This window comes from Nicotiana tabacum, chromosome 24 (assembly GCF_000715075.1).
Source record: "Nicotiana tabacum cultivar K326 chromosome 24, ASM71507v2, whole genome shotgun sequence".
In the NCBI taxonomy this organism is placed as follows: domain Eukaryota; kingdom Viridiplantae; phylum Streptophyta; class Magnoliopsida; order Solanales; family Solanaceae; genus Nicotiana; species Nicotiana tabacum.
Window position 1 is genome coordinate 9,557,117 of NC_134103.1, and position 144,179 is coordinate 9,701,295.

Below are 144,179 nucleotides of genomic sequence, written 5' to 3' on the forward strand. Positions count from 1 at the left end.
TATTTGGGCAATATCGCATCATATGCCCCGGATGCCCACATGTATAACAAACATCAGAACCTGCTCGGCATTGGCCCAAGTGTCCTCTACCACAGATGTCACACCGTGGCGGAAATGACCATGTCTGCCTTGAACCTCGTTGTCGCTGCAAACTAAACGCCCATGAGCTCTCATCTGGTCCTGACTGAGTATAGCGGTCACACCTGTAACCCTGTAACTGAGGTGGCAGAGGCCTAGGTGGACGTCCGAAGTATTGGGTCCTATAACTACCTTGAGACTGCTCCTGAGAACTAGGAAATCTCATCCTCTTACGTTGCCCTTGCTCAGTCCTCTCTATACCCTGCTGCCGATGCCTACCCATTTCTATATTCTGAGCGAATGCCTGAATCCGGGAGATATTCATACTATCCTGCAATGCAGCGGTGGCACATGCCTTAGTCAACCCGAGCCCGTTGGATCTCCCGCGGTAAGTACTGGTCAATGAAGGTATTTGAAAAATTCCCCCAAATAGCTGGAGGTGTATCACGTCCCCTGGACCTTTCCTATCCCTCGTACCAAAGGATGGCTATATCTCGGAGTTAAAAAGCTACTAGCTCAACTGCCTCTTTCTCTATGGCATGCATAACCCGAAAGATCCTGTGAAACTGATCTATGAAATCCTGCGGGTCCTCCCTCTGATCTATCCCCGTGAACTCTGGGGACTCAAAACAATAAACTCTCGGACCCTTGAACTCCCAGACCCCTCAGAAGATCCAGCACTAGCTGATGCCCTAGCTTGTTGTTGGGTAGCTACCAATTGTGTCAACAAATGCACTGCACTCCTCAAATTCTGATCTGATGGAAGTGGAGAGGGAATTAGATGTGCGGTATCCCTAGGAATCTCCTCAGGTGGTGGAGGAGCCAGTAATGGCTGAGTAGGGGTCTCGCCCTAGGCCTTAGACTGGGCCCCATCTACTGGGGGTACCCTGGTGGTCCCCTCACCTGCTGCTGTATCTCTCCCTATGGCTAGCCGTAGTCTTTCTAGTCACCGTCATCTGTGTATGCAAACACCAACACGTAAGTTTAATTCAAATTTCCTATAACTCAGTTCTACAGCACGATTTAGATTTGAAAGAAGGGTAACCAACTCCCAAATGCCCTGTAGTTCCCTGCTTATATAATGTGGTGCACAAAATATCTATAAATAAGACCCTACTAGACACGATTTGTAGACTCCCTAGAACAGAACTGCTCTGATACCAAGTTTGTCATGCCCCGAACCTGGGGGGCGCGACCAGCGCCCGATGCCTCACCTAACCTAGCATACCAACTTGCGACTAAGGGACTCTGAACATATAATGTCATAATTTGGTTATGGGCCCACATTGCAAGACAATTTATGAAGCAAAATATAAAACTTAATGGAAACTAGCACTAACTAAATATCAATATAAAGATGGGCTGACAAGGCCATCATAACTACTATAGCTGACAAACCAACAAAATATACATACCATGCCTACAAGCCCAACATACTGCACTAACTGACAGGATATGTCTACAAGCCTCTACTGATAAATGTACTGTGATCGGAACAGGGCCCCGACCTACCCATAATATATATACACACATATAGAAGATGTACACAAAATCCTAGACCCAACAACTTCGAAGGATGTGGAGCTTACCGATCAGGCTGAACTCGGAAAATACCTACTGAGGAGGTCTACTCGTCTGTCTATCTGAACCTGCACGCATGAAATGCAGCATCCCAAAAAAGGGACGTCAGTACGAAATAATGTACCGAGTATGTAAGGCAATAACATAACTAAAAGCTGAAACTGAACTGATAATATAATAACTGAAAGTAACTGGGAGTCAAATATGATCTGGATATATACTTACGTGTTGATAGTGACTCAAATACTTCAATATAGTAAGTAAAATAAATGTCTGGCCCTATAAGGCTCGGTACGTGTAACTGCTCGAACGTTAGTAGGCTCGCTCATAGGCGCTCGGCCATACTAGGCTCTGTATCTCGCCCAGCCTGGGCTCGCTCATAGGCGCTCGGCCATAATAGGCTCGGTATATAACTTACTATCTGATCAGAGGTTGCCCAATATGGGCCTGTCCACCAATTATAGATCAATGGTGGTGAAAATATTATAATACTGTATATATATACACACACACACACACACATACATATAGACCCTCTGCTCTCTTGACTAGAAGAAGACAATACTCAATTAAATATAAAGTCCCGATAAGAGAGAATACTGTAACTTATGAGACTAGGATAATGTATATAAATTCGGGAGTATGAACTTCTCTTTATGCCTCGTTGTCAAACACATGTAGTTACGAGATCATGCCAAAATGAAGGAAGAGATTAGCTTTAACATACCTTATCACAATCTTTCCAATCACCAAGTTGAACTCGCCTCTTCGCACCTTAATCTACAACAACGATAATAATACTATCATTAGGTTACGAAAGGTACAACTATCGCACAACGAACGACAAGCTTATTTTGTATTAAAACGGGCAGCATCTCCCCTATAATCCTTACTTCCTCTAAATTCAAGATAACACTAACAAAACAAGAGCACAACAATAACAACATATATACATTATTTTCCAACCTTATATACACCACAAAATACTACAAAACAGCCCAACACATCCCAATCTCTTCATACATAAAACGACCACCATAGTAGTGTCAAACAGCCTGAAAATATTACAAAGAATGACCAGCTCACCACCCTGAATTCATGTGGAGTTTCTCCACCCCTTCCTCCTCTAAAAATCCACAAAACAGTAGTAAAATATGCAGCCCAATATCAACACAAAATAGTCCACTACAAGTGAATAACTTGAACTCACGGCTTTCGATCACCGTCCCGTGAATTCTTATAAATATAGAATGACTTACCATGCATTTACAGCAGAAAAAAATGGATGAAAGAGAGTAGTAAACTTACCTTATTTGTTGGATAACTCAGCTCCTATCTTGGTTCTTCAAACTCTAGGTTTTACCTCCAATTAGAACTTGAAAGGGAGAGAAAATCAATTGGGGTTTGTGGGCAATTTTTGGGAGAATTTTTGCAGAGCTTATGTCTAGTTATTATACCCTATTATCAGTCTAATATATGAAGGAAATAGGACTTTAAAAGGCCTTTTTGGACGATCCAAACTGGCCCATTTTTGGGTGACCCGAACTGGCCTATTTTTGGACTCTCATTTAAGCAAGTAGGTGACACACCTACTTGTCACCTAACAGTCTGTGCAGTCTCGCAAAAATGCCCATATCTCTCTACTCCGACATCGTATTGACAAACAGTTTAATGCATTAGAAAATAGACTAATAGATCTTCAATTTTATGAGTGGAACACCCCATAACTCTAAGTATATTGGGAGAATATCACAGTTACATTTGACCCAAAATTTCAGTAAAACTTATGAACGTAACTTGTGATGACTTTCATCGACTTTTGTTCCACAACTCGCTTGACTTCAAAACATAACACACGACTATCATACGACTAACATAACTCATAATATAACCTCCTTATCATGTTAAGCACCCTAATCTCACCCCAAAAGTACATGTTAAAATATTCTCAACTTGTCGACTTTCGACGAAATATTATTTTATTCAATTTATTTAGCTTCTGAACCTTCCAACTCTCTTTGTACTTGTTGTTCATGATCTTCAATATTTGTAACCTCCTAGGTAATATGATTAACTTACTTTATATATTTTCAAAGATGATCAATTTTTGGTCCTACATTAATTTACCCACGACACACTTTTACGTATTAAAATATAGGGTGTAACAACTATATATCCGCAACAACACACAAAAGCCAATGGAGTATGAATAAATTGAGGTAACGGTATTTGATGGTTTATAACATGGGAAATCTTTTTCTTTCTCAAAGTTATAGAGAATACGGCCTCTAATTCCTCCAAAAACATTGGACTACTGAGGAATCCCTTTGAGAAAAAATGACACTGTATATCTGTTGTAAAAATAATAGCCGAAAAAATGTATAAAATTTGTATATTTTTTGTATATATATATATATATATATATATATATATATATATATATATATATATATATATAAATAGTTTCTGGCACGGGCTAAAAGTGATAATACACCAATCTTTAATCTCATAATATCTAAAAGCTTCTTCCTTAGCCCCAAATTTATTTTTAGTTTACAACAGAGCTGATATGATAAAAATAGAAACCTGAAAATTTATTAGTTTTATAGCAAAGTTTTAAAATACTTAACAGAAACACGATTTTGATTTCAGTTTTTGACAGGAAACATAACAGGTTAGGCTAGGGATAATATATTATGATTTGACAACTTTGCCTGGACAATTGAGTCAAAACAAGAAATGAAAATTACAGCAATCACTAATCTAATTTAGACGTCAAACAAGCCAAAGACAAAGTGAACATTGCATCAGCTTACCTAATTCATGTATTACAATGAAACTATGAAAACTAGAGTTAAAAGTAGATTATGATTTATGTTGGGTGTGCGAATAAAGTCTCACATTGGTAGTTGAAAAAATTGAGAGTCTACACATAAAGTATAGGGATCTCTTAATGGTGTGAGGTCTTTTGGGAAAAACTGTGCGGGCTTAGCCCAAAGCAGACAATATCACATCATGTTAAGAGTGTATTTGGGCTAGTTTAGCTCAACAACTGATATCAAAGCCCAGGTTCGGCGGGACGAGTATGGAAATGGCAAAGTGATGGTGCGCACACAAGAAGAAGCTAGTTGCGGGCTTCGGTTGCCATAATACTCTAACAATGTGGGTGGCCCACAGTGAATCTCGAAAATAGACATGTAAAGTGGAACTTAGTTCGAGGAAGAGATTGTTGGGTGTGCGAACAAAAGTCTCACATTGGTAGTTGAAAAGATGGAGAGTCTACATATAAGGTGTAGGGATCTCTTAATAGTGTGAGGCCTATTGAGGAAAACTGTACGGGCTTGGCCCAAAACGTACAATATCACACCATATTAAGAGTGTATTTGGGCTAGTTTATCTCAACAATTTATGATCATAAAGGTCTGATAAGTGAAGTGTACTCTTTGGTGAACTTACCTACAAAGTTACTATTATGCAGCATGATTTTTAAAATTTGATTGTGATTATAAAAACCACCTTATGTGGTAGTGTTAGATAGGATTAGGAATGAGATTATTCGCGACAAGGTGAGTGTGGCCCCTATTGAGGATAAAATGCGGGAAGCGAGACTTAGGTGGTTTGGACTAGGGGTGTTCATGGTTCGGTTTGGTTCGGTTTTTCCCTAAAAAGAAACCAAACCAACTAAGTCGGTTCTTCAAATATTGAAACCAAACCAAACCAATTAAGTCGGTTTTTTATCGATTCGGTTTTCGTCAGTTTTTTATCGATTCGGTTTTCAACGGTTTTGGTCGGTTTTTCGATTTTTTCGGTTATTTATCGATTTTTTCTTAAATATGAGACATACACTACCAAACACATATTCCGGAGACTACATTTTCAACATAACACTATCAAACTAATTGCTCTTTGAGAAATCTATCATTTACCAAGATATATTGATGATAATTGAATCAACTAGTGATGAATAATTTAAGTACTCAATTAAAAATCGATTATTTTTAACATGAAATAAATTTCTGTACTTAGCAAAAAAAAATACCAATCAAACTAGAATGTAAAGGCAAATAATTAGATTATTATAATAGCAAAAAACTAGACTAAAAATATAAACGACTAATATGTACCATAAAAGTTTAGAAACTTTATATAAAAATATACATATATATAGGTATAATAATAAATTTAAATAGCTACTTCTATAGTCGGTTTGGTTCAGGTTTAGTCGGTTTGGTTCGGTTTTTCCGGTAATTTTTTTATTAAAACCAAAACCAAACCAAATTTGATCGGTTTTTAAAATCAAAACCAAAACCAAACCAAACCTAAAAAGTATCGGTTTTTTGGTCGGTTTTCGGTTTGGTTCGATTTTTCAGGTTTTTATGAACACCCCTAGTTTGGACATGTGAGGAGGAGGAGCACAGACGCTCCAGTGAGAAGGTGTGACAGATTGACATTGGAGCGCCTACGGAGAGGTAGAGGTAGGCAGAATAAAAAGTGGGGAGATATGACTAGGCAAGACATGACGCAACTTCAGCTGACCGATGACATTACCCTTGATAGGAAGGTGCGGAGGTCGAGAATTAGGATAGTAGGATAGGTGGTCTATATTGTTCATACCGGTAATATTTGTACGCACTCTCACATTATGTTGATAGTAGGTTTCTATGATTACCCGCCAATTTCTTTCTTTTTGATCATCTTATTATCGTTTTATTTTTATGCTACTTTTACATGGATTTTTGGTGTTGTCCCTTCTTGTCTATCTTTTCACTAATGTGATGCTTATACTTTCCTGAGCCGAGAGTCTATTAGAAATAACCTCTCTACCTTCACAATGTAGGGGTAAAGTCTGCGTACACACTACCCTCCCCAGATCCCAAGATGTGGGATAATACTGGGTATGTTATTGTTGTTGTATATTCAATGAAATGTAGGCCTAACGTACGTCAAACAAACACAGAACACTGTATGAGGCAAATGGGATCAGATTTTCTTGCCATTATATATACATGTCTTACAGAGACTATTTATATCAAAATAAATCAGATCATGGTAGCCTGATGACCGTCGTGTTTTCTTCCCCAGAACTGTTATGCAACACAATTGGTGTAACAGAATAATTGACTTCGCTCCGTTCAAATAGCTAGCGAAGTTACTACTATGTAACATGCTTCGTGAAATGGAATAAGTTATTTTGGAAATGGGTAAGTGCAAATTTATTGATGTAAAGTAGCACCAAGATGGTGTTGTGATATTACATCCGAAAAGCAAAAGTATGTTCTCTTCTATCTATGCAGAGGACTAACAAAATCTAGAAGCGGTTCAGCATCATTTACACTAGGAGAAAAGCGAGAGAAAAAAATGCAGGCAGTTTTGATCTTTACAATTGAAACATCTTTTATTCCTTTCTTTCCAAAGTGTCTACAAAATGCATGCTAGTATAGTGTTCCATACCTTATTCTGTTCTTTCTTGAGTTCTCTTCTTCCCCGACAAGCTAACAGTTCAGTTGATTATAATCATTAACACTTTGTTATGCCTGGACCTGATTCTTCACACGGTTCAGTTGACTGGCCGATCAGAACGTGTCCTCTGTTGCCTGAAATCATGCAGTTCTCGGCACTGAAACTTTTCACTGTTTGTCCACTGTTACAGAGACTACCAGACCTTGTCACAGATAAGCAATGTTTTTGTCTATAATCTGTGAGACTACAGCAGGAAAACACCTCGGAAGCAGCCTCGTGACATTCAAGAATATAGCAGATAACTTGTTCTTTTTCTTCTTTTGAATAAGAGCAGGTAACTGAAATGAGTATAACTGTTCTTGTGTTAAAGTAAAACGAATGAGTGGAAATGTACTCAAATGAACACGGAAAGCACATACCAGATAAGAATCAAGGAGATGATCCTCTAGCCCAATCTGGAGGGGGTACTGTAATTGTTAACGCATCATTTGTCATGTCTTCACGCTGCGTTCTTTGAATTTGCTGGGCTGAATTGGGCCAGCTACACCAATTTACTTCAATTCTTCTTAGAGATATAGCGTTGTCAAAATGAGAAGGGATTTCCTTAAGCTTTTTACATTTCGTTAAAACCAAATGTTCAAGCATAGGAAAAGCATACTCAGAGACAGACCATTGTGTAATGTTTAGGTCATCCAACTCTATGTATTTGAGTTCAGGGAACTCTGAATCTTTCACTTCCCATTCATCTCCTTCAAAGGCTCTGAGAAGTAACTTTAGAATCTCCAAGTTTGGCAGTTTTGCAATGGTCGAGATTTGGTTCCAAGGTAGACGAAACTTTGACAAAGTCAATTCCCTTAGTCTTGAGGGGAAGCTGAAGACATGGGGAATTTTAGCTGGACAACTGTTAGAGATAAGCTTGAGGGATTCAAGGTGATTTAGGAACTCTAATCTGGGAAAAAGAACAGATCTTCGCTTCAGTATCTTTGAATAACCAAATGTTCCCTAAAATATGCAACTCAGCTTTCTCAGTTTTGGCATCTTTCTCAATATCATCTCTGTATCTTCACCATAAGAGAGACGTGGAGTGGAAAAGGTTTCCAAATTATCTAATTGAGAGTTAGCAACAGATTCACTCATGTTCTCATATAAACTAAATGAAGCATGATGCTTGATGTTTGACTATAATTATATATTTTTAGTGCATTACTTACCTTACATTTTAGTGTTTTAATGTTAAATTGTACTATAATTATGCTTAATTGAGTTTATTTTATTTGTAGGTACTTTGGAAATAAAATTTTGGAGCAAAATGCACAAAACAATTGGAGAAGATGTAATTATTGAAGCATTAACGAAAAGAATCAAAGGAGAACTTACCTGGAAAAGCAGCACCTTTGGTTTTGATATTAAGAAGCTTGGAAGGAAACGTTAGGTAGCCTAACACTACAAGGAATAAAGAGGTAGGCAACGAATTAGCTGGGCGACGCGAGTCACTCATCTCACGTTTAAGCTCGCGAAGCGCGGCCTGACGCGAGGTGTGTCACGTGGCGATGCGCGGGTCCAATTTCGAGCTTATTTTGTTTCCTTTTTGGTTCTGGATTGAGTTATTTTACCTAGGCTTTTATCCTACACTTCAAAATAGTCATTAAACATCATTTTAAGGGGGACCGACTTTGGAGGAACTTTAGACGAAGGGAGAGCACGGAGCCACCGTGGAGGCCTAAATTCATCTGATTCCATCTTCCTTCCATCAAACTTAGTAATCTTTACTTTTTCTTGATGATTTGTTATTTTTCTACCATATCTATATGAGACTAAATTTTACGTTCTAGGGCTGTGGTTGTCATGAATATTGAAGTTTATTAATTATATTACCGTTAATTCGAGTTATCATCTTTGGTTGTTTCTTTTTTATTCTGTGCATAGTTGCTTAATTGTTTGGCCAGCAGTTGAGTTCTATTTACTATCTATGCTATGCTTGCGAAAGCCGTGCTTAGATTAGAGTAGAATTGGAGAGAGCTTGTTTCTGAACCCGTGGCTCGGGGAAAGATTTCGTGGTTAGGATAGGAATATACCTAACGGTCTTGCTTAGTTGAATACCGTATTATATTCGTTCATGATAGATTCAAGACCATAGGAATATAAGGTTGATATATTATGGATAGACGGATAGTATTGTGGGAACATGCTATTTATATAAACGATCTGGTCAACTAGCAATCATAGATAATTTGGATTAACAGGTGTAATTATGAACTCAATAGGATTGATAAACCGACCACAACCCTGAAATTTATATCTCTCTTGATTATGTGTTTAAATTTCGCAATAGTAGTTGTAATAAGAAAGTTAAACTTTTGATCATCTTGGACAGTAAATTGATTTTAGTTTGCTTAGTTAACGGTTAATCTAAGTCTCTGTGGGTTCGACATCCGACTTTCGAGTCACTTTATTACTTGACGGTCACGTATACTTGTGTGTACTTGGGGAACCAACAAGTTTTTTGGCGCCGTATATGCCTCAATTTAACCATTTCAGAAGTGAACTAGGTAATATCACCTCTACTCCCAATCCTTTAACCAAAAAAGTTTCAAGATTCCAAAGCTTAGCTATAGATGAAGGAATTGAGTTTCCACTAGTTTGAGCAGCGAAGTACCTCAAATGAATTAAAGATTGTATAGCACTGGGAAAAGTACCGCCAATGTTGAACGATTCCAAATCCAACACTCTAACAAGTTTGAAGTTGTTAAATATGAAGGAGATATCACGCGGCCATAAAAAGTTATCCGGATTAATCACATTGAATAGTAAAGAGCGAACATTTGAGCGAGATGGCTGCCACAAATCAATCTGATCCTCATAAGAATGAACAAACAACCGATATTCCTTTGGCTTTTCGGGAAATGTATCCTCTTCACTGAATCTGATTAAATAAAAGCAATGAAATATAGAGTTAGGATTAAATAAAAGAATAGAATTAGTGCAGTTCTAATACAGTTATACCTATTAATACGGAGAAAAAAATTCTCTTGTTTGGCCTTTTCCAAGCAGAATTTATGCAACAGATCATGAATGCGACGCGTCTTTAGCTTGCCATTGCGTCTCTTCTCCATGCCCATCACTAAATTTCTACTAATAAGATCTTCTAAGTAACCTTGTGCAGCATCTTCTGGTCTTTTTCCCATATTTGCCTGTACAAATCCCTCAGCTATCCAAATACGAGTCAGTTTTGAGACGTGAATATCCTTACCCTTCAAAAAGCCCCCAAAATAGAGAAAACAAGTCTTCGGCTGGTGTGGTAAATTCTTGTAACTGAATCCAATCATAGACATATTCTGTGAACCTAGACTTTCTCCACAACATTTTGCTATTCGGAACCCCACATCAACAAGTTCAGGTGGACAACTCTCCCCTTAAAACACCTCTTTCTGTAATAATGTCCAACTCTCATCATCACTAAATAAACGGAGATGATGGGGTTCACTTTCACACTCTTGTAAATCTTTTTGGCAAGAGTAGTTTTGCTGTATTTGTAAATAATAATTCTGGGAAATATAAGTTATCGTAATGAAACAGTAATTAATTCGAGCCCACTGAATTCACAATGTTTCCTTAAGGAATTTAATCCCCTCCCAGTACCCAAGGTTATGGATTATTTCCTCCCAGGATAGAATGAATCACACACTGGTGTAGCGGTACTTCAAACCCCAGTGTTTCAGCGAACACAAAGTTCGGTAGCAAATCACACTTACAGTTGCTTTGTTTGAAGTTAAAACAATGCAGAACAAAGGAGTAGAAACTCAAAAAATCGTATGAAAATGCTGAGAGGAAGAAGTGCAATGTATAGCCAAAGTTGAGCGTTTTCAGTTTTGGTGTTCTTGTCGTCTTTCTTCAACAGCTGCTACACATATTTATAGCAGTCAACTTTGAAGATGAACGACCCTCCACCCTCCATGGTGGAGCATGCACTAGCTTATTTGTAGAGCAAGCACTTGGCCATGGTAGGAAGAGCATTAGGCGGCTGCTATTGCAGCTGGTGGTCAATACACGGATTGGAACATATCCGTTACAAATGCGGATAATCTTACGTTAATATTTACTATTAACAAATAAATTTAGTCCAAAAAATTAATCAATCGATCATTTGACCAAATTCGAATCCGAAGCCGAAGCCGAAGCCGAAACCGAAGCTGAGCCGAGCAGAGTGAGCGACGACGACGACGACGGCGCGAGGCTTGCTTTCTTCTTAACTCTTTAAGAGCTACAAGAAGAGCAATTATATATATACCCACCAAAAATCTTTTTCTCATCCAATATGGGACAATGTCTCATTGTCAAGAGGGGAAAACTTAAAATTTTACTCAAAAATTTTATTTTCCCACCATTTCTCATTCACCCTCATTTTAAGACTATTTCATCTTAAATAACAAAAACCTCAACAATCCCCCACATGAATGGGGAATGGCTATATCACGGAAGTATGCATGGAAAAACTGTGTGATTTGCAAGCAAGGATTAATCGCATCTGGATAAGTAGATTTCCCTTTGAACTTTCCGTAGTGAACTTATGTCGGATATACTCGGTCAATCGGTAGATTTGATATCTTTGAACCGTCGATCTTTGGTGTATACCTAGACAAACATAAGTCACACAATCAACCCTTAACCGTCTTTGGTTCTCATTGTTATATTCGTTTCAGCCATGAATACCGCCTGGTTTCATAAGTGCGTAGAGAACTGGCCTTACAAAGTTCTCCTTGAAGCGGCTAACACTTCACACTTACATAGTTGATTCCTAAACGTGTCATCCTGTAGATACACTATTTGATATACCCCGTATCAAATTTAGAAATCATTAAAAAGCCTTAATGCTTTATCCTTGGTACTGAACATTGTCTCATCACGAGAACGGACTAAAATTTTATTTGACAATGTTGAACCGTTATTAATGACTTTGTTTGATCTCCTTGAACCTAGATCTTGGGATCTCCAGTCTTCTAGGTAGAGTTACCACCACAATGACTTGTTCTCGGCCATAGCCCCATTCCCCTTGATGATTTCTCAACTACCTCTCTAGTTAGGCCTTTTGTAAGTGGATCCGACACATTATCACTTGACTTTACATAGTCAATCATGATAATTCCTCTAGAGAGTAATTGCCTAACGGTTTTATGTCTTCGTCGTATATGACGAGATTTACCGTTATACATAACGCTCCCAGCCCTTCCAATTGCCGCTTGACTATCACAATGTATGCATATTGGTGCCAACGGTTTGGGCCAAAATGGAATGTCTTCCAAGAAATTCCGGAGCCATTCAACTTCTTCACTGGCTTTATCTAAGGCTATGAATTCAGCCTCCATTCTAGAGCGGGCAATACATGTTTGTTTGGACGACTTCCAAGATACCGCTCCTCCACCAATAGTGAATACATATCCACTCGTGGACTTAGAATCAGTTGAACCGGTGATCCAATTTTCATCACAGTATCCCTCAATCACCGTCGGGAATTTACTGTAGTGCAAGTTAAAGTTCTGGGTATGTTCTAAATATCCAAAAACTCGTTTCATTGCCATCCAATGAGATTGGCCTGGATTGCTCGTATATCGACTCAGTTTACTTATAGCACAAGCTATATTTGGTCGTGTACAATTCATAATATACATTAAGCATCCCAACACACGAGCATAATCCAATTGTGATATGCTTTGGCCTTTATTCTTTGCTAATGCAAGATTCACGTCAATTGGAGTCTTTGCAACATTAAAGCCCAAGTGCTTGAATTTTTCAAGTACTGTCTTAATATAATGAGATTGTGACAATGCAATACCTTGAAGAGTCTTATGGATCTTAATTCCCAGAATTAAATCAGCAACTCCCAAGTCTTTCATATCAAACTTGCTATTGAGCATACGCTTAGTAGCATTTATGTTGGCAATGTCATTACTCATTATCAGCATATCATCCACAAATAGGCAAACAATGACTATGTGATTTGGAATATTTTTAATGTACACACATTTATCACATTCATTTATCTTAAAACCATTTGACAACATTGTTTGGTCAAATTTCGCATGCCATTGTTTGGGTGCTTGTTTTAGTCCGTAAAGAGACTTAACAAGTCTACATACCTTCTTTTCTTTACCTGGAACCACAAACCCTTCAGGTTGTTCCATGTAAATTTTTTCCTCCAACTCTCCATTTAAGAAGGCCGTCTTAACATCCATTTGATGAATTTCAAGACCATACACTGCAACTAATGCTACTAACATCCGTATGGACGTAATTCTTGTAACTGGAGAGTATGTATCAAAGTAGTCTAGACCTTCTCGTTGTCTATACCCTTTGACTACGAGTCTTGCCTTGAATTTATCAATAGTGCCATCATCTTTGATTTTTCTCTTAAAAATCCATTTAGAACCCAAAGGTTTATTTCCAGGAGGAAGATCAACCAATTCCCATGTATGGTTGTTCAATATGGATTCTATTTCACTATTGACTGCCTCTTTCCAAAACAATGATTCCGAAGAAGTCATAGCTTCTTTAAATATTTGAGGCTCATTCTCCAATAAGAAAGTCACAAAATCTGGTCCAAATGAAGTAGACGTTCTTTGACGTTTACTACGTCTTGGATTCTCCTGATTACATGTACTTTCTTTTGTTTCTTCCCGAGGTCATTTAGATCCTTCACCAAACGACTCACATTCCTTTTTATACGGATATATATTTTCAAAGAACTCAGCATTATCTGATTCTATAACCGTATTATTATGAATGTCGGAATTTTCTGATTTATGAACCAGAAATCGATATGATTTACTATTTGTCGCATATCCTATGAAAACACAATCAACGGTTTTCGATCCGATCTTTACCCTTTTGGGTTTAGGAACTTGCACTTTTGCCAAACACCCCCACACTTTAAAATAATTCAAGTTGGGCTTCCTTCCTTTCCATTTTTCATATGGAATGGATTGTGTTTTGCTATGGGGCACTCGATTTAATATTTGATTAGCCGTAAGAATGGCTTCCCCCACAAGTTCTGTGGCAAACCAGAACTTATCAACAACGCGTTCATCATCTCCTTTAATGTGCGATTCTTTCTTTCCGCAATTCCATTAGATTGAGGCGCGTAAGGGGCTGTTGTTTGATGAATAATTCCATATTCTAAACATATTTCTTCAAAAGGAGATTCATATTCACCACCCCTATCACTTCTTATCATTTTTACTTTCTTGTTAAGTTGCGTTTCAACTTCATTTTTGTATTGCCTGAATGCGTCTATTGCTTCATCTTTACTATTCAGTAAGTAAACATAGCAATATCGAGTACCATCATCAATAAAAGTTATGAAATACTTCTTTCCACCGCGAGATGGTATTGACTTCATGTCACAAATATCTGTGTGAATTAAGTCTAAAGGATTTGAATTCCTTTCAACTGACTTATAAGGATGTTTAACATACTTAGATTCCACACATGTTTGACATTTTGATTTTTCGCATTCAAACTTAGGCAGTACTTCCAAGTTAATCATTTTCCGCAAGGTTTTATAATTGACATGACACAAACGTACATGCCATAAATCATTTGACTCAAGTAAGTAAGAAGAAGCTGAAATATTATTATTGTTTTTCACAACCATTACATTCAGATTGAAAAGGCCCTCGGTGAGGTAACCTTTTCCTACAAATATTTCATTCTTACTTATGACAACCTTGTCGGACACAAAAACACACTTAAAAACGTACTTAATAAGAAGTCCAATAGAGACTAAATTCTTTCTCATTTCAGGAACATGAAGGGCATTGTTCAAAGTCATGACCTTGCCAGAAGTCATTTTCAGAAATATCTTCCCATATCCTTCAACTTTTGCTGTTGAAGCATTTCCCATATAAACTGTCTCTCCGGGTCCAGCAGGAGCATAAGTAGCAAAAGCTTCTCTAACTGCACAAACATGGTGAGTGGCTCCAGAATCAAACCACCACTGTTTAGGATTTCCTACCAAGTTACATTCAGAAAGCATGACACACAAGTTATCAACATCATCATGCTTTAATACCATGTTTTCTTGACCCCTTTTCTTGTCTTTCTTCGGAGCACGACACTCCGTAGATTTGTGTCCGATTTTTCCACAGTTGTAGCAGTTTTTACTGAACCGCTTCTTGCTTGGGTTGTATTTCGGAACAGAAGCCTTCTTCCTCTTTTTGTTATCTTCAACAATATTTGCTCCCATTATTGTTGAATTTCTACGGCCTCTCCTTTCAGCAGCTTTATTGTCCTCTTCGATTCTCAACCGAACAATGAGATCTTCAAGGGACATTTCCTTTCGTTTGTGTTTCAAATAATTTTTGAAGTCCTTCCACAACGGAGGCAACTTCTCAATCATTGCTGCTACTTGGAATGCTTCATTGATGACAAAACCTTCAGCAAATAGATCATGAATAATCACTTGCAATTCCTGGACTTGGGTAATAACAGACTTGCTATCTACCATTTTGTAGTCCAAAAATTTTGCGGCAACGAATTTCTTCATCTCGGCATCTTTAGTTTTATATTTCTTTTCAAGCGCATTCCACAATTCTGTTGACGTCTCCACGCCACTGTATACATTATACAGATTATCATCCAGTCCACTAAGAATATAATTCTTGCATAAAAAATCAGAATGCTTCCACGCTTCAATCACGATAAAGCGTTCATTCTCTGGAGTTTTATCTGGCAGATCAGGAACATCTTCCTTGATGAACTTCTGTAGACATAACGTAGTTAAGTAGAAGAACATCTTCTGATGCCAGCGTTTGAAATCAATCCCGAAAAATTTTTCGAATTTTTCTGCCAGTGCCAACGCCGGTGTTCGGCTTGTCGATGCGTTGGCAGTCACCGTCGGAACAGCTTGGTTTTCGCTTTCAGTCGTCATTTTTTCTGTAAAAGAATGACACAAACAAACGTTTAATAAACGTTTTCAAACTGGAGTAAAAATCACGTAGATTTTAATCTCCAACAAAACACCACGAAGGTTTTACTCTCCAAAACGGGAGTACACAAAACCACAAAGGTTTTAGTTTGAAGAATAATAAGAATAACACAAATACAGAAATAAATATTAAATTCCTTAAGATTGTTAGTCCCGCCAATATTGCTGTATTTGTAAATAGTAATTCTGGGAAATATAAGTTATCGTAATGAAACAGTAATTAATTCGAGCCCACTGAATTCACAGTGTTTCCTTAAGGAATTTAATCCCCTCCCAGTACCCAAGGTTATGGATTATTTCCTCCCAGGATAGAACGAATCACACATTGGTGTAGCGGTACTTCAAACCTCAGTGTTTCAGCGAACACAAAGTTCGGTAGCAAATCACACTTACAGTTGCTTTGTTTGAAGTTAAAACAATGCAGAACAAAGGAGTAGAAACTCAAAAAATCGTATGAAAATGCTGAGAGGAAGAAGTGCAATGTATAGCCAAAGTTGAGCGTTTTCAGTTTTGGTGTTGTTGTCGTCTTTCTTCAACAATTGCTGCACATATTTATAGCAGTCAGCTTTAAAGATAAACGACCCTCCACCCTCCATGGTGGAGCATGCACTAGCTTATTTGTGGAGCAAGCACTTGGCCATGGTGGGAAGAGCATTAGGCGGCTGCTATTGCAGCTGGTGATCAATACACGGATTGGAACATATCCGTTACAAATGCAGATAATCTTACGTTAATATTTACTATTAACAAATAAATTTGGTCCAAAAAATTAATCAATCAATCGTTTGACCAAATCCGAAGCCGAAGCCGAAGCCGAAGCCGAGCAGAGCGACGACGACGACGGCGCGAGGCTTGCTTTCTTCTTAACTCTTTAAGAGCTACAAGAAGAGCAATTATATATATACCCACCAAAAATCTTTTCCTCTTCCAATATGGGACAATGTCTCATTGTCAAGAGGGGAAAACTTAAAATTTTACTTAAAAATTTTATTTTCCCTCCATTTCTCATTCACCCTCATTTTAAAACTATTTCATCTTAAATAACAAAAACCTCAACAGTCTTACCGATGCCAGGCACGCCGACCAATGAGATAACATCTAACTGAGGTGATCCTTCCAATTGCTGATTCTTTAATACGTTCATCGCATTCTGAAATCCCTCCATCTCTTCATTTTCTCTTGGAGTATTAGTGGATAAAGATGGCAAAATATTAGTGGAGGTCTTTGCAACTTCGGGCACTATCTCATCAATCTTCTCTCTTTGACAAGTCTCACTAACTACTTTATTTACAAGCTTAATATTCTCAACTTCAGAAATCAAAAGAACTTTGTACCAAAGTGGATGAGAAAAGGTCAAGCACAAGTCAATGACATACTCTGCCTTGTATGCCACTTCAGTAACACTTGTTATAAGACTATAAACTTCATCATGCTCATCATTGCTTTCTGTGAAATGATCAGTCAAAGATCTTAGACACAATAAGTCCTCCTTGACTAATCGAAAGTGAAGCTTTAAGTCGAGAATTGGATCGAGCTTAGAATTTAACAGCTCATCCAATTTGTCTAAGAAACAACTTACAAATCCTAATCCATTTGTAGTGAGAAAGCTATAACTTGAAGAATGTGGAACTTCGAGACAAATAATTTTGACCTCTGCCTCAACAAACTTGAGCAATTGCTTGATATCAGAGAGATATAATATGTAATAACAAGCAGGGATATAAGAGACAAACATACTTTCTATCTTGAACGCTTCATGAGGTCTTTGAGCTCTTGATGCATATCGAGATACTGTACAATATCTGCAAGAAAAGAGCCCAAATATACCAGTTCGCCTTTGACTATTGGGATCTGATTCTTCAAAAAAGGGATTGAACAAGCATCACAGTTAAGCAGCCAGTCCTGGTGGTTTACCAAGAAATTAGTAAGGCCCTCTCCATCTGTCATGTTGCAAGGTGATGCATCCATAAGTTGAAAGCATATTAAAGTCTACTTTGACAGACTCGATCTCTTGTTGCAAAGCAGATAACGAAAGCCTCATTTTCTCAATGCTTCTTCCGTCTATGAAACTTTCATAACAAGAACTACTGATTTGCACTAACTTGTGGGCAGTCACTTCAACACGCATTAAGAGATCATGCAATTCATTAAGCTTTGTGTGTTGCGCAAAAACATCCATAAGAAAAGCTCTTCATGAGCACTTTCAATCAGATAAAAAATTTGACCTTTCAAAGTGGCTTTGTGCTTCAGTATATCTGTCAAAATTCCCTCAGACTCAATAAGCTTGAAAGCAATAGTCAAAAACTGAAGAACGAGATTGACCTTCCCACTTTTGATGCTATCCGCAACATCTTGAAAATTTAAACATATAGCGGATTCAGCCTCAATTACAATAGTTCCAAATCCTGTCAAGAGATCATTCTGCTTCATGCATCCAATACTCTGAGATAGAGGATCAAAAAGATATGTTACCAGGAGCAACAACCCATAGAAAAACTTTTTAACCTCATTTCCAACAGTAAATGTCAAATAAGTTTCATCCTTCAGGAGTAGATTGCCAAAAACATATTCATGAAACCCCATAAAAACCTCATCAATTGTGGGGACATATGAGGATGATGTCTTTGAGGATTTTAGCATGCTGAAATAGGAATCAATGATATCAAAGTTAATAGGAAGAAAGTTCCGCAGATCTATTGTAGGATGGTCCAGTGTTGATGATGCAGAAATGTTGGAACACATCTGTGCAATCGCTGCCTTATAAACTTGAACTTAAGAAGCAATTGAAAATGTGAGTAATTAATTTCCCTGGCCAAGTCTTCTTGCTCTGAGTAATGAGAAAGAGAATTAATGACTGAACATGCTTGGCTGGTCACAGATTGAATAAGGGTAAAAACATCAGCTATCTTAGTATGCTCTTTGCACTGCTCCAATGAATCCATGATAAAAGTTCCCAAGAATATCAGCTCTCCCCATACATAGTCAGTCAGATCTTTTAGAGGAGCTATTATGGTGGCTTGACGGTTTAGTAGCTGAAAAAGATTAACTTCTATCTTGACATGGTTAAACTTAGGCTGCAAATGAAAAAGCACATGGTCTATTTCAGCAGTCTTGTCCATCTCCTCATCATAGGAGGAGTAGATCAGTATTTCTGTCTCAATGGCCAGAGCTTCGACATGTGATTGAAGAGAATTGAGTTCTTTGAGTGGAGTGCATTTTGATCCTATGTTCAGTAGAAATCCAGAAAGGTAAGAAAGTCCCTGTTGTAGCCACGGAATTGGATCATCAAAGGCAATTTTCAACCTGGCATCGTGGTTTAGCAACTCTTGCAGATCCTCTTGGACAACTTTAAGAAAATCAGACATATAATTGGCATTCATTGTAGTCTCTCATCTTGATGACTTTGACCCTATCAAGACACTCAGATAAATCTGCTTTATTTTAGGCCTAAAGGGACTTGTCCTTTTCAGCAATTTAGAGAACTTGGAATCCCTATTGGAGTCAAACTCTAACAAATGTGCTGCAGTGTAAGCTACATCCTCAACATGGGTGAAGAAATCCTTCAAACAGTGAATACTCCACTATTGATAATTTCTAATGTTACCCATATTATTCTTTACAAGATGCATCGATTAAGGGCCTCGACATTGCAATTATACACCGGACAAACAAACATGTGAGACCTCACAACTATTTGTTTTCCAATTTCCAAAGAGCAAATGAGGGATGAAAATCTCCATTATGATCTATTTGCCATAACTTATAAAGTAGTCAAAAAAAGTGTCTTGTTAAACACCATTTCTTTCACTGCTAAGCCAAACACGTATAATTTTTGTTCTTCCAAAAAACCAAACTTGAAAACTTCAGTTAACCAACTATGGAACCAAATCTAAGTCATCTCTATTCGAGTATAATGAGGCTAGCCAGCATAGTGATTCTAAGCTAAGCAAAGCCAAGGAAGACGTTCAACCAGGTAAAGGCAAGGACTTTACACTAGACAACGAGGGCACTGTTTTCGAGAATAATTTATGTGACCTATTACAGATGAGTTGAGGAGGATTGTATCAGCAAAGGCACACTACTCTAAGTGTACATTACATCCATGTTGTACCGAAATGTTCTAAGATCTATAACAAATATAATGCTGGAAAGGAATGAAGAAATATATAACAAAATTTGTGTCTGTGTATATGCCTCGCCAACAAATCAAAGTTGAGCACCAAAAGCCAGCAGCGTTACACCAGTACATTGAGATACCAAAATGGAAGTGGAATAGGGTTATCATGGGGTTTCAATACCTCACATAGGCCTGCAGTTCATGTCTCACTAGTGGTGGACATCCTAAGACGCCTTGGCTGCACGATTCATCTAAGTAAGACTTTTATCTTTTAGTAGATGGACAGTTTGATCGGACCATAGAGATCCTAGAAGATAAGTAAAAAGCATATGTCATCAACCTTGGGGACGATTGGAGTGGATAGTTGCTCTTGATAAAGTTCACCTACAATAATGGCTACCAAGTTAACATACAAATGGTGCCCTTTGAGGCTGGCGAGATCAAGCTATTGGGTCCAAATTGGTGACTCTCCCCACCACCTATCTGGGACTACCAATTGGTGAAAAATTATAATGATATCAACATCTGGAAAGGAATAATTGAAAAGTGCGAGAAAAAACTGAGTACATGGAAGAGACAATATCTCTCCTTTGTTGGAAGGTTGACATTGGTGAATAATGTACTTGATGGAATGCCGATATATTTAATTTCAACGATACCTACTCCAGCCAGGGTGGAAGAGCATCTAAACAGAATCAGGCGCAATTTTCTGTGGGAAGGTAATCAAGAAACTAAGAAAATTCATTTGGTGAAATGGTTGAAGGTTATGTTTAGTAAGGAAGGAGGAGGCTTGGTTGTCAGGAGTTTGGGGCTTCATAATAAAAGTTTGTTATTCAAATGGCATTGGAGATTTGAATGATCCTAAGAAGGATCAACGGAAGGAGGTTATCAAGCTTAAATATGGACTCAAGAACTATGGGAACATAATTCCGATTTCAGTCCCACATTCTGCACAATGGAAGTTTATTAAAAACTTATGGGACAAGGTCCAAGTGCAAACCAAATGGAGAATTAGTTACAGGAAAAGAATAAAACTGTGACAAGATAGATTGGTATGGCGAACATAGTCTTAAATGAAGATTGTGTCATAGCAGATTGTTGGGATGATAATGATTGGAAATTCTCAGTTCAGAAGGAGTTTCAATGACTGGAAAATGTTAGCAATAGATTTCTAGGAGCTGTTGGCAGTATTTTTTTGAAGGACTCAATGCATGATTCTCTGTGGTGGAAAGGCTGCTAGGATGGAAAATTACAGTAACCTCAATTTATCATTTACTGGGCAGTAGTATATGGTGGAGTAAACATAGGACAGATTGGCCATGTAAATCACTATAGAAGACTAAAACTCCAATAAAAGTAGCTTGCTTTGAGTGGGTGTCAACACATCAAACATGTATTTACACAAGAACAATTGCAAAAGAGAGGGATCAACTTATGTGGATAGTGCTACTTGTGCAAAGAAAATGGCGAGACAGTGAATCATCTTCTTTTACATTGTATGGCAAATTTGGTGTATGTTTCATACCTTGTATGGGATTCACTAGGTCATGCCAGCCTAAGTTGCTCGGACACGGGTGCGAATCTAGAGGTCAGATCCTTTGAGACGTAAATTCTAAGATTCGGATCCTAGTACGGATAGGGGTGCCGGGATCCGGCTAAAAATAATTCAAAAAAATAAAAATATAAAAATAATCTCTAAATTATGAGAAATTTTGTGTAATACCTACCTATAGCTTGTAAAATGTAGATTTCTTTTTTATTCTCAAGTTGTAGATTAGTAAATGATTGATTTTCTAGATAAGGTATGCTATTTTTTTCAAATTTACCCTAATTGTGGTTCTGATTTCGGGAATCAAACTGTATCTCGTCTCGAATTTTTCCGTCCGTCGTGGTCAAAGGTCGTGTCGACACGGGTGCGGCACCTAAACTGCCGTGTCGGAGCAACTTAGATGCCAGCAAATGTGAAAGCGATTGGCAAAGCGAGAGGATAAAGTGAAAAAATGACTTGGAGGACCTTTCCTTTATGCGTATTCTAGAATGTTGGGAAAGAGAACATTTTGTTGCTGAAGAACATATGCATCAAAGTTAAAAAATTTGGTATAATGCTGAATTTCTAATGATCTTAATGGAATGCTGGATTTTCCGGAAACATTACAGCTTTAGAGTATTCCTATATCTAGCTTCGTTGTACTTTGTCTCAGCTAAAGACACTGCAATAATTAATGTACAGTAACTTACTTCGATTCGGTAGAAAAGTTAAGCCTAGTGTCGATCGAGTTATCCAATCTTTGTGTGTAATGTTTGAAGTCCACATATGCCAAAAAGCAAAAGCTACGCTGCTATGATTTTACTTACTGTTACTTCAATGAAGAATAAGTATAAGAAATATAATTGTAAGCAAATGCACTATGGGAACTTACTTTTTCCAAAGCTGGAAATAAATATAACTTCGAAACCAAACGCCAAACACCTTTGTACATACAGTAACTGAAAGTCAAATGCACAGTAAACAGAAACCTGGAGTCTGCAACTAAAGCAAATGGAGGATAAAAAGCTAACCTTTGGTATTCAGTTTGCTATTTTTCTTCTGTTTTCTTTTTTGGTTGGGAATGTGGGGAAAGGGGTGGTACTGTACTATTTAATGCACATTAAAATCATTGAGAAAAAGGAGCTCAGTTTATGACAAAAGTAAGGAAGACTTGAGCTGTGGTCATCGCTGCCTGATTTCTTGTGTGTATATATTGAATGGTTTTATCATTTTTTTTTACTTCCTTCCATATGCTTCATGCATGTGAAACTTGGTAAAGTAGGTACTCCCTCCGTTTCATTTTACATGATATAATTTGACTTGAAACAAAGTTTAAAAAAATATTTTTTAAACACGTGGTGCTAAAAATTTAAGGGACAAAAGCTTAATTAGGTCATGATATTTGTGTGGCTATAAAAATATCTCATTAACGTTAAAGTGGTAAAATAAAAAGTTTAAAGTTAAATTATTTCTAAATATATAAATGTGACATCCTTTTTGGAACGGACTAATAAGGAAAGTGTGTCATTTAAATTGAAACGGATGAAGTAATAAACAATGATTATTAGAAAGACTTAATTAACTTAGGGATCGTTTGGTATGAGGGATAAGGGATAATTAATCCCGGGATTAAATTTGAGATGAGTTTATCTCATGTTTGGTTGAAAAAAAATTGTGGTATAACTAATCCCGAGATTAGTTATCTCGGGATTGTAGTATTTTTTTTATCCCTATGGGAGGGTGAGATAACTAATCCCGGGATAATTAATCATTGAATAACTTATTTCCCAACCAAACGACCCCTTATAGTAGTAGATTATATAAATAAGGCTTAATAAAATGAGATTTTTTCATTCCTATACACTATTTGAAACCTTATTATGAAAAATGTTCAAGTTTTTGTATTTACCCGACCTAAACACGTTTTAGCTACAAAATGTATATAATCCACCTTAAAAGGCTCACAATCCATTATTAGTGCCTTCAATCAAGGGATTTAGTTATACCATTTTCCTTTTTTCTCTCCTCTCTCCCCTTTTCTCTCTAGATCTCTGTTTGCTAATTGTTTCGGTCTTTTTTTTAATCCTTAAAAAGTTGTATTATAAAGTCTCTAACATAAAATATGAGAATAGATGGATCTTCAGGTGAAATTAAGTTTTGAGCTTTGAATGTCATCTTTCCTTTGATCTCACAGAGCCTATTTTATTGGATATTTAAAGTATGAAATTTTATTGGTTACTACTTAATTGACACAATTTCCTTTGTGTTTGCGTGTTTTTCTTTTCCTTGATTTTTTTAAAAAATTTCCATTATCTTTGTGATTCAACAAACTGTGTATTCTCTATATAAGCACATATACATAGAGTAGACAGTATATTGAATCATAAAGATAATGAAAATTGAGTAAACACACATACATCCCAGGAAAAAAAAAACACACACACAAAGACCTATATATTTAGTCATTCATGAAACAGAGACATACATACACAAAAAATACTACTAGGAGTAGAAACGGACCATTAACGGCAAGCGTTTCTCATATTCGTGTAGTTGAGAGAAGTGTAGGGTCGTTTTTCTTCATTTCCTGCAAAGCGACCCTACAATTCTACTCAACCACATGAATGTTGGAAACGACGATGAAAGTTAGTAAACGAGTAGTCGCCTTTGCTTTTCCGCTTATGTTGCTACTGTCTTCACCTAACATTGTTTGCAAAGAAGGAAGAAGAGTGTTTTTAGTTTTAATAAGGATGAAGGATCTGGAAGGGAAATAGTAGAAGAGAAATATAAATATATAGAGGAAAATTCCAACCAAGGGGAGATAGAAAGGGTAATGCATTAATTGGTAGAAGAATTGTGTGTGTTTTCAAGCTAAAAGACAAAAATAATTGAGATAGTTTGATCATTTTCAATGACATGATTAAATACATCCAGCCTAGTTTATTCCCAAAGCTTGAAAAAAAAATCATTGTTGTAGAAGCAGCAGCAAAGAGGATTCCTATACCATAAGAAGTAAGAGAAAGAATAAGAGAATTAAGTTTAAAATCGAGATATGCACAGAAAAAAGATATCATGAGTTGTATAAAAAGAAAACTTTTGGAATTACTTATTTATAACTTATCTACAACTTTCATATATTATTTTTACCCAGTTAAATACAACTACAATATCATACAACTTAAATATAATTTTTATACAAATTTTATAATATGTCTTTTGTATATTTTGTATCTGATTTATACATAGTAAAAATAAAATTCATACAACTAATTATATATTATACAACTTATCTACAACTTTCATACCTTATTTCTACCCAGTTATATACAATTATAATATCATACAACTTAAATTCAATTTTTATACAAATTTTATATAATATATCTTTGTATATATTTTGTATCTGATTTGTATATATTTTTGTCTGTGGTGTGTGCTTCTTCTTCTCTAAAATTCCAATCAAAACTTACTCTCTTAATACAATTTTGATACATATCAATAACTTTAGGTAAAAGGATTGTATTGATAACTTAAATGCAAATTTTGTACAACGATTCATACATTATACAACTATTGTTCAACTTTCATACAACATTCAAATAAAAAATATAAATAACTACAACAGAATACAATTTACATACAATTATACTACAACTTTACTGCAAATTCGTAAGTATATTGTATGTCATATCTTTTTCTTCTTCTCCGTATTTCAATCTGCAATTCAGTTAAAATCAAGTCTAATCTTCACCAAACACCCTAAAAAATTGAGATATAAACTCCAAACAATATTTTTATTTTTTTTGCAACAATACCCAATCCAAACAAATAATAATTTTTGAAAATCCAAATTCGAATTCAAAGCTTCAAAACTTTTTAATGACTGTCAATTGTGGAAAATCAAACGCCTTCAAAATTTATTGATTGACAATTTCAATTTGAACACCAATTGTGCAACATGAAAGGAAATCGCTAAGTTAAAATTCTATATTAAAACTATTGAAATCCATTAAAAATATATACAATATGAAAGGATAAAAAATAGAGGACATCAGAGGAAGAAAAATTGGGGAAAGAACAGAGAATGAGAGATTGAGAGACAGAGAGAGACGCGGAGAGAGAGAGAGAGAGAGAGAGAGAGAGTGCGCGCGTATGAGAGAGAGAGAGAGAGAGAGAGACGAGGAGAGAGAGAGAGCGCAAGAGGGAGAGAGAATAAAGATGAAAAATAATTGATTCCTTATTCAATTCCTAATATAAAGGGATACTCATTTAATTCCTAAAGTGTATATAATTGGTAAATTGTATATGCCTATGTAATTAAATTAAAACTTGAGTAGGGAGGGTAATAAAGTTTTAAATAGTGTATAGGAAGGTAAAATTTCCTAATAGAATTGCCCCCGAACTTGTATATTACGACATCTAGTTGAAATGCCCAAATGGCTTTTTGGAGAGGGGAAGTTTCACGAAGAATTAACCTAAATAGCAGCCCACTCAATTGCTTAAATTAAAATTAGTTGGTGAATGTATAATATATGCATAATCTATGTTAATATGTGTATATTCATGTATAAATAATGTAAAACTTATGTATACCGGCTAGAAAAGTAAATAGTAAATTCGGCTGGCTATTTATATAAAGATAATATAGGCCCAATAGTAATACATGGACGCCAAGAATGTAATATAAGCCCAATAGTAATAAGAGTCTAATTAAGAAACTCTTGGGGTTTTTGACCGACCAGCCCAATCAAATTTGTATGGAGAACATTTGTTAGATCATCTTGATGGGTAGGGGCTTGATGTCCAGTCCAGTTCTCTTGAATGTTTTTTTGTGTGTGCCTATTTTGAGATGTAAATATTTCACAGTTTTTGTAAATAAAATTCTTTAATTACTAAAATAAAATTAAAATAGATACGATTAATTTCAGGCCGATGTGCGAAGATAGCCGATTTTGGGACTCCTATTAAAGTGGGCAATTTAGGAATACAATGTATTTACTCTGTATTTATCATTCGAGTTCCGAGCAGATATATGAGAATATAATGTATGTACTGTATTATTGTACATGACTCCATAGCAAGAAAGAGAAGAAAGTTCGCGCTGATGACGTCTTCCAACCAAGCAAAACGCTGTATACATTGTATTAACACTAAAATCTGAGAATACACTATTACACTGTATTTACCAAAATCTGGCCAGATCTGAGAGTGAGGTTTCCGGGCTTTTCGTCACCAGAGACAAACAAAGATCTGAACAGATATGAGAATATACTATTACAATGTATTTACCAAAATCTGGTTAGATCTGAGAATGAGGTTTCCGGGCTTCTCTTCACCGGAGACAAACGAAAATCTGACCAGATCTAAGAATATATCGTATTTACTTTGTATTTATCATTCAAAAATCCAGTCAGATCTGAGAGATCCTTCAATGTAGCCAAACATTGGCCAGTGATGGCCGTTCGCCGGAGAGGACGAAGCTTTGCCAGGGCAAGGAAGCGGGAGCACGATAGGATTTTAGACCTCCAATGCGGGCCGACGGAGCAGCGGACAGTACTGGACGTCCGAGATTGATTCTTTTGGGAAGCATAGTAATGAAAAAAGTAGCGCTTGTGATTTGGGTTGAGACAGGGTTTGAAAGTGGGTATTTGCTATAAAACTCAAAGTGTAGCTATAAATTATAATTATTTTAAAGTATATTTACAAAAAATATAGTGTATAAGTTAGTTATGGGGTATAAATTTTAGAGAAAAGGCCCAAAAATAGTCCAGTATCTTTGGAATTTAACTCAAAATAATTCTATTTCTTTCACATGGAGCACTAATAGTCCACACTCTTTAATAAAGTGATACACTTTTAGTCTCCATCCAAACTTATATTAGTTTTTTAACGGAAAGAACCTCACATGTCATCATATGAGATTTAATTTCTTAGAAAAGAAAAATTATTCTTTATGTTGAGCAAGAACCCGATCAAACACATTCTTCTCCAAATAGTCAAAACCATGTTGCATAAGTGAGGCTCAATCAATTTGTCTAATGCAATTTGGTAATGTGTGTTGTTGAAGTTGTGTACTTTTTCTTCTGATCATGATATTAAATTAAATAAAGGTAGGGAACTTTCAGTGGGATGTATGGAATTGCATCTTATCTAATTCTTGGTATCTTTTGAAGTTGATAATTAAGAAGAAAATTTTCTAATAAATAAAAATATTAACGATGATTTTACACACAGTACCTATAATAAACATAAAATCTAAACTGGACAGATAATAGTTCCAGCTTGCAAGTTGCAAAGCTCTCACGAGAAGGGGAAGAGGTATGATAATGCATTCAAGGTAACTTCTGATTACCATCTCCAAAATTTACCACAGTGTACATAACTATGATAAGGAATTAAGAGTGTTACAAAGCTATATACATCAATGAAATTCTTGATAAAATAATTTAGGGCTTTTATAGTTAAGTGCTAGTTCAATAACATGGCATCTCATAATTATTAACGAGCAAAATAAGAGGAAGAACACGAAACTCAAGAATGCAACACCTACTGAATGATTACTTGAAATGTCTTCGATCTGCTACTACCGTACACTTTTTCAAACTAAAGAATAACTCGACAAGATTAATAGTGTAGTAGTATTTGTTTTCTAAGGAAATAAATCTCATATGTTGGCATGTGAGGTTCTTTCCGTTAAAAAACTAATAAAAGTTTTGATGGAGACTGAAAGTACACCACTTTATTAAAGAATGTGGACTACTAATGCTACATGCGAAAGAAATAGGATTATTTTGAGTTAAAGTCCAAAAATTTTGGACTATTTTGGATCTTTTCTCTAAATTTTCCTATTTAAGTCGGGCCTTAAATTCATGAAATCTTGCAAGTATAGCTTCATCATCAGGAAAATACAAGTCTTATCCCCTATCACAAATTAATAGAATTTATACAAGTCTTGCTAACATGATTTTTTGATAATTCGTCGTTAAACTGATTTAGCGATGAAAATATGCTGCTTAGCGACGGAATCCGTCCAGACGCTAAATCATTTTTTAAGAGTATAATGACCGTGTTCACGGTACTCATCAAACTTGTAAAATCTACCTATCCGTTTCCTTTTTCTTAATTCTACTTTTTAGCATATAGGGATTCTATGTGTTCTATAAAGAAGATTCTATCCCCAGCAAAATTTAGTGATGTTCAATCAATATTTTTTGAGAAAGAACAACCTATTATATGAAGGAGAAATTGTCAGCACCCTTTCTTTCAACCTATGTACTGAACTACAGATATTTATCTCTTCACGTTCCCCCCCCTCCCCCCCCCCCCAAAAAAAAAAAGAAGGTATGTTATCGCTCATGCATTGTATGTACTATGTAGGGCTGTGCATTAATCAGATCGGATTTAGCACATTTCAGATTGTAAATTCGAATTTTGGATTTTATAAAATGTAATTCGAATATTCGAATTAAATTGGATCGGATCGAATTTTAAAGTTTGGATTGGATAAATATTTCGAATTTTCAGATCGGATTGTACGCCTTATTAAGGGTACTAATAATCTTATCGGCTATTGCACTTTTTAAGGCTATTGCTATTCACCATTCTATTAAAGGCAACAAATGTCTTTCATAGCAATAGACAAAATAAAAGTTTCATAGCAAAATAAAATAAATTGAAATTCCAAACAAATGCCTAATAAGGGAGAGACGTTGTTGTTCATCAATAGGAAGGAGAGACTAAGAATGAGAGACACAGAAGTAAGACTTAAGAGAAGCGGACAGGGCAATCTGAAGAGATGTTAGAGAGGGAGAGACTTCGATATAAACTAAGAAAAGAAGAGTTTAAAGAGAGACGAATAAAATGAGAAGATTTAACCCTAAAATGTAAGTCTAATATTTATACATGTCTATATAACTCGAATTTCGGATCAGATTGGATAAAATTATACCAATTCGAATCTGATTGGAATATCCGAACTTTTAAGTGAAATTTTCTTTTTCTTGGTTTATGGTTACAAAGATAATCACGTATATACATCTCTTTTGAATATGTTAAAGGAATAATAATCGCCACAAAATCGAGAATTACTTTTAGGCCTTAGCACAAGTAGTACGTAAACTTTTGACATCCGTCGATTTATTTAAGGTACAAAACTCCGTAATTCTTTACCATTTATTTGTAAAAATATGCATTTTATATTTATCAAAAATTATTTCTAAAGAATATAGTAATAAACAACCACTTAAAAAATAATTCAAACTAAATACTAAGAAGTGATGTTTTCAAATGATCACATGAGTCTCAGACCAAATTACGTAAAAGTCAGATTGTGACAATAGAAAACACACACACACACACACACACACACACACATATATATATATATATATATATATATATATATATATATATATATATATATATATATATAATTCTGTATACGCGTGCTATACTGGATTTTCACGAATTGAAGTATTAAATCAAGAATATATTGAGTTGACCATTTTTTAAACCTTTTCCTCTTCTAATATTGTTCGCAAGAAACGATACAATGATAGCCAGAAAATTGCACGGGCGTCCTATTTGGTCGCATCCATTTAACCTATACCCATTTTTTAATTTTTTTTTTAACTTGTACCCACTTTTTAAACAACTTTAGGCCTCCTCCTCCTCCTCCTCCTCCTCCTTTGTCTTCTTCTTCTTCTTCTTCTTCTTCTTCTTCGGGTGACATTGATTTTATATGGTGTTTGTGAACATATTTTAAGATAGTTTATGATGTTTTACAGTGGTGAGCTGTTATGACGCTTTATTTTTTACTATTGCTTAGGGTTTCTTCTTCTTTTTCGTACTTGTAAAATGGGTTCATTAGATTTATTATTGTTTTGGCAAAATGATGATTGAGGTTTGTTCCCGATGATATTTGGAGGTTATGTTTCAAATTTGAGCTCATTTAGAGTAGCTTTAGGTATTAAATCGTATATTGGATTGTTATAATTCGAAGAACAAATTTATGTTTTTGGGCAATTTGCACTTCAGGCCTATTTGACTTTAAGTGCATAAAAACGTTGGTTGCACTTCATACCTTTTGGCCTTAAGTACATCTGAAGTGCAATTTTTTACTTCAGACTTATTGGCCTTAAGTGTAGAAAAACGTTTGTTGCACTTCAGACCTTTTAGCTTTAAGTGTATCTGAAGTGCAATTTTTCACTTCAGGCTTAATGGCCTTAAATGTAGCAAAATATTTGTTGCACTTTAGACCTTTTGGCCTTAAGTGCATCTGACGTGTAATTTTTCACTTCAGACCTACTGGCCTTAAGTACAGGAAACCATTGGTTACACTTCAAACATATTTGACCTTAAGTGCATCTGAAGTACAAATTTTCATTTCAGACTTATTGGCCTTAAGTGAGTGAAAATGTTTGTTGCACTTCAGACTTTTTAGCCTTAAGTGCATTTAAAGTGCAATTTTTCACTTCAGACTTTTTAGCCTTAAGTTGCACTACAAGCCTATTAGCCTTAAGTGCATGAAACCATTGGTTGCACTTCAGACCTATTTGGCCTTAAGTGCATGTAATGACCCAATCGATCATTTTGACTTTTAGAATCCCGTTCCCTAAAATAAAACTTCCGGCATGTGTTTTTAATGATTTATAACTTGCGAGGATGGTTGGTTCGTGATTTGGAAGTGTTTGGGTTGAAATCGGAATACTTGGTTCCTTAAGTTGGCTTTAAAAAGCCAAGTTTGACTTCGGCCAACATTTTGAGAAAATGACATCGGAATAGAATTTTGACCATTCCAACAGCTCCGTATGGTGATTTTGGACTTAGGAGCGTATTCAGAATTTTATTTGGAAGTCCGTAGTTAAATTAAGCTTGAAATGGCTAAAATAGGAATTTATGTTTGAAAGTTTGACCGGGGAGTTGACTTTTTGATATCGGAGTCAGAATCCAATTCAGAAAATTTTCATAGCTCCGTCATGTCATTTATGACTTGTGTGCAAAATTTGAGATCAATCAGACTTGATTTGATAGGTTTCGACATCGAATATAGAAGTTAGAAATTTTCAGTTTTATTAAGCTTGAATTGGAGCATGATTCATGATTTTAGCATCGTTTTATGTGATTTGAGGTTTCAAATAAGTTCGTATGATGTTTTAGGACTTGTTGGTATATTTGGTTGAGGTCCTGAGGGCCTCATGTGAGTTTTGGACGGATCAAAAGTCGGACTTAAAACAGCTGCTGCAATTTTTCTCTTCTGCTGGAAATTCTGGGCTGTGATCGAGCCCAAGATCGAGGCCCAGGATCGAGGCCATGATCTAGGGTCATGATCGAAGACAGGGCTCGGGGGTCATGATCGAAGGCAAAGACTCGAGGGCCATGATCGAAGCCACGATCGAGGTCGAGGATCGAGGGCCATGATCGAAGCCACGATCGAGGCCATGATCGAGGGCAATGATCGAACCACGATCGAGGCCGAGGATCGAGGTCATGATCGAGGGCTGCTTGGGCAGAATTATAAGGGAGGGCATTGGTCCCATTCGCCATTTTTGACAAATTGGAGCTTGAGCAGAGGCTATTTTTGATAGATTTTCAAAGAAAGACATTGGGGTAAGTGATTCTAACTCGGATTTGGTTACAAATATATCATTATTTTCACCATTTAATTAGTGTTTTAAGGTTGAAATTTGGGAAATTTTTGAAATCTCATAGAAACGAATTTTTGAGATTTCGTTATCAATTAAGAGTCGGAATTGAGTGAAACTGGTATGGTTGGACTCGTAATTGAATGGGTTGTCAGATTTCATAAATTTCACAGGATTCCGAGACGTGGGCCCCACATACGAACTTTAAATTAATTTCGGAATTTTTATTGAAAATGTAGTATTTTCTTATGAAATTGATTCTATAATATTTGGTGACTGTATCGAATAATTTTTGGTTATATTCGAGCCAATCAAAGTTGGATAATCGAGGAAAAGGCCTACTAGTGGATTAAATTGGAGCAAGACGAGGTAAGTCTCTTGTCTAATCTTGTGAGGGGAAAATTACCCCATAGGTAATTAAAGTAATAATTGTTGCTAATTGTGGGGGCTACGTACGCACGAGGTGACGAGAGTCCGTGCGTAACTACTATTAATGCTAAAGTCCGGGTAGTTTAGGACTCAAAGCATGAATTACTTGTGTAAATTATATTCTTTATTAATTAAAATATTTTATGTATATATTGTGAATTTTGTTTAATTAATATTAATTGATATATATGAATATATTGTGAATTGTTAGATAAAGATATTAAAGGATGAAAATCTCATATGCTTGATTTTTTGTTTAAATTAATTAATTGTTAAAAGAAATGGTTCTTCCTCCCGAATTTATCTCACAATAAATATATTCTCCTTCCGGAGGTACATAAGAAAATGTCCTCCTTTCTTGTGGAGCGGGCCGAACACTTCGGCATGATAGATGCATCTATGGATCGCGCCGCACGTCCCTCGGTAGTGTACATGGCACTCTAGATTGGGCCGTACGACCTCGACAGAAATCGTGCCTAATAATAATAATTACATGATACTTTGATAGTTTATTGCAGCTTGTAAAGCTAATTGATAAATTAAAAATTTATTGGGATTGAAGGAATTTAATTAATATATTAAAAATTGTTACATTTGAAGGAATTTAATTATTTTTGCTGATTAAATAAAATTATTGTTGACTTTGTGAATCATGCTGAGTTAAATAAATTCTATTTTATTCTATTTAATATTGTTGACCCTTAGTGAGTGTCAAAGTCGATCATATCGTCTCTACCACTTCGAGATTAGGCTTGATACTTACTGGGTACACGTTGTTTACATACTCATACTACACTTGCTGCACTTTTTGTGCAGGATTTGAGACAGGCACTAGTGGAGGACCTATCATCGCACATCCACGTTATCCAGAGGTGTAGTGGTGGACTGCCTTTCTGAGCCGTTCTGCAGCTACCAGTTCCTCTTCTTGCATTTTTATTTTGTCTATTTTTATTTTAGACAGTATTTGGAGTTTTGTAGAATCTACTAGATGCTCATACACTTGTGACACCAGGTCTTGGTACACACATTGGTAGAATTTGGAATCGTATTATTTTCTTGGATTTAAATTAATCAGTATCTTTTCAAGTTTCTTTAATATTTCTATAAAAATAATAAAAATTACTTAGAAAATTATTATGAAAATAATTGATATATGTTTAATTTATTTGTTGGCTTGCCTAGCTGTAGTGTTGGGTGCCATCATGACCTATAGGTGAAATTGGGTCGTGACAACATGGTATCAGAGCACTAGGTTCACGTAGGTCTCACAAGTTATGATCAGACCTAATAGAGTCTTGCGAATCGGTATGGAGACGTCTGTACTTATCTTCGAGAGGCTACATGGTGTTAGGAAACTACCTTTCCTCATATTCCATCGTGCAATTGATGTAGTACTAAATATCCTTCTCTTATTCTCTCACAGATGGTGAGAACGCGCTTTAATCAGATTCCAGACCAGGAAAGAGCTACTCCCCCAGTTGCTAGAGGCTGAGCCAAAGGCCGAGGGAGGGCTCCAGCCCGTGGTAGAGGGCAAGGACGTCCCAGGACTGTTCCAGTTATGCCGCCAGTGGGTCCAGCAGAGAATCCCATTATTGAGGAACAGGGTGAGGTGCCTGTGGCAGATCCAGCTCCGGTGGATTTCACATCTGCACCGGGATTTCAGGATGTCATGGGTCGTATGCTGCGGTTCATGGACAATATGACTTAGGCCGGTTTATTTTCGGCAGACCCAACCACATCTCAGGCGGGCGGGGGAGCACAGACCCTTACCGCGCAGGCTCATGGACAAGCAGTTGTTGTATATCAGACCTAGGGTGCACTACCCCTGGGAGGAGCCCAACCAGTGGCAGCAGCTACACCTGAGACCAGGCCAGCTACAGCCGCTAATCATTAGAAACTATTAGACAGATGGACTAGACTACATCCTCCTATCTTTGGGGGTGAGTAACATGAGGATCCCCAGGATTTCATTGATCGGTGCAAGGATAGACTGTACAACATGAGGATATTGGAGTCTCATAAGGTAGACTTTGCTACTTTTCAGCTAGAGGGCAGAGCCCGTAGATGGTGGTCGTCTTATGTTCTTGGCAGACCAATAGATTCTCCTCCCATGACTTGGGACAGGTTCACACGTATCTTCCTGGACAGGTATATTCCACCCTCCTAGTGGGAAAAGTTGAGATTTCAGTTTGAGTAGCTCCACCAGGGTCAGATGTCAGTGACCGATTATGAGGTGAGGTTTTTAGAGTTATCTCGCCATGCACTTATGATACTCCCTACTGAGACGGAGAGAGTGTGGAGGTTTGTTGCGGGTTTACATACTGGCATTCAGGACACTATGGCTCGAGAGGTTGAGATGGGTACTTTTTATGAGCTAGTCGTGGAGATAGCCCGCAGGATTGAGGGTGTACATCAGCGGAGCCGAGAGCAGGTTATGAGAGATAAGTGGTTCAGGTATTCTGGAGAGTTTAGAGGTGCTCCGTCTGGGGCAGAGGTCAGTTCGTGAGAGGGCAGTCCAGTAGGCCTCTATATCCAACACCACCACCTCCTCGAGGTGCTCCTGTGCGACCCTATCTCAATGTTATACCAGAGAGTTCTTATCGCCCACCAGCTATTCAGGGTCCTCCCAATGGGTATTCAGTTCCCTAGGGCCAGACTCTTAGTCAGCAACCCATCGCACCAAAGAGTTGTTACGAGTGCGGGGACCCCAGTCACATACGGAGATTCTGCCCCAGGCTTCGGGGTAAACTAGTGCAACAGGGTCAGCAGCCTATGATTACCGGACCAGTTGCTCCGCCAGTTGTCCGACCACCAAGAGGTGGAGGACAGGTTGGCAGGGGTCGTTCTAGAGGTAGAGGTCAGCCAGGTGGAGGCCAGCCAGTTGGCGCTCCAGCTCGGTTCTATGCTTTTCCGGCCAGACCAGATGCAGAGGCCTCAGATGCCGTGATTACAAGTATTATTTCTGTTTGCGGCAAAGATGCCTCAGTATTATTTGATCCAGGATCTACGTATTCATATGTGTCATCTCTATTTGCTCCATTCCTGGGTGTTTCTCATGAGTCCTTGAGTACTCATATTTATGTGTCCACTCATGTGAGCGATTATATTATTGTGAACCAGATCTACCGGTCCTATATTATTACATTCTGTGGTTATGAAAGTAGAGCAGATCTTCTACTGCTTGAGATGACTGACTTAGAAATTATTCTGGGCATGGACTGGTTATCTCCATATCATGCTATTCTAGATTGTCATGCCAAGATTGTTACCTTGGCTATGCCACCGTTGCCTAGGCTAGAGTGGAAGGGTTCGTCTGTTAGTTCATTTAATCTAGTTATTTCTTTTATAAAGGCTCAGCACATGGTTGAGAAGGGTTGTTTGGCTTATCTAGCCTATGTTCGGGATACTACTGCAGAGACTCCGGCTATTGATTCAGTGCCTATAGTTCGGGAGTTCTCCGATGTATTTCCTTCAGATCTTCCAGGTATGCCACCTGATCGTGATATTGATTTATGTATTGACTTGGCTCCAGATACCTAGCCTATATCTATCCCACCGTATCGCATGGCTCCGAAAGAATTGAAAGAATTAAAAGAATATCTTGAGGAGTTACTAGCCAAAGGGTTCGTCAGACCGAGTGTATCGCCTTAGGGTGCACCGGTATTATTTGTGAAGAAGAAGGATAGAACAATGTGGATGTGTATTGATTATCGCCAATTGAACAAAGTCACTATTAAGAACAAGTACCCGTTGCCGCGTATTGATGAACTATTTGACCAGTTGCAGGGTGATAGGGTGTTCTCTAAGATCGACTTGAGGTCGGGGTACCATCATTTGAAGATTCAGGATCCGTATGTTCCGAAGACTGCTTTTCGGACTAGATATGGTCATTATGAGTTTCTAGTGATGTCTTTCGGTTTGACCAATGCCCCGACAGCGTTTATGGATCTGATGAACATGGTATTCAGGCTATATATTTATTCATTTGTCATTGTCTTCATTGATGACATTTTGATCTACTCGTGCAGTAAGGAGGAGTATGAGCAACATTTGAGAGTAGTGCATTAGACGTTGCGGGAACAAAAGCTATATGCTAAGTTATCTAAATGTGAGTTTTGGCTAGAGTCTGTAGCATTTTTGGGGCATATTGTATCAGGCGAGGGCATTAAGGTTGATCCCAAAATGATTGAGGCAGTTCAGAATTGGCATCGTCCCACTTCGGCGACTGAGATCAGTAGTTTTCTAGGTTTAGCAGGTTATTATAGTCGGTTCGTGGAGGGTTTTTCATCTATTGCAGCACTTTGACCAAATTAACCCAGAAGGGTGCTCCGTTTCGATGGTCCTTGATTGTGAGGTGAGCTTTCAGAAGCTCAAGACAGCATTGACTACAACACCAATGTTAGTGTTGCCTTCCGGTTCGGGGATGTATACAGTATATTTTGACGCTTCACGTGTTGGTTTGGGTTGTGTATTAATGCAGGAAGGGCGAGTTATTCCATATGCTTCATGTCAGCTAAAGCCCCACGAGAAGAATTATCTGGTACATGATTTGGAGTTAGCTGCGATTGTTCACGCTCTTAAGATTTGGAGGCATTATCTTTATGGGGTGTCTGGTTAAGTTTACACTGATCATCCCAGTTTTCATCATTTGTTCAAGTAGGGGGACCTAAATTTGAGGTAGCGCAGATGGCTGGAGTTACTGAAAGATTATGATATTACTATCCTATATCATTCGGGAAAAGCAAATGTGGTTGCAGACGCCTTGAGTAGAAAGGTAGAGAGTATGGGTAGTTTGGAATTCATTTCAGCAGAGGAGAGGCCATTAGCTTTGGATATTTAGTCCTTGGCCAACAGACTTGTGCGACTGGATATTTCAGAGCCCAGCCGAGTTCTTGCATGTGTTGTAGCTCAGTCTTCACTATTTGAACAGATCAAGGCTCGTCAGTATGATGATCCACACTTAATGGTTCTTCGAGAAACGGTACTACGGGGTGGTGCCAAGGAAGTTACTATTGGAGCGAATGGTGTTCTACGACTCCAGGATCGTCTATGTGTTCCTAATGTAGATGGACTGAGGAAAAACATCCTAGAGGAAGCACACAGTTCTCGGTATTCTATCATCCAGGTGCTATGAAGATGTATCGTGACCTGAGACAACATTTTTGGTGGTGACGAATGAAAAAGGACATAGTTGAGTATGTAGCTAGGTGTCTAAATTGCCAGTAAGTTAAATGTGAGCACCAGAGGCCAGGAGGCTTACTTCAGCATATGACTATACCAGAGTGGAAATGGGAACGCATCACTATGGACTTTGAGGTTGGGTTGTCGCGGACCTTGCGGAAGTTTGATGCAGTTTGGGTCATTGTCGATAGGTTGACCAAGTCGGCACACTTCATTCCGGTTGTGACTACGTATACTTCAGAGAGGTTGGCCCAAATTTATATTCAGGAGATAGTTCGGTTGCATGGCGTGCCAATTTACATCATATCAGATAGAGGCCCTCAGTTTACTTCATATTTCTGGAGAGCAGTACAGAGTGAGTTGGGGACCGGGGTAGAGCTCAACACAACTTTTCATCCGCAAATCAACGGGCAGTCAGAGCGGACAATTCAGATTCTGGAGGATATGCTCAAGGCATGTGTAATTGACTTTGGAGGTCAGTGTGATCGTTTCTTGCCTTTGGCCAAGTTTGCTTATAATAACAGTTACCAATCCAACATCGAGATGGCTCCATTTGAGGCTTTGTATGGTCGGCGATGTCATTTGCCCATCGGATGGTTTGAGCCCGGTGAGTCTAAGTTATATGGTACTGATTTGGTGAAAGATGCCTTGGAAAAGGTGTAACGATCCGGCCGGTCATTTTGAGAGTTAGTGCCCCGAACCCCTATTAACTATTTTCCCCATATCTATTTCTGCTATTGTGACTTGCCGGGATGATTGGTTTTGTAATTCAGGGAGTTTTGGGGACACTTAGTCCCTAGTTATAAGTTTAAGCCTTAGAGATTTGGACCGTAGTCAAAACTGTGTGAAGACGGATCCGAAATGGAATTCTGTCTACTCCGTTAGCTCCGTTGAGTGATTTTGAGCTTAGAAGTATGTCCGGAATATGTTTTGGAGGTCTGTAGTAGATTTAGGCTTGAATTGACGAAAGTTAGATTTTCGGCGATTTCGGCCGATAGTAAATTTTTTGATATCGGGCTCGGAATGGATTTCTGGAAGTGGCTGTAGGTTCATAGTGTCATTTGTGAACGGTGTGTAAATTTTGAGGTCATTCAGACTAGATTTGACGTGTTTCAGCGTCGTTTGTTGAATTTGGAAAATTCTAAATTCTCAGGCTTGAATCCGTGCTTAATTCATGTTTTTGGTGTTGTTCGATTTAGTTTGAAGGCTCGACTAAGTTCGTATGGTATTTTAGGATTGGTTGGTATATTTGGTCGAGGTATCCGGGGGCCTCGGGTGTGTTTCAGATGATCAACGGGTCATTTTTGGACTTAGAGAAGTAGCAGATTTCTGGTGTTTTATTGTAGAGAAATCCTTCATCACGTTCGCGAGAGGTGCCTAGCGATCGCGTAGAGCATCTGAGAAAGGCAGTTAAGTTGTTCTTCACGTTTGCGAAGGTGTGGGACCTTAAGCCTACGCGTTCGCGATATGGTCCTCGCGTTCGCGTAGAGGAACGTGGCAGAGGAAGCTTCGGGCATTAATCCTACGCGTTCACGAAGGGGTTCCCGCGTTCGCGAAGGGGTCCGTCAGTGGAAGGTACGCGTTCGCGAGAGTACCTTCGCATTCGCGAAGGAGGAATTTTGGGCCAGTGGAAGATTGTTCATCGCGTTCGGGATCGTGATGTCGCGTTCGCGAAGAAGAATGCACCTGGGCAGAATTTAAGGTTCAAAAACGAGGGTTGAGTTTATAACACAAAAATTTGATTGAGAGCTCGGTAGGAGGAGAAATTTGGAGAGATTTTCGGAGGAAGTTTTTGGATAATGATTCCTAACTCCTTTATGGTTATATTCCACTCATCTATGGTTGATTTCATCATTTAATTTCGAATTTTGGGGTTGAAATTGGAAAAAATTTGGAAGAACTTCTTCAACAAAGATTTCGAGTTTTGAAAGGGGATTTTTGGTCAGGTTTGAGAAATTTTTATATGGTTAGACTCGTGAGTGAATGGGTGTTTGTATTTTGTGACCGTTACCCGATTCCGAGATGTGGGCCCCACGGGCGATGTTTTGAGTTAAATTTGGAATTTTTGTTAAAGTGTTGATTTCTTTAATTAGATGAGTGTATCATGGTTGTATTTATGATATGTAATTACTTTTGGCTAGATTTAGGCCATTCGGAGCCGGATATTTGTGGGAAAGGCATTGTGACCGATTGATTGAGTTTGGTTCGAGGTAAGTGGCTTACCTAACCTTGCGTTGGGGACTTTTCCCTTAAGATGTTTGATATTAATTGATGTGTGGGCACCGTGTACGTAAGGTGACGAGTACGTACACGGGCTATTATTGCAAAAATCCCGTTTTCCTTTCTAAATTATAACCTATTTTCCCTTATTAAATTGTACTAATACGTTTAATTATTTAGCTTAGATTAGAGGAGCATGCTTACGTGTTTTAATTGCCTATTTGACATTCTGTGCGCCATGCTTAGTTAAGTCCCTATTTTCCTTATCTGTATTCAGTATAAAATGTATAACTCAATTCCATACCTGCCATTTCATCTTGAGTTGCAAATTTAAATTGGGACTACAGATGTATTCCGGGAGATCCCCCTGTCTTGCATATTTATTTTGAGACTACATATGTATTCCGGGACATCCCCCAGCACTGCATATTTACTTTGGGACTACGGACGTATTCCGGGAGATCCCCAGCACTGCATATTTACTTTGGGACTACAGACGTATTTCGGGTGATCCCCCTGTACTACATATTCATTTGGAACTACGGGACGGTATCCCGGGAGATTTTTCATTGTATTTACCTTGTTCTGAGCCGAGGGCTCCCTTAACTGTTAAATTTTTGAAAATTTCTTTAACTGTGTCACTGTATATTTTACTTATATCTTTTACTGTTTAATTTATTAGATTTACTCCGGTAGGGCCTTGACCTGACCTCGTCACTACTCGACCGAGGTTTAGCTTGGCACTTACTGGGTACCATTGTGGTGTACTCATGCCCTTCCCTGCACTTGTTTTCATGTGCAGATCCAGGTGCGAGCTATCAGCCTCGGGGTTAGTGCGTGCTGCTAATTTTAGGAGACTTCAACGTACTACTGCTTGTGTCCGCAGATCTTCGTAGTCCCCTTCTACTCCCTCGCTTAGAGACTTTCTTTATTATCTTCAGACTTTTGTATAGAGCTACATAGATTATAGCAGCTTGTGACTTAGTGATATTCCGGGTCTTGGAAAATTATTTTGTATATGCCGAGTGGTACTACTCTTGGCTATTCACTATATGATGTTGATCTTTAAGAATGTTGTGTTTTATTTATATTTTTCATAATATTAGGCTTACCTAGTCGTAAAGACTAGGTGCCATCACGACACCTTAGGGAGGGTTAATTTGGGTCGTGACAAGTTCGTATCAGAGCACTAGGTTCATAGGAGTCACGAGTCACAAGCCGGTTTATTAGAGTCTCGTGGATCAGTGTGGAGATGTCCGTACTTATCTTCGGGAGGCTATGTAACTGTTAAGAACAATAATATTTCTTTGATTTCCTTGTCGTACGAGTTATTGACACCAAATTTCTACGATTCTATTATATTATTTCTCACAGATGGTGAGGACCCGTACTGGGAGGACCGACGATCAGGCACCCGAGCCCCCTGCCAGAGCCTCCAGAGGCCGGGGTCGGGGTAGAGGATGACCACGCGGTGCAGCCCGAGCACCTGCGAGAGCTGCGTCAGAGGAGCCCCCAGCCGCTCCAGCTGGAGGGCCAGCACCGGAGATCCCTATTGTTACTCCAGCCCTCCAGGAGACTTTAGCTAAGTTCCTGAGCATGTTCAGCACTCTGGCTCAGGCTGGACTATTTCTGATAGCTCTCGCTACATCTCAGGCCGGGGGAGGGGCACAGACTCCCACAGCCCGCACTCCTGAGCAGAGGGTCCAGGTTGATCATGCCCCAGAGTATATTTCTATGCCCTCAGTGGCTCCGGTTCAGCATGAGACCAGGGTAGCTGCTTTTGAGGCAGAGCAGCTCAGACTTGAGAGGTATAAGAAGTACCACCCACCTACTTTTAGCAGACTAGCTTCAGATAAAGCTTTGGGTTTTCTTGAGGAGTGTCATCGTATTCTCCGCACTATGGGCATTGTGGAGATGAGTGTGGTTTCTTTCACCGCTTTCCAGCTGAGGGGAGTGGCATATCAGGTGGTGGCGTGCCTATGAGCTGAGTAGTCCGGACGAGGCAGCCTCACTCACTTGGACTCAGTTTTCAGAGATGTTCTTGCATGAGTATGTTCCTCAGAGCCTCAGGGATGATTGGCGCGCAGAGTTTGAGCAGCTGCGACAGGGTGCTATGACTGTGTTGGAGTATGCAGTCCGTTTCAGTGAGTTAGCTCGCCATGCACCAGCTCTGGTTGCTACAGTCAGAGAGAGGGTTCGTCGCTTCATTGAGGGACTCCACCCTAGTATTCGGACCAGTATGGCCAGGGAGTTGGAGATGGACATCACTTATCAGCAGGCAGTGAGCATTGCCAGGAGAGTGGAGGGCATGTTCGCCCGGGATAGAGAGGAGAGAGAGGCCAAGAGGTCTCGAGAGACTGGTCATTATTCAGGAGCTCGTGCTCCAGCAACACACTATGGTAGGGGTTTTTTGAGTCGCCCTATTCATTCAGCTCTTCCAACAGCCAGCGGTGTTCCAGCTCCTTCTAGACCTCAGGAGCCCTATTATGCGCCGCCAATATCCAGTATGCCTCCTACTCGATGTGCTATTACTGGCCAGGCCAGGTCCGAGTCAGGCCCGAGTCAGTCTCAGCCACCGCATCCTCTGAGGGGTTGTTTTGAGTGTGGTGACACTCGTCACATGGTTAGAGATTTCCCCAGAGCCAGGAGGGGTGCACCTCTACAGACTTATCAGCCTCCACGTGTTCCACCGGCCCCTCCGACCATTCTTCCAGCCCCAATTGCCACCCCACTTTCTCAGGCAGCTCGAGGCGGAGGTCGGTTAGGTAGAGGTCTCCCTAAAGGGGGAGGCCAGGCTAGGTACTATACCCTTCCAGCCCGTTCAGAGGCCGTCGCTTCAGATTCAGTCATCACAGGTATCGTCCCTATCTGTCATAGGGATGCATCAGTATTATTTGACCCAGGCTCTACGTATTCATATGTGTCTTCTTATTTTGCTCCACATTTAGGGATATCTCGGGATTCTTTGAGTTCCCCTATTTATGTATCTACTCCCGTGGGAGATTCTCTCGTTATGGACCATGTATATTGGTCGTGTTTGATTGCTCTTAGTGGTTTTGAGACCAGAGCCAATTTGTTATTACTCAGTATGGTAGATTTTGATGTTATCTTGGGCATGGACTGGTTGTTGCCCCATTATGCTATTCATTTGTCACGCTAAGACCGTGACGCTGGCTATGCCAGGTTTGCCAAGATTAGAGTGGAGAGGTACCTTAGAGTATACTCCCCGCAGGTTCATTTCATTTCTTAGGGCCCATCGATGGTTGAGAAGGGGTGTGATGCGTATTTGGCCTATGTGAGAGATGTCAGTATTGATACCCCTACAGTTGAGTCAGTTCCAGTAGTGAGGGACTTTCCAGATGTGTTTCCAGCTGATCTTTCGGGCATGCCACCCGACAGAGATATTGATTTCGGCATTGATTTGTTGTCGGATACTCAGCCCATATCTATTCCTCCGTACCGTATGGCTCCTCCTGAGTTGAAGGAGCAGTTGCAGGAGTTGCTTGATAAGGGTTTCATCAGGCCCAGTGTATCACCTTGGGTTGCTCTGGTCTTATTTGTGAAGAAGAAGGATGGTTCTATGCGTACGTGTATTGATTATCGGCAGTTGAACAAGGTTACAGTGAAGAACAGGTATTCTTTGCCTTGCATCGATGATTTATTTGATCAGTTACAGGGTGCCAGGGTGTTTTCCAAGATTGACTTGCGTTCTGGCTATTATCAGTTGAAGATTCAGGAGTCGGACATCCTGAAGACTCCTTTCAGGACCAGATATGGTCACTATGAGTTTCTTGTCATGTCATTTGGGCTGACCAATGCCCCAGCAGCCTTTATGCATTTGATGCACAGTGTGTTCCGGCCTTATCTTGATTCATTCGTTATTGTGTTTATTGACAACATCCTGGTATATTCCCGGTCTCGAGAAGATCATGAGCAGCACTTGAGGATCGTGCTTCAGACTTTGAGGGAGAAGAAATTGTATGCAAAATTTTCTAAGTGTGAATTCTGGCTTGATTCAGTGGCATTCTTGGGCCACGTAGTGTCTTGTGATGGGATCAAGGTGGATCCGAAGAAGGTGGAGGCAGTGTAGAGTTGGCCCAGACCGTCATCAGCTACGGAGATCCGCAGTTTCCTTGGTTTGGCGGGGTATTACCGTTGCTTTGTGGGGGGATTTTCATCCATTGCAGCACCTATGACCAGGCTGACCCAGAAGGGTACTCCGTTCAGGTGGACCGAGGAGTGTGAGAAGAGCTTTCAGAAGCTCAAGACAGCTTTGACTACAACCCCAGTATTAGTATTGCCTATAAGTTCGGGGTCCTACACTGTCTATTGTGATGCCTTGAGGAAGTGCCTTGGAGCAGTATTAATCCAGGACGGTAGGTTGATTGCCTACGCGTCTAGACAGTTGAAGGTGCATGAAAAGAATTATCCGGTTCATGATCTCGAGTTAGCAGCTATTGTTCACGCTTTGAAGATCTGGCATCATTATTTGTACGGTGTTCCCTGTGAGATTTACACTGATCACCGGAGTTTGCAGCACTTGTTTAGGTAGAAGGACCTTAATTTGCGTCAGCGGAGGTGGTTGGAGCTACTTAAAGACTATGATATCACTATATTGTACCACCTAGGGAAGGCCAATGTAATGGCCGACGCCTTGAGTCGCCGGGCAGAGAGTTTGGGGAGTTTGGCATATCTTACGGCAGCTGAGAGGCCCTTAGATTTGGATGTTCAGGCCTTAGCCAACCAGTTCGTGAGATTGGATATTTTAGAGCCTAGCCAGGTATTAGCTTGTGTGGTTGCTCGGTCTTCTCTTTATGACCGTATTAGGGAGCGCCAGTATGATGATCCTCATCTTCTAGTTCTTCAGGACAGGGTTCGGCGAGGTGATGCCATAGATGTGACTATTGGTGATGACGGTGTGATGAGGATGCAGAACCAAATCTATGTGCCCAATGTAGATAGGCTTCGGGAATTGATTCTCGAGGAGGCCCACAGCTCGCGGTACTCCATTCATCCCGATGCCGCGAAGATGTACTAGGATTTGAGACAGCACTACTGGTGGAGGAGGATGAAAAAGGATATAGTTGGGTTTGTGGCCAAGTGTCTCAACTGTTAGCAGGTCACATATGAGCACCAGAGACCGGGTGGATTACTTCAGAGGTTAGAGATCCCAGAGTGGAAGTGGGAGCGGATCACCATGGACTTTGTAGTTGGACTTCCATGGACTTTGAGAAAGTTCGATGCTATTTGGGTGATCGTGGAACGGCAGACCAAGTCAGCTCATTTTATTCCAGTGTTGACCACTTATTCTTTCGAGAGGTTGGCTGAGATTTATTTCAGAGAGATTGTCCTCCTTCATGGTATTCCAGTATCCATCATTTCAGACAGAGGTACATAGTTCACATCACGGTTTTGGAGAGCCTTACAGTAGGAGTTGGGTACTAAGGTGGAGCTGAGCACAACCTTTCACCCTCAGACGGACGGGCAGTCCGAGTGCACGATTCAGATTCTTGAGGATATGCTCCGTCCCTGTGTGATGGAGTTCGGAGGGTCATGGGACCAATACTTTCCGCTTGCAGAGTTTGCTTACAACAACAATTACCAGTCCAGCATTCAGATGGCACCGTATGAGGCTTTGTTTGGTAGGTGGTGCCGGTCCCCAGTGGGATAGTTTGAGTCGGGCGAGGCCCAATTGTTGGGTACAGACTTGGTCCAGGATGCCCTGTATAAGGTGAAGGTGATTCAAGAGAGACTTCGCATAACCCAGTCCAGCCAGAAGAGTTATGCGAACCGGAAGGTTCGTGATTTAGCATTTATGGTTGGTGAGTGGGTCTTGCTTCGGGTATCGCTTATGAAGGGCATCATGAGGTTCGGGAAGAAGGGCAAGCTGAGCCCGAGGTTCATAGGTCCTTTTGAGATATTGCGGCGAGTTGGGGAGGTTGCTTATGAGCTTGCCTTGCCTCCCAGCCTAGCAGGAGTTCACCCGGTATTCCACGTGTCTATGCTCCAGAAGTATCACGGTGATCCGACTCATGTATTGGATTTCAGCTCAGTCCAGTTGGACAAGAATCTATCTTATGTTGAGGAGCCAGTAGTCATTTTGGACAGGTAGGTCAGAAAGCTCAGGTCAAAGAATATTGCTTCTGTAAAGTTCCAGTGGAGAGGTCAGCCGGCCGAGGAGGCGACTTGGGAGACCGAGCAGGATATGCGCAGCCAGTACCCTCATCTTTTCACAGTTTTAGGTATGTCTTTATACTCGTTCGAGGACGAACGATTATTTTAAGAGGGGGATGATGTAATGACCCGGCCGGTCGTTTTGAGAGTTAGAGCCCCGAACACCTATTAACTGCTTTCCCCATATCTATTTATGCTATTGTGACTTGCCGGGATGATTGGTTTTGTAATTCGGGGAGTTTTGGGACACTTAGTCCCTAGTTATGAGTTTAAGCCTTAGAGATTTGGACCGTAGTCGGAACTGTGTGAAGACAGATTCGGAATGGAATTCTGTCGACTCCGTTAGCTCCGTTGAGTGATTTTGAGCTTAGGTGTGTGTCCGGAATGTGTTTTGGAGGTCTGTAGTAGATTTAGGCTTGAATTGGCGAAAGTTACATTTTCGGCGATTTCGGCCGAGAGTGAAATTTTTGATATCGGGCTCGGATATGGATTTCCGTAAGTGGCTATAGGTTCGTAGTATCATTTGTGACCTGTGTGTAAATTTTGAGGTCATTCGGACTAGATTTCACATATTTCGGCGTCGTTTGTTGAATTTGGAAAATTCTAAATTCTTAGGCTTGAATCCGTGCTTAATTCATGATTTTGGTGTTGTTAGATGTGGTTTGAAGGCTAGACTAAGTTCGTATGGTATTTTAGGATTAGTTGGTATGTTTGGTCGAGGTCCAGGGGGCCTCAGGTGTGTTTCGGATGCACAACGTGTCATTTTTGGACTTAGAGAAGTAGTATATTTCTGGTGTTTTATTACAGAGAAATCCTTCATCGCGTTCGCGAGAAATGCCTCGCGATCGCGTAGAGCATCTGAGAAAGGCAGCTAAGTTGTTCTTCGCGTTCGCGAAGGTGTGGGACCTTAAGCCTACGCGTTCACGATATGGTCCTCGCGTTCGCGTAGAGGAACGAGGCAGAGGAAGCTTCAGGCATTAATCCTACGCGTTCGCGAAGAGGTTCCCGCGTTCACGAAGGGGTCCGTCAGTGGAAGATATGCGTTCGCGAGAGTACCTTTGCATTCGCGATGGAGGAATTTTGGGCCAGTGGAAGATTGTTCTTCGCGTTCGCGATCGTGATGTCGCGTTCGTGAAGAAGAACGCACCTGGGCAGAATTTAAGGTTCAAAAACGAGGGTTGAGTTCATAACACAAAAAATTGATTGAGAACTCGGTAGAAGGCGAAATTTGGAGAGATTTTCAGGGGAAGTTTTTGGGTAATGATTCCTAGCTCCTTTATGGTTATATTCCACTAATCTATGGTTGATTTCATCATTTAATTTCGGATTTTGGGGTTGAAATTGGGAAAAATTTGGAAAAAATTCTTCAACAAAGATTTCGAGTTTTTATAGTGGATTTGTGGTCGGATTTGAGAACTTTTTATATGGTTAGACTCGTGAGTGAATGGGTGTTCGTATTTTGTGACCGTTACCCGATTCCGAGATATGGGCCCCACAGGCGATTTGTTTGAGTTAAATTCGGAATTTATGTTAAAGTGTTGATTTCATTAATTAGATGAGTCTATCATGGTTGTATTTATGATATGTAATTGCTTCTGACTAGATTTGGGCCATTCGGAGCCGGATAATCGTGCGAAAAGCATTGTGACTGATTGATTGAGCTTGGTTCGAGGTAAGTGGCTTACCTAACCTTGCGTTGAGGACTTTTCCCTTAAGATGTTTGTTATTAATTGATGTGTGGGCGTCGTGTACGTGAGGTGACGAGTATGTACACGGGCTATTATTGCAAAAATCCCGCTTTTCCTTTCTAAATCATAAACTGTTTTCCCTTATTAAATTGCACTAATACGTTTAATTATTTAGCTTAGATTAGAGGAGCATACTTACGTGTTTTACATTCTGTGCGCCATGCTTAGTTAAGTCCCTATTTTCCTTATCTGTGTTCAGTATAAAATGTATAATTCGATGCTATACCTGCCATTTCATCTTGCGTTGCACATTTAAATTGGGACTACGGATGTATTTCGGGAGATCCTCCTGTCTTTCATATTTATTTTGGGACTACAAATGTATTCCGGGAGATCCCCTAGCACTACATATTTACTATGGGAGTACGAACGTATTCCGAGAGATCCCCCCTATACTGCATATTCATTTGGAACTACGGGACGGTACCCAGGGAGATCTCCCTGTACTGTATATTCATTTGAAACTATGGGACGGTATCCCGAGAGATTTCCCACTATGTTTACCTTGTTCTGAGCCGAGGGCTCCCTTAACTGTTAAATTTTCAAAAATTTCTTTAACTGTGTCACCGTAAATTTTACTTATATCTTTTACTATTTCATTTATTATATTTACTCCGGTAGGGCCTTGACCTGACCTCGGCACTACTCGACCGAGGTTAGGCTTGGCACTTACTGGGTACCATTGTGGTGTACTCATGCCCTTCCCTGCACATGTTTTCTTGTGCAGATCCAGGTGCGAGCTATCAGCCTCGGGGTTAGTGCATGTTGCTAATTTTAGGAGACTTCAAGGTACTACTGCTTGCGTCTGCAGATCTTCGGAGTCCCCTTCTACTCCCTCTCCTAGAGACTTTCTTTATTATTTTCAGATTTTTGTATAGAGATACATAAATTATAGCAGCTTGTGACTTAGTGATATTTCGGGTCTTGGAAAATTATTTTGTATATGCCGAGTGGTACTACTCTTGGCTATTCACTATATGCTGTTGATCTTTAAGAATGTTGTGTTTTTTTTATATTTTTTGTAATATTAGGCTTACCTAGTCGTAAAGACTAGGTACCATCACGACACCTTACGAAGGGTTAATTTGGGTCCTGACAAAAGGTAAAGTTGATTCATGAGCGACTTCGTATAGCACAGTCTAGACAGAAGAGTTACGCGGATCAGAAAGTGCGTGATTTATCATTTATGGTGGGTGAAAAAGTTCTTTTGAAAGTTTCGTCGATGAAGGGAATCATGAGCTTTGGGAAAAAGGGGAAATTGAGCCCAAGGTTTATAGGCCCATTTGAGGTGTTGAAACGAGTTGGTGAGGTTGCTTATCGGAAGTATCATGTCGACCTATCACATGTGTTAGAATTCAGCACAGTTCAGCTAGATAATAGCTTGGGTTATGGAGAGGAGCCGGCTGCCATTGTTGATAAACAAGTTCGCCAGTTGAGGTCCAAGAGAATTTCTGCAGTAAAAGTCCAGTGGAGGGGCCAACCAGTCGAGGAAGTGACTTGGGAGGCCGAGGAAAACATGCGGAGCAGATATCCACACTTATTTAGCACTTCAGGTATAATTCTAAATCCGTTCGAGGACGAATGTTTATTTAAGAGGTGGAGAATGTAATGACCCAACCGGTCATTTTGACTTTTAGAACCCTGTTCACTAAAATAAAACTTTTCGTATGTGCTTTTAATGATTTATGACTTGCGGGGATGGTTGGTTCGAGATTTGGAAGTGTTTGGGTTGAAATCGGAACACTTGGTTCCTTAAGTTGGCTTTAAAAGACCAAGTTTGACTTCGGTCAACATTTTGAGAAAATGACCCCGGAATAGAATTTTGCCTATTCCAACAACTCCGTATGGTGATTTTGGACTTAAGAGCGTGTTCGAAATTTTATTTGGAAGTCCGTAGTTAAATTAGTCTTGAAATAGCTAAAATAGGAATTTATGTTTGGAAGTTTGACCGGGGAGTTGACTTTTTGATATCGGAGTCGGAATCCATTTCTGAAAATTTTCATAGCTCTGTTATGTCATTTATGACTTCTGTGCAAAATTTGAGTTAATCAGACTTGATTTGATAGGTTTCGACATCGAATATAGAAGTTGGAAATTTTAAGTTTCATTAAGCTTGAATTGGAGCATGATTCGTGGTTTTAGCGAAGTCTTATGTGATTTGAGGTTTCAAATAAGTTCGTATGATGTTTTAGGACTTGTTGGTATATTTGGTTGAGGTCTCGAGGACCTCGGGTGAGTTTCGGATGGTTAACGGATCAAAAGTTGGACTTAAAACAGCTGCTGCAATTATTCTCTTATGCTGGAAATTCTAGGCTGTAATTGAGCCCAAGATCGAGGCCCAGGATCGAGGCCCAAGATCGAGACCCAGGATCGAGACCCAAGATCGAGGCCATGATCGAGGGTCATGATTGAAGGCAGGGCTCGGGGTTCATGATCGAAGACAAAGGCTCGAGGGCCATGATCGAAGCCACGATCGAGGCCGAGGATCGAGGGCCATGATCGAAGCCATGATCGAGGCCGAGGATCGAGGCCATGATCGAAGCCACGATCGAGGGCCATGATCGAAGCCACGATCGAGGCTGAGGATCGAGGCCATGATCGAACCACGATCGAGGCCGAGGATTGAGGTCATGATCGAGGGCTGCCTGGGCAGAATTATAAAGGAGGGCATTCGTCCCATTCGCCATTTTTGACAAATTGTAGCTTGAGCAGATGCGATTTTTGATAGATTTTCAAGGAAAGACATTGGGGTAAGTGATTCTAACTAGGATTTGGTCAATAAACACGAATATATTATTGTTTTCACCATTTAATTAGTGTTTTGAGATTGAAATTCGGAAAAATTTTGAAATCTCATAAAAATGAATTTTTGAGATTTTGGTATCGATTCAGAGTCGGAATTGAGTGAAACTGGTATGGTTGGACTCGTAATTGAATGGGTTGTCGGATTTTGTAACTTTCGCCTGATTCTGAGACGTGGGCCCCACAGATAAATTTTTAATTAATTTCGAAATTTTTATTGAAAATATAGTATTTTCTTATGAAATTAATTCTATAATTTTTAGTGACTGTATCAAATTATTTTTGGTTAGATTCGAGCCAATCAAAGTTGGATAATCGAGGAAAAGGCCTACTAGTATATTAAATTGGAGCAAGACGAGGTCTCTTGTCTAATCTTGTGAGGGAGAAATTACTCCATAGGTAATTAAAGTAATAATTGTTGCTAATTGTGGGGGCTACGTACGCACGAGGTGACGAGAGTCCGTGTGTAGCTACTATTAATGCTAAAGTCCGGGTAGTTTAGGACTCAAAGCATGAATTACTTGTATACATTGTATTCTTTGTTTAATTAATAATAATGGATATATAAATGAATATATTGTAAATTGTTAGATAAATATATTAAAGGAAGGAAATCTCATATGCTTGATTTTCTGTTTAAATTAATTAATTGTTAAAAGAAATTATTCTCCTCCCGAATTTATCTTATAATAAATATACTCTCCTTTCGGAGGTATATAAGAAAATATCCTCCTTTCTTGTAGAGCTGCCCGAACGCCTCGGCAGGATAGATGCATCTATGGATCGCGTTGCACGTCCCTCGGCAGTATACATGACACTCTGGATCGGGCCATACAACCCTGGTAGAAATCGTGTTTAATAATAATAATTACACGATACTTTGATAGTTTATTGCAGCTTGTAAAGCTAATTGATAAATTAAAAATTTATTGGAATTGAAGGAATTTAATTAATATATTGAGAATTATTGCATTTGAAGGAATTTAATTATTTCTGTTGGTTAAAGAAAAATCATTGTAAAATTCTGTAAATCATGCTGATTTAAATATCCTAGTTTTATTTCAGTTATTATTATTGACCCATAGTGAGTGTCAAAGTCAGCCATCTCGTCTCTACCACTTCGAGATTAGGCTTGATACTTACTAGGTACACATTGTTTACGTACTCATACTACACTTGCTGCACTTTTTGTGCAGGATCTGAGACAGGTACTAGTGGAGGACCTATCATCGCACATCCACGTTATCCAGAGGCATAGTGGTGAGCTGCCTTTCTGAGCCGTTCTGCAGCTACCAGTGTCTCTTCTTGCATTTTTATTTTGTCTATTTTTATTTCAGACAGTATTTGGAGTTTTGTATAATCTACTAGATGCTCATACATTTGTGACTCTAGGTCTTGGCATACACATTGGTAGAATTTGGAATCGTATTATTTTTTTGGATTTAAGTTAATCAGTATCTTTTCAAATTTCTTTAATATTTCTAGAAAAATAATAAAAATTACTTAGAAAATTATTCTAAAAATAATTGATATATGTTTAATTTATTTGTTGGCTTGCCTAGCTGTAGTGTTGAGCGCCATCACGACCTATAGGTAAAATTGGGTCGTGACAATGCATTTGAAGTGCAATTTTTTTTACTTCAGACTAATATTTTTTAACTTCAGACCCGATAAGTCTAAAATTGATTGTAAAGTGGGTACACTTGCAAACTTTTTTGCAAAGTGGGTATATATTCAATTGTGACCCCAAAACCGGGTATAGATGCAAAATAGCTACAACGTCGAACCCCTGGCCAGAGGCGGATTTAGGAATTGAAGGTGGCGGGTGCCATAAGTTTTTTTAATATATACTTTGTAATGATTAATACAAAATTTATTATGGACGTTTATTCAGTTTTTTTGAGTTTATTTAGATCAACCTAATTTTTTTTTATTTATAAATATAAAAATTACATCTCGCATATAAAAAATAAACTTAATTAGCATTTTAAATCAGGAATCACGCTTTTATTATAACAACACAAGTAAAATTAATATTTTTACTCGGAAATTACATCTTTTTCTGTATATTAAAAATAAATTTACACAAGTAATAACATCATCAATAAGGGACTTACATCAATAAGAAAATTTAAAAATATATCTTCAATAGATAAATTATAACCCATAAGTATAAAATTAAATTAACTACAAGTTCCCAAAAATTAATATCATAAATTTTATATTTTTTAAGCAATGCTTGTGAAATTTTCATCATAATTTAATAGTAAATATATTTAAATTATATTTAATAACCATAGAATAACACAAATGTTTATGATATAATAAAAAAAAATTATAATCTAAATCCAAAATTCCCATTAGGACCCAAGTTTTTCGAATTCGAAAGAAGAAAACTCATAAATTTAAGATTGAGAGGAATGCTTATTTTATATAATTTTAAAGTTTTGGAGTCTCTTTTTTGAGTGTTCTTGATAGATACCATATACAAAATAATAGAATAGAGAGAAAAATATTAAAAAAAAGAATTAAAAATAAGAAAAGAAAAAGTTGGACAATGTTCTATATAAAATTTCAGTGCGAATTTTATACACGAGAAAAACTTTCAAAAATATCTATAAGTCATGACACCTTTATTTAGTTTACGACTACGGGTGATAAGATCAGATATTTAACCTAGTTTAAAAAAAATTAAATATAAGTATATAAATTTTTTATCATCTTAGCATGCGCCACGTAGCCCCTTCTTAAGGGGTGGATCAGCCACTGCCTAGCCTATTATTGTTCGCATTAGCATTGCGTTACTTTAACTTTGGACTTTGGACAAGACCTAAATCATCGAGATTTCAGTGCGGTTATGCTGAATCAGTAGTGAATTTTCAACTGATAAGACACCAATGGGAATCAAAATTTACTAATGTCAACTTTTAAGGATGCATAAATTTATATAAGGGTATTCAAAAAGACACGATAATGTCACACATACGACATCAACTTGTAACCAAAAGCAATTTTCAAACCCTCTTTCCCACTAAGTTAAATTTTTTCTTATATTAAGGGAATTCAAAAATTAATATATAACAAAAAATATTATATTTTCTCCATTTATATAATGTGATTTGTTGATAAATTGAACCCCTTATTCCTAGCTCGCTTCACTTTATTAGTTACGTCCAACCAACCAATCATATATGCAGGCTATACAAAAAATTTAAAATAAGAAAAAAAGAAGGGTAATGTGAAATAATGAATAAGCTGTTAATTGTTATCATCGGTATATGGGTATAATCTGCGTACATACAGTCAAACCTCTTTGTAACAGTTTTGTTTGTTCCGAATTATTTTGGCTGCTATAGTGAGGTGCTGTTATAGAGGATATATATTATAACATAATATAATATTTGGTTCCAAGAATAACTCGACTTTTATAGTGAATGACTATTATATATGGATGTTGTTATAGAGAGGGCTGACTGTACTATTATTCTCAAATCCTACTTGTGAAATTATACTGAGTTTTAATTGTTGTTGTTGTTGTTGGTATGGTGCAAATTTTTCTTATCTATAGTGGTGATCATAACTTTAATTTGAAGTTATGTATACAATAGGGCTCGACATATTCAAGGCATAAATCTTGTAATGACGTTGGATTTGGTCTATTTTTTACAGACGATGATTAGATTTTAATTTGATGTATGCTTCCCATTATGATAAGATGTTAGTGTAGTGTCCCTAGTCCTCCGCTTTCATGACTTTGCAACGCATTTCATTGACTTTATCGATTAAGCTCGTTTTGCATCTAGGTGGTAATCCTAATCATTTCACGTTAATGAGTTCTAAATTAATAATTTGTATATATTTAATGAAAATTGTAAGATAAATATATGATTTAAACCAAAGCTTTTGGGTTCGTCCGAACCCGTAACCACATTGTGCCCCGCCTCTGTTTGCATCTTATTTTCGTCAACTCAGAAACGTTGTGGTTCGATTTGACACGTGATAAAATAAAATTAGAGCTAAATGTTTTTATGTTTTCTTTGCTGACGTGTTACTCATTTTTTAATTAAGTTGGAAGAAATTATTGGTTCTTTTTGATAAAATATTTTCTGCAACGGGTGATTACACCAATTCATGCTAATTTAATATGATCAAATAATAAATAAAAATAAAAATATATTAATTATAATTTAATAATAATTATATTTGTAAAGACATGTGTTATGTATTTATTAGATTTGTATAAATACTCTATGCAAATAACTCTATTAGTCTGAAAAAATAATTGAATAGTTACTTATCGGTTGATTCGACCTAAACATATAGGTAAGAAAAAACAAGAATGATAAGGAAATTAAGTTTTTCGATTCAACTTCTCATCTTCATCTTCCTTATATGTGATAATGTCTCTAGAAATTATAAACTTGAAGTATATATTATGAACTTGAAGTGTATATTGTATACCTATCAATAGCTAGAGCTGTTGAATTCATTCATGTGGCTGGATGATGCACTGATATACCTATTAATGTTATACAAATCAAGTGGCATCCTCCCAGGATAGGCCACTATAAACTCAAAACAAATGGTGCAACTCTCCAAAAGGGATTTATAGGAGGATTAGGAGGGGTAATACAGAACATCAATGGGGATTGGGTGATGGGATTCATAGAAAAAATAAATTACATTAACACTCTCCACCACTAATGCAGGGACTAAGAATGGCAGGCTCAAACAATTTCATGCCCTTGTAAGTTAACATAGATTCAACGGAGGTTATACACAGTATCAATAAAGGCAACATGATTTATGAAACTATTATATGTGAATGCAGGCCACTTCTAACAATACTGGGACATCCTTAAGTAAATCACACCTACAGAGAAGCCAATAGGGTGTCAGACAAGCTGGCCAAGGAAGCAGACAAGATGACAGAAATAACAACAAACTTTTTGGTAGTTCCTCCGGTGTTTTCCAATGAAGCAATATGGAAAGACATCCTAGGAACTATTTTTGAAAAAAAATAAGGGGTTGTAATATTTCTAATGTAACGATAGACTACACACTTTTTGTGAAGGTTGATACCTCTCCACATGCTTCTGTTGTAACAAACAACCAAGTAGCTAGTTAATATATATATATATATATATATATATATATATATATATATATATATATATATATATATATATATATATATATATTATCTTGTCATGAAAAGAAGAAATGTATATTGTATGAAATACTAGAATTAAATATCTTTGTTACGTGGCTCTTTTAAGTACATCATTTCAATAATTTTTCTTAATTATTTGGTCAAAATATATGATGATAACTCATAATTACATGCTTAAATATCTTGTACGCAAGCTCAAAAAACCACACAAACCCCACTAACATAGGATATATTATAGCTAAAGAAAGAGGAACAAATGGCATCCTTAGACAAATATACTTGGTTGAACTTCAACTTTGATTGTTTAAGTACTAGCCCTTTATATTGTGAGCCACTACCATTTTCAAATGAGGAATTTTCATTTGGTAGATATTGTTAGAGCAGAGGTGTCACATAAGCGGGTTGAGTCACATTTAGATAGATAAAAATAGGTTAATAAATGAATTGGATCATAATTCGTTTAAAGTTTGCTTAGGTCAAAGATAAACATGTTAATTTATGCTAATAACGAGTCATAACTCAATTAATCCATCTAACTGATAATTATTTTTCGCTTGTTTGTTTGTTCTTTTACAATTAGTTTAATTACTAAATTATTTTTCTTATATGTATTATGATTGTATTAACCAAAGGCGCATTTGGGGCGTACATAGAGTCCGCGATACATTGCCACCATTCAATTGTAGATCAACTTCAAAGTTCATGACATTAATATAATATTTAAATAAAAATAATTAAGTTCGGTCGAACCCACCAAATAGGCTAGCTTGGACCCCAAAAAAATTAATCAAAAAGGTAATTTACTTTTTGAAACTAAGAACCTTAATTTGACACATAAACCACTTGCCGACTTTGTTAAATTCATAGTTTGACGAGTGTCCTAGCTCTTTATTAGCACTTCTTTCTCTCTTTAAATCCCTTTTTCCCAATCATTCAAGTTCACATTTTTTCCAACATTTTTCTTTTTGGGGTGGGGGGATTTGTTTCAAAAGAATTCGTTATTATCTGATCGTTTGATATTTTTCCTTTTGGGCAAAACGACAAAGACACGTATAAAGGAAGAGTACGTAGGAAGTTGACTCTGGCTTACAATATGATTAATAATCTATCGTTATATTGCTCGTAATTAATAAATTTTTTTAATAATTTATTGTTAAATAAAATTAGCGATAATTTTTTATTTAGCTACAAAACTTGTCGAGAGTTCTTATTTTTTAGTAGTGCGTATACATATATCATCGGTCCACTTTTTTCACTTGCCATTGTGGTACTGTAATTATTATTTGAACTTTTTTCACTATTGTTTTATAATTATTACTGAATTGAAACTTAATCTCCATCTTTTCTTTTATTCTTTATTACCTTTTGTTTCAGTTACCCAAGAAAGAACGGAGCAGATATGCATGACAACAGGTGACAAACTTTTAAGCAGAGACAAATGAGAGTAAATAGATCTAATTGTTTATCAATCCATGCGTTCATAATTATATGATTTTTTATGACAGATTTTTTTCATTGAAATAACATGTAAATCCACTTATCCACATGGTCGATCTCTCTCGATGATGTAGCTTAGTGGTCAATAAATTGAGTGTATTTAACCGTAAATACTAGTTTAAAAGACTTACGGGTTTTTCCATAGCGGAAGCGAATTTGCAGGAACCACAACTTGTGTCATCGGTCGTCGGAAATCCTCATAAAATTGATTTCCCTTTTTCCACGGCCTAAAACCCCTCAATAATGCAAAGATATCTAACCTTAGCCGTTCTCAAGACGATTTAGGGTGTGTCTTTGTAACAAACCAATTATTCAATACTTCTATTACTTCAACCTCGAAAGGAAATTACAACTCAACTCAAAACTATTACAGGAATTAGAGATGCTAAACAGAAATACAAATGATAGAGAAGAAGGAATGAGAAGCTCAGACTAAGAATGAGGATGAGAGGATACAGACACTCGAGAAGGAAGATGAGGAGAAGCAGACATTTTACTCAACAATACGCATAATTCCTGAAGTCGTAGGCAACTCTCCTTTTAAACATTTGTCACGTCTTTCCCTACTCCACCTGGATCCCAAACGGATCTCTTGTTGGGTTATCTTGTCCTTGGGCTTCTTTGTGGTCTACCCCTTGGCCCAACAGCTTGGCTAACCTTTGTCCAAATAACTGACCCACAAGTATTATCTAAATTATTCCTGTTCACAACTATACTCCCCCCTGAATTGAGAACCTTGCCCTCAAGGTTCTGCAATAGCACGTTCTGTTGGTTAGGCTGGTTATTGCAACACTTGAGCGTAGAGATGCGAGAAATAAGATATATTCGTTCAGCTTCGAAAAGTTCAAATTTAAAGACAACAACCCAAATATGCTGAAGCACTTTAAAAGGACCAAAGTATTGCCTTCCCAATTGATGATATTGCTGTAATCTCACAGAGTGCTGCCAATAAGTAGGCAGTTTGACAAAACTACAATCACCAACTACAAAGTGATCTTCATGCATGGCAAGCACCAGATGTGCTAGCTTAGTGGATAGACAAGGCAATATGACTCCTAGAATGCCAGCATAATAAGAGACAAGTGGATTACCTTCGCGTTTAATAAATTCAACCATTTCCGTCGAACAGTCTATGAGTACCGTTAATTTGTGTTGCTGTTGAAATGCTCTGATTACTACAGTCAAGATCAGTAAACAAAAGAATATCAGTCCACAATTATAAAGCTCTTCTTCTTCCACTTGACAAACTACATGCTCTTGATCCACAAAATAACCAATTAGGTCCACATAGTTTAAAATTAATTGCAACAATGACCACAGTGATTACACAATTGCAACAAGACTTATGACAAGATGTGGCTTTCTCCCATGTTGCAATATTGCCATCCTATTGGATTTTCTTGACCGCATCCACAATATGCACAAATATTTTGTGATCTCCGCCTGTAAGGATTGAACTGGTAGCACTCGTGTAGGTCCTGCCTCATCGAAAACAATCCAAGAAGCATTGCAAAGATTAAAATCCTCTATAAAATAGTGCAAGGAACATTTGTAATATGGACAGGTTTGTGGATAAAATACTTTCGTTCTAGTATGAGAGAAATTCATTAACATGACTTGGCTGCTAGAGAGTGACGAACAGGAAGAAGATGCATATTCCTCACTCATTGGGCCAAACAAGAGTGATGTAAGAAGTTTCAGTTGCAATGTATCTGAAACATCTTTTTCCAATGCAAAATCAGATAGCAAAATAGAAGAATGCATACACCATTTCTGTTCAGGATCCCACACTTGAGTCATAGAGGTAGAAGCCACATACTCTATATGAATTTTTAGAGTTAAGGTCTCGGAGTTTATCCTCGGTGCCACGATAATGTGCTTCCCAAGACAGCTCAACTCAATTTCAAGCTCAGTTGTAGGTTGGGTGATAAGAGTCTGAAGACTTAGAACTCGAGACCTAATAATAAACTCCAAATGATTCGATAGAACTTTCCCTAGATGTTTCGAATCCATCCTATGAGTAAGATTCTGTAAGATTGGGCAAAAATCTGCTGGAACTATTTCCTCTTTGATATTTGTAGATCCCTTGAATAGGCTAGTAGCAAATAGCTTATGTTGAACCGCATTCTTTGAGCCTTTAACTTGCACATTGCCATCTAGATAAACGGACGTTGGACGAAGTTTGAAATCATTAGATACGGAGTAGAAATAAAAATACATCTTTACTTGTAAAACCCAATTCAAAGATTTCTCGCCGTTGAAACAATTCAGTACCACATGATGACTCTGTACCATCGTATCTTGAGATAAGTCCACCATGGTAGATGGAGTCGATATGAAGAGTCCAACATGAACAGATAACGAGTGTACCAAATTCAAATCTATAGCCAACATTTTATAGGGTAAAGTAGTATAGCGATGCGGTATTATGCAACCAAAAACTACAATCCGAAAATGATATAGTGATGGCTGCTTAATTATTAACACGAACTATTCATCCCACGCTGGTTCTTCATACCCAACAAATAAAATTTCATCAGAAACATACCTCGCTATATTTGAAACCTCATTAACCGGCATAAAATTCTTATAAGAAAATTTCCACAGATATGGACTCCTGTGAATGTGAAGCGGTATGACATTTTTAAATGGATGTGTGACTTCAGCAGCGCTCGCACTCGCAATCTCTTTTGGCACTACATCCTCTCTACTAGTCAAAGGTACCCGAAAATTAGTTGTGTTCGTTTCAGCTTCATTATCGCAAGAAATTGCCGCATCAGTTGGAGAGACATAATTCTTGTCAACGGTTCATCTGGGATGTCCATCAGGCACATTGTCTTCCTCGGAATCGCCATCTTCTAAATCAGATTCATCAGCGAGTACCATGGAGCAGCAATTATGAGACATTTTGTCGAACACCTGGCCTTCTTCTGAGAATTTCACCTTCTTAGTCATCAATTAATTACCAACTTGTAGCTCTATAAGAATTTCAACACCAATATGACTTCCATCAGCGATACCGTACATGGAATCGACATCAATATGCTTTTTCTGGTAACGCACTAGGTTCAACATCTGCTTTATTATCTTGTAAGGTGCTAGTTGCCCTATCCGCCATTTTCTCGAGCACCTTGTATTCCAAGTAAAGGTTGTTGCTGTCTTAGTGTTTATTCCAATATTGAGGCGAGAGTGAAGTGCTAATGTTGCACCATGATGGAATAGTCGCAGCTCGTGCTCGAAACTTTTCCTCTAGCTTTCGCTGCTGGTGAACGGCTAAGCGCTCACCAGATGCTTCTCTAGTTCGAGTGCGAAAACGCAGCTTCAGTTTCTCCTTAAAATGATTCCAATCAAAAAATTGTTTATTTCGAAACAGCCAATCAAACCAATCAAGAGCTTCGCCGTCAAGGTAGTGGTAAGGAAGAGGTAACCAATCCTTCTCGGAGAAGCCAAGGTAGGTGAAGTACAACTCAGCCCGAAAAATTCAACCCTCTGGGTTTCCACCACTGAATCGATCTAACACCACCATTGTTGGAGTACGAACGATGAAAGCACCAATGTAACAAACCAGTTATTCAATACTTCTATTGCTTCAACCTCGAAAGGAAATTATAACTCAACTCAAAACTATTACAGGAATTAGAGATGCTAAACAGAAATACAAATGATAGAGAAGAAGGGATGAGAAGCTCAGACTAAGAATGAGGATGAGAGGATACAGACACTCGAGAAGGAAGATAAGGAGAAGCAGACATTTTACTCAACAATACGCATAATTCCTGAAGTCGTAGGCCACTCTCCTTTTAAATCTTTGTCACGTCTTTCCCTACTCCATGTGGATCCCAAACAGATCTCTTATTGGGTTATCTTGTCCTTGGGCTTCTTTGTGGTCTATCCCTTGGCCCAATAGCTTGGCCAACCTTTGTCCAAATAACTGGCCCACAAGTATTATCTAAATTATTCCTGTTCATAACAGTCTTCCAAGACCCATAGTGGCGTTTAGGGTTGGACCGGATAATGTGCCTTATAATAAGTTAGCACCCTTTATGAGTGTACAAGGTCCAAAAGATATAATTTCCAACAAAATCTCTAGTGAAGACAAAATATTAGGTGATCTTTTCTCATTTTTTTAAGTTTTAATGGATAAAGTTACCCGATATCTATGCTGATGAGAGATAACATATACCCCTAAAATTAAGCGAGGTGCGCGGAAACTAGTTCGTACATGTTATAAAAGTAACATAAGCAAAGCCATCGACAAATGTTAAAGTAGTAAAAGCAGGCTACAAGAAATGAATTGTTAGCTTTATTAGCTATATTATAAGCATTATACTCTGAATATATCTTGTGCTGTCACAATTCGATCGATGAGAAATTCAATATAATATTGTATACGGTCGAAACTGATTTTGGTCTTCGTACGACTGATCGAGATGGGAACATAATGGACCGAAAAAGGTCTTCATAATATCGAGATGGCATCCGAAGAAGGCACAAACGAGCTTCGAATTTCAGGAACTGGTCAAATAACGAGCTCGAAGTCATTATCGAGCTCGGGTCCAAATCGAATTATGATGAGAAGCGGTGGAATCGAGCTTAAGGGCCAAAAGCCAACCAATACCGGCCTAATACTGGGCCCCGAGTCAACATCGAGCTCGAACCCACATCGAGCTCTAAACCTGGAAAATGACAGATACCGAGTTCGGTCAGGATCGAGCTCATAGACAAGAGCCGTTACAACCGCACTAAGGGAGAGAATCTTAGCGGAAATTAAGGAAAAACTGATTTGTCATGGGTTTCCCACTATGTATTTTTAATTATACCTAAAGTAGGATCTCTCCACTATAAGAGGGATGGCTATATTTCTGTAAAGAGGGCAAGTTTTTGGCAGACATTGTAACTCAGATATCATACACTCCCATATTGAAGAATTATCCTTTTTAGCTTCATAGATTGACTCATTTTGCTTAATCCATAAATCATTCTCTTTTCAACTTTGCTTATTTTTATCCTTTACAGTCAATATTCGATATTTCTATTTACTATTACGATTTGTGTCAAGTTATATCACATACCCTTAGAACTACGTACAAATTTAACTCTATCCGTTTTTCGGGTAAACAGTTTGGCGCCCACCGTGGGGCTAAGGATAACAGTGGTTATTTGATACGAATCTGCAAAACACACCATTTTACGCATGTTTTCAGAAGTGTCTTTGATTTCGGATTAGCAGCGACGAGTTATCAATTAAATGGCCTTACCTATCGACAATGAAGCTGGCCTTCAAGGTGGAAACGACAACTTGACGCCCAGGGCCGAAAGGCCACTTATCGACGCCGTTGGAGCTCGAGTCGAAGTGCCATTAGATGTTAATTCGCATATGGCCATTGAGGCAAACCAACGTTCTGAACCTGGAAATAACATTCATGGTGGTACTCGATCTGCAGCTAGAAACACTCATAATGTCAAGGAAAACGGAATTAGCTTGCGTATAATTTTCGAAATATTGCAAACTCAACAGGCAGCAATAGCTCAGTTGCAGAGCCAAACCTAGATACCGAGCAGGCCGGAGCCCAGTCCACCCCGAGAAGCCACCCACAGAACAGAACCAGCCATAGGAAGGTCGAACGAACAAGAGTCTGGGACTAATCCCGAAATTGTTAAGATGTTCGAAGAACTGACCAAACGAATAGAGTCAGGAGAAAGGAGGATCGAGGAAAACAACAAAAAGGTGGAAACATATAACTCCAGGATTGATCAGATCCCGGGGGCACCACCAATATTGAAGGGCTTAGATTCCAAAGAAGTTCCGCATGCCCGAGATTCTTAAATATAACAGAACTACCAACCCCAACGAACATGTTACCTCTTACACATGTGCCATTAAAGGGAAAGATCTAGAGGACGATGAAATCGAATCCGTATTATTGAAGAAATTCGGTGAAACCTTGTCAAAGGGAGCAATGATATGGTATCATAATTTACCATCTAATTTTATCGACTCTTTTGCCATGCTTGCAGATTCTTTCGTAAAAGCACACACATGGGCCATAAAGGTCGAGACCAGGAATACGGACCTGTTCAAAGTAAGACAAAAGGATAACGAGATGCTAAAGGAGTTCGTATCTCGTTTCCAAATGGAAAGAATAGATCTACCACCAGTCACAGACGATTGGGCTGTTCAGCCTTTAACTTAAGGTTTGAATGAACGAAGTTCGATGGCTTCATGACGGTTGAAACATAACCTGATCGAGTACCCAGCTATTACTTGGGCTGACATGCATAATCGGTATCAATCAAAAATTAGAGTCGAAGACGATCAGTTGGGTTCTGGACCCGCTGTTAGAAGAGACATCTATCGAGAACAAAGGCCGATTAGGGATCGATATCGACCATATAGTGAAGATCATAGGGTTAATGAATCGGGACGTAACCCCGGACAAGGAAATAAAAGAAGTGATCGGGGCTAAGGGTCTCGGGGACTGATGAACAGAAATAGGTTCGATAGGTCTACCGGACCAAAGGAAGCACCACGGTTATCGGAGTATAACTTCAGCATCGATGCATCCGCCATCGTATCGGCTATCGAACGCATCAAAGACACTAAATGGCCTCGACCCATGCAGACCGATCCTGCTCAGAGGAACCCCAATCAAATGTGCGAATATCATGGCACCCATGGCCACAGAACGGAAGATTGCAGGCAACTAAGAGAGGAGGTAGCCCGGTTATTCAATTAAGGGCACCTTCGAGAGTTTTTAAGAGATAGGGCCAAGAACCATTTCAAAAACAGGGATTTCGGTAGACAAAACGAACAGGAAGAACCACATCACACCGTCCATATGATCATCGGCGGCGTCGATACCCCTCAAGGGCCGGTTCTTAAACGCACTAAGACATCGGTTATGAGAGAGAAGCGACCTCGAACTCGGGATTACGCACCCATAGGAACCCTGTCCTTTAATGATAAAGATGCAGAAGGAGTCACACAACCTCACAACGATGCACTGGTAATATCCGTACTTATGAATAAAACTAAAATTAAGCGTATGTTAATTGATACAGGTAGCTCGACCAACATTATTTAATCGAAGGTCGTAGGACAGCTCGATCTATAGGACTAGGTTGTACCCGCAACCCTGGTTCTAAACGGATTCAATTTGGCATGTGAAACTACCAAAGGCGAGATAATTCTGCCGATAAATGTGTCTGGGACCATCAGAGAAACGAAGTTCCACGTAATTGAAGGCGATATGAGGTACAACACCTTTTTTGGAAGACCATGGATCCACAATATGAGAGTTGTACTTCGACCCTCCAACATGTTCTTAAATTCCCAACATTGGAGGGAATCAAAATAGTGTACGGAGAACAACCGGCCGCAAGAGAAATGTTTGCCGTCGAAGAAGTAATTCCGATATCCTCACCCTCATCGACGAAGGGATCGAACTCGAAAGGGGAATGTAATGCCAAACAGCAATCACAGACGTCAGATTCAACCCTACTAGAAAATCAGAAGATTGACGAAGATGATGATCAAAGGATCCCTCGATCCTTTGTGGTCCCCAACGATTCAAACGCTACCCAATCAACGGTTAAAGAACTGGATCAAGTCATACTAATCGAATATCTGCCCGAATGAAAGGTATACCTGGGAATGGGATTAACCCCCGAACTCAGTAAAAGGCTTATTCAATTTCTTATTGATAACATAGATTGTTTTGCTTGGTCCCATTTAGACATAACAGGGATCCCAACGGATATAATGATGCATCGGCTAAGTCTGGACCCTAAGTTCAAACCGGTAAAGCAAATGAGAAGACCATAATCTGAGGTAAAGCACGCATTCATAAAGAATGAGGTAACTAAACTTCTCAAAATAGGGTCCATTCGGGAAGTGAAATATCCCGAATGGTTAACCAATGTAGTTGTAGTCCCTAAAAAGGTAACAAACTTAGAATGTGTGTAGATTATAAGGATCTAAACAAGGCGTGCCCCAAAGATTATTTTCAGCTGCCTAACATCGATCGCATGATCGATGCCACTACTGGCCACGAGATCCTTACTTTTCTCGATGCCTATTCCGGGTATAATCAAATCCAAATAAACCCGGAGGACCGAGAAAAAACTTCATTTATCACCAAGTATGGAACATATTGTTATAATGTAATGCCCTTTAGGCTAAAAAATGCAGGAGCTACTTACCAACGCCTAGTAAATAAAATGTTTGAAAAGCAAATAGGTGAATCGATGGAAGTTTATATTAATAACATGCTAGTTAAGTCCCTGCGTTTAGAGGACCATTTGGTTCATTTGCAGGAAACGTTCGAAATCTTAAGAAAATACAACATGAAGCTCAACCCCGAGAAATGTACTTTCGGGGTCGGTTCGGGCAAGTTCCTTGGCTTTATGGTATCAAATTGGGGTATCGAGATTAACCCCGATAAAATCAAGGCCATCGAAGACATCACCATCGTAGACAGTGTAAAAGCCATGCAGAGGCTAACCGAAAGGATAGCCGCCTTAGGCCGATTCATTTCGAAGTCGTCGGATCGAAGCCACCAATTTTTCTCTCTGCTAAAAAAGAAGAACGATTTCGCCTGGACCCCGGAATGCCAGCAGGCATTAGAGGAATTGAAATGATACCTATCGAGCCCACCACTGCTTCACACTCCGAAGGAAGATAAGAAACTTTACTTGTACTTGGCGGTATCATAAATAACGGTAAGTGGTGTCCAAGTTCGAGAAGAGCAAGGTATGCAATTTCCCATTTATTATGTAAGTCGAACCTTAGGGGAAGCAGAAACTCGATATCCACACCTAGAGAAATTGGCACTTGCACTGATAAGCGCCTCTAGAAAGTTAAGACCATATTTTCAATGTCACCCTATATGCGTATTAACCACTTACCCACTTCGTAATATTTTGCACAAGCCCGAACTATCAGGTCGATTGGCTAAATGGGCCGTCGAACTCAGTGGGTATGATATTGAATATCAACCCCGGATGGCCATCAAGTCTCAAATTTTAGCGGACTTCGTGGCCGATTTCATGCCAACCCTAGTACCCAAAGTTGAAAAAGAACTCTTGTTGAAATCGGGTACATCATCGGGGGTATGGATCCTTTTCACAGATGGAGCTTCGAACGTGAAGGGAGCCGGGCTAGGCATTGTTTTAAAGCCGCCCACGGGTAGCGCTATTAAGCAATCTACCAAAACTACTAGGTTGACTAACAACGAGGCCGAGTACGAGGCCATGATTTCAGGTCTCGAGCTACCTAAAATCTTGGGAGCAGAAGTCATTAAAGTCAAAGGTATTTGGAGAAGATAGAATCAAGTAACTTTGCACCGTTTCAAAGAATGGACTTTACAACATGTACCTCGAGAACAAAACAATGAGGCCGATGCACTTCCAAATTTAGGGTCATCGGTCGAGGAAAATGAGATCAGGTTGGGAGCTGTCATTCAACTTTCGATATCCATGATCGAGGAAGGTTATGCCGAGATAAACTCTACAATCTTAATATGGGATTGGAGGAATAAGTATATTGAATACTTGGAGAACGGAAAGCTCCCATCGGACCCTAAAAATTTGAGGGCCCTACAAACCAAAGCTGCTCGATTCACATTGACTGCAGATGGAATATTATACCGAAGGACATTCGATGGACCATTGGCAGTATGCTTAGGACTAGGAGACACCGACTATATCCTACGTGAGATTCACGAGGGCACTTATAGAAATCATTCCGGTGCCGATTCATTAGTCCAAAAAATAATCAGAGCGGGATATTATTGGATCAGTATGGACAAAGATGCAAAGAAGTTTGTTCGAAAATGTGATAAGTGTCAAAGGTTTGCACCGATGATCCATCAACTCGGAGAATAACTTCACTCGGTCCTATCCCCATGGCCATTCATGAAGTGGGGAATGGATATCGTCGGCCCTCTGCCATCGGCCCCAGGTAAAGCTAAGTTCATTTTATTTATGAATGACTATTTCTCTAAATGGGTTGAAGCACAGACTTTCGAGAAAGTAAGAGAAAAAGAGGTTATAGACTTCATCTGGGATAATATCGTATGTCGATTTGGGATACCCGCTGAAATAGTGTGTGACAATGGGAAACAATTTATCGGCAGCAAAGTGACGAAATCCCTCGTAGACCAATGAATAAAAAGGATATTATCAACACCGTATCACCCTAGTGGGAACGGACAGGTAGAATCGACGAACAAGACTATCATTCAAAACCTAAAGAAAAGGTTGAACGACGCTAGGGGAAAATGGAGAGAAATTCTACCCGAAGGTCTTTGGGCATATCGAACAACATCAAAATCTAGTACGGGGGCAACTCCGTTCTCCTTAGTATATCTCTCTGAAGCCTTGATTCCAGTCGAAATCAGGGAACCCAGTGCTAGGTTTTGATATACAACAGAAGAGTCAAACCATGAGGCTATGAATGCTAGCCTCAAATTATTGGATGAAAAACGAGAAGCCGCTCTCGTCCAATTGGCCGCCCAAAAGTAGCGGATCGAAAGATACTATAATCGAAGAACCAATCTTCACCATTTTAAAGTCGGGGACTTAGTGCTAAGGAAGGTCACCTCAGCACCCGAAATCCAAATGAAGGAAGACTGGGTCCGAACTGGGAAGGACCATACCAGGTACTCGAAAACGTCGGTAAAGGATCCTATAAGCTCATAAACGGCAAACAACTACCAAGCAATTGGAATGTATCGCACCTAAAACGATACTACTGCTAAGGTACAACCCTCCCATGTTCGTTTATATTTCAAAACTAACCCTTGCAGGAGTTCGATCGGGAACAAGGATGGATTATTCAACACGAAGCCTTAGGTCTTAAAGCACGCGTTGTACTCTTTTTCCCTTAGACCAGTTTTATCCCAAATGGGTTTTCGGCAAGGTTTTTAATGAGACAATCATTGATCATGCTAACTTAGAACAATTCAACAGTATTCAAGGCCTCTTTACAATCAATCTCGAATATTCCGGGGGCATTACCGTCGAATATATCAAGTTCAATCATCAAGTTCGATGCAAAGACGTTACTTCATGACAACAGGGTTTTGATAGGAAAAATTGTAAGAGCCAAATGGTCAAAACGAACCATGCTCGTATAGTTTGCTCGATCCCTGGTACAAAACATGAACACATGTGTAATTACATTAAGAGAAATTTATCCTTTACCGATATTTTATATCTCAGAATCCATCCTCTATTTCGTGATCTATTATGCAAACAGGCCCAAGGGCCGACCATTACCCCATAAATCGGGGGCTGCTAATCGAAAAATCAACGAGATCAAGCCCCACACAAGCCTAAGGGCTACTCTTATTTCAAGTTCGAGCAATCACTCACTCGACCTACGGGCTGTGTTACTTCGAGTCCGAGCAAATGCTCACTCGACTACTAAGCCCAAGGGCTAATCTTATTTCGAGTTCAAGCAATCACTCACTCGACCACTAAGCCTACAGGCTACATTACTTCGAGTTTGACCAATCACTCACTCGGCCATAAAGCCTAAGTGCTAATCTTATTTCGAGTTCGAGCAATCACTCACTCGACCATAAAGCCTAAGGGATAATCTTATTTCAAGTTCGAGCAATCACTCGCTCGACCATAAAGCCTAAGGGCTAATCTTATTTCGAGTTCGAGCAATCACTCACTCGACCATAAAGTCTACGGGCTACATTACTGTCATGCCCTAAACTCGAGGAGTGCGACCAACGCTCAACCGAGAGAACCCGGCCGAGAAAGCCTGTTAGATTACCTTCTACCCAAAATCATCCATAAATAAAGAGGAGATGTACTCCATTAATCAATACTGAAAAGATTTCATTAATAACTTTCATTTAATTTCCATTAGCAGCTTCATTCATAATTTCCAAAATATTACGAGTTTATAGAATTCATGAAAAATATGATTTCCAATTACCAACATTTCTAGTTCAATTCCCAAAATCAAACACAACCCACAACCTGTCTACGGAGCCTCTAAGTAGAATAGAAGAGTAATATGAAAATGCCGGCAACAAGGCCCCCGGCTATACCTCGAAATACAGTACATGAGAAACAAAAGATACATGACCCCGAAATGAAGTGGGGCTCACCAAATCAGCTGAAAAGAGTGTACTGCTATCACTGATCAATGCCGCCTGCTGTAGAACCACCTGTATCCATTAAAGATGCAGGGCACCCGGCAAAAGGGACGTTAATACTGTCGAATAATACTAGTATGTATAGCTAAAAGTCCTCTTTCAAAATAGAATGCCCATATAATAGAAAGGCAACACATAGAAACAACAAATCTCAATCAACAATATCCAAATGTCTAGTTAAAACATAATAATTTTCAAAATACGAATTTCAAATACAATTTTGGTTAGGAGATCATTAGCACCGATATTCCACAGTCTTTGTTAGCACGGAGTTTGATCACACCCGATCGTCTAGGATATCTCCCCACGGATAATGTGGTTTGACAGGTGATGCGAAAGAAAGTTGTTACCAAGAGTAGTACCACCATGTGCGCAACATGGAGTCCGATCTCCACCCGATCAGCTAGACCGTCTTCCCACATATGCCGTGTGGGTTGATCTTTTCCATTCCACAATTATTACCAGTTCATCCCAATTAAGGGGAATAATATCACAATTTCATCCCAAATAAGGGGAATAACCAGAATCCACCCCTACACCGGCACGTGTAGTTTCAGGTGTGGCCTTATGACCCACCCATCCTCAGTTTTACTAATGATGCTCCCAAAAATATTTTATTTATTTGATTTGCACACAGAGGTAACATAAATACAATTGTACTCACCTCAACATCTTTCACATTGTACAAATTCTTATTAGTATTTCCAGTCATTCAGAGCGACAATATGCCCTTGGCTCATTTGGTCATTCACAAGATTCTTTATTCCTGGCACGATGGCCGTATTTCATATTCCACACTTTTACCCTTTTCAATTTCAAAGATCACCATCAAATATCAACATATAGAAAATTTCATAATCATATACTTCAAATCCATTTGAAATGGGAACTTCAAACACAAATGGGTTCTTTCCAAAGAATGAGGCACACCAACCAACAATAGAAACACACATGAAAAATCATAAACAATCAATACACCATTTACTCTTGCAATACTCTTCCCCAGAAATGATAATGTACAATTTCAACACATGAGTATATAGAACTCGAATCACACTAGATATATTTATAAAATAAAACATTATTTAAAGCAGCCACCAATGGGCATGAATTGAGTACAAAAGCTCTTAGGCAAATTCTATTTTTCCAAATCACTTTTAACACAATTGAGTCGAGGCTCATTTCATATTTTTTATCGCATTCTCTCAAATCATTTGCACTACTAGTCACAGTCATAACTTAAATTCTTGGCACGTTGGTCATACTCTACATCCCCAATTCAATTATTTCATTTCCAACCACCTTTATAGGTTATCAATAATAAGACATTTCCAATCAAGACTTTAGGTACACATATGAGCAATTGAGAGTCTTAAGAATATCAAGTTTTTCTCACCCAATTGGTATACTAGTTCTCATTTAAAACACGACTCAAAGCCACAACATTTTAATACGCAAACCATACTTTGAACATCTATCTTTCAACATAAGGCTCATTCGGAATAAACAAGTTTATAGGGAATAACCCGGAATATAGAAGTTAGGAATCTTGAGCCAATCATACTTGATCTTACGGAAACATTATAGAATTCGATTCTAAGAGAAATTTTAGCCAACATACCTCAATTGTGCTTCCTTAAACTCTAGAAGGTTCCGGAATTCTTAGCAACTTCAATCTATTTTAGAAATATAAAAAATATTAAACCAAAATTAGGAAGATGATCATGGTTCTATCTCACTTGAGCATTTTATCAAACACTAGGTGTTCATAATATTTAACTACCTCTAGTAATGGTATTTCTTACTCCAACAATACCTCCTTACCACCAACAAGAGATACTACAACATCCTTTGTCCACTAACTACCTTCTTAGCACCAATATAATCATCAATGAACTCATATCTACCAAATTTTACTAATTAACTTGTTACAAAATCTCTACCACACCCAATAATCTAGTTTAAGTATTTATGGCTTCCAATCACCATCTCATAAGTGCTAGTACTTATTCCTTGCTCATTTATTGACTAACAATCCATGCATGTAGGTTTAATGGTGAAAGATTACCTCTTGTAGACCAAATCTTGAAAGTCAACTTTTGGGGTGTTCTTGAGATTTTGAAGAAATCCTATGGAATCCAATACAAAACCTTGTTGTAACTAGTGATTGAGAAGTGAAATCATCAGAAAAACACACTTAAAAACTCACCTTAGATGTGTATTTTAAGCCTTGGCCGGATGGGTAGTGGAGAGAAAGCCCTAGTCTTGAAGAAATGACTTAACCCCTCTCTATACCCGTCCTTGGGGTTATTTAATGAGTTCCCATGTGCGCGGCCGCGGATTTGGCCGCGCATCTGGCACAGATCCAGTAAAATGGCCATAACATTCTGTATACATATCCAAATGACAAACGGTTTAAAGCGTTGGAAACTAAATTCAAAGGGCTTTAATCTGATAGGTAGATCACCACCTAAGTGATTATATTGAGGGAGTTCTATTCATTTGAAGTTGGGTCTTGTGCCAATTGAAACATCCTTTCCACTTAATGTGTCCAACTTGTTCCACACAAGTTCTTGCCTTTCCCAAAACTCCTTAGTATATTCCAACACACCTTAAACATACATTATCAATTCAACATGATGTGGCTCTATCCCATAGGTCTCTTTTAATACTCAAATACGTTATTCCCAAATACCGTTGGCGCACTTTAAAAACTTAAATCATTAGGAAATTTTTACGGGGCCTTACAATTACTTCGAGTCCGAGCAAACGCTCACTCGACTATTAAGCCTACGGGCTACAACACTTCGAGCTTGAGCAAATGCTCACTCAACTACTAAGCCTAAGGGCTACATTACTTTGAGTTCGATCAATCACTCACTCGACCACTAGGCCTACGAGCTATATTATTTCGCGTTCGAGCAATCACTCACTCACTCGACCACTAAGCCTACGGGCTACATTACTTTGAGTCCGAGCAAACGCTCACATGACTATTAAGCCTACGGGCTACAATACTTTGATCTCGAGCAAACGCTCACTCGACTACTAAGCCTAAGGGCTAATCTTATTTCGAGTTCGAGAAAATCACTCGCTCAACTACTAAGCCTAAGGGCTAATCTTAATTCGAGTTCGAGCAATCACTCACTCAGCCATAAAGCTTATGGGCTACATCGCTTCGAGTTCGAGCAAACACTCACTCGATTATTAAGCCTACATGCCACATAATCCCGAGTCCGAGCAAACACACTCGACTATTAAGCCTAAGGGATATTTTTAATTCAAGTTCGAGAAAATGCTCACTCGGTTATAAAGACTACAAGGTCCGACTTCGATAAAATTTCCTAAGGCCTCAAACTTATGAAAAACTTTGCATAAGGCATGAATGAAACAAAATCTTCACAAGGCAGAGAATAAAACAGAGGCAAGTCGGGAAAAGAAAAGATCTTTATATATATATATATATACATGTTTACAACGTCCGAACACAAGAATGTTTACAACGTCCGAATAGGACCCTACACACAAAAGACAAAAATGGAAACTAAGGGCTAAGTTTCTTGGTTATCTCCGGGGGCAGTATCTTCTCCATCGGGCTCCTCCCTGCTCTCGAATCCACTCTTGCTCCCATCATCATCATCATCGTCATCAAAAGCCAAGGCTTCAGCATCGGCTTCGAGCTCTTTAGCCCTTTTTATCTCTTCTGTTAGATCGAAACCTCGAGCATGGATCTCTTCGAAGGTCTCCCTCTGAGATTGGCATTTAGCAAGTTCAGCAACCCAATGTGCTCGAGTGTTAGCGGTCTCGGCTGTCTCTCTTGCCTGTACCTAAGCAGCTTCAGTATCGGCCCGATAGGCGACCACAAATGCATCTGCATTAGCCTTTGCTTTTTCGGCGTCAGATTTGGCCTTGGCAAGTTTGGAGGCCAACCGAGCCTCGAGCTCCTCTATATTCCTTGCTTGAACCGAGCTCCCTCCTTTATACCTCGAAGTTGACTTTCGGCCGATAATAATTGGGCCCGAACAGTTTCCTTTTCTGCAGCAAGGCGGTCCATGTCATCTTTCCATCCCATGGTCTCCGCCGTTATTATATCAACCTCCTCACGAAGTTTCCCAATTGTCTCGAGCTTCTGCTGCAGCTGTGAGATCGAAATATTAGCCTCCGATCCTGAATCAAGCCCATGAGGTTTTAAGATTATCATTACCTGCTCAGTCAGGACGGTCTGGTCTTGATGAGCCTTGGCTAACTCAGCTCAAAGGCCCTTGATTTCTTCTTCCCTTTGCCCGAAAAAGAGTCTAAGGGCATCCCTCTCCTCTGTGACTCATCAGAGGTCAGCCTCGAACCGATGCATCTCAACTCGAGACCAAGAACATGCTTCTCGATGAACCGCTGCGGCCTACGAAGAAAGAAGAAAAGAAGTTAGAAAAGAATAGTAAACATAAAAGTGATACCAACGAAGGGAATTAGGGCTTACCCGATTTAGAGTTTGTAGCACTTCACAAAAAAGGCCCAACACATCACTAGGGCCAGCAACATCCTCGACACCAGTAAACAAATCACATAAGGGGTCATCCCCATCATGATACCAGTTTATCTCTAGGGCCCCCAAAGCTTGGGCTTCCCGAATTGCCCCTTAGGAGAAAGTAGGGAGAGGGGCGAGTCTCCAATTACTATTGCCCCAAGTGACTCTCTTGGGGCGTTCTCCTCGATTCGGAGAGCCTCGGGATCGGCCCTTTCAGATATACCCACCGATTGTCGACTTCGGTGGGAGGCATCCTCGACCTATATTAACTCGGGGACTTTGCCCTAATCCTTCTCCAATACCACTTCAGTCCGAGGAGGAGACACACGAACCACCATCGATCCAATTGCATTTGAGGCATCAATGGTTTTCTTCACTCGGGCCACCAGTACGGACCTGTCATCTTCTTCTTCCTCATCTTCATCCCTTAGATGCCGAACTGATTCTTCGGTTAAAGGGATGATATCCTTCCTCGGCTTATGAGCCATCCTCGTCTTTGGTTTTGGATCTTCGGAAGCAGAGGCCCTTTTTCTCTTATTATCCTTCACCGGTTTTGGAACAAAGGCCGAAGCCTCTTCCTGGTTTGTTCGAATCGCATCTTTGCCCAGGCCTCAAAACCGCATCTTTGCCCAGGCCTACACATAAGAAAATTGATTAAGTATACGGAAAATGCTTCGTTCGAACTATCAAAGATACGAGAAAAAAGTCTTACCATGATTTTTCTCATCGGCCCTTTGACAAATCATGCCATGAGCGCTCGGCATATGTAGAGGTCAAAGCCAGGTCCCGTACCCAGTTCTTAAGGTCAGGAACTGCACCGGACATCCAAGGAAATGCTGTAGCACAAAAAGGGATATCGGTGAGAAAGAAACGAAGGAACAAAATAATAGGAGATAATGGAAGAGTTACACTTACGCTTCATGGTCCACTCCTTGGGAAATGGCATCTTCTCGGTCGGTATTAGGTCCGAAGTCTTCACTCGAATGAACCTACCCATCCAACCTTGATCCTTGTCCTCGTCTATACTCGAGAACAGAACCTTGGTGTCCCGACGCTGAAGTTTTATTAACCCGCCTCGAAAGAGGTGGGGGATGTACAATCGAATGGGGTGGTCGAAGGTAAAAGGTATCCCCTCGATCTTGTTCACGAAGAAACGAATCGGAATAACGATCCGCTGAAATGAAAGATGGATTTGGCCTAGGGTTATTCGGAATTGACGAAAAAAATCAATGATGACAGGGACGAGGGGGCCAGTGTGAAAGGGTAAATATACACACTTAAAAGCCCTTTCACATAAGTGGTGATATCTTCTTCGGGAGCCGGGATTATCACCTCTATTTTCTCCCAAGTACAGTCTTTCCTCAACTGCTCGATATGCCCCTCGGTTATCGAGCACATATACCTCGATATTGGATCGCATCGACCGGGAACCGATGAGCCTTTATCGACCTTAAAATCAGAGGTAAGAACACATGCCCCGGGAACATACTCCTCAGGCCGTGGCTCCACCGGTGTTTTGTCGACGGCAGGCTGTGAAGAAGAAGCTTTTTCTTTTTTAGGAACGGTTTTAGATGCTTTTGCCATTTTTGATTTAGAGATGGAAAATAGAAGGAGATGACAAAGATGTGATGTTTTGAAGAAAGATTTTGTAGTGAAAATCACAGAAGAAAGATATTTGCAGAAAAATCATAGACTTACAGATGAACTCAAAAGATGTGAGAAAGAACTTGGAATATTTGGAGATTGAAGAATGAAGATGTAAAAGTGATAAATGGTAAAAGGAGGGGCTATTTATAGATTGAGCAATGACGACTCAATATTAGCGGTGGCCGACCACCATCTGACACGTATTAAATGCCTTGGTAAACTGAACCGACGGGACAGTTTTCACGTACATCATGGTCGGGCTCGATGCAAACGTCAGTGTACATCCAATCGAGCCGTTGGAAAATCATATCATTTCTCGCCACATCCCTACCGAGAAACGAGGGGACTATCTGTATACGATCAAAATTGATTTCAGCCTTCGTACGACTGATCGGGATGGGAACGTAATGGACCAAAGAAATTCTTCATAATATCGAGATGGGATCTGAAGAAGGCACAAACGAGCTTCAAATTTCAGGGATATGTTAAATACCGAGCTCGGATCCAAATCGAACTATGATGAGAAGCGATGGAATCGAGCTTAAGGGCCAAAGGCCAACCAATACCGGCCTATTACTGGGCCCCGAGTCAACATCAAGCTCGAACCCACATCGAGCTATAAACCTGGAAACCGACAGATACCGAGTTCAGTCAGGATCGAGCTCATAGACAAGTGTCGTTACAACCGCACTAAGGGAGAAAATCTCGGCGGGAATTAAGGAAAAATTGATTTGTCATAGGTTCCCCACTATGTATTTTTAATTATATCTAAGGTAGGATCCCTTCACTATAAGAGGGATGGCTATATTTCTGTAAAGAGGGCAAGTTTTTGGCAGACATTGTAACTCAGATATCATACACTCCCATATTGAAGAATTATCCATTTTTAGCTTCATAGATTGACTCATTTTGCTTAATCCATAAATCATCCTTTTTTGAACTTTGCTTATTTTCATCCTTTACAGTCAATATTCGATATTTCTATTTACTATTATGATTTGTGTCAAGTTATATCACATACCCTTAGAACTACGTACAAATTGAACTCTGTCCATTTTTCGGGTAAATAGTTTGTCACCCACCGTGGGGCTAAGGATAACAATGGTTATTTGATATGAATCTGCAAAACACACCATTTTATGCTTGTTTTCAGAAGTGTCTTTGATTTCGGCTTAGCAGCGACGAGCTATCAATTAAATGGCCTTACCTATCGACAATGAAGTTGGCCTTCAAGGTGAAAATGACAACTTGACGCCCAGGGCCGAAAGGCCGGTTTTCGACGTCGTTGGAGCTCGAGTCGAAGTGCCATTAGATGTTAATTCGCATATAGCCATTGAGGAAAACCTACGTTCTGAACCTGGAAATAGCATTCATGGTGGTACTCGATCTCTAGCTCGAGATACCTATAACGTCGAGGAAAACAGAATCAGCTTGCGTATGATTTTTGAAATATTGCAAACTCAACAGGCAGCAATAGCTCAGTTGCAGAACCAAACCAAGATACCGAGCAGGCCAGAGCCCAGTCCACCCTGAGAAGCCACCCACAAAATGGAACCAGCCAAAGGAAGGTCAAACGAACAAGAGTCGGGGACTAATCCCGAAATTGCTAAGATGTTCGAAGAACTGACCAAACGAATAGAGTCAGGAGAAAGGAGGATCGAGGCAAACGACAAAAAGGTGGAAATATATAACTCCAGGGTTGATCAGATCCCGGGGGCACCACCGATATTGAAGGACTTAGATTCCAAAACATTCGTACAAAAGCCTTTTCCCCCAAGAGCGACTCCTAAACCAATCCCAAAGAAGTTTTGCATGCCCGAGATTCCTAAATATAACGGAACTACCGACCCCAACAAACATGTTACCTCTTACACATGTGCCATTAAAGGGAACGATCAAGAAGACGATGAAATCGAATCCGTATTATTGAAGAAATTCGGTAAAACCTTGTCAAAGGGAGCAATGATATGGTATCATAATTTACCATCTAATTCTATCGACTCTTTTGCCATGCTTGCAGATTTTTTCGTAAAAGCACACGCAGGGGCCATAAAGGTCGAGACTAGGAAGTCAGACCTGTTCAAAGTAAGACAAAAGGATAACGAGATGCTAAAGGAGTTCGCATCTCGTTTCCCACTGGAACAAATGGATCTACAACCGGTCACAGATGATTGGGATGTTGAGGCTTTCACTCAAGGTTTGAACGAAGAAAGTTCGATGGCTTCACGACTGTTGATACATAACCTTATCGAGTACCCAGCTATTACTTGGGCCGACGTGCATAATCGGTATCAATCGAAAATTAGAGTCGAAGACGATCAGTTTTTGTTCTGGACCCGCTGTTAGAAGAGACATAAATCGAGAACAAGGGCCGATCAGGGATCGATATCGACCATATAGTGGAGATCACATGGTTAATGAATCGAGACATAACCCCAGATAAGTCAATAAAAGAAGTGATCGGGGGCTGATTAACAGAAATAGGTTCGATAGGTCTACCGAACCAAAGGAAGCACCACAGTTATCGGAGTATAACTTCAGCATCGATGCATCCGCCATCGTATCGGCTATCAGAAGCATCAAAGACACTAAATGGCCTCGACCCATGCAGACCGATCCTGGTAAGAGGAACCCCAATCAAATGTGCGAATATCATGGCACCCATGGCCACAGAACGGAAGATTGCAGGCAACTATGAGAGGAGGTAGCTCGGTTATTCAATAAAGGGCACCTTCGAGAGTTTTTAAGCGACAGGGCTAAGAACCATTTCAAAAACAAGGATTTTGGTAGACAAAACGAACATGAAGAACCACAACACACCATCCATATGATTATTGGTGGTGTCGATACCCCTTAAGGGTCGGTGCTTAAACGCACTAAGACATCGGTTATGAGAGAGAAGCGACCTCGAACTCGGGATTACACACCCATAGAAACACTGTCCTTTAATGATGAAGATGCAGAAAGAGTCATGCAACCTCACAACGATGCATTGGTAATATCTGTACTTATGAATAAAACTAAAATTAAGCGTGAGTTAATTGATCCAGGTAGCTCGGCCAACATTATTAAATCGAAGGTCGTAGAATAGCTCGATCTACAAGACTAGGTCGTACCCGCAACCCTGGTTCTAAACGGATTCAATATGGCATGTGAAACTACCAAAGACGAGATAATTCTGTTGATAAATGTGGCCGGGACCATCCGAGAAATGAAGTTCCATGTAATCGAAGGCGATATGGGGTACAACGCCTTTTTTGGAAGACCATGGATCCACAATATGAGAGCTGTATCTTGGACCCTCCACCAGGTTCTTAAATTCCCAACATCAGAGGGAATCAAAACAGTGTACGGAGAATAACCGACCGCAAGAGAAATTTTTGCCGTCGAAGAAGCAATTCTAATATCCTCACCCTCATCGACGAAGGGATCGAACTCGAAAGGGGAAAGTAATGCCAAATAGCAATCACAGACGTCAGCTTCCACCCTACTAGAAAATCAGAAGATTGACGAAGATGATGAGCAAAGGATCCCTCGATCCTTCACGGTCCCCAATGATTCCGACGCTACCCAATCAACGGTTGAAGAACTGGAACATGTCATACTAATCGAATATCTGCCCGAATGAAAGGTATACCTAGGAACCGGATTAACCCCCGAAATCAGGAAAAAGCTTATTCAATTTCTTATTGATAACATAAATTGTATTGCTTGGTCCCATTTAGATATAACAGGGATCCTATCGGATATAACGACGCATCGGCTAAGTCTGGACCCTAGGTTCAAACCGGTGAAGCAAATGAGAAGACCCCAGTCCGAGATAAAGCACGTATTCATAAAGAACGAGGTAACTAAACTTCTTCAAATAGGGTCCATTCGGGAAGTAAAATATCTCGAATGGTTAGCCAATGTAGTTGTAGTCCCTAAAAGGGGAACAAACTTAGAATGTGTGTAGATTATAAGGATCTAAACAAGGCATGCCCCAAAGATTCATTTCCGCTACCTAACATCAATCGCATGATCGATGCCACGGCCGACCACGAGATCCTTACTTTTCTCGATGCCTATTCCGGGTATAATCAAATCCAAATGAACCCGGAGGACCGAGCAAAAACTTCATGTATCACCAAGTATGGAACATATTGTTATAATGTAATGCCCTTCGGGCTAAAAAATACAGGAGCTACTTACCAACGCCTAGTAAATAAAATGTTCGAAGAGCAAATAGGTGAATCGATGGAAGTTTATATTGATGACATGCTAGTTAAGTCCCTGCGCGCAGAGGACCATTTGGCTCATTTCAGGAAACATTTGAAATCTTAAGGAAATACAACATGAAGCTCAACAGGTCAAATACCGAGCTCGAAGTCATTATCGAGCTCGGGTCCAAATCAAACTATAATGAGAAGCGGTGAAATCGAGCTTAAGGGCAAAAGGCCAACCAATACCGGCCTAATACTGGGCCCCGAGTCAACATCGAGCTCAAACCCACATCAAGATCTAAACTTGGAAATCGACAGATACCGAGTTCGGTTAGGATCGAGCTCATAGACAAGAGCCATTACAACTGCACTAAGGGAGAGAATCTCGGCGTGAATTAAGAAAAAAACTGATTTGTCATGGGTTCCCCACTATATATTTTTAATGATATATAAAGTAGGATCCCTCCACTATAAGAGGGATGGCTATATTTCTGTAAAGAGGGGAAGCTTTTGGCAGACATTGTAACTCAGATATCATACACTCCCATATTGAAGAATTATCCTTTTTTAGCTTCATAGATTGACTCATTTTACTTAATCCATAAATCATCCTCTTTTCAACTTTGCTTATTTTCATCCTTTACAGTCAATATTCGATATTTCTATTTACTATTACAATTTGTGTCAAGTTATATCACATACCCTTAGAACTATGTACAAATTCAACTCTAACCGTTTTTCGGGTAAACAAATATAGAGTCATAGACATTGGACAAGAATTAATGAATCTTGGATTTCCCTAAATAAGTAACAAGAATCATATTCTAATAATAAAGCTTATAATAAATTAAGAGTAGAAACAGTTAAAGCCAATCAAATAAAAATGGGACATGAAGGGAGATATATCTTCATATTAACTAATTAATTAATTAGCATATCGTAATACCTTTAAGGAGAGTCTCATCAATTAGAGTAAAATAAGCGAAAAGCTTAGAAACAAAGCATTAACACTTGGCATAAACTCGGCCATGGGGATATGCTTAAAAGTTAATAAACCCACACTGTCTCTTGGCACAAGGACAAGATATTCTTTCTACTTTACCTATTTTTTATTTTTGAAAAATTCTGGTCCATCTTAGCCTATCTAATATTGTGCTGATTTTTAGCCCGAATTGATTCATGAGTAATTTTGCTAAAATATCTTTAATTATTTTTTGTTTGATATGTTATATATGACCATAACAAAAGAAAAAAAAATCTTATTTGATAATTAAATAATTAAGATTGGTATGTGGACTGTGACTGCGAATTACATTAGAGAGGCTGCTATGGAGGTATTGGGGGGGTTTCTAAAGGCTCGTTTGGTGGCCGTAGAGGGGATTGGTAGTGGAGTAATGAGGTTCAAGGTAAAGTGGAAGCCAATAAAGCGGCATATCTGCAGCTCTTGGAGAGCGTGGACGAGGAGGAAAAGAGGACGAATAGGGAGCGGTATAAGATAGCTAAGAAGGAAGCAAAGTTAGCGGTTACAACGGCCAAGACTGCTGCGTTTGAACGCTTGTATGAAGAACTTGGAGGCAAAGGAGGAGATAAGAAGTTGTACACACTAGCCAAGGTGAGATAAAGGAAGGCTTGTGACCTGGACCAAGTGAAATACATCAAGGACGAGGAATACAGAGTTTTGTTGGATGAGGCACTTATTCGCCAAAGATGGCAGACTTACTTTCATAAACTCTTGAACGAAGAAGGGGTAGGAACATTGAGCTAGGTGACTTAGAACACTCCGAGGGTCGTCGGGACTTTGGATATTGTAGGTGCATAAGAGTCGAGGAGATTGAAGGGGCAATGCGTAAGATGAGCAGGGGGAACGACCGACCGAAACGAGATCTCGATGGAATTTTGGAAGAGCGTGAGTAGGGAAGGCTTGGAGTAGCTCACTAAGTTATTTAATGTTATTTTAGGACGAAGAAGTGCAAAAGCGTAGTATCTGGTTCTGCACAAAAAAAAAGTGCAAAAGCGTAGTATGAGTACACCACAATGGTACCTAGTAAGTATCGAGCCTAACCTCAGTAGAGTAGTGATGAGGCCAGGTCAAGACACCTACTAGGATATAAAATAGACAGATGAAAATGTAATACGGATATGTAATGGAAAGTGAAGAAACAACTGATACTGAACAAGATGATAACAAGAACTTGTACCAGAAATCAACAATAGAAATAGCATGAAAGAGGCAACTAAAGGGGGCTATAATAATCATGTACGGACAACAACTGCTAGAACAATAAAGAATGAAACAATAAGATATATGCCCACCGAAAATACTTTGCAACATGAAATAAATAGCAAGAATCACAACGAGGTATCGCCTCGTGTATAATAAAATCAAAACCGAGGTACCGCCTCGTATAATCAAGAATCTCAACCGAGGTACCGCCTCGTATTCACATTTCTCAATTTCAATCATAATCTTTTCTTATACCGCCACGTAAACCTTATATTTGAAATAGGTTTTGAAAACAGTTTTCCCGAAATAGCTACACGCACTTTAGCTCACCTTATTAGGGGTGAGCATCGGTCGGTTCGGTTCGGTTTTCATGAAATTCGGTTCGGTTTATTCGGCTTTCGGTTTTATATTTGTTGCACCAATAACCAAACCAAAATTAGTTCGATTATTTCGATTTTTACTAATTCAGTTTGGTCGATTTTCGGTTTGATTCGGTCGGTTTGGATATATAAAAAAGAAAACAGTGGCTTAGCATCACATTTTTCACCAAAACAAAATCAAGAGCAAGTAAGCAACAAAGAAATTAGTTGCACACAATCCGTAATTCCTTATGCATTATTCATTCCGAAAATATATTATTAACTCAATCCTTCGAATTATGTCTCATTTACCTCTGGAAACTATACCTCACTAGATGTGTATAGTTCTTTTACAACCAAATTACAATATAAGTTTTTCCTAAAGATTCATCGTTTAAACATTTAGCAACAAATGATGCACAAACATAGAACTTCATATCCTCACTATAATCAGGACGTAAAATGTATTTCTAACTAATATTTCATTTTCATATAAAGTTATTCATATTAACTATAACCACATAAAAAATATTTGTGACTATCATTACCCCATCACCTTAAATTCCTCTTTTCCAATTAAAAAATCAATTTTTGACAATTAAATAATTGAATAAATGCTATTGAATCTACAAAAGATATACTCTAACCTACTGACATTAGACAACAAAAGGCGAATACTTTAGGTTTAAGTCTTATTCGTATTTGAGAAATGTACTAAGTTTACCCATAACTTAAAGAATTAGAAGAGCCTAGAGCCAAAGGCCAAGAACCAATATAAGAACTTCGGTTTTTCGGTTAACCGAAAAACTAACCGAAAAACCAAGGCACCAAAACCGAACACCAAACTTTTTAAAAGTGTAAATCGAACACCAAAAAAATGAACCGAAAAAACAGAAATTATCGGTTCGGTCGGTTTTTTTGATTTGGCCGGTATTATGCCCATCCCTACACCTTATGATGATGTGTGGCTTCACGTAGTTCCCCTAAAAGCAATACACACAAAAGTCCTGCCTTATACCGCCACATGCACATCAACCCCAAGCCTCATACCGCCGCATGCGCGTCAATATCATATCATGATAATAATTCGCACCACCAGTGCCCATATATCACAACATGAAAACAAAAATAACATCAATATTTTCACAACTATATCTCATGGCTCCACCACAACGTATACAAGAATATCATCAATAACAATGAATGATAACCATGTGTCACCCCGCAGGCTTCGTCGTACCCTGTCTACTCGTCCCTACCTATTTGTACCTGTAAACCTAGAAAGAATTTATTCTGCAAGTCATCTCGAGGATTTCAAATACATCCAAGCAATTGGTATCCGATTGAAAGATAGAAATCATAGATTCGCGTCGCCTACTTGCTGAAAGTAAAAATGGAATAGCCGATCATGAATTCTATGATGTTTTTAAGACCTCACTAATCAGCCAACCAGTTCAACAAGATAGATGTTTCAACAAAAACCAATATCGCCTCAACGTATTAACGACTTTCATAACTTCAACACCAAATAACTCAACAATGAGAGAAATAATGTATAACCACAATATTAGATAAGACTAACTCACAATAAAAGAGATAGCATTTAACAATGAGTCTCAAATAATGGAAATCAACAAGTAAAGGGATAACATGAACAATTACTTCAAGTAACGAAAATCAATAAGGAAAGAGATAACACGAACAATAACTTCAAATAATGATAATTAATAATGAAGAGATATCATGTAACAATAAAAGAGGCAACAAATTCAACTAAAGCATGAGATCAATTTAGCAAGTAGGATGTAGAACAAGTACTAACAAGTCAATTAAGGCATGTATGGATAGTCTAACACAATTAAGAATAAATTAACTATGAGAATTTAGAACATGATATGGTATTTCAATTAAAGCATAAAATAGTCTAAGTAGCCTAAACCGATCAAATACCACGTACAACCCGTATACCCATTCGTCACCTTGAGTACACAAATTTTACTTAGAACAATTGAATCAAACAATACCAATCCCAAGGGGTAGTTCCCCCAGGATGAAGTTAGGCAAGTCACTTACCTCAACTAGGCCAATTCAACACTCAGAAATAGCTTTTCTCTTACAATCCACCTCCACGCGGCTCAAATCTAACCAAAATCGACTCAGTATCATCAAACAATGCTAGGGAATTCAATTGCAATAGATACAATTAAGAATTTTATACTTTTCTCAAAAAGTCAACAAAAGTCAACCCAGACCCGTCCGATCAAAACCCGGATCCAATGGTAGATTCAGTCTACCCATGACCGCACGAGTTCATATATGTGATTAGTTTCAAAATTTGAGTCCAAATCGACTCTCAAAACTCAATTTCTTATTTTTCAAAAAATTTGACAAAGTTTCACAAATTTTTACTTTGATTCACAAAATTTTGATGTTAAAATCTAAGATATGTTGATGGAATATGATTAGAAATAGATTAGAATCACTTACCCAAGGTTTGAAGGTAAACATCCCCTCTCCAAATTGCCTTCTACCAAGTCTAGGGTTAAGAAATGAGAGAATGAGTTCAAAAATACCGTCCCTCAGCTTTTTTTCCAGTCACAAATGTCAAAAATGCGACCTGGGGTTCGCAAATGCGAAGAATCCCTCACAAACGCGAAGCCCTTCCATTTTTGCTGTCATCGCAATTGCAAACGCTGGACCCCTGCACATGCGACCATCAAGATCACAAATGCGGACCAGCTCCCCCCAGGTGCCTATCGCAAATGCGAACACTAGGTTCGCAAATGTGAACCTAGCAGACTTGGCCTAATATCACAATTGTGATCCAAGAACTAGCAAATGCGAGACCTGAGGCACCTGTGCAAACACGAGCAAACTTAAACTCTATCAACATTTCGTTAAGCGTCTGAAACTCACCCGAGCCCTCAAGGCTCCAAACCAAACATCAATACAAGTCTAAAACCATCATACGAACTCGCTCACAAGATCAAAACACAAAAATAATATCTAAAACTACAAATTGAACTCTAAAACACATGAATTTCAAAAAATATTTCAAGAACATCTAGAATTACAACTAGATGTCTGAATCCTATCAAATCAACTCCAAACGACACCAACATTTGCAGGCAAGTTCTTAATACCATAACGAACATATTCTAAGTCCCAAAATTAAATTCCAAGCTTGATAGCTAAAAGTCAACCCACAGTCAAACTTTTTAACTTTTAATTGCCAACTTTCGGCAAATCAACACAAATCAACCTACGAACTTCTAAAATCAATTCCGGGCATACGCCCAAGTCTGAAATCACGATACGAAGCTATCGAAAGCCATAAAAACACAGTTCAGGGGTCGTTGTCACAAAAGTCAAAGTTTGGTCAACATTTTCAAATTTAAACTTCTAAGTCAAGAATCAAGGGTCCAAATCAACCCGAAAGCTTCCCGAAATAAATCTAACCAACCCCGCAAGTCACAAAAAACATAAACACACATGTGTGAAGCATGAAAAGGGAAAATGGGGCGCAATTACACAAAATGACCGATCGGGTCGTTACATTCTCCCCTCTTAAAATAAATATTCATCCTCGAACGTGCATAAAGACATACCTAAAGCGGTGAATAGATGAGCATAACAACTCCACATGTCGTGCTCGGTCTCCCAGGTCACCGTCTCGACCGGATGACCCCTCCATTGAACCTTCACTGAAGCAATATCCTTTGATATCAACTTCCGGACCTGCCTGTCCAAGATCGCCACAAGGTCCTCAATATAAGTCAAATCCTCGTCCAATTGGACTGTGCTAAAGTCTAAAATATGAGACGGATCACCATAATATTTCCAGAGCATAGAGACATGGAACACCAGATGAACCGCAGATAAAATAGGTGGCAAGGCAAGCTTGTAGTCCACCTCGCCAATCCTCTGAAGGATCTCAAATGGTCCGATATACCTAGGGCTCAGCTTGCCCTTCTTTCCGAACCTCATCACACCCTTCATGGGTGAAAACTGAAGCAATACTCGCTCTCCAACCATGAATGCAACATCGCAAACCTTCCGATCCGTAAAACTCTTATGTCTAGATTGGGTTGTGCAAAGCCGATCCTGGATCATCTTGACATTCTCTAAAGCATCTCGAACTAGATCCGTGCCTAATAACTTAGCCTCTCCCGGCTCAAACCACCTAACTAGAGAACGACACTGTCTCCCATATAGAGCCTCATACAGAGCCATCTGAATACTCGATAGGTAGCTGTTGTTGTAGGCAAACTCCTCAAGTGGCAAGAACTGATCCCAAGCACTCTAGAAATCTATAACACAGGCGCGAAACATATCCTCCAATATCTGAATAGTGCGCTCGGACTGTCCGTCTGTCTGAGGGTGAAATGATGTACTTAACTTAACCCGTGTGCCTAGCTCATGTTGTACCGCCTTCCAGAAACACGATATGAACTGTGTACCTCGGTCATAGATGATGGATACCGCTACGCCATGAAGTCGGACAATCCCGAGGATATAAACCTGAGCCAGCTGCTTTGAAAAATAGGTAGTCACTACCAGAATGAAATGGGTCGACTTGGTCAACCTATGCACAATCACCCATACTGCGATAAACCTCTTCTCAGTCCATGGGATCCCAACAACGAAGTCAATGGTGGCACGCTCCCATTTTCACTCAGGAATCTCAAGCCACTGAAGCAAACCACTCGGTCGTTGATGCTCATACTTCACCTGCTGACAATTTAGGCACCGAGCTACATACTCTACTATGTCTTTCTTCATTCTCCTCCACCAATAGTGTTGCCTCAAGTCCTGATACATCTTAGTGACACCCGGATGAATGGAGTACCGCGAACTATGGGCCTCCTAAAGAATCAACTCACGCAAACTATCCACATTGGGCACACATAACCGGCCCTACATATGTAGCACACCGTCATCCCCAATAGTAACCTCATTGGCATCGCCATGCTGAACCGTGTCCTTGAGGACAAGTAAATGAGGGTCATCATAATGACGCTCTCTGATACCGTCATATAGAGAAAACCGCGAAACCACGCATGTAAGAACTCGACTGGGCTCCGAAATATCCAATCTATTGACTGGTTGGCTAAGGCCTAAACCTCCAATGATAATGGCCTCTCTGCTACCGGTAGATATGCTAAACTACCCCAACTCTTCGCTTTTCGACTCAAGGCATCAGACACCATATTGGCCTTCCCAGGATGATATAGAATAGTGATATCATAGTCTTTATATAACTCTAACCACCTCCGCTGATGCAAGTTAAGATATTTCTGTTTGAGTAGCTTCGCATCTCGAACCAGATCCATGCCTAATAACTTAGCCTCTCCCGGCTCTGATACCAACATTCCTTAACAATTGAACAAAATATAATTAACAAGTACCAAAAAACAAAACTGAATAACTAATAAAATATTCTGTAAACGGAATCTCATCAATATACACCCAAAAAATCAGTGGAATTGAGTCATAAGCTCTATAGAATAAATGTAGAATTTCTAATACATCATTGTCTGAAAGAATTGCAACATGAAGTAAAAATAGGGAAGGTGACTCCGAGGCCTACGGACGTGGAGCAGGTATACCTTGAAGTCTCCCAAGCAGCAGCTACAAATAACCTCTAACGACCGGCACGAGCAGACGTACCTCGATCTACACAAAATAATATACAGAAACGTAGTATGAGCACACCAACACGGTACCCAGTAAGTATCGAGCCTAACCTCAGTAGAGTAGTGATGATACCAGGTCAATACACCTACTGGGATTTAAAATAGACAGTATGAAAATATAATATAGATATGTAATGGAAAGTGAAGAAACAACTGATACAGAACAAAATAATAGCAAGAACTAGTACCGAAAATCAACAATAGAAATAGCTTAAAGGAGGCAACTAAAGGGGATACAATAATCATGTACAGACAACAACTGCCAAAACAATAAAGAATGAAACAACAAGATATATTCCCACTGAAAACACTTTGTAACATGAAATAAACATCAAGAATCACAATGAGGTACCGCCTCGTGTATAATGAAATCAAAACCGAGGTACTGCCTTGTATAATCAAGAATCTCAACCGAGGTACCGCCTCGTATTCACATTTCTCAATTTCAATCACAATCTTTCCTTATACCGCCGCGTGAGCCTTACATTTGAAATAGGTTTTGAAAGCGATTTCCCCGAAATAGCTACACGCACTTTAGGCCACCTTATGACGTCGCGTGGCTTCATGTAGTTCCCCTACAAGCAACATGCACATAAGTCCCACCTTATACCGCCGCATGCAAATTAACCCCAAACCTTATACCACCGCATGCGCGTCAATATCATATCATAATAACAATTCGCACCACAAGTGCGCATATATCACAACTTGCCAACAACAACAATATCAATATTTCCACAACAATAGCCCATGGCTCCACCATAATGTATACAAGAATATCAATAACAACAACGATTGAAAAATGCTCAATAAGATAGATGTTTTACCAATAAACAACATCGCTTCAACGTATTAACGACTTTCATAACTTCAACACCAAATAACTCAACAATGAGAGAAATAATGTATAACCATGATATTATATAAGACTAACTTACAATAAAAGAGATAACATTTAACAATGAGTCTCAAATAATGGAAATCAACAAGTAAAGGGATAACATGAACAACTACTTCAAGTAACGAAAATCAATAAGGAAAGAGATAACACGAACAATAACTTCAAATAATGATAATTAACAATGAAGAGATAGCATGTAACAATAAAAGAGGCAACAAGTTCAACTAAAGCATGTGAGCAATTTAGAAAGTAGGATGTAGAACAAGTACTAAACAAGTCAATTAAGGCATGTAAGGATAGTCTAACACAATTAAGGATGAATTGACTATGAGAATTTAGAACATGATATGGAATTTCAATTAAAGTATGGAAATAGTCTAAGTATCCTAAACCGATCAAATACCACGTACAACTCGTGTACCCACTCGTCACCTTACGTACACGGATTTCACTTAGCACAATTGAATCAAACAATACTAATCCTAAGGGGCAGTTTCCCCAGGAGGAAGTTTGGCAAGACACTTACCTCAACTAGGCCAATTCAACACTCAGAAAATAGCTTTTCCCTTAAAATCCACCTCCACACGGCTCAAATCTAACCAAAATTGACTCAGTATCATCAAACAATACTAGGGAATTCAATTGCATAGATAATGTTAAGATTTTTAGACTTTTCTCAAAAAGTCAACAAAAGTCAACCCAGGACACGTTCGATCAAAACCCGGGTCTAATGGTAGATTCCATCTACCCATGACCCCACGAGTTCATAGATGTGATTAGTTTCAAAACTCGAGTCCAAATCGACTCTAAAAACTCAATTTCTTACTTTTCAAAAAACTTGACAAAGTTTCACAAACTATCACTTTGATTCACATGATTTTGATGTTAAAATCTAAGATATGTTGATGGAATATGATTAGAATCACTTAACCAAGGTTTGTAGGTGAAAATCCCCTCTCCAAATTCCCTCCTATCGAGTCTAGCATTCAAAAATGAAAGAATGACTTCAAAAATATCGTCCCTCAGCTTTTTGTCCAGTCACAAATGCGACTTGGGGTTCGCAAATGCGACCTGGGGTTCGCAATTGCGAACCCAGCAAATGCGAAGAATCCCTCACAAAAGCGAAGCCCTTCCATTTCTGTTGTCACGATGAAAAGTTCGCAATTGCGAACATTGGTCCCCCGTAAATGCGACCATCAAGATCGCAAATGCGAACCATCTCCCCCCAGGTGCCTATCGCAAATGCGAACACTGGGCTTGCAAATACGAACCCAGCAGACATGGCCTAATATCATAATTGCGGTCCAAAAACTCACAAATGCGAGACCTGAGGCACTTGCGCAAAAACAAACAAACTTAAACTCTATCAACACTCCGCTAAGCATCCGAAACTCACCCGAGCCCTTGGGGCTCAAAACCAGACATCAATATATGTCTAAAAATATCATACGAACTCGCTCGCGCGCTCAAAACACAAAAATAAGATCTAAAACTACTAATTGAACTCTAAAACACATGAATTTCAAAGACATTTTCAAGAACTTCTAGAGTTACAGTTAGATGTCCGAATCCTATGAAATCTACTCCAAACGACACCAAATTTTGCGGACAAGTGATAAATGCCATAACTGACCTATTCCAAGTTCCAAAATCAAATTCCGAGCTCGATAGCTAAAAGTCAACCTACGGTTAAACTTTTCAACTTCTAATTTCTAACTTTCGGCAAATCAACACAAATCAACCTATAGACATCCAAAATTAATTTCGGGCATACACCCAAGTCCGAAATCATGATACAAAGCTATCGGAACCTTAAAAATATAGTTCCGGGGTCGTTTTTACAAAAGTCAAAGTTTGGTCAATATTTTTCAAATTTAAACTTCTAAGTCAAGAATCAAGGGTCCAAATCAACTCAAAAGATTTCCAGAACGAAGCTAGCCAATCCCGCAAGTCATAAATGCATAAACACACATATGTGAAGCATAAAAATGGAAAATAGGGCGCAATTATACAAAACGACCGATCGGGTCGTTACATTACTAAGCCATACTATGAAAGTCTAGGAGAGGATGGTGGAGCTGAGGTTGAGAAGGATTATGACTATTTTGAAAACCAGTTCGGATTTATGTCAGGACGTTCGACTACGAAAGTGATCTATCTTGTTAGAAGGTTGATGGAGCAATATAGGGAGAGGAAGATGATTTACATATGGTGTTCATCGATTTAGAGAAGGCTTACGATAAAGTACCGAGGGAGGTCCTGTGGAGATGTTTGGAGGCTAGAGGTGTTTCTATTGCATATATTAGGGCTATTAAGGATATATATGATAGATTTAAGACTCGAGTGAGGAGCGTGGGAGGGGACTCGGAACACTTCCCAGTTATGATGGGGTTGCACCAACAGTCCACCCTCAACCTATTTCTATTTGCCTTGGCGATCAACGCTCTGACGCCCCACATTCAAGGGGAGGTGCCGTGGTGTATGTTATTTGCATATGATATTGTACTGATTGACGAGAATCAAGGCGATGTTAATGACAGGTTAGACGTTTGGAGGCAGACCCCGGAGTCTGAAGGTTTCAAGTTGAACAGGACTAAGACATAATTCTTGAAGTGCAAGTTCAGTGGTGCGACTCAGGTAATGGATGAAGACGGGAGGCTTGATTCGCAAGTCATCCCTTGGAGAGAAAATTTTAAATACCTTATGTCAGTTATACAACGGAATGGGGAGATCGACGAGGAAGTTACACATTGTATAGGGGCGGGATGGATAAAATGGAGGCTTACTTATGGTATTTTGTGTGAAAAGAATGCGCCACCAAAACTTAAAGGTAAGTTCTATAGAGTGGTGGTCAGACCGACTATGTTGTATGGGGTGGAGTATTAGCCAGTCAAGAACTTCCTTATTTATAAGATGAAGGTGGCTGAAATAAGGATGTTGAGATGGATGTGCGGCCATACCAGGTTAGACATAATTAGAAATGAAGTTATTCGGGATAAGGTGGGCATGGCCCGTATGGAGGACAAGATGTGGGAGGCGAGACTTAGATGGTTCCGGCATGTGATGAGGAGAGGCACAAATGTTCCGGTGATGATATGCAGGAGGTTCGCCTTGGAGGGTCGGAGGAGAGCTAAAGGCAGGCCGAAAAAGTATTTGGGAGAAGTGATTAGGCAGTATATGGCGTTGCTCCAGCTTACTGATGACATAACCATAGGTAGGAGGGTATGGAGGTTGAAAATAAAGATAAATGGTTAGGATAGATAGCTGAGTGTTGTCCTGTTTGTGTATTGTCATTTCCCTTGACTTTTGCCATTACTTATTGTGGCTTTCATTTCAGCTTTCTAATTACAGTACCTACTGTTAGTTTAATATTTTTGCTTCGATTTTCTAATTGGTATGCTTGTTGTTGTCCTTCTTTTACATTTCCTGAGCCGAGGGTCTAGCGAATCGAAAACAACATCTCTATTCCAGGGTAGGGGTAAGGTCTGCGTGCAAACTACCCTCCCAAGACTCCACTAGTGAGATTATACTGGGATTAAGGGCCTCTAAATATTTCTTAAGGAACCAATACATATTAATTAAAGTTTGGTAAAAGTTGGACGGGTTGGACTATAACCTAAATTTTAGCTCATCTTAGCTCAAGTAACTTTTGGTCGGGTTATTGACTCGTCCATTTATTGACTCATCCTATTTTGACTCAAAATAAGCCCAACCCACCTATTTGACACCCTTATATATAACCTTATATAATTAGCATATACAATAGTCTGTATATGTATACCAACTAGAAAAAGTAATCACATGTGTGTTTGTGTAAAGGTCTCTTTTTAATTTAAATAGATGTGATTTTGAATTAATTAGTGCACATTAAAAATAATTTAAATTAGTAGTTCAATTTTAATGTTCGTCTCTTTGAATTTGAACTCGTAGTTAATTTAAATTTTGGCTTTTCAGTAGTGATCGTCCGTCACGATGATAATAAAACACCATTTAAGTGTGTTTGGTACGAAGAAATAATTTTCTGATTTCGTATTTAGATAAGTATTTTCCTTGTAAACTCATTTTTCTTCAATTAAAAAAATTTAGGAGTAAAAATATTTTCTGAAACTCTTCAACCACACTTTCAATGCCCCCAAAAGTCAAACACCCAGTATTTTCCTTTTTGTGTTTTTTAAATCTTCTTATGTAAACATATAACATATTTATTTTTGGTAGATACTACCGCTTTGTAGCAAAAACAAAACCTAATATGCTTCTTAATATTTCAAAGAGATCCTTATCCTAAGCATTACATTTTACTAAGTTCATCAGAAATAAATATGTATCTTGGCATTAATGGTCAAATACAATTTTATTCCAAATATTATTCTGTCACGACCCAAAATCTAACTAGTCGTGATGGCACCTAATCCAACCCGCTAGGTAATCCAATTATCAACTATCCAATTCCAATGAAATTAATAAGGCAATTAATTAAAAGAAAATAGATAAAACCAATACATTTCCCCAAAAACTGGTAGTACAAATCATGAGCTTCTAAGAATAGAATTTACAAAACTGATTTGAAATAATACATCATCTGTTCGAAATGTAAATGAACAAATTGTTATAAATCTAAGGTTACCATGAACAAGGGGCAGCTACAACTGAAACGCAGGTACATCTTCAGATCCAGCTCCCAACGAACATATCAACATCAGCAACCAACATCTGCACGCAAGGTGCAGAAGTGTAGTATGAGTACAACCGATCCCATGTAATCAATAAGTAACAAACCCAGCCTTATGTTGAAAGTAGTGACGAGCTTGTACCAAGGTCGGATCCAAAACTAATAGTCCACAACAGTCCATAACCACATAAAACAAATAATACAAGAAGTATCTCAGAGATAAAATACTCAGCTAAATCATGATTTCAAAAAAATAGTTCTTCCTTTCAAGTACATCATTGAAAACCCAAATCGTTTATCGAAGTTGCCAAAAATATGAATGAGATGTTTCATTTTCTTTCCAGATAATTCGTGTAAAATAAATGCATCACTATACCCATCTGTCAATATGTGTGAGAAATCATGAATGATGTGATACTGTACAGCATGAGGAAAATACATCTCTATTCCTGTATGTCATGTGTGCATGTCAATGCGATGCAACTCAGTGATAAAATCATATGCATACTCTCAGAGTATCATTTCACTCAGTCCTCCCAGTCACTCAGTCTTCCCAGTCACTCAGTTCTCCCAGTCACTCAGTCCTCCCAATCGCTCGGCACTCGACACTCGGCACTCGCACTCAGTAGGTACCTGCGCTCACTTGGGGTGTGTACAGACTCCGGAGGGGCTCCTTCAGCCCAAACGCTATAATCTGCACGGACAACTCACGTGCTATAATAATATCTAGATCTGTACGGACAACTCACGTGCTATAATAAAGCCTATAAGGCCTGCTGCAGGCGGGCAGCCCCGATCCACATAATAATAAAGTATATAAAGCCAATATGGCCTGCTGCGGCGTGCAGCCCGATCCCATAATTATCCTCACAATCAGGCCCTCGATCTCACTCAATCATCAATCTCTTCAGTCTCTCTCTCATGGGCTCACAATGTCAAAAATATAGCCCGAAAATGATGATATGATGTATCAATAAATAACAACACAGACTAAGGTATGATATATAATGACATGAATATGACTGAGTATGAATTTTTAATTTAAAATAAATAATTCACAGTAATATGACCTCTGTGGGTCCCAATAATACTGGCACATAGCCTTAGCATAATTTTTAATATGATTCTCAGCTCAATTTCTTTAACATAAAACTACATAGAAAATGCCAAGATTATTTTACTACAAAATTCTATGGAAATAATTATGTCACAACTTTCATGGTGCATGCCCACACGCCCATCACCTAGCATGTGCGTCACCTCCCAACAATTTATATAATACATATTTTCAGGGTTCATACCCTCAACTCCAAAATTAGAAGAGTTACTTATCTCGAACAAGCCGAATCTAATATCGAGCAAGCTAAACAATGCTCCAGAAATTTTACTTTGCACGTAACAACTTCCGAACAGCTCGAATCTAGTCAAAATTAATTTGATTCAGTCAACCCAAATTATAGAAATTTATTCCATATCAAAATACTAATTTTTTCACAAAATCCGAAATACACTCAAAAATCGCCTGCGGGGCCCACATCTCGGAACCCGACAAAAGTTATAAAATATGAAGGCGCATTCAACCACGAGTCCAACCATATAAATTTTACTCAAATCCGACATCAACTCGACCCTCAAATCTTCAAATTAAACCAAGAGGGTTTCACAAATTTCTAACTTAATTCACCAATTAAATGTTAAAAATAACCATGGATTCGGGGTAATTTAACCAATATTGAGTTAAGAATACTTACCCCGTTATTTTCCTTGAAAATCTCCCGGAAATTCTCTCTCTCCGAGCTCCAAATCGGTAAAAATGGAAAATGGGACGAAATCCCATTTTCAGAACTTAAACTCACTGCCCAGGCTTTTCTTCTTCGCGAATGCGGTTAGTGCCTCGCGTTCGCGAAGCACACAATTATTTCCGTCCAAATTCTTCCTTCGCGAACGCGACATACCCCTCACGTTCGCGAAGCACAAAGTGCCTCTGCCTCAATGCCTTCTACGCGTACGCGTTCAACCAATTGCGAACGCGATGCTTCATTTCCCCTTCACTACGCGAACGCGACACCCCCTACACGAATGCATAGACCAATTGCCTGGGGTCTTCAGATGCTTCCTCTCTTCTTCGCGAACGCGTAACCCCTCTCGCGTTCACGATGCACACCTTGTCCACGCTTCGCGAACGCGTCCTTTTCTTCAGGGGCGGACCCACGTTGGTTCAAGCGGGTTCAGTTGAACCTGCTTCATAAAAACATTATACTATTTTTATAGGTAAATTAGTTTTTCAAGCACCAAAATGAAGTTAAATAATAAACATTGAACCCTCTTGAGATAAAGTGAGGTGTGGTGCAATAGTTCAAGCGGGTTATCAAGGGTGGAAGGGCCAAGGATCGAGTTTGACTACCTTCCCTTTCCTTCGTTTTCATGTATATTTCATTTTTTCCAAAAACGGGAATCTTTAAAAGACCCACCATATATCTAAGGAATTGGGTCTTTAAAAGATTAATCTCAATAATTTTATTCTTAAATAATCTTTCAAAGACTAAAATGGTATTCTTCTATCTCAATTTCACATTTGTTTATTTGAAATCTTTTAAAGTATTTTGCTTGCCTCTTTCTCGTGGTTTACAAAGCACTTATTTTTTTTTTAGAAGTTATTAATCCGGTTTAGTTAATAGTTCTCTTCTATTTGTTATTGTCTGCAATAATTAGCTTGTAAAAATAAAATAATTTTGAATTTGTAAGATTTAAACAAATAAGTTGAATTTAGTATTTTGGTATTGATTAAATTGATGTTTGTTAAATAAAATACTTGCAATAGTTAAATGTGTTATAAAAACTAATTTTGTATTTTCTCTATTAGTGAGCTTATAATCTATTAAAATTTTCTAAAATTTAATAAATTGTTAAATCTAAGAAAGTAAATAAAATGCTGTTAAAATTTATCCTTATATGTTTTTAAAAGGGGACTTCAAAATACAAAAAAACAAAGAAGTAGCGAGCAAAATGTTTTTTGGAGGTTTTGTTATGAACCAAAATAAAGAGCCAAAGGTAAACTATATTTGTTAAGCTTAATAGTGCTTCTATAGTCGGATGCAGCCGAAGGTTTAGTCTTTATTTGAACCCGCTTGCATAAAATCCTTGGTCCGCCACTATTTCTCTTCGCGAACGCAAAGAGCAAATATTGTCAGCCTCTCGGTTCCTCTTCGCGAACGCGAGGCTCCACTCGCGAACGTGATTAAGGAAACCAGATGGTGCCTCAGAAAAATTCCAGCAGAGTTCCAAGTCCAAAATCCAACCCGTTAACCATCCGAAACTTACCCGAGGGCCCCGGGACTTCAACCAAATACACCAGCAGGTCTTAAAACATCATACGAACTTAGTCGAAGCCTCAAATCACCTCAAACAATGCTAAAACCACGAATCATACCACAATTCAAGTCTAATGAACTTTGAAATTTCAAATTTCAACAAACGACGCCGAAACCTATCAAATCACGTCCGATTGACCTCAAATTTTGCACACAAGTCTTAAATGACATAACGGAGGTATTCAAATTTTTAGAATTGGATTTCGACCCCGATATCAAAAAGTCAACCCCCCGATCAAACTTCCCAAAAATTTAACTTTCGCCATTTCAAGCCTAATTCCACTACGGACCTCCAAATAATTTTTCGGATACGCTCCTAAGTCCAAAATCACCGTACGGAGCTATTGGAATCATCAGAATTAAATCGCGAGATCGTTTACATATAAGTGAATATCCAGTCAACTTTTCCAACTTAAGTTTTAATTATGAGACTAAGTGTCTCATTTCACTCCAAAATCCTTCCAGACTCGAACCAACTAACCCGATAAGTCATAAATCAACTGTAAGGCACAAATTGAGCAGTAAATGGGGGAACGGGGTTGTAATACTTAAAACGACTGGCCGGGTCGTTACATTCTCCCCCACTTAAACATACGTTCGTCCTCGAACGTGCCAAGGGTTGTTTCCAAACCATTAAGACACTATTCCATCTTACTACACACGTACCCGGGGGTGATCCCCTGTCACCCTATTCCATATAGGCCTGACAACACAATACAACTGAAAATCCTTAATTTAACCTTAGCCCAAAAAATCCTTAATCACGGATATAATCACCCAATATATTATACAACTCGCCCGCTCGTAGCACCATTCCTGATCACAGTAACAACTCCAAACAAACCAAGTACTAGCATTAAACCCCATATCGAACAAAATCTCATCCCAACACCTTCATACACTGTTGATAATAAGAGAAACACGCAAAATCTCATAACATCTGTTACGACCCCATTTCTCCTCTGTATGACGTCGTGATAGCACCTAGTCTCTATGACTAGGTAAGCCTAATATTTGCGGAATAATGTAATGAAAACATGAATTAAACAACTAATTGTTCAAAATACACATTAATCCCAAAACCCAAAACATCGTAAGTCACACGCTATAGAAGGAAACTAGTATCTCTATACACCAGAGTCTAATAACACAAATAAGGAAAGTAAATGATATGGGAGGGAATAAAGGGGGACTCCGAGGTCTGCAGACGCTACATATATATCTTGAAGTCTCCGTACAGCAGCAAGCACTCTCAGCTAGTAGCGGGGATGATAAGAAGTATCTAGATCTGCACACAAAACATGTGCAGAAGAGTAGCATGAGTACACCACAATCGGTACCCAGTAAATGCCAAGCCTAACCTCGATAGAGTAGTGACGAGGTGAGGTCCGGGACCTACTGGAATATGATAATAAAGCAAGGCAAAAATGAAATATCGCAGTAAAATAAAGACTGAAATTTAACAAGAAATAATTTATAGAAGGTAACAGCTCAATACATAGAAATACAACAGGGGATATCCTGAGATACCGTCTCATAGTCCCAAACGCAAATGTGCAGGGGGGTCTTCCGGAATACCGTTCCGTAGTCCCAAAGTAAATATGCAAGACATGGGGATCTCCCGGAATACCGTTCCGTAGTCCCAAAGTAAATATGCAGTATAGGGGGATCTCCCGGAATACCGTTCCATAGTCCCAAAGTAAATATGCAGTACAGGGGGATCTCCCGGAATACCGTTCTGTAGTCCCAAAGTAAATATGCAGTACAAAGGGATCTCCCGGATTACAGTTCCGTAGTCCCAAAGTAAATATGCAACGCAAACAATAGAAATACAACTACATCACGAAATCTTACGATTTAGACTAAGTACCAGTCAAGGAAGAAGTAGGAAATTCACTAAACATGCTGCACAAAGTTCACATAAGCAGTTAAGACACGTAGACATGTTGTATTAGACTAAACAGGATAGCTACACATATTGGAATAACTCAATTAAGAATGAAAATAGATTAATACTTATTAAAATAGTATAACTTAAAATATAAGGAAACAGGTTGCTGCTCAGTAAGAAAATCGAGTTTTTTCCACAACTAGCCCGTGTATGTACTCGTCACCTCACGTACACGACACTCACATATCACAATAGATCTAAATCTTAAGGAAATTTTCCCCACACAAAGTTAGGCAAGCCACTTACCTCGAACCAAGCTCAATCAATCGGTCATAATGCTTTTCCCATGAATATCCGGCTCCGAATAGCCTAAATCTAGACAAAAGCAACTACATATCATAAATACAACCATAATAGACTCATCTAATTAATGAAATCAATACTTTAATAAAAATTCCGAAAATCATCCTAAAAACGTCGACCCGGGCCCATGTCTCGGAATCGGGTAAAAGTCACAAAATCTGAAAGCCCATTCACTCACGGGTCTAACCATATCAAATTTACTAAAATCCGATACCAAATGGTCCTTCAAATCCACAAATCAAACTTTCCAAATCCCTAGCCTCAAACTCCCAAATTCCACCTTAAATACACACTAACTAGGTGGAAAAACAAATGGGGGAGCAAGATTATTGATCAAAAATAAGCACAAGGGACTTACCTCAAGAAATGCCTCGAAAATGCTCTCACAAATCGCCCTAAACCGAGTTTGCAAAGTCAAAAATGACAAATCACGAAGCCCTTCGGTTTTAAACACTACCCAGACATTTTCGTACCTGCGGAGCCTGGACTCGCACCTGCGCACCCGCTGGTGCGAAAATGTGGGCGCACCTGCGAAAACGACTAACCTTGGCTGCCTATGCTTCTGTGACCACTGGTCCGCATCTGCGCTATCGCAGGTGCAGAGAAACCATCGCACATGCGACCTCTGCTGATCTCCACCCCTACCGCACCTGTGCTCAACCCTCCGCACATGCGGCTAATACCCTCGCAGGTGCGATCATACCAGCAAAAGACCAAACTTCAAAAATTTCTCAACTTCCATTCCAAGTCCGTTAACCATCCGAAACTCACCCGAGGTCCTCGGGACCTCAACCAAATATATCAATCAATCCTAAAACACCATACGATCTTAGTCGAGAACTCAAACCACATCAAATAACGCTAAAATCACAAATCATCCTCCAATTCAAACTTAAAGAATTTGAAACTTCTAAATTCGACAACCGATGCCGAAACCAACCAAACAACGTCCGATTGGCCCCAAATTTTGCACACGAGTCATATTCAACATTACGGACCTACTCCAACTTCTGGAATTGGAATCCGACCTCGATATCAAAAAGTCCACTACCGGTCAAAATCTCCAAAAATCCGACTTTCGCCATTTCAAGCCTAAATAAGCTACGGGCCTCCAAAACACAATCTGGAGTCGTCTTCACACAGTTCCGACTACGGTCCAAATTCTAAGGCTTAAACCTCTATTTAGGGACTAAGTGTCCCAAAACACTCCAAAAACCAAAACGAAATCTCCGGATAAGTCAAAATAGCAGAAATAGATATGGGAGAAGCAGTAAATAGGGGATCGGGGCTATTACTCTCAAAACGACCAGTCGGGTCGTTACAACATCTTATCAGATCGACAAGTCATGGAGCTCTCCCGCCCCAACCAGAACCATACTCACTTTTTAAGCCGACTTTCAATATTATACTTCCGAATATACTGTAATCAAACATGATAGTACCCATTCTAGGTCTAATGACCTTACATTATTAAATGTAACTATCCCACTGACACGCCACATCAATATAACTCCAGTCACATCTGCGCAATTAGTGTACCCAAATATGGGAGATGTCTCAAGGAAGAGAACCGTATTGCAAGTTCAACAAGCACCACCACAACCACAATGTTACAACCAACTCCTCAAATTTTATGAAGAGGATAACCGTAGACACATGTGCACAATTGTAGAGGAAGAAAATTAATGAATCAGATAAATTATTATAGAAATAAAATTCTCACACACGACACGGAGTACTCACATGCCAATAATATGAATCGCCTAGCATGGCCACAGGCATCCAGTCCCAGCATATCATACGCGAGCAATTAAACAAGTACACTTGTATATAATAATGAAATAAGATTCTCATGCTCCTGGACTGGTATAACTTAACACGCCATAGTGTAAGCATGTGCAAAGTCTGCTATCACACTTCAAATCGGTAATTTAACACAGAAATAGTAATTACACCCCATTTATTCAGGGAATTAGCCTCTTTGTAACCTTAAGTGTAGCCCAGATAGTTCTCAACAAAGGTAAGAACACGAGAAATGTTATAACTTTATGCTTAAAAATCAACTCTAGGCATATCATAGCCTAAGCAATCTTTCGAGTATAAATACTTGCCCCGATGCCTACACATTGGCTCAAACCTCACATATATGCACACTTATAACGCGTAGCTATCACAAATAATTAACGCAACTAGAGCCTCCACTGAAATCCTAGTCTCTAAATTCATCGAACACATGAATCATCATAACTGATCCAAACTCCAGCACTAAAATGACTAACATATTCACGATAATCCCAGGAGGAAATCTTCATAATTCATTTTGTGCCACATAGCAATAATTTGAATATCAGCAGTCTATCAACCATGTGAACCGCAATACTAATTATACATCCATAAGTCGAAATACAATGCGCCTTATGAAATCCACACTCTTCTCATACAACACCAAGTAGTAATAGTATTCATCTAGTTATTTGGAACCGCCCATGTTGTCCAACATTCGTTACCTTCTCTTCAAGACTGAACTGTCATATTGTACATGTAAATCTAACTTCCGCAGAACACATAACATCTATCTTTCCATCATGTGAAAAGCATAAGAATCTCATTATCAACTCTGGGTCACCAGCAAATTACATACCCAGTTAGTTAGAAACCTTCCTCTTGCTTCCTTCCAAGAGGAAATCACAATACACAACACGTTTTTCACATCAGTAGAAAATATTCGGTTCAACCCATGGTAGAAACCATCAAGAACACTTTGAAATCCATCTGCACATAACCAAGCTATTAGAACTAAATTTCTCTAACTCCACCAAACCACGTAGGTCACCAAAACCCAAGAATATTGCCACCAAAATATCTGTAGAGTCTCACCACATCATAATTACCCCTATAAATACCACAATCGAAGCACCCAATCTGAAAATACCTTATTTGAGTCTAAGGCCGTTTTATTCACCTTCCTGATACCGACATATAAAATCCATAATAATATATAAAAATTCCACAAGTCTCGACACCATCCAACTTAAATCTCAACTTTTAGCCATAAACAAATCCGCTAAGAATTCTCAATTGTTACATATTAATCTTGAATCCATTAGAACTTTCTCGAGAGTCATCCACTCTGCTCAAATATCAATTATACCGCCCAAACGGGCCGAAAGACACATGCCCCATTAGCACAACATCACCCAAAGAAGTACCCCTGCCTTAACACCACCAATCAAATTCATACTTCATGAGCACTACATTCTTTAAAAATAACAACTCACTCGCCCCGTGATTTTTATATACCCATAAAGCGCAATATATTCCGTATCTAGAAATTTCAGTACTCGAGTCATCCCCGATCTCAACCTCTGCAAGTCATAACTAATCTACAAGTATGCCTCAGACCAAACTAAAATTTAACATATAACCATCAATTGAATTGTCAATAGCAGGCTCCCCCACTTGGCTCAAAGCCATAGATTAAAACACTTCATAACTCACAATACCCATACTTAATTACTGCCATAATACTACAGTCAGTCCAACAAAAATTCTTCTCAAGCTCATACAACGCCAACCATAAAATACCTCAATCATCCACTAAACTCGCATTTATTCTCTTGACAGTCAAGTCAACTTTCTCAACCAGCTTCAAATTCAAACCTCCACACATATGCCCCGCTGGCAGAAAAGAAATTCTCCACTCATATTATAAGGAACACACCTACATAGGTTACTCCGCAGGGGATAATCCACCTGCTTAACTTCAAATTGGCATCTTGTTATACCCTTTCGCATCCACAATTACTACGCAATCACTTAATCTTCCTGAGTCCAAACTCATTAACAAGACAAGAAAATTTAATTCTCTTCACAATTTAATAACGTGAAGATCCTCCAAAACATTAATTCTCACAAAGCCATTCCACCGCTCATCAAGCCACAAATTCCCCTCGTAGGGACATTACCGGACATATGTGTCCAAATGTACAAGTTACAACTGAAGCTACCGAGCTTAAGCTGCGGTTCAACCATGGCCTCAAGTCCTCCAGACTGGCCCATCACCAAAACACAGAATACACATCTCGCACATCATCCCTTAAATCACAAGCCGGTGATACACAGCTGATACCGAGCACTCATGTGCGCATATGAATAGGTGGAAGGAATTCAAAGGGTTATATTTCAAGCTGAATCAATTATGCACAATAAGGAAAGAAAGATGGGAAATTACCCTAAATGCCCTGCAGCTTCTCGAAGAAAAGTATGGACGTCATCATACCGATCCGCAAGACTATACTAGACACTTGCTCATGACTCGTAGAACCTATGAACCTAGAGCTCTGATACCACCTTATCCGACCCAAAATCCAACTAGTCGTGATGGCACCTAAACCAACCCGCTAAGTAAGCCAATTACCAATTATCCAATTCCAATGAAATTAATAAGGTAATTAATTAAAAGAAAATAAATAAAACCAATACATTTCCCCAAGAACTGGTAGTACAAATCATGAGCTTCTAAAAATAGAGTTTACAAAACTGATATGAAATAATACATCATCTGTTCGAAATGTACATGAACAGATTATTATAAATCTAAGGCTACCATGAACAAGGGGCAGCTACAACCGGAACGCAGGTACATCTCCAGATCCAGCTCCCAACGAACACAGCAACATCATTAGCCAACATCTGCACGCAAGGTACAAAAGTGTAGTATGAGTACAACCGACCCCATGTACTCAATAAGTAACAAACCTAGCTTTAGGTAGAAAGTAATGACGAGCTTGTACCAAGGTCGGGTCTAAAACCAATAGTCCATAACCACGTAAAGCAAATAATACAAGAAGTAACTCAGAGATAAAATGCTCAGCTAAATCATGATTTCAAAAAAATAGTTCTTCTTTTCAAGTACATCAGTGAAAACCCAAATCGTTTACCGAAGTTTTCAAAAATATGAATATGTTTGAAAACAATAATTTTCCCAAAAATCCTTTCAATAATAAATGAGATGTTTCATTTTCTTTATAGATAACTCGTGTAAAATAAATGAACCACTATGCCCATCTATCAACATGTGTGAGAAATCATGAATGATGTGATACTGTACAGTATGAGAAAAATACATCTTTATGCATGTATGTCATGTGTGCATGTCAATGCGATGCAACTCAGTGATAAAATCATATGCATACTCTCAGAGTATCATTTCACTCAATTCTCCCAGTCACTCAGTTCTCCCAGTCACTCAATCCTCCCAATCACTCGGCACTCGGCACTTGCACTCAGTAGGTACCTGCGCTCACTGTAGGTGTGTACAGACTCCGGAGGAGCTCCTTCAGCCCAAGCGCTATAATCTGCACGGAAAACTCACGTGCTGCACGGACAACTTACGTGCTATAGTATCAATATCTGTATCTGCACGGACAACTCACGTGCTATAATAAAGCCTATAAGGCCTGCTGCAGGCAGACAATCCCGATCCACATAATAATAAAGTATATAAAGCCAATATGACCTGCTGCGGCATGCAGTCCGATCCCATAATTATCCTCACAATCAGGCCATCGGCCTCACTTAGTCATCATTCTCTCGAGTCTCTCTCTCATGGGCTCACAATGTCATAAAAATAGCCCAAAAATGATGATATGATATATCAATAAATAACAATAGAGACTGAGATATGATATGTAATGACATGAATATGATTAAGTATGAATTTTTAATTTAAAACAAATAATTTACAGCAATATGACCTTTGTGTGTCCCAATAACACTGGTACATAGCCTCAACATAATTTTTAATATGATTCTCAGCTTAATTTCTTTAACATAAAACTACATAGAAAATGCCAAGATTATTTGATTACAAAATTCTACGAAAATAATTATGTCACAATTTTCATAGTGCACGCCCACACACCCATCACCTAGCATGTGCGTCACCTCCCAATAATTTACATAATACATATTTTCAGGGTTCATACCCTCAACTCCAAGATTAGATGAGTTACTTACCTCGAACAAGCTGAATCTAATATCGAGCAAGCTAAACAATGCTCCAGAAATTTCACTTTGCGCGTAACAACTTCCGAACAGCTCGAATCTAGTCAAAATTAATTTGATTCAGTCAACCCAAATTATAAAAATTTATTTCATATCAAAATACTAATTTTTCCACAAAATCCGAAATACACTCAAAAATCGTCTGCGGGGCCCATGTCTCGGAACCCGATAAAAGTTACAAAATATGAAGGCGTATTCAACCACGAGTCCAACCATATAAATTTTACTCAAATCCGACATCAACTCGACCCTCAAATCTTCAAATTAAACCAAGAGGGTTGTCACTATTTTCTAACTTAATTCACCAATTAAATGTTAAAAACAACCATGGATTCGGGTAATTTAATCAATGTTGAGTTAAGAACACTTACCTCGTTGTTTTTCATGAAAATTCTCTCTCTCCGAACTCCAAATCGATAAAAATGATAAATGGGACGAAGTCCCATTTTCAAAACTTACACTCACTGTCCAGGCTTTTCTTCTTCGCGAACGCGGTTAGTGCCTCGTGTTCGCGAAGCACAAAATTATTCCCGTCCAAATTCCTCCTTCGCGAACGCGACATACCTCTCACGTTTGCGAAGCACAAAGTGCCTCTGCCTCAATGCCTTCTACGCGTACGCGTTCAACCAATCGCGAACGCGATGCTTCATTTTCCCCTCACTACGCAAATGTGACACCCCCTACGCGAACGCATAGACCAATTGCCTGGGGTCCTCAGCTGCTTCCTCTCTTCTTCGCGAACGCGTAACCCCTCCCGCTTTCACGATGCACACCCTGTCCACCCTTCGCGAACACGTCCTTCTCTTCGCGAACGTGAAGAGCAAATATTGCCAGCCTCTCAGTTCCTCTTCGCGAACGCGAGGCTCCACTCGCGAATGCGATGAAGGAAACCAGATGGTGCATTAGAAAAATTTCAGCATAGTTCCAAGTCCAAAATCCAACCTGTTAACCATCCGAAACTTACTCGAAGACCCCTGGACCTCAACCAAATACACCAACAGGTCCTAAAACATCATACGAACTTAGTCGAAGCCTCAAATCACCTCAAACAACACTAAAACCACGAATCATACCCCAATTCAAGTCTAATGAACTTTGAAATTTCAAGTTTCAACAAACGACGCCGAAACCTATCAAATCACGTCCGGTTGACCTCAAATTTTGCACACAAGTCATAAATGACATAACAGAGGTATTCAAATTTTTATAATCGGATTCCGACCTCGATATCAAAAAGTCAACCCCCGGTGAAACTTCCCAAAAATTCGACTTTCGACATTTCAAGCCTAATTCCACTACGAACCTCCAAATAATTTTTCGGACACGCTCTTAAGTCCAAAATTACCATACGGAGCTATTGGAATCATCAGAATTAAATTTCGAGGTCGTTTACACATAAGTGAATATCCGGTCAACTTTTTCAACTTAAGTTTTTAATTATGAGACTAAGTGTCTCATTTCACTCCGAAATTTTTTCGGACCCGAATCAACTAACCCGATAAGTCATAAATTAACTGTAAGGCATAAATTGAGCAATAAATAGAAGAACAGACTTGTAATACTCAAAACGACCGGCCAGGTCGTTACATATTCGTTTACAATACTAGAAAAAGATTCTTTTTTATTAGTAAATTTTAGACGGTGTAATTTAATTATTGTAAATAATCATATCCAATCAAAAGTGGACAACAAAAGTAAGTGAAAATGACAGCAAAGTAAACAAGAGAATAAAGATTGGTACTATTTATAAGAAAAAGCAAAATAAAGCAAAGGAATGCAAAGGAAAAAGGCTTTCATTGACGATGACTACGACGTCAACCAAAATAAGATCACCAACGAGGATTGTGGCGCGGTATAGTAGTAAATACTCCATTATTTTTAACTAGAGGTTTCGGGTTCGAGCTTTATGTATTGAGTCGTCTTTCTTAGAGAACGGTTTATTTCCCAATTGGGTTCGAGCCTTATGTATGAAGTTGTATTTGTTAGGGAGTGATTTATCCCAATGCGAAACTTTTCATCGCGAATCTAAATTTAGTCTGATCTCAATATGTGAATATCAAACACCGAATAAAAATCTAAAGCCTGATCTCAATATGTAAATACCAAACGCCAAATAAAAACCTAAAAATAAAACCAAAATAGGATCACTTTGTTATAAAAAATAAAGACGACACAATCTCATCCAATATCTATTCAATGGAATAGCCATTTGCCACCTAGAAAGGCATCAAATAGCCCCCTACTCCTACGTTGCGTTAGTTTTCCTTACTCTATAAAGGAGATACCATTTTAAAAAATAACGTCAAGGAAAAAAAATGGGATAACGAGTTTTTCTATCCTTAAGAGGTCTTGACTTGACTCGAGTTTTGGGAATAATAGTTTCTAATAAATAGCATTTTTCTCTTGATATAGAATATAAATATGAATTAGTCGGATAAGTGAGTTCTGAATGTTAATCAAACAAAAAAATAACGAGAAAGGACAAAATATAACGAAAATAAATGGGTTGTTACTATTTAAGTCCAACATTGCGAATTTGAGAGCATTATTCCCGTTGGCCGAAAAGAAAGAAAAAAGAGGAGTATTATTCTCGAGTTAATCTATAATTATGTAGTGAAATTATTGAATTTAACTTATATGCATGAATATAGTAGAGTTTGTTTTACGATATCATGTCAAAATATCCTAAAATAATAAATAAAAGGTTACATAATTTTCTATATTATCAAATTAAGATTAATTTTCTTAATTTTGGAACTATAGCACAGAATTTTGGCCAAAAGAAATGCATTACTTTCTTAACTATTCAAATATTCACTTACATTTCGAGCTGGTTATCACAAATTAATTATTTGGCAAATTCTCCTCATGCGAATATTCCACAAAATTAAAAAGAGATGTTGCTCTTTAATTCCTTTATCGTTGGTTTGAAGTTTTTGAGTTTTTTAATTTGCAAATATAGTTTACTCTAAATATTTCTACATTTCTTAAATTCTTATTTTGGTCTCTTAAATGCATGATGGTCAAAGGTATGAGTAATTAATTTGATCATTATATATGACTTTTGTTTCTGTTTAATCTCGGACATAGCAAGGAAAATGACCTTTCATCTACAAAAGAAATAGAATATGACAAAAGAATAAAATGAAGAAACTTTTTAGATTACTAAAAGACGAAACCAATATTCTATTTCTCCGTTGTCTTGAAAAGAAATTCTTGTATTCTCAACTTTAGACAAATAATGTAAAAATTCAAACGATCAGCAGCCACCAATTAGTAAGTAGCGGCTTACTTAATTACTTAAATTAAAAATAAAGAGTAGCTCGGTGTACTAAACGGGGTTCGGGGAAGAGGCAGATCACAAGGGTCTAATGTACGCAACCTTACCTTGCATTTCTGCAAGAGGCTGTTTCCACGGCTCGAACCGTGACCTCCTGGTCACATGACAACAACTTTAACAGTTAGGCTAAGATTTTCCATCGGTTAAATTAAAAATAACCGACAAATAATATATATATATATATATATATATATATATATATATATATATATATATATATATATATATATATATAATCGTATATATATATATAATCGTATATATTTCATATACAATTTATATATACAGATTTAAAACAGTAAACAATAAATGCGGCCGACAACTTTTTAATGAACCCAATAAACTAGTAATACAACACCTAGATTATGACAAGTGAGGCTTGCTCAGTTGGTAAAGAACCTCCACCCACGACCGTTAGGTCCTGGGTTCGAGTCATGCCGGAGAGAAGTCCTAATTTCGGAGAGATTTAAATAATAAAAAAAAACACCTAGATTATTGATTTTCTTCTACTAGTAATTTCTTATTGGGTATATAGTGTACTTATTTATACTTTAAAAAAGAAGAAATAAAGAATAGTGATGTGTCGGAGATGAACAAACTTTATTGCATGTATAAATAGGGAAGCATTTACAATAAATAAAGTAGAAACTGTGAAAGGGAAATTTGCTTTTTTCCTAAATCTCTCTTATTTCCTCTCCTTTTTGTCTATTCTTTATTTGCATGTGATTTCCCTTTCATTCTTTAATCTTCTCTTTCCATAATCATTTTAGTCTATTTTCTCCTTTAATTTGCTACCATTCTTCTTTCTTTCTTCTTCTCCTCCTCTTCTTCCTCATTCAAGAGTGTTGAAAAAACTTAGCTTTATTTTAATTCTTATATATATAGAACTTGAAAATGCTGCCTCCTGATCAAGTTAGTCCTTGTGCTAATGATGATTTCCAAGATAATCAACAGCAATCAAATCATGTCAAGTTATCAGTTCTTCACGAATCGTTACATCCAGTGACACTCAAAGTAACTTACGTTACATTCTCTAATATGATGATCTGATTACTACGACGACGTCTGCATTTCATCTAAAAGCTTAAACTACTATTAAGACGTCTGATTTTAAACATTGCAGTTTGAAGATATTTCATACACCATAAAATTAGAAAGCAACAAAGGAATAAGTTATTTTTCAACACCACAACGAAAGCAAAATCGCGCTATATTACAAGGTGTTACAGGTATAGTTCATCCTGGTGAATTTTTAGCTATGTTAGGTCCATCAGGAAGTGGAAAAACAACTCTATTAACAGCTTTAGCTGAAAGACTCCCTGGAAAATTATCCACTGGCTCCATTACATACAATGGACAACAATTTTCGAGTTATATGAAACGAAAAATTGGTTTCGTGACACAAGATGATGTATTATATCCTCATTTAACCGTGCTCGAGACACTAACATATGCTGCTTTATTAAGGTTACCAAAAAAATTAACCAAACAAGAAAAAACCGAACATGCAGAGTTTGTTATCGTCGAATTAGGGTTAACAAGGTGCAAAAATAGCATAATTGGTGGGTCTTTATTCAGAGGAATTTCAGGAGGAGAAAGAAAAAGGGTAAGTATTGGACAAGAAATGCTAGTAAACCCTAGTTTATTATTACTCGACGAACCAACTTCAGGACTTGATTCGACTACAGCTCAAAGAATTGTTGCAACGTTACGATGGTTGGCTCGAGGTGGAAGGACGATTGTTACAACAATTCATCAACCGTCGAGCAAGTTGTACAGAATGTTTGATAAGATTATTGTGTTAACTGAAGGTTGTCCAATTTATTGTGGGAAAAACAGCCATGTTATGGAGTATTTTGAATCCATTGGTTATGTTCCTGGATTTGATTTCATGAACCCTGCTGATTTTCTGCTTGATTTAGCTAATGGTATGACACTCTTTTCCTTTTTCCTATTACTTTTATTATTATTCCAGTTTATATTATGTTAATACATTGAAGATCCGTTTGTCCATGAACTTTTTTTCCTTTTTTTCAGGATTGTTTTTAAAAAAAACGTGTTTGTCATGAAAATTTGTAAGTTTTTGGAATCTTTTTGAAAAAGAGTTTTTCAAAACCCAAAAGTAGTTTTGACTATTTTTTTATGTTTTTAGGAAAAATAGTTTTTTACACTATGCAAATCTGCAATATTTTGTAGAGTGATATGTTCAAACATAATTTCAAATTGTAACACTATTTTTCAACTTAACTCTAAAAATTACTTTTTTAAAAAAATTATAATTTTTATGTCCAAACATTGTTCGTCTATCTGGCTAGTCATTTTTCCCTATTGAACGTAAATCACAAGTCAGATTCATGGCTAATAAGAAAAAACAAAGTTTTGTTAAGTAAAGTCAATAAAGAAGCCCGAACAAATTTAAAAGTCAAGAAAAGTTATAGAAAATTGTCCATAACTGGTGAATCATTTCCCTAAAATCATGTGGAGTTTTTTTTTTTCTTCTATTAGATACAATATATTAGTAATATAACTTTTTTGTGTTCTTTTCCTGTTTGTGGTTAAACATTCTTTATCCATAATATACATATTTTCCTTTTCACCTTCCAAGATTAGATATTTCGTGGATAATTTGAAAATAAAATTTATGTATATATCGACAGATTATATGGACGATTAAATGTAATTTTTTCAAAATAACCTAATAATGTAAAAAATGTATATATTAGAGAAGCTGAAATTAATTGATATTAACAATTTAGATGTCCCTTTCTTTGAAATTGAGCTTTTCTGAAGAATATTAGGACCATATTTCAACATGCCAACTGGCTACATGTAATAGGAGTTTGAGATTTTACATTTGATTTGCACTAAACTTTTTCATTAAATTTTTGGACACGTATTTATAAAAATATTGATAGGACATATTATTCCCTGGTTGGCACACATTATTTAAAGCTTTATTACTATCATCAACCAACAATTGCAAATGAAAGCTAAAGGGAAACATTATTGGAAGGTGCTGTCTGTTTCTACTTTATAAGTATTTAGCTTTTTATAAAGCATCTGAATATGTGTTCACGTCATCATTTATGTTTTGAAACGTACCCAGAAAAAGAATCCAAAATCTAAATTTTATAGAGTGGTTTGGTATAATAATAATGAAATAAACAAGAATAACTCATGTTCAAATGAACCCGATAGTGCAAATTATATATATTCGCCCCTGATTATGTTACCTGTGTTTTTTTATATTTTTTCATCCGTGAGTTTTGATAATTTTTTATTTAAATCTAATCAAATTAAAGATGTCCTAATTAAAGGGATCAATAATATACTTAGGTGAAGCAATCAAGACCCAATTTAGCAAATTAGCCAGTGATCAAAAGTTAGTCTATTGGGATTTATTAAACATTGTTTTACTTGTATATATATATATATATATAAAACTTTTTGTCTGTCTTTGCTTTATCCCTTTAATTAAGCTGCATTTTATAAATTTTTTTCCTTTTACTTTTTACTTGGTCCCATTATCTTTCAATTTTAAGTCCAAATAATCTCATAGTCAAATGTAGCTTATAATAACTTTAAACCTACAATATATTTTTAACTCTAGATTTTTTTTTTTTTAATTATACAGGTGTGTCTCCTGATACTAGGCAGGATGATCTGCATGAATCTTTACCAAAATCAGATCAAACTGAAAATCAAAATGCAACCAAACAGTTCTTAATAGCCTCCTACAAGAAGAACATTTATCCAGCTTTGAAGGAGGAAATTGATCAAAGTTTCAGGCACCCGATTCGATTATCATCAAGAAGTATGTGAAAATATTTTTTTCTTTTCTAGTTTTCGATTTTCTGGAAGGAAGCCTTGGAGCAACGGTAAAGTTGTCTCTGTGTCATGACCTATAGGTCAGGGGTTCGAGCCGTGGAAGCAGCCACTAATGCAAGTTGGTTGTCAACATTAATTAATACCCTTAGGGTGATGCTCTTCCTCGGACCCTGCTTGAATGCGAGATGCTTTGTACACCAGGCTTTTTAGTTATCGATTTTCAGAAGGGAGCCTTGGGGAAACGATAAAATTGTCTCTGTGTGGCCCATAGATCACGGGTTTGAGTCGTGAAAGCAGCCACTAATGCTTGCATTAGGGTAGCCTGTCTACATCACACCCTTAAGGTGCGTCCTACCCTGGACCCTGCTTGAACACGAAAATGCTCACCGGGCTCCACTTTTAGTTATCGATTTTCTGAATTAGTCACAATAACTTCGTGGTATCCAAAGGCGGATTTATCACGGTTTAAACTTAATCGGTTCAACTTTGTGCTGAACTTCGTCTACAATTTGATTGTACATTTCATTTTTTGATAATAATGAGAGGTATGTTCTTTTAGGTCGTGATGAAAATCAATGGACCACAAGTTGGTGGTTACAATTCAAAGTTTTGCTACAAAGAGGACTTAAAGAACGCAAACATGAGTCTTATTCAGGCTTAAGAATTTTCCAAGTCATGTCTGTTTCATTTCTCTCAGGACTCCTTTGGTGGCACTCTGATACTAACCATATAATGGATCAGGTAATTTACCTATCTGTTTAACTTTTATAAATTGAAAATATAAATGAATTTTTATACCAAATCAGCTAAAAGGTAGTAACTACCCATGTAACTAATAGTAATAAGTAAAAGTAAAATTAATAACCCAAACAATAGCAGGCAATCTGCTATAATATGTTAAATTACATTGATAGTATAAAAATTTGTTTACTCTCCCAACATTACGACTTCTCTTTATTTTTATCCCCCAAGGATATCATTCAAAATTTTAAGCTCCACATATCTTAAAAGACTTAATTTGTAATATATACTTGTAGTGTAAAGTATTTTTATACTTTTAGTGCAGTATAACTAATTATAGCAGATTATTACTTTATTTTTCAGGTTACTATATCAAACTTAAAATTTTACTTGATGTTTTAGATCTAGTTAACCTAATATTGTAAAACAAATTTATACTATCTGGGCACGTAACACAATCTCATTTTATAATTCGATGTTTATAAAAATATTGTGCTAGACTAATTGAATGATCGCTCAGTCTTACATGTGACTCAATAGGAGAGATTGATCTATTTCATACTTCTTCAAATAGCAAAGATTCAACTTATAAGGAATGATTAAAAATGTTTATATTTCTAAGTTTACTAAATGTAGAAAGTTCCCTCTTAGACATCATAATTTAAAGAAAATTTGATATTGGTTAAAGATCACTTTTGATCATCTTAGGAAAAAAGATTAGTCTTTATTTTTTAATTGAAATCGTCATTTACTCCTCCCACTCGTTACCTACACTGCTTGTTTCAAAATGCTGTTGGGTTCATGTAGAATCCTTAAAAAATAGTGTAATTTTGAAGGATCCGGACACGAGTACTCCAACATTTTGGAGAATCCGAACAGTATAGCTCATTACTTTCACAACAGCTTTCTAATAAGGTAATTTTCTAATTTAACAGGTGGGATTACTATTTTTCTTCTCAATATTCTGGGGATTCTTTCCATTATTCAGTGCAATATTTGCATTCCCACAAGAGAGGCCAATGCTTATAAGGGAACGTTCCTCTGGAATGTATAGACTTTCATCTTACTATTTTGCAAGAACTGTGGGTGATTTACCTATGGAACTTATACTTCCAACAATTTTTGTGACAGTAACATACTGGATGGGAGGTCTAAAACCTTCGATAATCGCGTTTTTATTAACCCTTTTAATCATTCTATTAAATGTGCTAGTTGCTCAAGGACTTGGCCTGGCCTTGGGTGCAATATTGATGGATGTTAAACAAGCTACAACGTTATCTTCAGTGTTGATGCTTGTGTTTTTACTAGCCAGTGGATACTATATTCAGCACATTCCATCGTTCGTCGCGTGGTTGAAATATGTCTCGTTTAGTCACTATTGTTACAAACTTCTTGTGGGAGTTCAGTATTCGAGGTTTGAAGTTTATGAGTGTGGAATTGGTGAAGAATGCAGAGTGATGGATTTTCCAGCTATTAAATGTCTTGGCATTGATAATTTGGTATTGGATTTGGTAGCTTTGGTTGTGATGTTGGTGGTTTTTAGGATTTTGGCTTATGTTGCTTTGAGGTTTTGGCATCAATAACATTATAGTATTAGAAATGTGAGTTAGATTAACATTTGTATCTTCTTGAAGTTAAACTGATTAACATATTATTGTTCTGAACATATTTCCTCACACTATGAGAAATTTAAATTTGTGGGATAAACATTTCTTTCTGTTTCTGCTGTAAAATTTATTTATTTCCCCCAAAAGGTAGACCGTCTGAAATGTTATTATTCTCTTGACAATAATCTAGCTCGAAAAATCTTGGCAAAGTGTCTTATTCTTGAATGACCTGACTATGGAAAAAAGTTTTATTTCGAGTTTAAGTTATATATATCGTTACAAAAATTTTCATATGGTTAAGAAGTTTAAAATATATCTATAGGTAAACCTCGTTAAAATGTTAGACTTCTAATCTTAATAAGTATCAGCTTGTTTGGATGGTTGTTACTCATTGTATCGTATTGTTGTTTTATTTTAAAACAATGTTTGTTTTGATTGTTTAGTTAAAATTGATTGTATTATATTGTATTGTTAAATTCATCGTTCCGGAACAATGAAAAGACTCATATTTTGAAACAACCGATTTGGCGTGCTGGGATTATTTCGTATTTTTTTTCAATTATGTCATTCTTTATTACTCCATAATTCTATTTTACCTTTTACTTTTTTTTTTTTTATTTTCACTCCAAATCTCCAACCTATAACCTACTTTTTCTTCCTCCCATTTTTTCTTTGCCAACTCCACGGTGAGAGATAACAAGAATAAGTTCTGTCATTCTTACCTAATTTGTCTTGGTTCATTTCATGGTCATTATTCTTTACTTAATATTTTCTTTTTCTTAATATTATTGTTATGATCTAATTATGAATAGAGTGTACTTATTATTATTCTAAATATTACTAACTTGTACCATTAATTTTGTTAAAATTTGCATAAAGTTAATTGATTAATCTGTTTATAAGACATAATTGGAGATAAATTAGCAGAAATTAGGGATTTTCTTAAATTATTTTTATGTGCAATTCTTGATAAATTTAATATTTAAAACAATTGAGGATATTTTAGTAAACTTATCAGTTACAGTACAATACGATACAGTTAAACCAAACAAAAAAAATGTTACTAACAATAATAAACAATACAATCTATTCAAACGTTGTATCCATAAAACGATACAATACATTATAAAACGATGGTAACAATGATCCAAACAGAATGTAAAGGTAACCTAATGGAGTAAAAAATAATCACATTTATGGTGAATATAACTTAAATCTTTGAATATGCGAATTTGCTTTCGCTGTGCTATGGATAAACAACTAATTTCTTGCTTTCTAATTTTATAGTGTATGAAATATCTTCAAACTGCGATTATTTAAAATTATACGTTTAATTACAATTTAAGCTTTTAAGTGCAATCGTACTAATCAGATAATATTAGAGACTATAACGTACCCTGAGTATCACTGCACGGAGAGATTCAAGATATACTACAACCCATATACAATCAACCCTCTCTATAATAACTTCATTTATTCCGATATTTTTTTTACTTTTATAGTGAATGAGTGGGTTGCTCTAGTGGTGAGCACCCTCCACTTCCAATCAAAAGGTTGTGAGTTCGAGTTACCCCAACAACAAGATAGGTAATTCTTGGAGGGAGGGAGCCGAGAGTCTATCGGAAACAGCCTCTCTACCCCAGGGTAGGGGTAAGGTTTGCGTACACACTACCCTCCCAAACCCCACTAGTGAGATTATAATGGGTTATTGTTGTTGTTGTTGTTGTTGTTGTTGTTGTTGTTGTTGTTGTTTTATAGTGAATGATTGTTATAAACCTATAACAACATTTGAAGTTTAAATATTTTTTGGCCGTTATAAAAATCAAAAGAAATAAAGACAAAACACATCCTATCACGCCCTCGCAGAATCACGATTATGGAAATGGCCGGCTACATAACCATGTTTGAGATTCTACTACTAACGTGTGCTCCATTAGTCACAAGAATAACCTAGGGCTCTAATACCAAATTTGTCACGACCCAATTTAGGATCATAACTGGCTCTTAGGAGCAAGTGCTCCCAAATAAGCCTCATTGGTATTTTACAGAAAATTGGACAGAGTTTTTCCTATTTTTGGACTTTCCAAAAACCTTCCTATCACAAAATCAACAACCAAACATATTAATATCAATCCAAACAACAATAACATTACCAATTAACCAAAATAAGTCTCAACCATTAATAATCCATCCACTAACAGCCATCACGGTCCCGTCGGTGAAAAATTTCGAGCCGTGACGGTTGGTATCAGAGTACTAGGTTACATAGGTTTCACGAGTCACGAGGAAGCTTAGTAGAGTCTGAAGGATCGGTACGGAGACGTCTGTACTTATCTCTCAGAGGCTATGATGTATAGGAACAATATCACCACTTTCATTCTTTATCGTGCAACATTGATTTTGCTTGAAACCTATATCTCACATTCCTTTGTATCTACTCGTGTATGACATTGCGCACTCGGTATCAGTTATGTGTCGACGGTTCCTGATGCCGCAGATGAACTACGAGGGAGCCAGAGATGCTCAAACATTGCCTCAACGTATGATTCCAACTGAAGATGCAGACGTATAAAGAGATCACCCAGTGAATAATGTGGGGGGGAGGGTGCAACGTACCTTGGCATCTGGTTGATTTATACGAGTTGTGAAGGTCAATATTGTGGACCATCGGACGTGGTGAACTATGACTTCGCGCCGAGTGGGGGAGTCCACTATCAATGAATGGATTGCGAGTCATGTGTTATATCAGTTTTGGCCTGAAATATATATATGTGGCACTGAAAGGTTCTCCCCAAAATAAAATATTTACATGTGTTTAAGGCCTTAGATTTTGTGGAGGATAAGGTTGGGACTTGCAATCATCTTATACTTCAGTACCAAAGGAGTTAGAGAAACAACATTAAATTTACAGAAGGTCTACTCAGCGTGGACGTCACGGTTGCGAATTTTGGGGTGCTTCGGAGGAAGTACAGTGGTTGACGAGATTTTGGACTAAGAATTGTCGATATGGAGCTCTACTTTTGTAATCATTGATATAAATAGGGGTAAAGTTTACCCCAAAGAAGAATCGAAGAGTATGTTAAGAAATGGGTCAGCTCAACAGTGTTGAGTCAGCATAACAAAAGAAGAAATTGGCCTTGGGAGAGATAATTCTCCACAGGTGTCTGTGGTAAGCCTATGAAGAGGGCAGACCAGCCAATACAACACCGCCCACTTGGCTTGGTTCTCAAAAATACTTTTGAAAGAGTTTGTTTCTCGGACTCTCCGTAATGCATGGCGCATAGGGTTTGGACAATTGCGTCAGGTCACCATGACGGTGTCATAATATGCCATCAGGTTTAATAAGTTAGTCCATCATATTCCTACTTTGCTTCTTACAGCCAGAGTGCGAGTCCACAGACTCATTAAAGGACTTAATTATGGTCGTAAAATTTTGTATGACTCGGGAGCTACGGACTGATACTTCATTTCCACTAGTGGTAGAAATTGCCAAGATATTAGAACGTGTCCAGGGTGAGGAAAAAAAAAAGAAACTAAGGAGACCAAGACGTCTCGAGGTTCTGGGAGATTCAGTGGATTCTACTCTGCGAGTATAAATTATCATGGTGGGGGCTCGAGTAGTCGGCCAACCCAGTTCGCACATCGGATTAATCGATGTGCTCCAGTAAGTTCTTTTAATGCATCACTGACATGAGTTTCCCACAATGGTTATTTCAGTTATCTGGCACATCATGAGAAAATTGTCCCAAACTTGGGAGAGGCATATTTCATCAAAGCACTCAGGTTACATGCCCCATTGCAGTTACTACACCGCCCACATGATCAGATAAGGATGGAAGATAGGCGGGTAGAAGGCGCCCTAGAGGTGGAGACCCAACCGTTGTTATAATTGTTTTATGGTATGGTGGAGTTCGTTACATCAGATGGTGTCATTATAGGTTCGACCTCGATTTAAAATAAAGGAATAATTTCCTTAACTTTATTCGGTTCTGAGTATCAAGACGAGTCCTCCTATTGTGCTCCACTTATGAGTGAGCTTCGTAATTCTATAATCTACTTATGTGTTTACTTCTGTTGGGAGGTTTTATGGAGATAACTACACTTATCATTCCATGATGGACTCTAATAAGATCTGTGAGGCTAAATGAGCCTTTCTGGTACATATTTCGGCATGTTTTGATGTATTTCCGGATAATTAATTACAAATTGTGAATTATATGCCCTACCGGTGTGGGGTTCATTATGTGTTGTGATTTTGTTTAACGAAAGTAATTTAAAAGGATAAAATGGAAAGTTTCGATTGGCAAGATGTGCATATTACTTGTGATTCAGAACTGAGGCCGAGGTCCTCATATTTTAAAATAAATTGATATGTTTAAACCGGACTATGAGCTGCGGTGGAAGTTATATAAGGACGAGATCCTTGTGATAAAAATTCTTATTTTTAAATTCTCCCTTGTGAAAATTAAATTTTTACTATAGTACTAATAGGGAGTCCTGCCTGCTAGGCTTATTTGAAAAAAAAAATTGTATGAAATTCTCTGTGCATACTTGCCAAATGCGTGTTGTAATATTGAGTTGTAACTGTGAGGTAGGTGCCCGCCCAGGGGGCGTTAAATATGACTCATTAATTCGGGTAAATAATTATGAGGTCTTCATGCCTCGCATCCCGTTATTAGTATTGTGAAGGTTTGAAATGAGATGTTTGTTAACATGAAGTTAATTGACGATTCTGTAATGGATTATGAACAACTATTAAGACTAGATTGACCCAGAAGGGTGCCCCATTTAGATGGTCAGACGAGTGTGAGTTGAGCTTTCAGAAGCTCAAGACCGCTTTGACTACAACGCTAGTGTTACTATTACCCACAGGTTCAGCATCATATACAGTATATTGTAACGCCTCTCACATTGGGCTTGGTACAGTATTAATGCAAGATGGCAAGGTAATTGCATATGCGTCGCGGCAATTGAAAGTTCACTAGAAGAATTATCATGTTTATGACTTAGAATTGGCAGCCATTGTTCATGCGCTGAAGATTTGGAGGCAGTACCTCTACGGTGTCTCGTGTGAGGTATTTACTGATCATCGTAGCCTTCCAAATCTGTTCAAACAAAAGGATCTTAATTTGAGGCAGAGAAGATGGTTGGAGTTGTTGAAAGACTATGATATCATTATTTTGTATCACCCCGGAAAGGCCAATGTCAATTTATGCAAACCGTATAATAGAATTAAAAATATATATTAGCTAGCAGAAATAAATATGTTGATCAACTAAATAAAAGGTTGATTGCAAAATTTTATAGTAAAAATAAAATATTTTTTTATTTTTGACTCAGTAGAAAATGATACCAATAATTATTACCAAGAAGAATATTTAAATACTTTATTACCAAATGACCTTCTACCATACATGTTTGTTGCCAAGTTTATTATTTGTTACGTATGTTAGTATCACTGTTTATATAATAGACTAAGTTAAAATTGATCTTCCATTGTATATAGGTTGATTTTGAAGAAAAATATCTGTCATGCTACTGAAAAACTTAGATACGCCGAATAGCTTATGTAACAGCACACATATGGTATATAGAAGTTTTGACAATAGCGTCATACATGCAAAAATTATGATGATGGTCAATGTGCTTTTAAGTATATTCTTATCCCTGAATTCAACTTTCGCCTTCCGAAACTAAGGAATATCCTTTTAAATTTGTCTGAAAATAATTTTTAGTATGTTTATGTTGTGCAAATATAATAAATAAGGCACAAGGACAAACATCCTAAATATTTGACTACATTTACTGCAATATATTTTATTGCACGAACAAATGTATGTTTCACTTTCATGAGAACAATAGTTCTGGTTAAGGCAGAGCAACCAAAGCATTAGGAGGAAACATACACAAAAAAAATATTGTACACAAAGAAGTTTCGTTAAGATACTATCACATTAAATATTTTTAAACTATAATACATAATTATCCAACTAATATGACAAAATTGATCATTCGTGTAAGTTTTGATGATATCCTTTTATTTTAAATTCATGTATTATGTTAATGTCGTAATAGTTTTTGTCATTTAAACGATTATTGTATTATTATACATAAAATTTCTCTCATTAATTAAATTTTATTGCTTCTTCATATAAATAAATATTTAAATCATCACGTGACATTATTAACGTGCAACGCAAATTCATAGATACTAGTATATATAATATAGGTACTCATATAATCTCAGTAAGAAGGCAAAGATAACACATAGTATACGCTAAATCTAATCGTCTTTCAAAGTGTTATATGCTCATTCCTAGAATGACAGCTTCAGTGGTTATATATAATTCCTTACTCGCAATAAAAACTATAAAATATGACCGCTTTTATAAAACTACAAACTCAAAACCAACAAGGTAAAAAATCTTTCTTGATCTTTTTTTTTTTTCAAGGAGGGAGTTATTAAGCATCAAAATAAAGAGAAAAATGCATCACTCACGGGAGGGTTACGAACGAGCTAATTTTGAAACGGAGGGTATATCTACTCTAAATCATATACATTAGCTAATTTTACTCGCCCTGTCACATATTTTACCTTTTTATGTGTCTCATAAGAATGAGAAAAAATTATATTTTACCGTTAATGATGATTGCTTGAGACTCACTTGATATATCAGGTCATCTTTAATAAGGACGAAAATGCAAAGACATGTTAAACTCTTACCACCACACATTTAAAAATTTAAAAGGATAATTTCGATATTTTGTGTATATTTGGCTTAAATGTCAAAAATCTTTTTCTTTTTCTTTCTTTTGGTTTTGGAAATTTGTTCTCTTATTGTAACGACCCGACTGGTCGTTTTGAGAACTTGTATTTTTCTCGGTTGTTTGAGGGCACGAGTATCCTCGCATGATGTATTATGTGATGAACCGATAGGTCATCTTATGTTTTAGAACCTAATTCTGTTTTTTGAAGCCTCAAATACCTCATTTTAGCCCTCCTTGATTTGCGTGCAGTTCAGGTATTTTTTTTTCCGGAAAGCTTTTATGTTAAAAACTGAAAAATATGAAATCCTTGCCTTAAAATCCATTTGAGTTGACTTTGGTCAACGTTTTGAGTAAACACACTCAGATCCGTATTTTGGCGGTCCCGATGGGTCTGTATCGTGATTTGGGATTTCGGTGTATGCCCGAAATCAAATTCGGAAGTCCCTACCTCAAGTTACCGCATTTTGTTGAAATTTGAAAGTTTAAAGGCTTAATAAATCTAAAGGTTTGATCGATATTTGAAAATTTTGATATCGGGTCCGTATTTTAGTTTCGGAACCCGGTATAGGTTCATTTCTATATTTATGAATTGTCTGTCAAATTTGGTGAGAAACGGAGTTGGTTTGACGTGATTCGGACGTTCGATTGTTGTAATAGAAGTTTTAAAGTTTTCTTGAAAAATATTTTTGATTTGGTGCTCGATTCGTAGTTTTAGGTGTCATCTTGGCAATTTGGTCGCGCGAACAAGTTTGTATAATATTTTTAAACTTGTGTGCACATTTGGTTTAGAGTCTCGAGGGATCGGGTGAGTTTTGGATACGCTACGGAGTGGTTTAGACTTGGAAAAAAATAGCTGGTGTATCAGGTCTACGGATCTCACATTTGCGAGGACTTGATCACAAATGCGAAGTGAGGCTCGCAATTGCGAAAAGGGAGGGGGCTGGGTCAGCTTCGCTTTTGCGAAGGGAAGCCCGCAAATGCGATGGGGGCAGGGTTCGCATTTGCGGGAATATTGTCGCATTTGCAACTGGAATCAGATCAAGGCAGACTCGCATTTGCGAGTCAGAAGTTCGCTTTTGCAAAGGACCTTGGCTCGCTTTTGCGACATATGCATAGCATTTGCGAAGTTAGCAGGCTCAGGGATTCATCGCATTTGCGAGGAATTGATCGCAATTGCGATCATCGCAATTGCGAACCTTGTGTCACAATTGCGATAACTGCAGTTGGGTAAAAGAAGGGAAAAACGGAATTTTTGTTCATTCTTCAAATTTTCAAAATTAGAAAACCCTATAGGAGATTTTTCAAAGAACTCTGCTCCCCCAATCTATTGGTAAGTGATTCTAACCTATTTCCTTTCAATCTTTCATTACATTTCATAAGTTTTCAACCTAAAATCTAGTGTTTTCATGGTGGAAAGTGAGGTTTGGGTAGAATTAGGAATTTTTGTAAAATTGGGATTTAGACCTCAAATTAAGGTCGGATTTCAAAATAAATTACAAAACCGGGATCGGGGGTGAATGGGTACTCGGATTTTGGTCCGATTCGGGTTTGGACCAAGCGAGCCCGGGAGTTAACTTTTGTTGACTTTTTAGAAATTGTATAAAAATCATAACTTTACTAATTGAAATTGTTTTTCCTTGCATTGTGTGATGTATTTAAGTCGCCTTTTACTAGATTGAGCCGAGCAGATGTGAATTTGTAAAGAAAAAGCTAAATTGAGTATTGAGTTAGCCGAATTGAGGCAAGTGTTTCGCCTAACTTTGTTGAGGGATGTTTTCCTACTATTTGACATTGTTTTCTACATGCAGGAGTGATACATATATGAGGTGATGAGCATACATGCATGTGCCAGGGTTAATCATGCTCGGGGGTAAATTATATTATAAATTGTGTCTTGTAGAATCACGTGACCTTCTTGTCTCACGCCTTACTTGACTCCTGGATACTAAGAACATAGTATTTAATTTTAGGACTACGACTTAGCTTATTATAACTTGGTCAAATTTGATAAAATTCTGAGAATACATTGATGTGTTTAATTCGGTCATCAATATGCATAATCATTAATACATTGCTACGGTTGATATTCTTGAGATACTAGATTCTATATTTGTGTTGTAGATCATTGTAAGATTTGTTGGAATACTTGAATAGTAAGGTTCTTGCAGGTTTATTGAACTATTGTTGGCATGAAAAGTTGTGATTGGGATTCATTTGGAGTGTTCGTTTAAACACTCTCCATGACGTTATTTATGATTCCTGCCTTGTTTGTATTGATCTACATATGCTTGGTAAGGAAGAGTGTAAAGCACGAAGGGTGATGTTATGCCATATTATTGAGAGTAAAAGCACGAAGGGTGATGTCGTGCCATATTCTTGAGAGTAAAAGCACGAAGGGTGATGCCGTGCCATATATTTGTGAGGAAAAACACGAAGGGTGATGTCGTACCATGTTATGTGAGTGTAAAGCATGAAGGGTGATGCCGTGCCATTTCATTTATATTATCATGCTTTAAATTATCATGAGTTCATGGCACGATGGGTGTTTCCATGCAGGTGAGGACGAGGGACATGCATTATGTTGTGATATCTTTCCTTTGTGTATATGTTCATGCTGTTACATTAAGGTGTTATTGCTGTATTTATGGTTATTACGTGACTTGTCGTTAATGTTATGTTCTTGTTCTTTATCTTATGTGTTATGGTGTCACTCATGCCTTCTACTTGCTAAACTTGCAAATATCATGCCTACTTCCTACTGTCATAATTATATCTTTGTCATATCTATTTTGGTTACACTTAGTACATGTCTTCTACCGTGTTAGTCATTCATGTGCAATTGACTTAATATCAGAGTATATTCCTCACGTTATGAAAGTTATGGGGTGACTATTGTGGTTTATTCGTTTCTCTCTAAGGAAAAGATTGGTTGAGATATTGGAAACTGTTGAATTATGATCTCTTCTAGTACTCTGTTATTGTTTTGTATATTCGTTTCGTGTACTCTATCATGTTAAACTGTAGTATAGTTCTATTGCTAGATTTCGGTATAAATTCTTATTAGTGAGCGTCTTTTTACTAAAAAGCCTTGTCACTACTTCTACGAGGTTAGACAAAATACTTACTGGGTACATAGGGTCGGTTGTACTCATACTACACTTCTGCACTTTGCGTGCAAATTTTTGGAGCGGAGCTGCTGATGATGTTAGGAGCTGACCCTGAAGATGTTCGTGTATTCCGGATATAGCTGCCACTTGTCCTTGGTAGCTTTAGATTTTGTTAATCTGTTTATGTAACCTTCAAATAGATAATGTAATTATTTATATCAGTTTGTAAATTCTTAGAAGCTCATGATTCGTACTACCAGTTCTTGAGTTAATTTGTAAAAGTTCATATAATTCTTCATTATTTTCCTACAACTTCATTTGGATTGTATTGTAATGATTGTTAGTTGACTTACCTAGCGGGTCGAATTAGGTGTCATCACGACAAGTGATTTTTGGGTCGTGATACTTATTAATTATCTGAATGATATTTTGGCTGTTTTAGTAGACAGCAGCCAGCGGCAAAGACGTAAGGATAAGACTACTATAGTTAAAGTATGATAACGGTGTATTGAATCGCCTTTGTTAAGAAGCATTTTATATTTAGTGTGAGCATATTTAGTCGGACAATAATGCGAATACTAGACAACGGGTGATAAACCAAAAAATGATAACGACTTGGAAGTGTTTGCTCTTTCAATTTATGAGTGATGTAGTTATAAAACCACTGGCTTGTACCTTCTTCTCTCCGGCCTTGTCCTATTAATGAAATAACTCTGTACTCTTACTTTTAAAGTGGTGTTTTCATTTCGGATGTGTTAGATATGAAAGAATATTTTGAAATGTAATAGAAAGTCATTCAGAAAAAGGACTAAGATGTTTGATGCTGTATCCTTTTGAACAGATTTTCATGAAAATCTGGTTTAATAAGTTATAAAAATCTAATTATTCAGTTTAAATCTTCAAAACTCTTTTCTTTGCTTGGAAAAAAGTTTTATTTACAGTTTACTGATCATAGAATTCAGGAATTCTAGAAGAAATTAAAATACTACCAAGGCAAAATGACCTCGCAGGCTTGTAGCCACTTAAACTTGTACCAGTTTGCAGTCCTAATCCATGCTTATTAGAATGAGTAAATTTAAATTTAAAAGTGTCTCATTTTAACACCTCAACTTATTAGAATGAGTATTGCTAATAAACACTAAATCTTCTACTAACAATGATAATAAACCCTAAATCTTTTAGTACAATTCATACCAAACCCATGCTTCTAATTTTATTCATGTAAAGTACACTGGTTTGGCAAATCCTAACAAGTCAGGAACTGAGACGTAGTTGTTGTTATTATTAGATAGGACTCTCGCTCTGCTACTATGGTTTTATTTTATGGAATGCCATGATTACATTTGTTAACAGAATTGCATGGTCGTCTCTCGGATATTGTAGTTCTGCCTATGCATTTGCCATAAAATTTCTCGGTGCATACTGGTGGTTTTTGTAATGCACGATAGGGCAAACCTCGTTGAGCTGCAAGTTTAGTTACCAAAAAAACATAAAATATTACTCTCCGTCTCATATTATCTTTAGTGTTTTTCTTTTATACGTCATTTAAGAAATATTAATTAGGGAAGGGATTAGACTATTCTATCATTATTTATGTATTAAGATAAAATCTCTCTTCATTGAATATTTATTCTATATATGTATTATCTCCATTTTCAAGAACAACTATTACTAAGGGTAAAAAAGGAAAAAAAATAATTAATTTTATCTTGAACTTCTAAAATGATAAATAATTTGAGACAATAATTTTTAGTAACGATAATTTGAGACGGAGGGAGTACTTCTAGAGGCAATTTGGATTATACTCTCCTTTCTTTTTTTTTGTCATTTTGTGTTTGCACTATTTCATTATTAGTATGTTTACAAAAATGAAACAATCTTATCTTTTTAGATTTAAATTTATAATTTTATCCTTAATGACAATCTTTTATAGCCACAAAAATCTCATGATATGTTCAAGACCTCAATTTTATTTTTTTTTATTTCTTCATTAAACTTTGTGATCAATCGAATACCGTCACATAAAATTGAAATTGATGGGAGTAGAGGTATACGTTTAAATGGTACTGATGGCATTTTTACAGTTCTATTTATTTATGCCATTATTACGATTTGAAACGTTTAACAACTTTTGGTCAAATTACGTGCTTTTTAAAAATATCTTCCAAAAACTTTAATTACAAAAAGGAAATGTGATTTTTAATACTTCTAGTCCTAATTAATGGTGGAAAATGTTCCAAAGAGAGAATACTAATACAAAAATATCGAACGAAATTTTACCAGGAGGTGATTGTTCAAATGCTCCTGGAGCTGAACCAGACTGAGAGGGACGCGTTTCAATTCTACTGCCGCCAGCACCATTATCTGTTATGTAAATGAATTTAAGTTACATATAATGACAATATTAAATTTTTCGATACAAAAAAATATATTTATAATCATCTAATATATGTCAGATTTTGTAAATATACTTTACACTATTAGTGCATAAAATTTAAATTCAATTCAAATAGAACAAATTGTTTTTGGATAGTAGTTATGTGGGCCAACCAGGTTTGTTTGTGCAGTCCTTTATTTTCTTTACGAAAATACATAACTTGATGTACTTGTCTCAAAAGAATAGTTTCGGATGTTCTAGTATCCCCTAAAATGTAACAACCAAATTCTACCCAAGCAGCATTGACACGTGGCATTTTCATAATTTTTTAATTAATTTTCTTTTTACTGAAATAATCCTCCCCCCTCCCCCTCCCACTCGAACCTTTCTTTCTCTCTTTCTTCCTCCCATCATTAATTTCTCCTTTTTCAGAGAAAATTTTCCAGCACAGAAATTGTGAACAAACATTAACAAGTATTTTCATCTCTTTACTCATATATTGCCAGAATTTCCATGGCAAATTATGTTGCCTACAATGGAGCTATAAATTTTGGTCTCTTTAAAACCCTTTGTTACAAATATATATTTAGCTATTTGGTGATAAGAGAAATCACTTTCGCTTCTAAATCTACAAGCACCCAATATTTTATCTCTTTACTAAACAATAATAAATTGAAGAGAAATTGAAAAGATTTAATATTTTTCATCTTCCCACTCGCTTTGAGTGGCGTGGACCCACTTTCTCTTCCACATCATCTTTGAAGGAGGAGGTATTAATTTCACTATGAATAAGAATATAGGATGATATTAGAACGCTCTTAAAAGTTAAATCTAAACTTGATTTTTGGGACAAGTACATAGTATAACTTATGTATTTTCTCTTTTCTTTATTAAAGACATAATTTTTGTTTTATTTTTGGAAAGAACTATGAACATCAAAACACAAAACAAAATTTTCTCATAATTACATTCCAAATCCAAATACTCATGAATATAAAACAAATCAAGAATAGAGCAAAAACAACATGAAAAAAAAAACTGTTTTCTAGTCCAAAAGTCACCGTACTATTTTGAAGCAGAAATGTTTTCATGGTTGTATGTCTCGCATAATTCGAAATCTCTACATGGTATATTTCAAAATAACTGAAAATTATTCACATCAAATAATAATAATAACAATAACAATAAAGTTGGAGAAAAGTGAATTCTCTACGATATGAGATGTTTTTTAATTAATAAGCTTAAATGCCGACCCTTTAATTATAAGGAATTGAAAAACGTGTGGACCATTTTATGTTAGAAAATTCTTACTTATTTTAACCCATTTTATGGGTCTTGACTTGTGAAGTCTTTGGACTAACATCAATTGGTCCACTTCAAGTCTTCTCAAGCTGAAGACTATAATGTCTCGTTCATCGGTATCAGGATTGAAGTTTACGAATTTACGTTCAAACTATAAAAGTAGTTATTTGAATTTATTAATATATATATATATATATATATATATATATATATATATATTAGAATAATTCTTATAAATACTTAAGTATGGAAGCAGAACTCCCTCCATAATAGAATGATATAGTCAAATTTCGAGAGTGAAACTTCTTAATTTTGATCGCGTATTCGAACATAGAATCTTTAAATTTTTTAAATAAAATTTATATACTTGGTAACTACACAAAAAGTACTTTAATACAATAATTAACTATTCAAAATATTTAAAAGGTATATGAAAAGGTCGCAATCAAAGTGTAAATCCCATTACCCTATTATATTACTGTTGTTGTTGTATGTTGTTTTATTTTTACTATTCCTTGAGCCGAAGGTTTATCAAAAACAGTCTCTCTGTCTTTATAGGGTAGGAGTTAAGATCTGCCTACACACTATCCTCCTCATACTCCACGTATGAGATTAAACTGGGTTTGTTGTTATTGTTATTGCAATCAAAGAGTAAATCATTTGACTCTCGAAATTCTAACAATATCATTCTTTTTGGACGGATAAAATATTACTTGTCATCTTAACAAAAATGATTGATTGAATGTGCTCCTTCCTCATATTTTCCAACAGCAAGACCCAAGGACTCCATCTATCTGTTGTCAATTTAGATTGTAATTTAGGTACCGATACTACCCTTCTTTCTTCTTTTTTTCCTTCCTTTAAAATTGAAGTTGTTCTTCTTGAAATCGTAACAACGACGATAATCCAAGTAGTATAATTTGCTCATTTGTGTGTTTTGACTTCTTTGTGGTTTGGTGTTTGATTTGTTTTTTTTTTAGCTGAAATTTGTGAATATGCTTCAATGATATACGTTTCTTATTTTGCCTCTTTCTAAATTTTGTTTTAAGTACTATTAGTTAATTTTAAGCTTAAAAATAGAATAAAGGAATATGGTTTTGAGATTTGGGCTACTAAGATGGTAAATGAGAAATGGGCCTAAAATGAAAAAAGGGAATTGGGCTTAAACATATCTTTGTTAGCTTTGTTTTTGTTTGGGAAAATGACACTTTATAGCTGCTCTCAAAATAATAACCGAAAAAATATATATTTTTTTGTATCTATATGCATTATTTATGTTATATACAAAAATTATATAAATTTTATACATTTTGTTGGTTACTGAATATAAATAGTTTCTAAATGGACTAAAAGTCAAAAAAATCCCTTTTTGTTGTAAAAATTGTGTGGGGGCGCCCGATTTGGTCACCCCTTTTTAACTTATACCCGTTTTATTTTTTCGTTTGCATCAAGTACCCATTTTTTTGTTAAAAGCGTTTTAAAAAGATAATTTTGCCCTTCTTTAATAAAAGACTATTGACAAACTGCAAGACAAAAACTTAAGCATGTTTAGGCTGAAGTTTTAGCAAATAAACTAAAAAACTTTAGTTTGTTTAAATTGAAATTTCGGATAAAACTCAGGACAAAACTATAGATTGCGTTACAAAACTTCAGAATGTTTTGGTATGAAATTTTAGCAAATGAACTAAATAACTTCAGCATGCATTAGCAAAAACTCTTTAGAAAATCAAGAACTGCAAGACAAAAACTTAAGCATGTTTAGTCTAAAGTTTTAGTAAATGAACTAAAAAAACTTCAGCTTATTTAGTCTGAAATTTTAGCAAATGAACTAAATAACTTCAGCATGTTTTGTCTGAAATTTTAGCAAATGAAGTAAATAATTTCAGGATGCATTAGCAAAAACTGAAATTTTAGCAAATGAACTAAATAACTTAAGCTTGTTTAGTCTGTAGTTTTAGCAAAATGAACTAAATAACTTAAGCATGTTTAGTCTGAAGTTTTAGCAAATGAACTAAATAACTTCCACACGCATTAGCAAAAACTCATTAGAAAATTACATATTACAAGACAAAAACTTAAGCATATTTGGTCTGAAGTTTTAGCAAATGAATTAAAAAACTTAAGCATGTTTAGTTTGAAATTTTCGTAAATGAACTAAATAACTTCAGCATGTTTAAACTGAAGTTTTAGCAAATGAACTAAATAACCAGCATGTTTAGACTGAAGTTTCAGATAAAACTCATGACAAAACTGTAAATTACAGGATAAATAACTTCAGCATGTATTAGCATGACGTTTTAACTTCAATGTGAAACAACTTCATGCTATATTAGCATGAAGTTTTAGCGGCCAATAAATGATAATAAATCCATATACATGTGTCACACCTCCTTTTTCCCGAAGGGGGATAGGGATAAGGGAGTTTTTTCAATTAAAGTGACATTGTTCGAAATGGAATTATTTATTCAATTCAGAGTCGCCACTTGAGATAATTTATAGTGTCCCAAGTCACCGGTTTATTTTAAATCCCAAATCGAAGAAATTGACTCTATTTTTACGGTCCGCGAACACAAAAGGTCGGGTAAGGAATTCTGTTAACCCGGGAGAAGGTGTGAGTCCCAAGTTTCGTGGTTTTAGCACGGTCACTTAACAATTAATACTTGGCTTGATTATCTGAATTATTACATGTTTAAAATCTATTGTGCATTTTACTTTTTAACCGCTTTTAGTGTTTATGGAGTTTGTTTGAACAAGTCGCGATATCGCGCACTCGTTTATTTTTGTACACATCACAAATCACATCACGTGAAACGCACCCGCAATCTACAACGTGTTTAATTTTATTTATTATTGTTTAAAGTTGTGGTCGAATCACGTGAAACGCACACTCGAATTGGGGATTATGTATCGTGACCATGCCACGGGAACCGTACCCATAATCACAATGATTTATTATTAATCGGGCCTAAAGCCAGCTACGATGTTCATAAGTGATTTTTCTAAAACTAATTTGGGATTGTTGTAGGCGAAGAGCTTATGAATATGTAGTTGTAGGCGAAGAGCTTATGAATATGTAGTTATGGAAGTAAGGAAGTAATCAGCTTTGTAATTAAAGACGAGATGGGACAATAACATATTATCACGAAGTGGGCCTGCCATATGACTTATTTGTCTCAACAATTCATTTATGAAATGGGCTCAAACTAACAAACCACACTATTACAATCCCAATTCAATTTTCTGATTACTTACGACTAAACAGATGGCCCAATCAATGCAGATACTAACCAAACAACCTATTAATTAATAAAACAACTTAAAATTACTTAATACAATTCATAATAATCCTCCACCAACTTCGTTTTCCAACTGAAGAATGAAACTACAGAGTCTTATAACAAAAATAATAAATTTTACAAATGACCAAATAAGCACAAAAGAGACAAACTATACTGAAAACTATTCGATTCTCATAGAAAAAATACAGAGTCGACTAGAAATGAAATTAACCAAATGCATCATTCATAACATATGAGAGTAACAGAGATCATGAATCAAACAGATCTTCGAAGCTAAACAGGAGCTCCGTTGTTTAATCATTTACTAAAAAAACATAAAACATAGAAACTTCAAACTGACCTGGTCGGATCAAAGAAAAAGCTAGAACAAACCAATTAAAGGAGGAAGCAAACTCGAACGGAGCTCATCAATTCCAGAAAACAGCGAAAACCAGCAGAAATCGAGCGGCGATTTGAATCGAAATTCTCTTTGAAACCCGAAATTAACAGAGAGCCTCTTGTTTCAGATCTTAGAGTGCCTTTTTAGTTTTCAGATCCGTTTTTTATCTCTCGTCCTTGTTTTAAATGTATATATCGATACAATCGGAGACAAATGAGAAGGGAAAGGAAGATGGGCGAATCTGTCTCCCTTGAGAGCCTCAGGGGATTAGGAGGCGAATAGGTTTTTTTGGGGTCTAGGAGGTCTGTTCTCTATCTCTGATCTTCAGAAAAATGAAAGGGGAGGGGTGAAATTAGGTCTATTTTAGAGATGAAGATGGGATATTGGGCTGGCGGGTAGTGGGCTGGGGCGAATTGAAAGAAAATGGGCCACTAAAAATATCTGGCCCAAAGCTGTAATGAGACCCCATAGTCTTCTCTTTTCTTTCTTTGTATTTTGCAAGACTAATCAATTTATTTAACACTCTTAATTCCAGCTAATTTATAAAATTAATCTAATGATCTATTTTTCTACAATTAACTAATTTATTTAGCTAACCAATGCATGTAGAGTTACTAATATATTTTTTAGTATTTTAGTATTTTGCAAATGCAATTGTATGCAATTAAAATCTAAAAAATGTAAAAATTAAAAATATTTTTGTATTTTTTTTAGGATTTAAAATGCAACTTAAAAATGCATCAAACATGAATACGTACAAATCAAACTAAGTAAAAATATAGAAAATTAATTTAAAGCTATTTTTTTGAATTTTTTAGGAGTAATTTTATATTAGGGCAAAAATTAGGTGCTCACAACATGAAGAATAATTTTAGAATCTGAATCATTTATATGTTGACACAATAGCATATGTTGTGAGTAGCTGCTGATTCATATACTCATTGACATTCTGCTATGTAATCAAGTATGTCCCAAAAATTCTTCAACATATGAGATCCAAAAAAAAAAAAAAAAAACCAACCCATAAGAAATACTATATAAATAAGTAAAATTTGACAAAGTAGAAAAAAAGATAGTAAAACAATGGCTGAAGCGAATGCGTGCATATTTTGATAGTCCTGTAACTTTATCTAAATTTAATGAACGTGTTACGTTATGCTGATGAATAAGGCAAATTTGTCAGGGGTGTAATTGTTATATTATTACGAATTTTTTGTCAGCTGGCTACCAAATCAATAATTTTTAAAAATAAGGTACAGATTAAAAGGTGACACAAATATAGGGTACGGCGGTAAATCACCCTTTTTTGTTTCCACTTAGTATTATTAGGAGCATTTTAGAGCCGACAACAGATTGAGAAAGCGAATTCTAGTCCCGTTTGATTGATTGTTTATTTACTTATAAGATCTCATGTATCATTTTCTGGGTGAATTAAATGTATTTGGAATTTTGGATTGGATAGTGTAGGACTTTTACTTTTTATATTTTTAATATTTTGGACTGTGATAATAATTTTCGCTTATCTGTACGTGCTTGTATGTTTGTGGTCTCAAACTACGTATTTAGAAACCAACTATGTCAAGTAAGCAACCGTATTTGACACAAGACTTGAGAGGCGCCTATCTTACCTCAATCAACCGAAACTCCTTACTCGGATTTCTGGTAGCTCACTAGTAGGAAACTTTTAAATTTAAAATGGATTATATTTTCTTTCTGATAATAAATTGTCTTCAAATAAAATCAAGTGACCAAGCACATTTAAATTAAAAGGGTAAAACCAATGTTAGGTGGCGACTCTGGAAAATAAAAATCCTTTTGAATTTTATTTTTTGTCACTTTAGATTTTTAAACTCCTTTCGTTTATTCTCATTTTCAAAACTTCAAAAGGAGTTAATGAACTCTTAGGCCAAGGGTAAAAAAAAAGATGTGACAGTCGATCTAGTGAATTTCGAATACCAAATAATTATATATAAAAAAGATTACACTCTTGTTTGCAAGGTTGTGTTTGCTTTTGTGCGTGTTTTATAAGAAGGAATATTTTAAAATATAAAAAAGGCTCTAAGAACGTAATTTTTGACCCGCCATGTCTTTAAGATCTATTACTATTTTTTTTGTATACTTTAAATATTTATTTGAGTTAACTACAGTTTTTGTCTATTTTTGACTTCAATTACAGTTTTTGAAAACACCAAAAATAGTTTGTTTTATAATATTTCTCATCTTATGTGTCGTTAGTTTTTGTATTGATACTATTTTAATTTTACTATTATTTTAACCTATCGTTCTCTATTTTTGTTTTAGTATAATCCTTGAAAACAAAAATTAAAAAATTAAAAAAAAAAATAGTTACATTTTATATCATAATTTAATTTAGTTTAGTACTTTACTTTATTTGACTAAGATTTATTAGTGTTTTTGTAGTAATTTAATTTTAATTCATTTTTTTTAGAAAGAAGAATTAATTTGGACTAGTTTCTCTAAAGTCTTGCTTTGCTCAAAAGTCCAATCATAGGAGCACAATTTTGGACCCACCCAAGCCCAGTAACAACTGATCCAACAATCACTTACCCAGTCCACCCACCAGACCCGCTTTTGACAAGCAAACTCGCCCCGTGTTCTTTTGGAATCCCAGCCGTCTAATCATCTTCTATCTATGGCCAATATTATTTCCCTCAACCATATATAAGCCTCGTTATAACACACCTAACCCTAATTCTCAAACACCTAGCCGCACCACTCCAATTCCCCACTGTCGTCGCGCCTAGCCCGCCGGAAATCTACAAATCTGGCACGTGCTTGGTCCCACCCCCCCTTCTATCCTTACCTTTCCTACACGTGCCCTGACATGTAACAAACGCGGAATCCGCCCCATTCCATCTATCTCTCTCACGCGCTCTCCTTCTCTTAGACGGTTCATGATTAATGGGAGTCGTAGGATTAGGAGTGAAATTCTTAATCCTCGCCTTCCATTTCTCAGAAACCGACCTATATAAGAGTGCATTTTTCTTAGTTTTGAAGGAGAATTTTTTGGAGAGAAAATTTTGAGAGGAAAAAGTTAGGGTTTGAGATTTTCTTCAAATTTTCTTCTGATTTTCGGCTGGAGTTGATTCATATACAACAACAATAACATACCCAGTATTATCCCACCCGTAGGGTCTGGGGAGGATAGTGTGTACGCAGACCTTACCCATACCTTATGAGGATAGAGAGATTGTTTCCAATAGGCCCCCGGCTTAGGAAAGCATAAGCACCACAATAATGAAAATATAGAAAAAAGAGACAGTACCAAAAATCCATATAAAAGCAGAATAAAAATAATAAGATAGTAAGGTGATCAACAAAGAAAGAAAACAACGGATAGTCATAAAAACCTACTACCAACAGAAAGCGAGACTGCATGCCAATACTATTATTTTGAATACTCTAGACTACCTACTCTAATATCCTAATTTTCGACCTCCATACCTTCCTATAAAGGGTCATGTCCTAGGTCAGTTGAAGCTGCGACATGTCTTGCCTAATCACCTCTCCCCACCTCTTCTTTGGCCTACCTCTACCTCTCTGTAGGCCCTCCAATGTCAACCTCTCATACCTCCTCACCGGGGCGTTTGTGTTCCTCCTCCTCACATGACCAAATCACCTAAGCATACCCCTCTTTTCTTGGAAACATGAAGAGTTTTAAGGCAAAGAAAATATGAGCGATATGACTTATTTTTGACTATACCATTATTCAAAATGGAAGAGATAAGAGAAAAGAGTGCAACCGAGTCCTGGTTTTGGACAACCTATGTATTCCGGGTTATAAGGGAATTACGTCGCATGTAGTTTAAGAAAAATGATGGAATGATGAGTTGGAGGGTCGAGTGAGGTTCCATCGAGGCTCCGGTCTGTAGTCCTGTTATTACATCAAAATCAAAAGAAACTAAACAAGCCTATCAACTATCAGTTACAAGATTCCTAAGTCTTCTAAAACTTGATCTTGAGTCTTGACTGGTTCTTCACGCAGACTCTGATCCGAACCTTGATACTATCTAGCTGCAGGTGTTAGTTCATTCTTCTACGGCTTCTTCTGACCAAAACGGGAAATGTAAAGCTCGTAACTTCAGTCATCTTGAGCAGTCTATATCCTTTCCATCTGCTTCTGCATTTGAATTCACTTTTTTTTTAATTATTTTGGATTGAGCTTAGTAAATGCCTCAGCTGCCCATTCATCTGGGATGACCGGTAGAAGCATCCTTTCTTTCTGAAACCTAGCCGCGAACTCGCGCAACAACTCAGACTCTCCTTGTGAAATTTTTAATATGTGTGCCTTCTAGGCTTGTACCTTCCTCGCCCCGGCATGGGCCTTGATGAAAGAGTTTGCGAGCTTCTCAAAGGAATCTATTGAGTGTTCGGGTATGAGTGAGTACCATGTGAGGCCCCCTTTGTGAGGGTTTCTTCGAACTTCAGCAAGACCAACTCAATCTCGTGTGGAGCCAAGTCGTTTTTGTTCATTACCATTGTATAGGTTATGATGTGCTCCTGAATGTCCGAAGTTCTATCATATTTTGGTACATCTGGCATTTTAAATCGCTTCGGAATTAACTCTGGTGTCGCGCTCGGTTTGAACGGCAACTAGGTGTATTTCTTTGAGTCCGAGCCCTTTAGCACCGGTGGTGCGCTTGAAATTTAGTCTATTCGAGCTTTTATTTCCCTCATAAATCGCATGAGCTCGACTTTGAAGGGATCATTACTGTTGTTGTTACCAGATCCGCTGCCGGTCCCCTTGGTCTCGTCGAAGCCGACGTCAACCCTTTGCGCTGTTTGATATGCAGGAGCACCAGGATTAACTGGACATCTTCATTGGAAGTACCTAGCAACTGTGAGCACCTAATTTTTGGCTATATTTAATTTTTTTTATCACTTTTAGTAATTAAATATTTTTACATATTTTTGCTTTTTGTTTCACCTTTTTATAGGTTTTACTTAAATAAATTAAAAAATTACATAAAAAAGATTCATATTTTTTAATATTAATTTTGCTTTCATTTGCCAAAGAAGAAAAACTCAAAATAAAAAAATATATTTTTGTAAGATTTGTAGTATTAAATTAGCTAGTACTATCTTTTTTTGGTATTTTTATTTTTACCTTTTAATAAATTTAAAAACAAAAAAAATAAAATAAGAAACTAATCTTACACACTCATCAATACCTCACTTCTTACTTTCTCCATTAATCTCTTCTTATCTCACTTCCCACTTTTCCCACTCATCTCACCACACCCACTTCCTTATCCCTTTACATCTCTGACCCACCACTCATAATCTCATCCCCTTTTATCTCACCCACCTTACTTCCCCATTCACACTCCCACTTCCTCACATTATGTAAACAACACACCTCACTTCTCATCTCTCCACACTTCCTCTCTAACAACTCACACACCACACTATTTATGTGAATATTTTTTTTTTGATCCGTTCCAAATAAAATGACTTCTTTCTAAATTTGAAAATAATTTAGCTTAAATTTTCAATTCTATCCTTAATAAAAAACTTTTATAACCACACAAATACTCTGGATCCCGTTCTGACTTGTTTAGGACCACAAATTCCAAAAGTTTTCATCTTTTCTTAAATTCGTGTCCAGTCAAACAAGTTCACATAAATTAAAACTGAAAGAGTAATATATTAGCTTTTAACACACAAGGGCAGGAAAGAAACAGATATGGGAGATAGAGTAAGAAATGGGAGAGAGGACCTGGAAAAAGGGGAGAAGGAGAATACCTTTAAAGAGAGAAAAACGAAGGCAGATGAAAAACGAGAAATGGGTCTTCTTCGCTTCAAACTTCAGTAGCAAAACCCAGAAGCTTTCGACCATAAAAACTCCTTAAATCCAGTTTCATGTTTCAATACATAGTGTCACACCTCCTTTTTCCCGCTGGGAATGGAGATATGAGAATTTTTCCAATTAAAGTGACATTGTTCGAAATGAGATTATTTATTCAATTCAGAGTCGCCACTTGAGATAATTTATGGTGTCCCAAATCACCGGTTTATTTTAAATCCCAAATCGAGGAAATTGACTCTATTTTTACGGTCCGCGAACACAGAAGACCGGGTAAGGAATTTTGTTAGCCCGGAAGAAGGTGTGAAGCACTCCCAAGTTCCGTGATTTTAGCGCGGTCGCTTAACAATTAATACTTGGCTTGATTATCTGAATTATTACACATTTAAAATCTATTGTGCTTTTTAGCTTTCTGACCGCTTTTAATATTTATGGAATTTATTTGAAACAAGTCACGATATCGTACACTCGTTTTTTTTTTTTTTAACATATTGCGAATCACGTCATGTGAAATGCACCCGCGATCTACAACATGTTGATTTTTATTATTATTTGAATTTATGGTCGAGTCACGTGAAACGCACACTCGAATTGAGGATTACGTATCATGACTATGCCACAGGAACCGTACCCATAGTCACAATGATTTATTAATCGCGCCTAAAGCAAGCTACGATGTACGTGAGTTGTTTATTTTGCTAACTTACTTTGATATTTGTTGTGAGGTCATTAATTAATGGGTATAGGGGCATTCGGAATTCAAGAAATATTTTATTTATTTAGAGTATTGACAAGTTATCTACATTTAGAAATATTTACAACTATTCTATTTTTTGTCATTTTGATATCTACTAGCTATAAGGGATGGACTAGCTTATGAATAACTTCTTACTCTAAACCATTAATGATCCCTTTGTACCAAATATTTTCTCGACCAAATACTATACCGAAAACCCAACTCTGTTCTGTTCTTTAAAAGCAAATCACAACCCACTCGATTGAGCCATTGAAGGCAAAGCTCTATTTACACTTCAACAATCACTAAATTAAACCTCCAATTTAGCTGCCTAAATCAATTAATGGAGGCATGACAAACACATGAAAATTTGTGCATCTTTTTCAAGGAAATCAACAGAACGAATTGATATAATAAATATAGAATCTCGGTATTCACTAACACTTGAGGACCTTTAGGACATGAAATATACAGCAATGATACGACCCAAAATTTTGGTTAAAAATAGAGATAAACACCAAATCAAAATAATAGCAGAAGTCACTAATAACCTGAGGAATGAGCATCCATTACACATAAGAATAACAAAAATCAGGAATCGAGCGGATCTTCAAATTTACGCAAGAACTCAATTGTTTAATCATTTACTAAAAAAAAAAAAACATAATACAGAGAAGTTTCAAACTAACCTGGTTGAACAAAGAAAACTCGAATAAATCGACTAAAGGCAACGGAAAAACTCGACCGAAGCTCAGCAAAACAGAAACAGCTACGACAGTAATCTTCGGCAGCTTTAAAATCTCAATAATATTAATAAGAACTCAGTTACAGCAAGCTCCGGCGGACCAGATCTGACCGAAAAATAAAACAGTAGTAGGAGCATAGACCGCGACCAAAATCCACGATCGGGCTTCGAATCGGCACCGGAACTAAAACTCAAATCCAAACAAACTCCAACGATAAATTCAAACCAACCTCAAATTCAACCGACTAACTAAATCGAAATCAGAAGAACGAAGCAGAAGTGTATATTTTTTGTGTTTTTCTGATTTATTTTTTCTTTGAAACTTGATTAAAAATTAACCAAACTACAACAGTATTTTTGTATATGTTTTTTTTTAATCTAAAAAAACAAAAACACCGAAAATCAAAGATGAAAAAAGAAAGTTGAAAGTCTGCCTTCTTTTTTGGCTTTTTCTCCACCGTTTCCTCACTCCCTTTTCTGTTTCTATTCCTTATTTTCTAGCCCCTCTTTATTGTCTAATCCCCTTTTGTGTGTTATACTTTATTTTACAAAATAGGGGTTGTCGGAAATTGGCTTATCAAATGAAATAGTGAAAAAGGCTTGAGAAGAAGGTGTAGTGGAGATGGTTGAAAGGTTTGGTGGTGTTGAAGTGTTGGGATTAATTGGTCCCAAGCAAATGAGTGTGTGTATTTATCTTTAGGTAGGGAGAAGGGGCTTAGGGTTAAGGGATTGGGCTTGGATTTAGAAAATTGGGTTGGGTCCATGTTTTATTGAGTTTTAATTTTGGGCTAAGAAGACTAAAATAATATAATGTATTTATAAAAATCACTCTTAATAAACTACTAAAATAAAATTAAATATTAAAAGTAAAACTATATTTTTTTATTTATAAATGTTATAATAAAGTAAAAATAGAGAAAATAGGCTAAAGTCATGGTAAAATTAAAATACTATAAACATAAATATACTAACTGACCTTAAACTAAAAATGAAAATATTTTTGAGTTTTTAAATTGTAATTTGAAATAAAAATTGATTGAAACTCTATAAAAATTAAAGTTAAATTAAATAAATATTTTAAACACTAAAATAGCTCAAAAACGTGCCGGATCAAAAATTACGTGCTTGCACATAGCACTACACATCCCACCTTGAACCCGCCTGAAAACTCCATAAAACCAGCTCAAAAACGTTCCTGTCTCACCCAAAAATGCAGGTGAAAAACGCAACAAAATCGAGCCAAAAAGAGCAGCAAAACCAACTCCAAAATAGCTGAAAATCAGTCCGGAAATGGTTTCATTCTCCACCTAAAATACAGCCATCAAACCACCTTAAAAGTTGCTGGTTTCACCCATTAAAACACGCATAGAGATTCCCAAAATTAGAGGAGATCGAGTGAGGGCGCCGGCGAGTTTCAGTCGAGGTTCAAGATCCGTTGGAGATTTTTCTCGCTATTTTGATTCCTCTGTACCGAAAGAGGATAAATTCTTCAATATAAAAGGTCCAATTCTTTTCTTCAAAGCAGCAACTTCATTTTTATATATACATAATCAAACACTTGTTTTTATCAAACTTTGTTGGTGCACTATTGCTTATTTACCATGAGTGTTTGCTTTAGAATTATTTTTTCTTACTAGAATGTTTATTTAAACAACTGAATTGGATATAGAGTGAATTACAAATATAGAACATGATAAGTGAATTGATGTCGTCGGAATATTGTTGACTGTGAGATATTGTGTTGGTTTTAATTATTATTAATTGCATTTCATGAAAGTTGAGAACAAGAAATATTGAGGAAAATAGTAATTACGCTAGTTGAGCCATATGATCTTGTTGTGTATTAAATGATCATCTGGGTCATTAGTTGACTTCATGATATGGGTCAAATGTTCGAGAGACCTATAGTTGGCTCATCTTTCTTTTAATAAGCTAGCCTATCTTTTTCATAAGTAATTTATTTCATTCCCTCCATGACCATGGACTTTCAAATTAATCTCACACAAGTTCTAGAGAAATTAATCAATTTATGAACAAGTGTAGAATACTTTAGGCGCATTTAATTTATTATCGTGATTGTATACATATTTGCGTGACATAACTATAATTTTCAAAATAAATTAAAGTACGCATTAACGCGACTTTGGCCAAACAATCTTAATGAACAATAGAGTGTTATTAATTGTGTACACATCCGTGTGATATGATTTCTAGCGCACTAAATAAAATGGATTTACACACACGTGATTCGTTTCAAAGATAATCCATAATGTGATAATTAAAGTAATTTAAAAGCAGTAAAAGGTTAAAATGCACTTAGGTTCTAAAATACGTAATAATCAATTAATAAGCCAAGTGTAGATTGTAAAGCGACCGTGCTAACACTACAGAATTCGAGAGTGCCTAACACCTTCTCCCGGGTTAACAGAATTCCTTACCCAGTCTTATGTATTTCGCTAACTTTAAACAGAGTCAATTTTCTTTGAATTGGGATTCTAAAAATAAACGGTGACTTGGGACATCGCAACTTATTATTCCAAGTGGCGACTCTTAAATTAATAATGTCACTTAAATTGAAAAAACTTCTTTCCCCGGAACAGGAGGTATGACATCAACGTTTGCCTCAATTCTGTAATGGCTTGGTCTTGCTGTGAGAGATGACCATGATGGCCTTTTGTTGTTCTCTCAAGATCCCCACCGCTTTCGCAACGTGCTCATCCTCAGCATCATCATGAGTCGGCTCCTGTATGTATCGGGGATGCCCGCCATGAACCAGCGTTACTACATCCACCTCGTTGCGGGTGGCACTGAACGAATCCTCGCATTGAGGCATGTTCTCTTGTGTCTGAACATCGTGTGCGATGTTGACATCGTTAGCTGCCATTTATTTTTATGATTTTTGCTAACAAAAATTCAAACATATTAGTAATAGATGCAAGGATCAACTCAATTACGCAACTGTCTAAACCCCACGGTGGGCGCCAAACTATATACCCGTAATTCGGTACAGTTGAATTTATAGCGTGGTTATAGACAAGCGAATGGCAATCGATTTGATCCCAAAATAATAAATAAATTAAATAAATGCAAGATTTAGCGTTATAATCGAGATAAAGTAGCGGATAGCTTGGTTCCGGGAGTAAGGCTTCTGAAGGCAACAATAAGAATATCGTTAAACAGAAAACAAAGCATTATTTAGCTTGGTATAGTGTGTAGCGTAAGTTTTTCAGAATTCCCCCCTTACAATGGTCGTTGAAGCCACTATTTATAGTTATACCTAGGGAACAAGGTTCTAGGATCATGCCCCTCTTAAATGACGATAATGAGGGCCATTCATGAATACGTAACGGCATGTTATGAATGCAAAAATTCTTTGTAGCAGATGTGTATTTAATATTGATGAATATTCTTCATTGAATGTCCTTTGTTGAAAAATATTTATTTATCCCCCGTTGATAATGTTCCCTTCGGGGTTTACCCGAGGCCAACCGAAGTTGTTGAACTAGGTCTGAGTCTCCACTCGCTTCATCTTCCGCCTGCTCCCAGTTTCACGTGCCACTCTGTCATTCGAGTATTTAACGTGAACCGATTGTCACACCCCTTTTTTACCCCACAAAATATATCGCTTTATGAATTATTGTGGGTTAAAAAGTTTTTCCAATTAAAGTGACAAATTTGAATATGGATTATTTTATTTATAGAGTCGCCACTTGGAATTGATTTTTTGGGTGTTCCAAGTCACCTTTTATTTGAATCCCTAGTCAAAGAAAGGTTTGACTCTATTATTATTGGTCTGCAAAAATAAATTTCGGGGAAGGAATTCTGTTGACCGGGGAGAAGGTGTAAGGCATTCCCCGAGTCCCGTTGTTCTAGCACGGTCGCTTTATTGACTACAACTTGGCTTGGATTAATTTTAGATAAACTGTGATTTATTGGTTTTCATGTTTTATCTGTCCGCTTTTATATTAAAATATAAAATTATCTTTGAAACGAATTACGTGTGTGAAATCCATTTTGTTTATTGTGCCAAAATCATGACACATGTATGTTCACGCAATTAATAACATTTTATTATATTTAAGGTTGTTTTGACCAAAGTTGCACAAACGAGTACCTTAATTTATTTTTTGGAATCATAATTATGTCACGCGAACGTGTACATAATCACGATAATAACTATAAAGATTTTATGAATTACTAACAAGATCAATTGTATTGCTAAACTATTAAAGATATCTACGACTAAATACATTACTAACATTCTATCTTGAAACCATTCCACATTTTGGGCCTATTAGTAGGAATTATGTTTGGCCCATTTCTCTTACGAGGCAATAACAATCAAGGACCAATTACAGTGATAAGCTTCAACAAAGCTAACATTCCTTCTAACTTTTAATTTTCAGCTTTACAAATTAGTCACTA

General features: G+C 37.5%; 2 protein-coding genes, 1 long non-coding RNA gene and 1 pseudogene across 3 annotated transcripts; 1 reads left to right on the top strand and 3 right to left on the bottom strand.

Moving 5' to 3' along the window:
* Window positions 1-6,868: 6,868 nt before the first annotated feature.
* Window positions 6,869-58,727, bottom strand: LOC107832148 (putative late blight resistance protein homolog R1B-11). Its single transcript, XM_075247323.1, has 5 exons — window positions 58,244-58,727; window positions 22,637-22,703; window positions 9,776-10,042; window positions 7,539-8,068; window positions 6,869-7,457 (listed from the first exon to the last, which is right to left on the bottom strand). The coding sequence occupies exons 1-4, from the start codon at window positions 58,725-58,727 to the stop codon at window positions 7,549-7,551; spliced, it is 1,338 nt and encodes a 445-aa protein (XP_075103424.1). The 3' UTR covers window positions 6,869-7,457; window positions 7,539-7,548.
* On the bottom strand, window positions 17,136-22,622 carry LOC142161772 (putative late blight resistance protein homolog R1B-12; annotated as a pseudogene).
* A 50,973-nt stretch (window positions 58,728-109,700) lies between the features above and the next one.
* LOC107790866 (ABC transporter G family member 21-like) lies at window positions 109,701-115,271 on the top strand. Its single transcript, XM_075248506.1, has 5 exons — window positions 109,701-110,052; window positions 110,162-110,966; window positions 112,673-112,852; window positions 113,426-113,607; window positions 114,543-115,271. The coding sequence occupies exons 1-5, from the start codon at window positions 109,933-109,935 to the stop codon at window positions 115,188-115,190; spliced, it is 1,935 nt and encodes a 644-aa protein (XP_075104607.1). The 5' UTR covers window positions 109,701-109,932; the 3' UTR covers window positions 115,191-115,271.
* Window positions 115,272-126,223: 10,952 nt separating this feature from the next.
* Window positions 126,224-132,797, bottom strand: LOC142178560 (uncharacterized). Its single transcript, XR_012706809.1, has 3 exons — window positions 132,408-132,797; window positions 127,370-127,453; window positions 126,224-126,553 (listed from the first exon to the last, which is right to left on the bottom strand). It is a non-coding gene; the product is annotated as an uncharacterized LOC142178560 (long non-coding RNA).
* Window positions 132,798-144,179: the final 11,382 nt, after the last annotated feature.

Coding starts and splice junctions, on each gene's coding strand:
- LOC107832148 (XM_075247323.1), bottom strand. CDS start 58,727: ATGGTTGAATTTATTAAACGCGAAGGTAATCCACTTGTCTCTTATTAT. Junction 22,704..58,243: donor CCAAGCTGTTGGGCCAAGGG/GTAGACCACAAA, acceptor TTTGACTTTCAG/TTACTGTATGTACAAAGGTG. Junction 8,069..9,775: donor CAATCTTTAATTCATTTGAG/GTACTTCGCTGC, acceptor TCTTTTTCCCAG/ATTAGAGTTCCTAAATCACC.
- LOC107790866 (XM_075248506.1), top strand. CDS start 109,933: ATGCTGCCTCCTGATCAAGTTAGTCCTTGTGCTAATGATGATTTCCAA. Junction 110,053..110,161: donor TACATCCAGTGACACTCAAA/GTAACTTACGTT, acceptor TAAACATTGCAG/TTTGAAGATATTTCATACAC. Junction 112,853..113,425: donor GATTCGATTATCATCAAGAA/GTATGTGAAAAT, acceptor ATGTTCTTTTAG/GTCGTGATGAAAATCAATGG.